Source organism: Dreissena polymorpha, chromosome 8 (assembly GCF_020536995.1).
Source record: "Dreissena polymorpha isolate Duluth1 chromosome 8, UMN_Dpol_1.0, whole genome shotgun sequence".
NCBI lineage: Eukaryota > Metazoa > Mollusca > Bivalvia > Myida > Dreissenidae > Dreissena > Dreissena polymorpha.
The window spans coordinates 19,665,129-19,809,307 of NC_068362.1; the positions used below are offsets into that span (position 1 = coordinate 19,665,129).

At 36.4% G+C, this 144,179-nt stretch overlaps 4 protein-coding genes across 19 annotated transcripts; 3 read left to right on the forward strand and 1 right to left on the reverse strand.

The window, feature by feature from the left end:
* Window positions 1-1,141: 1,141 nt before the first annotated feature.
* On the reverse strand, window positions 1,142-28,294 carry LOC127840322 (uncharacterized). 10 transcript variants are annotated; one of them, XM_052368718.1, is made up of 17 exons: window positions 27,958-28,294; window positions 25,362-25,490; window positions 23,532-23,711; window positions 23,146-23,331; window positions 18,542-20,244; window positions 17,208-17,378; window positions 16,835-16,946; window positions 15,002-16,007; window positions 14,882-14,929; window positions 12,395-14,809; window positions 11,759-11,988; window positions 11,382-11,446; window positions 9,094-9,286; window positions 8,285-8,327; window positions 6,779-6,915; window positions 6,084-6,212; window positions 1,142-3,844 (listed from the first exon to the last, which is right to left on the reverse strand). In XM_052368718.1, the coding sequence occupies exons 1-17, from the start codon at window positions 28,114-28,116 to the stop codon at window positions 2,726-2,728; spliced, it is 8,025 nt and encodes a 2,674-aa protein (XP_052224678.1). In that variant the 5' UTR covers window positions 28,117-28,294; the 3' UTR covers window positions 1,142-2,725. The 10 variants fall into 10 exon arrangements, with proteins under 10 accessions (XP_052224678.1, XP_052224676.1, XP_052224675.1 ...); XM_052368716.1 differs by having other exon boundaries at window positions 12,395-14,833; XM_052368715.1 differs by having other exon boundaries at window positions 12,395-14,833; window positions 14,978-16,007.
* Window positions 28,295-30,875: 2,581 nt separating this feature from the next.
* Window positions 30,876-50,128, forward strand: LOC127840323 (m7GpppN-mRNA hydrolase-like). Of its 3 annotated transcripts, XM_052368722.1 has the most exons (10): window positions 30,876-31,016; window positions 33,952-34,077; window positions 36,775-36,926; window positions 41,739-41,866; window positions 45,316-45,414; window positions 46,565-46,717; window positions 47,235-47,347; window positions 47,700-48,126; window positions 48,741-48,795; window positions 49,593-50,128. In XM_052368722.1, exons 2-10 carry the CDS (start codon window positions 34,010-34,012, stop codon window positions 49,811-49,813), a joined length of 1,416 nt encoding a protein of 471 aa, XP_052224682.1. In that variant the 5' UTR covers window positions 30,876-31,016; window positions 33,952-34,009; the 3' UTR covers window positions 49,814-50,128. The 3 variants fall into 3 exon arrangements, with proteins under 3 accessions (XP_052224682.1, XP_052224679.1, XP_052224680.1); XM_052368719.1 differs by lacking the exon at window positions 33,952-34,077 and having other exon boundaries at window positions 30,876-31,150; XM_052368720.1 differs by lacking the exon at window positions 30,876-31,016 and having other exon boundaries at window positions 33,803-34,077.
* A 1,553-nt stretch (window positions 50,129-51,681) lies between these two features.
* On the forward strand, window positions 51,682-77,302 carry LOC127840324 (kelch domain-containing protein 1-like). 5 transcript variants are annotated; one of them, XM_052368724.1, is made up of 10 exons: window positions 51,682-51,815; window positions 53,495-53,591; window positions 57,581-57,781; window positions 58,239-58,391; window positions 59,779-59,933; window positions 62,621-62,711; window positions 63,559-63,711; window positions 65,056-65,211; window positions 68,162-68,335; window positions 76,969-77,302. In XM_052368724.1, the coding sequence occupies exons 3-10, from the start codon at window positions 57,583-57,585 to the stop codon at window positions 77,031-77,033; spliced, it is 1,146 nt and encodes a 381-aa protein (XP_052224684.1). In that variant the 5' UTR covers window positions 51,682-51,815; window positions 53,495-53,591; window positions 57,581-57,582; the 3' UTR covers window positions 77,034-77,302. The 5 variants fall into 5 exon arrangements, with proteins under 5 accessions (XP_052224684.1, XP_052224686.1, XP_052224685.1 ...); XM_052368726.1 differs by lacking the exon at window positions 53,495-53,591 and having other exon boundaries at window positions 51,719-51,815; XM_052368725.1 differs by lacking the exons at window positions 51,682-51,815; window positions 53,495-53,591 and adding an exon at window positions 53,790-53,898.
* Window positions 77,303-81,852: 4,550 nt separating this feature from the next.
* LOC127841678 (uncharacterized) lies at window positions 81,853-87,019 on the forward strand. The gene is made up of 3 exons (XM_052370720.1): window positions 81,853-82,020; window positions 84,108-84,344; window positions 85,826-87,019. Exons 2-3 carry the CDS (start codon window positions 84,127-84,129, stop codon window positions 86,013-86,015), a joined length of 408 nt encoding a protein of 135 aa, XP_052226680.1. The 5' UTR covers window positions 81,853-82,020; window positions 84,108-84,126; the 3' UTR covers window positions 86,016-87,019.
* Window positions 87,020-144,179: the final 57,160 nt, after the last annotated feature.

Below are 144,179 nucleotides of genomic sequence, written 5' to 3' on the forward strand. Positions count from 1 at the left end.
CAATGATGTTGAACAAATGTGCCAAATGATTTTAAAATCTCACAATGAACAACATAGTTATGGCCAGGACAAGCATATTTATGGCCATTTTTGACCTTTGAACTTAAAAGTGTAACCTTGACCTTGGAGATATCAACGAAATTCTTTCGCGCGACACATCGTCCAATGATGGTGAACAAATGTGCCAAATGATTTTAAAATCTCACAATGAATGACATAGTTATGGCCCGGAAAGCTCATTTATGGCGATTTTTTACCTTTGAACTTAAAGTGTGACCATGACCTTGGAGATGTCGACGTAATTCTTTAGCGCGACACACTGTCCAATGATGGTGAACAAATTTGCCTAATGATTTTAAAATCTCACAATAAATGATAAAGTTATGGCCCGGACAATCATTTGACCTTTGAATTCTGTGACCTTGGAGATATCAACGTACTTTTTTCACACGACACACCGTCCCATGATGGTGAACAAATGTACAAAGTCATTTTAAATTCTAACGATAAATGACATAGTTATGTTCCGGACAAACTTTCAGTTTAAAACACACTAAGTGACCCCCTGACCTAGTTTTTGAGCCAGCATGACCCATATTCAAACTTGACCAACACATCATCTAGATACAACTTGTGACCAAGTTTGGTGAAGATCGGATGAAATTTCGGGACAGCCCAACAAAGTGACTCCTATATTGCCCCAATTACCAATGGTAATGGGGGTATAACAACTTAACCAGTCACAGATTGAAATATAATGACTACTCGGTAAGTTCCTTGGAACCCAAGGCAAGATATTTGTGCATAAAATAATCAGCAAGACACCTGAAGGACATTTTTTTATTGGGCTAATCAGAAACATCAACTTTTCATAGGTTTTCCTTTATGTTAAAGAACATTCTGTAGAACCTTGGATTCAGTTGGCATAAGAATTTTCTCAGACCGTCTACTGACAAACATAGCATCTACCATTAGCTTCATAATATCTGCAAATATAGTATTAATATTGATTTTAGTGTCTGATTTTTAGCCGTTTGTAAAAGTATTTTTGTCCTATCATGGTGGTCAGTTGACCTTCTCACACTTCTATTGATCGCATGTTAGTGTCCCCACGTCTATAATATAGCAAGGACAAGCTAGGTTGAGATTTCAATATATTTTATTGACATAGTATCAATTGCTAATAAAAACATTTCTTCAAAGTATTTAAAGAGGTTTTGAACATATGGTAGAAACATTTTTAAACAACACAATAATGTACAAAGTAGTTGTTTAAAGATATGTAAAAGTATGCCAAAGTGCTTCTAATTTGTATTCAAATCTGAAGTACTATCATGTCTTTTTCTAAATGACACAAATTCCTACAACATATAATACAACAATTTTACCGTCTTATTTCAACAAGTAAATAATTTACATTACAAATAGCGAAAATAGTTCCAAGCACACTTGTTTGAGCTTCAATTATATAAACAATAATCTAAACATCAATAATTTAAACAAGATAGAATCCCCTGTTCTACTTATTTTTGTATTTAATAATCATTAATAATAGTGACTTTCAGTCCCTTGATGACAATACCAAAAGGCTGGTTAACATAATTACTGGATACCAACTTCTACAGTAAGCAGTAATTTTTCTCAGACAATGTTAAATGAATTAGCACTGAGCCATATATGTACACTCATCATTTGAAATGTGAGCTTTTTGAGAAAAAACATTGATACAGAAAATAAATTATAACATTTTCAGACACAGAGCTAAATTTCACTGAGGAAATTAGTGTAATCTGATTACAAATGAATCTACAATAAACTTTGGTTCATAACATTTATGATGATTATGTTGTTAAGCCTTAAAGTACCATTTGAACAACATCAGAGCTACAAGTAATCTCCAACAGAATAATATTGTATTAAGAAATATCATTTTAAACAAGATGCGTTTGTTAAACCCTATGTCCCCCATATATTTGACCTTTGACATTGAAGGATGACCTCGACCTTTCACCACTCAAAATGTGAAGCTCCATGAGATACACATGCATGCCAAATATCAAGTTGCAATCTTCAATATTGCAAAAGTTATGGTCAATGTTAAAGTTTGCCGCAAACAAACCAACAAACAGACATGGCAAAAACAATATGTCCCCCAGTATAGACTAGGGGAAATAAAAAGGGGAAATTATCATAATAATTTAAGAAACTTCAAAGCAAGTTAATTCCATACAGCAAACCAAATCACATTTAATGACTATTTGAAAATGTCATAGCAGCAGAATGTGTTTCTTCATAACATTTCAATCAAAATGTGACATATTGCATATATTTGTATTATATCTGTCACACTGTGCATACACATTAAACATGAAAGACACACAGTAACAACCCGTTACACTCACTACTAACTAAAAACAACATCTTTATAAAAAAAACAATGCCATAAAATAGTTTATACCCATGCCATGGATAACTAATCCATATATTGGGGTAATATTGCGCAGAAATAACCAAAACACATGATCACTCAAGTAGAAAAAATATAATTGAGAGTTGCTCAGCAAAAACAGGTTTTAATGCATGTGCAGAGGCGCCCCAGCTTTGCCAGTGCAGTAAGTCTTTTTAAGCAAAACCATTATGCATTAAACCCTGTTTTCCCAGAATGAGGCTTAATTTCTTTAAAAAACAACAACAAAGAAATACTACAGTTAACAGTGTTTATAAACTACAACATCTCATTCTCAGGATCGGGAAGCTCATCGTGAGTAGGAGTGCTGGCATTGGAGTCTATGTCCAGCATTTCTTGTGTAATCTCAACAGGTTCTGGTCTCACAGCTAGATTGGCAACACTGAGCAGAGAGAAGCTGCGAGGTGAGATACTTGTGGAGGGTCGGGACACATCCAAAGAGCCTTGGGTAAGGACACTCGGGAGGCTGGGCTCGTCATCATCATCTTGACGGGTTGGCACCTTGTCGGTTTCACTAGTCATTTCCGGAGAACATTCAAGTACATGCTTGTCCAAATATACGGTTGGTGTATTTAATGTAAGATTAACTTCGTCTGATAGGGTTTTAGATCTTTCACTTTCATTGCAATCATGAGATACTGAATGCTCATCTTCATCCGCTATATTAGGCAACATATTGTCAGTTGCTGCTTTGTTTGCTGGTGAAAGTGAATGTGACTCATGACTACCTGAAATGTCATCAGATTCCTCAGCTAAATGTTCAGTATTGACTGGGCTTTTAACTCTGTGACTATTTCCAATTTCTTGATGTGGCTTGATGGTACCCTCATTTGTGTCCATTGTTTCTTCTGTTTGTTCACACGGCACTTCAGGTGGATCAGAGTTCACAGTATCTGCTGTTTCATCATAACTGGTTGAATCAACAGCATCTCTTGTCTCCATAGGCTCCTGTTTAACATCATCAAGGAAAGGTATAGATTTTGATGGCTTAGAACTAAATGTAAGGAATGAACTAGATGAAGATATTGCGTCATTTTCAAGTTCTGTTTCCAATGGCTCCTTTTTGAAAACTGGTGGTCTATCGGCCTCATCAAGTTTAGTGTCTACTGCATAGCTAGAATGTGAGACAATATCAGATTCTAATGGTTCCTGTTTTATTGAGAAAACAGGCTCTTGTACAGAGGTAGGGCGAGATGCACTTTCGTTGTCACTCATGTCCGGCTCGGGTTTCACTGCTGCTATGATCTTCCTCTCGTCTTCGAAGGAAGCATGCTGGCCGTCCTGGGAAGATTCTTCATAGGTGAGTGTCTTGCGCACAATGAAGTCCGGCTCCACAGAGCTTGTGAGCACTGACGGACTTGGTGTGCCTTCTGATGCCTACAAGCAAGCCAGTGCAAATATGATTTGTAAGTTGGAAGGGAAAGCTTTATGCAGGAATATATTAATAAAGGACTAACTGAACTTTCATTGTCAATGTTGTAGAAAAAATAAATCACGTGAAACATATAACATCATCCTCTGGTAAGTTCAGCTCATGAACAGATGGTATATAGCTACAGAAAACTTAACAACCCCATTATAATGTATTACTGAACTCGGAAAACTAGAGTCCAACTGCTAGCCAAACAATCATTGGCAAGTGAAAGTTAATTTTGGCAGGTAGGAAATCAAGAATGTATGAAGTCAATCTTGTGAAAATTAATATGATGTGAAAAATTTGTTTGTGTTTGTTTAGTTGAATTTTCCGCAATTTAAATAGCATTTCAGTAATGTAACAGCATTCAGTCCATCAACTAGCACTTTTGCTGAGATAGTTTACCAGAACTAAGAGCACATAATTGTGCCATTTATTGACAACTGTCCTATTTCAATCAGAGATGGAAGGAAAACAGATTTCATTACCAATCCCCACACAAGTAATGTAGCCGGCCATAATTTGTAATAATGTATTATAACAAGAGCACCGCCTTGCGGGTGCAGACCGCTCATCTATTTTCTTTTTAAAGGTGAAGGGACTCTCATTTTCAATCACAAAGGAGGGAGGAGTGGAGTGAAGAGAGGTGTATAGTGTGGGGTTGTGGACATTTATTACATTATCTTCCAAAAAAGCGAAAAAAACATTTAAAAAAAAAAAAAAATCGGGGGGGGGGGGGGGGGGGGGGGGGGGTATAGTGTGAGGGTGTGGTGATAATTTGTGAGATGATCTTAAAAAAAAAAAAAAAATCAAAAAAAAAAAATTGGCGGGGGGGTGGGGTGGGGGTATAGTGTGAGGGTGTGGTGGTCATTTGTGAGATGATCTTAAAAAAAAAAAAAAAAAAAATTAGGGGGGGGGGGGGGGGGGGGAGGGCACGGGGGATGGTTTGGGTGAAGTCTATTGTGGTATGTCAGGTAAGAGTAGTTTCATCAAAGTATCAATCAAATCTAATCATAAATAAAGAAGTTATGGCAATTTTAGCAAAATTTAATAATTTGACCTTGAGAGTCAAGGTCATTCAAAGGTCAAAGTAAAATTCAAGTTGCCAGGTACAGTAACCTCATGATAGCATGTAAGTATTTGAAGTTTGAAAGCAATAGCCTTGATACTTCGAGTGGATCGAAACACAAAATTTAACCATATATTAAAAGTTACTAAGTCAAAAAAGGGCCATAATTCCGTAACAATGACAACCAGAGTTATGCAACTTGTCCTTTTACTGTACCCTTATGATAGTTTGTGAGTGTTCCAAGTATGAAAGCAATATCTATGATACTTTAGGGGTAAAGTGGACCAAAACATAAATCTTAACCAAATTTTCAATTTTCTAAGTATAAAGGGCCCATAATTCCGTCCAAATGCCAGTCAGAGTTACATAACTTTGCCTGCACCGTCCCCTTATGATAGTTCATAAATCTTGCAAGTATGAAAGCAATAGCTTTGATACTGTAGGAATAAAGTGGACCTAAACACAAAACTTAATCAAATTTTCAATTTTCTAAGTATAAAAAGGGCACATAATTCTGTCAAAATGCCAGTCAGAGTTACATTACTTTGCCTGCACAGTCCCCTTATGATAGTTAGTAAGTGTTGCAAGTATGAAAGCAATAGCTTTGATGCTTAAGGAATAAAATGGACCTAAACACAAAACTTAACCAAAATTGTCAATTTTCTAAGTATAAAAAGGGCACATAATTCTGTCAAAATGCATGCCAGAGTTATCTAACTTTGCCTGCCCAGTCCCCTCATGATAGTAAGTAAGTGTACCAAGTTTGAATGCAATAGCATTGATACTTACTGAGAAAAGTGGAACTAAACGCAAAACTTAACCAAAATTTTCAATTTTTTAAGTATAAAAAGGGCACATAATTCTGTCAAAATGCACGCCAGAGTTATCTTACTTTGCCTGCCCAGTCCCCTCATGATAGTAAGTAAGTGTACCAAGTTTGAATGCAATAGCATTGATACTTTCTGAGAAAAGTGGACCTAAACGCAAAACTTAACCGGACGCCGACGCCAACGCCGACGCCAACGCCGACGCCAAGGTGATGACAATAGCTCATAATTTTTTTTCAAAAAATAGATGAGCTAAAAATTGACATGATATTTGACATTGACCCAGGAAATGGTATTAGGACTTACGTCAGTGTGATCCTCAAAGCAGATTGGATGGTATGTTTTGTTGTTGACCTTGATGGCGTCTCGCAGCCTCCACTCCTCAACCTCCTCATCCCAGAACTGCTCAAACGGCTCATGGCAAATATTGCACATCTGTAAAACATGAACAGTTCATGGTCAACTACATGCACACCTGTAAAACACACAGAACGACTAAAACAGCTCATGGCAAATAGTGCACATATGAAACACACTTAGGGCATGGTATACTAGCATCTCTAACATGTTACAAGGTTCATTTGTTAGAAGTCACCTTTTATACATGGTAAAAAATAGTGAAATACTATAAGCTATATATTTCTTAAGATCATGTACCTATGAAGACGGTACTTCCTCAAATGTTACATTTCATGATGCAAAATATTTCACATGATTTCTTTTGAGGGGAAGAATAATTACATTCAATTTTAAACATTGTCAATGTCTTACGTTAAGGTGTGATTTTAGAAAAACCTCAGTGGAGGGAGAAACCCAATCCTTTAACCCCTTCTAAGTTCACCATAACGTTTCACTCTTAAATAGATGCAGAAAAGTATAGAACAAAGTGCAAAACTATATTTTCACTGAAAGGGAGGATATAAGCTGAAAGGAGGAGTTATCAGACCACAGTGAATGTTTTATCAACAATCTGAATGCCCACGGCCCAAAAAATCACTTACATCCTCAACATCATTGCCACTGGCCTGAGGACACTTGACCACAGTGGCCCCCTCTGGCAGAGAGAGCAGGGACAGATTGTTCCTGGCCGGCGTCTTGGTGGCATCTGGCTGCTGCTTCTCAAAGAAGTTACTCTTCTCTGAAAGTGCATGAGTTTACATTGGGCCATGAAATTGTATTTCAAGAAAGAGAAACTATAGAATAATGGACCTCTCATGCAATGATGCCATAGTGAGCTAATGGCTTTGATGTATCTCAAGTTAGATTTTTATGATCCCTTGTTATAGTTTAATCATATACACATACAATAATCTATTAACAATTGATTAACAATTAACAATTGATTGGTTCCTGAATTCTACTTTTAATAGGTGTTTAAGATAAACATACAGAAATAATTATGAAAGAACTGAAAAAATTATGTAAACCACATTACTTGAAATTCATGATTTCTGTATTGAATGAATAAACATGTACTGTGGGTCTGTTTTTTATTTTGTTTTCATACATTTTATTTTAATTAAGGATTTGTAAAATCTGGCATATTTGTAGAATTTTTTATAACGCCTGATATTATACTTTAAATAGTAAACATTAGTTGAATATTGATTTTGTGGTAGAGAAGACCCACAAAAATCCATGAATTTTTTTTTGTTTGACTAATAATATTGGTTTCACATTAAACTAATCAGGACAGAAATCGAGAATTAAATTCCATTTAATAAATGCAGGATTTTTTTTTAAAGAACACATTCTAGTTAACGAAGCTCAAAGCATTATTAATATTTTATATCGCTGTAAAAATTGGTTAAAATGTCAATGGCTAAAATGATCAACCTAAAATCATTACAGGTAAATCCGATGATTCAAATGGAAATATCCCAATTCCATCTAATTTCTGTAAATGCTCTGGTCCTCAAGTTTAACAAGGGCTGTTTGTAAAACATGCATGCCCCCCATATGGGCTGTCAGTTGTAGTGGCAGCCATTGTGTGAATACGTTTTTTGTCTGAAAATCAATAGGGGTCATCTGCGAGTCATGATCAATGTACTTATGAAGTTTCATGATCCTAGGCGTTCTTGAGTTATCATCCAGAAACCATTCGGTGGACGGACCGACGGCTGGACGAACCGACCGACATGAGCAAAACAATATACCCCCTCTTCTTCGAAGGGGGGCATAACAAACATTGTAAACAACTAACAAGAGCACCGCATAATGGGTGCCAACGCTCGGCTGCGAAAACTTGTCAGAACTTTTTTTTTTGGAGGTCACAGTGACCTTGACCTTTGACCTAGTGACCCAAAACTGAGTGTGACATGTATAACTCGTCAAGGTGCATCTACATATGAAGTTTCAAAGTTGTAGGTGGCAGCACTTTGATTTCAGAGCCAATGTTAAGGTTTGAGCACGACGCCTATGGCGGATGGCGAGCTGGCTATAACAATACCTTGGGTTTTCTCCAAAAACAGCCGAGCTAAAAATCAAGGTGACAAATGTTACAGTACCTGCTTCCTCCTCATCAACCACCTCTTCATACTGCACCCAGTCCTGAATCATGAATATAGAAATATAATTATAGCCCTGCTTTGAGAAAACTGGGCTTACTGCATGTGCATTATGTGTTTACCCTAATTAGCCTTTGCAGTCTGTACAGGCTTATCAGGAAGGACACTTCCGCCTAGACTTGATTTTCATTTAAAAGGGACTAGCTTAAAACCAAAACTTTCATTAAGCGGAATAGTCGTCCCTAATTAACCTTTGCAGACTGCACATGCTAATCTGGGAAGACACTTTACACAAATGCATTTAGCCCAGCTTTTCCATAAAGTGGCACATACAACACTTAATAACTGCAGTTTACAAAAATATGCATATCTTATTGTTGACAGATGACAAGCAATTCAATTGTGTGTCATAATCAATACATCAAAACTATGAAGTTGACTTCTACTTTCTGCTTCAAAAAATGCCATCATCATCAAAACATTGTGTTTTCTGGGATTGGTTAAGGGTTAAGAGTTAAGGGTTTCATTACTTTAAAAAAAGTTACTAAGAAAAGCAGACTATTTCAAAACATATATCGCTGTTTGAAAATGCATTAAAAATACACTTATGTCCAAAAAGCACAGGTCTTAAAGCCATGCACTTTTAAATAGTCTATCGAGCTTGCAGTGCTGGACACAGTATGATGCAATATTTCGTTCTCTCAATTTATCATCAAAGCATTGGCCCATTTTTTCAAAATTGGTTAATTGCAATGCCTATGTACAAATATCTGTCAAGTGTCCACTCTCAGATAATCACAAACTTGTACCTCCTCTCCATAAAACCACTTGCGACATCTGGTGACCTTGACCTCATCCTTCTCCTTGCGGTTCTGCCTGAAATGCCAGTCAAGGTGTTTGCGGTAGATCTTGTCAAGCTGGTCATCATCAATGTTGAACCTCTGACCACATGATGTGCACTGAACCCCACTGTACAGCCTCTGAACAGCTCCCTTGTGGAGGCTGAAAATAGTATTGCATGCTATATTTTAGACCTGGACTTATACTTAAACTACCTTATAACTTGTTAGCGCCAGAAAGGTGTACCTAAATACTATAATTCATTCCCTTGAACCTCACTCATTATTGAGTATTAATATAAGCCTTGCCCTGGGAATACATGGCTAAATGCATGTGCATTGAGTGTTGTCCCATATTAGCCTGTGCAGGTGGAAAAGGCGTATCAGAGATGACACTTTCTGCTTTTATGGTATTTTTCCTTTAAAGGAAGTCTCTTCTTAGCTAAAATCCAGTTTAAGAGGGAAGTGTTGTCCCTGATTTGCCTGTGAAGACTTCAAAGGCAAATTTGGAACATCATTTTACGCACATGCATTAAGCCAAGTTTTCCGAGGATGGTGCTCATGTTTTAGCACAGACATGTGTACATAAATACTATACTTCAATCCTTAATATCTCACTCATTATTGAATACCAATATTTTTTGCTTAAATATTTAAAAGATTGTATTAGTCAACAAGGGACAAAATAGTCACAAAACCAGGTCTTTAATTTGAAAAAAAAAGTCTGATAAAGGGAGACAATTCAAAATGTGCATTGTTACCAATTGTTCCTAGTAACCCCCCTTGTGTCAAGTTCAATCTTTTTTAGTCATGGCGACCTTGATTTCAATTTGAAACAAGAGCTGTCTCCATAGGATGACATATGCCCCCGAAAAACGCTTTGAAGTTATGAGCATTTTTCAAAACCTAAATGCAGATTTCGAAACCTAAGTTCAAGGTCAAAGGGGTCAAAATTTGTGTGCGTATGGAAAGGCTATTTCCATATACACATGCATACCAAATAGGAAGGTACTTCTTATGAGCATTTTCGAAACATAAACGCAGATTTCAAAACCAAAACGAGGACCCTAAGTTCAAGGTGAAAGGGGTCAATATTTGTGAGCGTATGGAAAGGCCTTATCCATATACACATGCAAACCAAATATGAAGGTTACATCTGAAGCAGCATAGAAGTTATGAGCATTTTTCAAAAGTGTGATGGACAGACGGACAGTGTGATAACTATATGCCCTCCTTCGGTCTGATAAAGGGAGACAATTCAAAATGTGCATTGTTACAGAACAGAACAGAACAGTTTATTTGACTTAAGCATATACAGCTCATCGTCGTTAACATACATATACAATAACAGCATGCGTTATAATTAAATACAAAATATACATCATTCGAAGGAAGATCGATTAAAAAAAGAATGAAATACAACATGTTTAAGTGAGAATGTCACATGGAAGAGGTTAATACTGGGTGACCACATACTGAAAAAACGTTGTTTAATGCTTGCAACACGTATGACATTATTATACGCTTAGAGGCTTTATGAAAGATATATAATATATAGCAAGTTTAAAGTTTTTTTGTTGGAAAATCAGCACAACGCCATTGACCATTGACAAACAAGTAAACTGATTACTGTTACTGATTGTTCCTAGTTACCCGCCTTGTGTCAAACTTAATCTATTTTTAGTCGTTGCGACCTTGAATTTGGAGATATCGATGTAATTCTTTCGCATCACACACCACCAAATGATTGTGAACAAGTGTACTGAGTAATTTTAAAATCTCACAATGAATGACATAGTTATGGCCCGGACAAGATCATTTATGGCCATTTTTGACCTTTGAACTCCAAAGTGTGACCTTGCAGATATCGACGTAATTCTTTCGCATGACACACCGTCCAATGATGATGAACAAATGTTCCAAATGATTTTAAAATCTCACAATAAACGACAGTTATGGCCTGGACAAGCTTGTTCCGCATGCCAACCGTCATTCACCAATCTAATAACCAGTTTTTTCCTTCGGAAAACTTGGTTAAAAAGGAAAGCATGCATTATTTAAAAGGATTTCTTTCAAAATCAATTTTGTAACACATTATTTGTAAAAGATTGACCAAAGAATTAAATTGTTTTCAATGTTTAATGAACAGGTCTGCTTGAAGTGTTTTCTTAACAAGTTAAGTCAACCACTGATAAGTCCAATTTTCTACATTATCAAACTTGGTAAATGTTCAACCAACTGGTTACTCAGTAAATTACCTTTTCATGGCAACCACATCAAGTTCTGTCATATCCGGAATGTCTTCAAACAGTTCTGGCTGTCTCTGAAAACAAGAAATGAAATTCGTTCCAAGACTTATATTGTGTAAACATTGAACATTAAGTGTGATTATTACCATGGAACTTCATTGGACTTTAAAACTGTGAGAAATTAAAATTTAAGGCAACAAGTTCAAAAACTTGCATAATATGGATCTGTAATTACTTAAAAAGATACCCTCCAAATTGAATTACCTACCTGTATTCAGAACTTTGCCATTCCCTTCATAAGCAAATGGCTACTGATAAGCTACCTTGGCTAAAGTTATTCCCAACTCACAAACATTCTAGGTCAAGCCACAATGCAAACAACAAACCTTCTCAGTAGCAGGCCCTGGTGCTGGTGTCTGGCAAGGCTGGGGCGCAGCCTCACTGGTGGAAGTGGTGGACTCAGCCTCCTTCTTGATGAGCCCTGTCTTCACTAAGTTGTCTAGGAGACTGTTGATGTCCACTGGCAGGGCTGGCACTGCACTGGGGGCAGCAGGGTGGGGGGCACCAAACAAAGTGGAGAACACATTGCTCAAACCACTGGGTTGACTTGAAGGACCTGTATAACAAAACAATCTTGTGTTTGCACAAATGTCAATTTAAAGGTCTGTCATACTTCTACACAACGTTCTGTAATACTAGTAGCAACTTAAAAAAACAAAACGGTCCAATCAGGGGGTTGCCACGAAAGTGAACCATCTTCCTGACTACTGTTCAATGATCAACTATCATCATTCGAAAATTACAAACATTACCACTAGGGGAGTAGCTCATGTGAATATATAAACATAAAAGTTTTTTAAATCAAATAGTTTAATTGCTGAAAACATGTTTATATACAAAAAAAAGATGAATTGCAAATCAATATCAATATGATAGCCCATTAAGAAAGCCATATTAGATAAACTTCCTTCTTTATGTTATACACACAATAATATATCATCAATCTACTAGATAAGTCTTACCAGACAAAGCGGGCCCAAGTCCTGGAATGTGGGAAGGTGTTGGCAATGTCATACTGGAAAGCGCAGGAGGCTGAATGCTTACAATCGGTGCCATAGTGGCAGCAGGCATGGAGACATTAATTCCAGGTCGCATCATTCCAGGAGGTCCCATTGGTGCCATAGGACCAGCATGTGGACGTATTGGGCCTGGCATGAGTCCAGGATGCATCATATGCCCACCAGGTGGCATCATGACTGGTGGATGCATGCTACCCAAAGGTGGCAAGATTTTCACCTCTGGAGGTTTGTTAGGAAGCTTTACCATCAGGCTATAGTTACCAAGTACAATTTCTTTAGGAGGTTCATTAAACTTCAGTTCAAACCATCTGCCGTCCACAATAATTTCATGGCATGGCCCACCTAGAGCAACATAATGATACTTGTTTCCTATGCGCAACTTAACTGCATGGTCCGTAAAGATCTGATACAGCTTTCCATCAATGAACACATCTCTTGGTGGTCCATCAAATCGTATGCCATGCAACACACCATTGATGTTCACACAAGGTTGCTGTGTATTTAATTTTAATTCACAGAGTTTGCCATCAATCAATATTGTCCTCGGTGGCGGATCAAACCTCAATTCTACTCTTTCTTCATCAAGGAACACAAACCTTGGCTCACCACCGTATTTACACATTTCATGCTTATCAATCAGAATCATCATATCTCTTCCATCAATTTGAACTTTGTGGGTTTTGGAACCAGTTTCAATATGTTTTGGTGGAGCATCAACCCTAACTTCAAACAGCTGACCATCAATCCATATATTTACAGGCTTTCCAAGATAAAAGATTTTCTCCTTTCTTCCACGGACTGTAATTTCCTTAACCCGTTCACCAAACTTGTACACTAAGTTTCCATCAATGACAACCCCTCTCTTAGCTGGGTCTGCAAAGACTTCAATGAATACATTTTTATCCCACATTATTCTCCTTGGTGGTGCACCTAGCTTAATTTCAAAGTTTCTCTTTCCAAGAACAACTTCTTCGTTTACTTGAGGTCCCATATCCTTGAAACATCTAAACCTTGGATCACCAAACCTATCCTCAAATGATTCCAACTCATTGGCACCAACTGGTTTCATATCAGGAATAACTCTGTTATCAAAGTTGGCAAATTCCATTCTTGGACCGTTTCCCCTGTGACCTATCATTCCACCTCTTTGGCCTTCCCCTATTCTGTCATCAAATCTGCCTCGACCCCGACCCCTTAATCTTTCTTGAGGATGACGCATATCGCCTGCTTGCATTTCATCTTGTCTACTTCTGTCTGGCCTTCTTTCACCATGAGGATGGAATTCTTCATGCCTTCTTTCTGCATGAGGCCCAAGTCTGTCTTCAAATAAAGGTGGTTCATCTGGACCTCTTCTTCTGTCTGCATCCCTTGGTTTGCCATGCTCACCCCAAGGTGCAGGTCGAAGATCCATATCTGGGTCTTGAAGAAGTGGCTTTTTCTTAGGACTGTGTGGATTCATAACATTTCTGTCTTCTGACTCGTCAAACCAGCGTTTGTGTGGACCAGACTTCTCATAGGGAGGTATATCATCACCACGAAGTCTGTCTGAGACTGGAGTATCCATTTGCCCAGTCCTGCTTTCCCAGTTGCCACTTTCGGGAAACTCTCGTCTGTCATTGCCATATCTTCCTCTTCCTCTGCCCCTTCGACCAAATCCACCTCTCCCTCTTTCATTCCAAGGTGCATCATGTCCCATGTCTTGCGGCCAATCACCCTCAATATCAGGTGGGAAATCACGTCTTCTATCAGGATGTTCCTCAGGGCCTTCGAATCTTCTGCCAGGAGGGCCATCCCATTCTCTGCCAATTGGTCCATCTCTTCTCATGTCAGGAGGACCGTTTCGTCTCATGTCAGGAGGACCATCTTGTCTCATTTCGAGAGGACCATCTCGTCTCATATCAGGAGGACCATCTCGTCTCATGTCAGGTGGTCCATCTCGTCTCATGTCTGAAGGCCCATCTCGTCTCATGTCAGGAGGCCCATCTCGTCTCATGTCAGGTGGTCCATCTCGTCTCATGTCAGGAGGACCATCTCGTCTCATGTCAGGTGGACCTTCCCATTCTCTGCCAAGTGGACCTTCCCATTCCCTTCCTTGTGGTCCATCTCTTCTCATGTCAGGTGGTCCATCTCTCCTTGCATCAATTGGGCCATCTCTTCTAATATTAGGTGGAAAATCTCTTCTCATTCCAGGTGGACCTTCCCATTCTCTACCATGTGGACCTTCCCATTCCCTCCCTGGTGGTCCATCTCTTCTCATGTCAGGTGGTCCATCTCTCCTTGCATCAATTGGGCCATCTCTTCTCATTCCATGTGGACCTTCCCAATCTTTTCCAGGTGGGCCATCTCTTCTCATGTCAGGTGGACCATCTTGTCTCATGTCAGGTGGGCCATCTCTTCTCATGTCAGGTGGGCCATCTTTTCTCATGTCAGGTGGGCCATCTCTTCTCATGTCAGGTGGGCCATCTCTTCTCATGTCAGGTGGCCCATCGCGTCTCATGTCTGGTTGGCCATCTCTTCTAAAGTCAGGTAGGCCATCTCGTCTCAAGTCAGGTGGGCCATCTCGTCTCAAGTCAGGTGGGCCATCTCGTCTCATGTCAGGTGGGCCATCTCGTCGCATGTCAGGTGGTCCATCTCTTCTCATACCATGTGGCACTTCCCATTCCCTTCCTGGTGGACCATCTCTTCTCATTTCAAGTGGCCCATCTCTTCTCATATCTGGTGGGCCATCACTTGAAATCCTGTGTCTACCTTCCCATTCCCTACCTGTTGGTCCATCCCTTCTTATGTCAAGGTTAGGTGGACCATCAATTCTCATTCCAGGTGGGCCATCATGCCAGTGGTCCATTGGACCATCTAGTCTCAAATCAGGTGGACCATCTGGTATATTGAATCGTCCTTCATACCTTTTATTAATTGGCCCCTCTAACCTCAAGTCAGACGGACCACCTTGCTCGAAGTCACTTCTGAAATTTTTGTCTTCAGCATCAGGCAATCGTTGTTGTATATCATCAACATCTTCATACGGCTTGTGTCTGAATTTGCTAGTTCTCTCTTCATACTCCCTTTTTTCAGGCACATCCGCTCTTACAGAAATATTTCTATGAGCGAACCCATCTGTGTCAGGTTTCTGAACTGCATCATCAATTTTAGATTTGCCATTGTCTGGCAGATCTCTCGGATGGACAACTTCTTGTCTATCTGCAGACCCTTGACCTCTGAAGTCAAGTGCAGGAGCCTCTGGATACAAGTTACTAAGCCCCTTCATGGGTTCATCGTCAGAAGCCTTTCTATCAAGAGACTTTTTGGGAATTCTGAACTTATCTAGTGGACGATCAGGGGATCTGATTTCTCTTTTATTTTGATCAGATGGTGTCTCACTTGCAATGCTACTCTCTGACTCTGTTCTGACAGCATCGGACGCCTGGAGGAATTCGCTAGAGAGACGCCGGTCTTCCTGTTGTTGCAGTTGGCGTATTTGCACAAGCTGGTTCAATTGGCTGATAAGTTCTTGATGCTGTTCTTGTGTTATCTTGCCTTCAGTCAGTCTTTTGTGAGCCTATCAAATAAGATTTTAATAATACTTGCATACAGCTTTCGTTTAAAGAAGTCATATTAAAGTACATATTTTAAGATACTGAAGTTCATTTAGCAGAGAATTAAATAATTGTTGTTGTTGCTCAATAATTTTAGCAACCGCATTAACAAATGTATCTGGAAAAGCTTTCTTCAGTAGGGAGGAATAAAACGCTCACTTTCCAGCCGTATCAGTAAAAAAGTAATTAGCTTTTATTTCATATTAAAATTCGCTTTGTATCTCGACTTTACACCCAGCCAAGTTTCTTAGTGGAGCCTTAATTAGGTCATCCCGCTAAGAAATTTCGCACAGAGTAAAGTCGAGATATAGAGCGAATATTACTACTGAATAAACGCAAGTAACTGTCTTTCTAAAATGGCTGGAAAGCGGGCGGATTTAAACAAATAATACAAGTTATTGAAGGGTAAAAAATGGCGAAAAATACAGGCCTCTGCATGGACGTCGCCATTTTCATAATCATGCAATTACCCCCTCTTAATATGTAGCACATATTTATTATAGAAATAAAGATGTAAGACTTCCGCATTTTGTAATGCATGGTTATTGCATGTGAAAAGTTTAAGCCAACAGGAACAATTCATGCAAATGTTAATGTTTTAGATTTAAGTGCAAGAGTACTTTGTCAGACAAGTTTTCATCTACAGACCTCAACCATGAATCTAGTTTACCCAGCTCTACCTTTATGCAGTGTATAACTTAGAATTTACACACATCAGCCATGGTGAAAACCAAACAATAGAAACTGTTCCTTCTCCTGAACCACTTCTTTTTTTTGTTATAGATTATACCTGTAACAGTATCTCGGAGTGTTGACCAGCAGATATCTCTATTGTGGGTGAAGTTTGTTCTGGCTCTAGCTGTCCAACACGGAAATCTATGTCTTCAGGCTCTACCAGGCCTCTACAATCAAATTCTAGCTGTTTATAATTACGCGATTTTTTTATTACCAAGCTTATTTAAAGAGTATTATTAATTGTATTTCTATTCATTCATCACATTTTATTTCACTCATTCATATATTGAACCTGGAGCCATTTCTTAAACATGCGTGCATGAGCCATATAAAAACCAGTCCATTAATACTTGCTTAGTTATTGTTACATGTTTGTTATAAAAATATCGGTAATTTAATTACTGATTATCAAGAGTAGGGAAACACACCTAGATGGTTTTGGATGAACAACCGATTCTCGTCTCATTTTCTTTCGAGTTATATCTTCGGCAAACATGTCAGACCTATCGGCTTTGTATTGGTCCCAGGATTTACTACTGGGAGACTTCAGTGGCAATTGCTGGCTACGAAAATCCTCATCTTCGCCACCAAATAGATCACTACAAATGTTTAATTAACGAGGAAATCAGAAGTCCTTAATCTCATGTAATGCTCTTAGAATGTCATGTTCAACTACACAAGTATATGAATCAGATGGAAAACGTCAAAAGATGCTTATCAAGGATTATAAACAAAATTACATATAATAAAAAAATTTGACAATTAGCTTCAAATTTGTGCTTAAATTCCCTGCCAGTTGATTTTTCAGTGCTTTTCTATGACAGGGGTTTTTTTCCACTTTTTGGGAAGATAGCCCATGGCTTTGGAATTGGGAATTTTATCGGCATTTTCATGAAATTGGGAAAATAAATTCATTAGCCTTTTTTTCCACACGAAAAGTCCACTGATTAGGGAAATACTAAATTTGATTTAACTCTTTATAATCATTCAAATTAAAAAAAATAATCATATAATACTTTGTTAGATGTAATTGAATTAAAATTGAGATACAATACACATAAGACTTATTTCTAAATTTTTTTATTTTTTTTTGCAATTGGGTATTTTTTGCCACATTTTGGGAAAAAAGTATACTTTTTGGGATTGGGAACATAGCCGAATTTCGGCTATAAAATCGGGCCAAAAAAAACCCTGTATGATCATACTTGATGCTTCTTAAACTTCAGCTCACTACATGTATATGGACTTCGGCATTTTAATACAAATAAGTATTGAGTATAACGCATAAAGACATGATTTCTGTCAAGTAATCACTTGTTAAAGTAACATGTTCTCAACCCATAGATGCACAAGAAAGAGAGAAAAGCAAAAAACAACACGGGATTTGCACATCTGCACAATTTTCTTTTTATGCACGACATACACCGTACCCTCAGACTTGTACGTTTTGCAATATTGTTAGAAATATAAAGAAAACATGCCAAACATGTACTAATCTCAGCAAAAAACTGCAAACAAAGATGTAACTATATGTCTACTAGCCACATGTAGACTTGAAGTCTACATGTGGCTTGTAGACATATAGTTACATTACTTGGTATAAACCACATGCCAAACATTAAAACAATAAATAAAGACCAAGTGAATATATACAATATGATGCAAATTCTTTCAATGACTAGATTATAAAATGCAAAATATATAAGAATTTCCCTTCACTATAATGCTTGTACATACAGCAAACTTTGCTAAGGCAATATACCTGATATCATCTTCAATTTCTAACTTGACTTCATTTTTATCAAAATCCATAGGAGGATGTGCAGATTCGCCTTTCTCTGCATCAAATTCTTCTGGAAAGTTTTCTTCTGGCATGTTTCCATCAGAAAAATATTCAGAATCACTAGACACATTATCTAGTTTTATCTTCTTTGCGCTGCTCTTGATTTCATCCAGTTCTTTACTTCTTGCCCTTTTCTCATGATCCTTTCCCTGACCTTTATGCACAGACTTATCATCACTAACAACTTCAGTTTTTATTTTTGTATCAGATTTACTTGCCTTGGCCAGAAAGACAACATTGCTGCTACTAGTTCTTTTTGAGACATCTGACTTTGGCGAGACCTTTCTAGGTACTGGTCCTGGGTCAGACTTTCTGGTTTTCGATGAAGGCCTTGAGGTTTCATCTGTAATCCTGGACTTGTTTGACTTGCCAGATGATTGGGGTTTTGCCTCAGTTTCTTTGGTTTCTACACCTGAACTGTGTCTTGGACTCTCCTTTGAGGAATGCTGTTGGGGAGAGCTCCTACGATGTGGCAACACGTCCCTTTCCCTACTCGCTCCATCACTTTTCTTCTCAAAAACTGAATCCTTGGTGCGGCCATAATCCTTAGGTCTATTGTCAGTTTTTGTTTGCTTTGTTTGGGAGGTGTCTTTAAGTTTGGTTTCAGACTTGCTTTCTCTTTCTTTAGAAACACTTCTCGATTTGCTTCGCTGAGAATCACTTGAACTTTTATGTACAAATGAATGTGAGTGTGTTGATTTATTGCTTTCTGCTTTTTTACTTTTAGATGACTCAATCTTTGTTTCTGAAACCCTTGAAATGGTTTGATGCGAACTTGAACCATCTAAATTTTGATCAGTAAATGAATTGGGTATATCTTGACTTTGTTTTCTGGGATCTCTTGACTTATTTGAATTTTCAATGGGTGATTTTTTAGATTGTTTAATGTGTGATGAATACTTTTCACGAAAGTTTGCACTTGTCCATTTCACACTAGATGAACTAGATTTACTATCAGGTTCAATCAACTCATTTTGTTCATAACCTTTAGATACAGTTTCTTCACGTTTTGAATTACTACTGACAGGCTTAAGTCTCTGTTTATTTTGGTCCATAGAGCTTGGGTCTGAATGCTGACTATATTGCTTTCTAGGATCATGATTCTGTCTAAATTCTTGACCACTCGATCTGCTACTAGCGTCAGAGTCATTGTCATCACTAAATTTCGCAGGCTCAGGGGAATACACCTCACCCTTAAATGACTGGCCTGTTTGACTAGGAGCTGAAAATGGCGGCCATGGCCCTCGGCCCTGTGTGAAGGGATGCCCATGACCATGGCCATGAATGTGACCTAATGTATGAGCAGTCCCAACATGACCTGGATAATGAAATACATCAGTAACAGGTCCATGACCGTGACCTTCAGGATATGCTGTGAATGAAGCACTTTGCTGAATGCCAGGACCAGCTGGCACACTAGAGATGGTAATGGTAGCAGAAGAAGGGGGTGACTGTATAGGCCCTATTTGTGGACCGGAGGAATGGGACCCGCTTTCTGAGGCCTTGCTTAGTCTAGGGTCACGAAGTCTGGGATCAGTGGGTCGCTGCCGAGGGTCCCTGAGTGGCGCTGATTCTGGTAGGTCAACCACCTGAGGTAATGGAAGGCCTGCGGCTTTAGTCGGCTGGAAACAGAATGCATAGTATCAGCTTAATATTGCTAAAGTGTTGAAAACAACAACAAATCCTCTTACAACAAAATCTGTTCTTCAGTTGTATTTTTAATTACTGTAGCACTCTGAACAACAACAAGAAGTATGTAAATACAGAAACTTCCTAACATATTGCCACATATTAGAATGAAAGTGACCAATTAAATGTGTTAAAAAAGCAAGACAGCTTTTAAAATACTTGGTAGGGCTTTGGCTATATGAAAACCTGAAATAACTAGAGCTTTGTCATAGACGTGACTAATACCCCCACATGCCGCATTGACACATAATATTTTGCATGTCGTCTTCACAAAAAACAGCGGACAACATGCTCAATTTTTAAAACGCACTAAGTGACCCCTTGACCTAGTTTTTGACCCAGAAAAGCCCATGTTCTAACTTGGTCTTAAGATCATCTCCATAAAACTTCTGACCAAGTTTGGTGAAGATCAGATGTAAACTACTGGAATTAGAGAGTGGACACCATGCTGAATGTTAAAAAACGCACTAAGTGACCATGTGACCTAGTTTTAGGGCCGGAATGGCCCATGTTCAAACTTGTCCTAGAGATCATTTAGATAAAACTTGTGACCAAGTTTGGTGAGGATTGGATCAAAACTACTTGAATTAGAGAGCAGACAACATGGTGAGGTTTAAAATGCACTAAGGTACCCTGTGACCTAGTTTTTGACCCGGCATGACCCATATTCAAACTTGACCTAGACATCATCTACAGGGTTGTCATTATGATTGTAAACAAAGGATCATTTTGGAATAGCAACCGATTCGGCCGGGAGTTCAGGGGGGGCAAAGACCCCCCCCCCGACCGAAAACGAATTTTAGACATTTTAGGAACAAAATACTGCTATTCTCAGAGCATAATAAGTTCAAATGAGGTCTAAAAAGAATAGAAAATTTTCACATTTTTAGTATACTGTATAATGTAAAAACATATTATATTGATAAATCTTTGCATGTTCCGATTCTATCCATTACCCGATAATCCAGTATTATTACAATTTCTTTTTTTTTCAAAACCAAATTACGGTCAATATTGACGATGAATGTTGTCCGCCATTTAACGCAAGTGCATATACGAATTTAATTGTGGGATTGGGGAATTCCCATTGAACATGCGTGAATCACGTGACGCGATTTGAGAGCACTGAGTTGAGAGCATTGTGAACCGTTTATATTAAGTAATTACGACAAATCAACGACTCGATCTAAACTGTAACATGTACCTCCTTTCAGAAAAGTTTGGAAAGTGAAAGTGAATATCTGAGAATAAAAACGCGTCTTTCTTTAAATTTTACAGAGTAGATCAACTTTTCATTCCGGATCGTGATATAACTTGTCAGGTCATTCAAAGATCTATAGGTCTTTGGGTCATTCATGCATGTAGACCTATATGTATGCATAGTTAGCAATCCCAAAACACGTTATTTACCTACTTATTACATTATGTGTTATGACCATTTGTATAACAAAATCAATTATTTAATTGAAGTTATCCGAAATATTTTCAGATTTCATTATTCACGGAAAATTAAAGATTTCATTATTCACGGAAAATTAAGAAAATTCTAGCAACAGAGACACATATATCTCGTGTTTTTCATGTACAGATGAAAATCATGCATTAATTAGACTTCATGTATAACATCACGTCATTTTACCTCAGGGAGAGCGCAGACTTTAATATTTAGATGCTGAATAACAACTGCGTAGCTCAGAGGTCGCTAATATCTATTATTTTGGTAGAAAATCGAAGAGCATTTTTTAATATGTGGAAACTTTTTCTCTTACTAAAAAAAAACTAGTTAATTACGCTCTACAGTGCTACATTCGTTGAGATACGGTCAGTAATAATCTGTGAAATGTACAGCTATTTGATACAGTTTCACGTGGGGTCGGCGTGTATTCGGCTGCCTGAGCGCTGATTGGTTGACGTGCTTACCAAGAAGAATTTGATCGACAGCTGAGAAAATCAATATTGGCCACTCGCTGAGAAATTAATTGAAAACAGTAGCTCTTAGGCGGAGTTAACGGACTGACTGAATGACCGGGCGTCGCTCTACTATACTACGGTTATTCCTTGTCAATTATTGTTGGTTTGCGTGATAAAAACTTCCGATCACAATTTTAAAGATTCGGCAAAAACAACCGATTTTCTGACGATTTTAACCGATGAATTCAATCGGCAATCGGTTAATAATGACAACCCTGATCTAGATACAACTTCTGACCAAGTTTGGGGAAGATTGGATGAAAACTACTTGAATTAGAGAGCAGACAACGGTGTGATGTTTAAAACGCACTAAGTGACCTCGTGACCTTGTTTTTGACCCGGCATGACCCATATTCAAACTTGCCCTAGACATTATCAAGATAAAACTCTGACCAAGTTTGGTGAAGATCGGATGAAAACTACTTGAACAAGAGAGGACACCATGCTGAATGTTAAAAAACGCACTAAGTGACCCTTTGACGTAGTTTTTTTCCCGGCAAGGCCCATGTTCGAACTTGGCCTTAAGATCATCTAGATAAACTTCTGACCAAGTTTGGTGAAGATCAGATGAAAACTACTTGAATTAGAGAGCGGACAACAGGCTGAATGTTTAAAACGCACTAAGTTACCCAAGTGACCTAGTTTTTGACCCAGCAAGGCCCATGTTCGAACTTGGCCTAGGCATCATGTAGATACAACTTCTGACCAAGTTTGGTGAAGATCGGATGAAAACTACTTAAATTAGAGAGCGGACACTTAATACGGACCAAAAGACAGACCGACCGACAAGTTCATCCCTATATACCCCCCTAAACTTCGTTTGTGGGGGTATAATAAGTTAACAAATGCCGAGTTTACAGTACCAGCATTTTCTTCTGTTTAAGCTTTTCTGCAGCTTCCGCCAGCTCCAATTCAAGACGAGCTTCCTGAAGTTTCAGCAGCTCCTGTTGCTTGGCAATCAGCTTTTGACGCATCTCGGCTTCTTCCATTTCAGCATCCAACTCAGGTGAAGACTGCATTTCTGGTGATGATCGCTCACCTTCACTGCTCTGGAATTAAGACCAAGCAAAATTAAATATAACATGAACAACATGAAAATATATTCAATCTACTATGTCTAATTAAACATTAATTCATATCAATAAACATTATTCCATAACAATATGTAAAACTTAAGTTTGAAACTATACCCAAACATCTATAAATAATTTGAATTCATAACTTTTCAACACAAGTGCTCTTTTCTTACCCCTTGCAGGAATTTTGGGTTAACATGAATGCTGGCCTTCTCAGGAGTGGCTGTTATTGGCCAGGCTGGATCCAGCAGGCTTTTTATTTTCACGTCAATCATGTATAGCTTCTGGTTAGGCAGCATTACAGACCATGTTTGACGTAGTTTGTACATCGATGCCCTGGTTTTCTCATCCACCTTTTACATAAAAGAATTGTTAGTTACAGTATAAAGAATATAATTAAATATATAACAAGACTATTGTCAATCAATAGAAGTCCCTTACGGGCTCCACCATTGTCAGAAATTCCACCATTTTCAGAATTTTTTATATATTTGTTGCCATAGCAACCAGAATTTTTGACGTAAGAACAAAATGAAATGACATGCATAATGTCCATATTGTCATATATCCATGTTTCAAGTTTCATGAAAAAATATTAAGATCTTTAAAAGTTATCGCAGGATCCAGAAAACCACCATTTTCAGCAGTATTTCTAGTCTATTTGTTGCCATAGCAACCAGAATTCTTGACATAGGAACGAAATGAAATGACGTGCATACTCTCCATATTGCCATCTATCCATGTTTCAAGTTTCATGAAAAAATATGAAGAACTTATCGCAGGATCCAGAAAATTGTGACGGACTGACCGATTGACCAACACACGGAGCGCAAACCACAAGTCCCCTCCGGTAAAAAACCGGTAGCGGACTAATTATATACAGCAAATGCTTTGCAACCTGCTATCTGATTGGACTTGACTGCAAGCAATCTGCATTTCAGCAATGTTCAAGTCTGCCTTTTTACACTTGGAAGGCCTCTTAAAGGGGCCTTTTCACAGATTTTGGCATGTTCTGAAGTTATTCATTAAATGCTTTCTATTGATAAATGTAAACATTTGATCGTAAAAGCTGCAGTAAAAAATTAAATTAAAAAAGGAAAAAAACTTTGCCTGGAGCAGGTTTCGAACCAATGACCCCTGGAGTCCTGCCGAGGTCCTGAAGTAAAAACGCTTTTACCCTCTCGGCTATTCTGCCGAATATACATAGATGACGTATTTTATACGTTATAAAAGCAATCTTCCTAGTGTCACAAAATTTAACGACAACAACAGAACTCTCCAAATTATTCAATCGTTTCGCGTTGCAACGCTTTATATTTTTTTGGTTTTAAAACCGTCAAAAGATGCATATAATGGCTATGTTAGACCATGGTAAATGTTCAGTAATACTGTTTCCTCACAAATATCACAATTAAAACGAAAATTTGCGAATCTGAAACAACTTTTTTCAATTTTGTCAATTTACCAAAACGTGAAAAGATCCCTTTAAGGATTTGATATCGTTGAAATAGCACCCATTTTCAAGAAGTTCAGATCCTTCTATGGCAGCAACTAGCCAGCGCTGTCTAAAGATTCTAACCACCTCATTTATCAACAATATGCATTCCAAGTAACTAGTGGGCCATAGCTATCAAAGGAACAAAGCATCTTAATGAGCAGTTAAGAGTGATAAAAATGTATCTAAAATTAAAATGTTCTCACTTTGTCGTTACAACATTTATTCTAAGAAAGTTTCATTATTTTGCAAGAAGTGTCACATTCAGTTTGTTCCCAAGCTTAATTTTCAGTTAATCGTGTTCTCAACCCTTTGTGACATAGTTGCTAACTGTGCCAATGTTTTTTTTACAAAAAGGCATGAAGATAGGAAATTACTGTTGCCTGTTAGTCTAGTGTTACAAGGCTATTGTTGTGACGGACAACAAACAAAATCTGATCACATCAGCTAATCATGAGCACATGCTCAGGTGAGCTAGAAACAACATGCACACAATTGCATATCTAACCTGCTCAAACACCGTGGTAAATGTATTCACGATATTCTTGGTAAACAATGATTTGTAGCTTGTGGTTCCCAAATTCTTCATGATTGAATCCATCAAATATAGAACTGGTAGCTTTTTCTCCGGTTTACACTATGAAAATACAAGAATAGTTACATGCATACAAAGCAAAGCCAAATACTGCTTTTCTCAGCCATGTTCAATTGAACACTTGTCCCCTCTGAAGTTTTCAGGACCCAGTCCCGGCTTTCTGAAATGCTTTCAATACAAACATTGTACACAAAACAAATTTTATCATCAATGCTTACTTACATGTAGAAATGGGTTTATTTCCTACTTCTACTCTGGTAACCATTGGCAAAAAATGCTTAAATTTTAGAGTGTGAGAACTTAATGTTATTTTGTGTCCATGAACTTACCAGCAAATGTCATTATGTCAACAATGCATTTTGTTCCATCTTCAACATACCATTGAATACATGAATTAACCAAACATAGTGTACACAGGATATTTAATTTTTATTCAAACAATACTTACCATCAAACTTACCATTTGTTTTTTTCTTCTTACATTTACCTTGAAGCAAATGAAAAAGATTAAATCATGTTCATACCTCAATTTTATATTTGTAATGGGTAAATCAATTATCAATTATCAGATTGTGCCTTCTCCTCTGCTCCTTGAGAGAGATATTCAGTATAAATGTATCCTAGATTGTTCCCTTTTAGAACACTTTTTTACAGGCAATCGTTATTGCTGATGTATTTTTATGGTCTGTCCATGTTCTTAGTTTCAATTGAATACATTAACTAACATTAATGTCTTAAAGCAACTTTTGCCTTCAGATATGCCGACTACACAGTAAAGAATTGAAGATGAAGTAATCCATAGTACATTTCATGCTAGCATTCTTTTCAAATGTGTGTTCTCGTCATTTTCCTGTTGCACATGAAATTGATGGTAAACCATACTCATCTCAGGGCTCAACATTAACCTAAAAACCAGTACTTCGAAAATCTAATTGCCCTTAACGTAAAGCTACTTACCCAAACATGAAATATCACATTAACTGTAAACCTCATATTGTTTAATAATGATAAAAATGATACACCACAAAACCTTTTTTTTTATTTTTGCACATTTAACAATATGATTACAGCAATTAGTCTAATTAAAATCTAAATTAAATGCTCTTTGATCTTTTTGGCACTTGCCTGGGAGGACAACTAGATTATAAAATAACATGCCCGAACCCATTTTTTACTTGCCAGGGGCAATAGGACAACCATTAATGTTGAGCCCTGCATCTGCATGTTTCTGGTAGAATGAGAAACTCTTTTCAAAAGTACAATAATCTACTATTCTGGTCCAGTTGGAATCATACTGACAATGAAACTGTAGCGATGTATTGTGAGACGGCAAACTTATCTTGCGCAATTTTACTTTATATTACAATTTCACAATTAATTCAAATACGAATCAATCTAACGGTAGTGCATCACTTTCATACCCGTGTTGTCTGTCATATGAATATTAATTGCAAATGTTCAGATTGTCAGGTACTTCTTAATACGTCCAACTAATACATAATTTGTAAAAATTCAACACCAATGTTTTGTCAAGTATAGCATTTTGTGTACTATCAATAGAAACAAAAATTAAAATTTTCTAAATCTTAATGACGTGGTTTTCAAGTAAGTCCTTTATATAACACTGGTGCCAATGGTCTGGAAGCATCTAAATTGATACTGGCCCCAACTCAAATGTGCTGGCCAATCAAGAACATGTAAGTACTTGACCAGAAATGTTAACAATCCATGAAGGCCTGTATTCCATATTTTTTTATGGAAATCCACCAATTTTAATATCATAATTAAAAGAATGGTTTCATAAAGATTTGACTTTAGCATTAAATAACAAAATCCCTATAAATAGTACTTCAAAAAGAATCAATTGACAAAACATGTGAGGAATTTTCTGTAACGTGCGAATGGACTCTTTTCTACAGTCTTTCAAGCTAGTGTTTTGGCCAAGCAAGCCCTTATTCATATGGTATTGATATGTATTTTTTAAGCCCACCTACATCAAATCGGGAATCTGAGCAAGTCTGGATGCAAAATTACCTGAAATTACTTGTGGGCTTTTTACTATTTTTAATCACTTGAGATAGCGCATGTATTCCATCAGCCATATTAAATTGATGGTTTATCCGGCACAGATAATTTTCGACCAAGAAAACAAGATGTGCGCCCTTGTGTGGTTTTCTTGGTAATTTTTATCTTTGCTTAGTACCATTAAGCATCAAATGGTGTTATGATGTGTCTAATGGAAGTTGTAAGGATAACAAACTTCATAACAGCCTAATTCAAATAATGAATGAAAATATTTATTTGCTGCTTTTATTTTCATACGTTAACAACAAGAAAACATGAAAAATAATAACAAAATATTAACAAACATGTAAACATATGTCACGTGTAACTGGAGCCTCACTTTGACAAATGTCATATGACGTTTACTACGTGGTAAATAATTTAAGCAATTTACTCAAAATATATTACTTATCATTAGCAAAAATATCATTCAAACAGAAAAAACCTTAGCGAGATGCTCTTCAATAACAGAAACGATCTCTGGAGCGTGGTGTTCATGGTCTTCTGCCAACATGGTCAGCATGTTGATCAACGGCTTGCTGTTGAAATTCAGGTCTTTCAAAGACGACTTGTATTCGTCGACGTCCTCCTGTGATAGCGACATTTTGACCACTGTTTTAGTCTTTCACTAACGGCTGGGTATCAATGATAATATTGTTGTCATTATGGTGAAAAAAGTTGAATTTTCAACTCATTTTCCTTCCGTTGCATTTTCCAGCTTCAATGTCGGCGTTGACGTCACAACCTTGAAAGCTTGAAAGCTATGCGCTGATTGGATAAGCCTACGCGACTCTGTAAAAACACTAATCACGTGACGGGTTACCAGAGATCGGTCAGGCTATTTTCGAATCCGGGTCCGTTCGCCCTAATTTCTGTTCGCCCTAAATCCTGTTCGCCCTAAAACCTGTTCGCCCTGGGTCCGTTCGCTCTAAATTGTATTATCAAAGCAGGGAAGCAATAAATAAAACGAAATTTGGTATCTTTTATAACATTTTAATATATAAATGACAATTTAAGCTACAAACTTGCCTATATGTGTGAAAAAACAAGAAGGTGCTCTTTAACGTGTAAGCGTGTTTGTAACAAAGCCGTCGAATGCCAGTAATTTTCTCTTATTGTTTAGTTATTTAAAAACGTAAATGATTTATATATCATTCACGTTCCATAAATACATCAGTTCTCTTTGTATATACATATGGAGCCTGCTTTCTGCGGACGATATATACAAATTTCATGAACTTACAATGACATCGGCAAATTTCACTGACAATACGGCTTTAATTGCTTAAAATATAGTTCTGTTATAATTAATTAATAATAATCTTATTACTTAATGTATTTATTATAATTGAGCATTTTCTTTGAGAACAATTTCTACACAATTTAAAATATACCGCTCTGTTTCATTTACATAATTTATGTTTATTTTCTTAATCATACGCTAATAATCATATTAAAGATAATTTCTAAAAAAAATGATAATAACAGTTCTGTTTTATAAACATGATTTATGCATGCATCAATATTAAGTATACTCTTTAGTATAATAGTTTCAACTTAATAATCATATTCTACATAACTAATTTCTATATGATTTAGTAATTGTTCTCAATGTTAACTATATTAGGTAAATACGACACTCAATCAATCAATTAACACAGATCGTTATCTCTATAATCTCTTAATTAATCGACACCGATCAATAAAGGCCGGTTGCTACTTCACACCGCGCAATACACGCGAGAATTATTGGAAGTTGATCAGTTTAGTAAATTGAATATTGATGATGTTTTTTTTAGATATAATGATGTTCATATGAATTTTAAATTTATTTGCCTATGCAGGGATCGACAAGAATACAAGAATTTAGATAATCCGACAGACGGTGGTTATATATTGCTGAATGAAAGAACCATAAACAACGCAAGAAGTTACACTCAAAATCTCATAATCTTAATGACTATATTACACATATAAATGTACAAATAATTTATAAATTTAATATATGCAGCTTATATATAGATTAATAAATGATGCACTTTATCTTGTGTACATATTTGTAATATTTAAATTTCCATTTTAACATATTTAATAATTTTAATTAATCATAATTAATAAAGTTTTACTTAATTTCAATTAACAAAATTTTATAATTACTATTGCATATTTTTTAAAGTAACTATTGCATATTGTTTAAAATGACTAGTACATATTGTTTAAAATAACTATTGCATATTGTTTAGAATAACTATTGCATATTGTTTAGAATAACTATTGTATATTGTTAGAAATACTTAAGGAATTGCGCAGTCTGTATCACGCATTAAGCCCATTTTTCACAAAACCACATCGGTATACTTTTTGTGCTAGGTGAGCTACAAACTCTAACATATGGAAAAATACATTGATGTTCTATAATAAAACAGTTTAGTAAGCTAAGAGAGCGAGTAGCAAATTCCAATCTAAATTGTTTACCAAATCAAGAACGCAAACGCAAGCTTCTTTAATTAATTACATCTATAATGGATCAAAGGATATTAGCGCTTAACGCTACTTCGCATAAGTCGAAGAATGGTAGCATTTAATGCTAATTGAAAATGAAATACGATAGAGACAACATTCACTAAGACCGTAACGGACAGAATGATAAATTATTAAGAACTAAATAATTTATCGTACGTATATGAAGATCCCGTTACCAGTTACATTAGATGGAAATAATGAAATCCTTAAGGAACATTAAAATATATAGAAAAAGTACGTACGATATGTTTTTATTATATGCAATTGACAAATTAAATTAAACTAACCAGTTCCACATAGCCGATGCTGCCACCGTTCACAAACGTCGCGTGTAATCGCATGTCGTACCAAATTGCACGAAATGCACAACAGATTATCCATTTTTGAAATAATAGAACCAGACATTTGAGCTCCATTTTATATACTGTGATAATTCACAGTTAGGTTATTCCGAACATATCAAACAAAAAAGTGTTACCGAAATATAAAAGACGGCGCTCTTTAACTTGTAAGCGTATTTGTAACAAAGGCCAGTAATATTCCTTAATTGCTTATTATATTAATTTATGATGAAATCTAAGGTACAAACTTGCTTGCATGTGTGAAAAATCAAAACGGCGCTCTTTAACTTGTAAGCGTGTTTGTAACAAAGGCCAGTTATTTTCACTAATTGCTTACTATATTAATTAATGAAAACTTAAGGTTCAAACTTGCTTATATGTGTGAACAATCAACTGTTCATACCCCGATATGCACATGATAATATAGGGCGAACGAACCCAGGGCGAACGGACCCAGGGCGAACGTGTAACTAGGGCGAACGGACCCGATACCCTATTTTCGGAAAAGATCAACACTGCAAATTATATATTTAATATTGTTTCTGTTTAGGAAACGTGATATAATAATGTACACAAATAACTGATTATATTAAAATAGCATTGTCAATTGCTGAAGCTTTTAGTACAATTATGCAACAAGTCAGTTGATCACTGCGATTTATGTATTGTAGTGTACTGTAACCTTTATAAAAGCCCGACACCGAAAATGTCTAATCAACCCCCTAACACACCTAGTTTTCAAATTCCTGCCTATGTTCTGGATGATTTATGCAGGTAAATAGACTAGCTGTTGAAATGTAGAAAATAACAATTAAAACGCTTATTTTGAATCGAGCAATCTCATTGAATTGTTAAGACTTGAGTCGTGACAAAATTTACTTTTTGCCTTGTGAAAAAGGGCAAACTTACACTAACAATAAAATGTTATTGATAATATCCGTATATTGGCACTCCGTTATGATAAAGGTGCCTGCCATGACCCATATCATCGACATATATTTGGCGGACCAATAGGCATAATAGAGTACCCCATCAAGGGATATATATAGAGTCAAATAAACTGAAATGATGTTTTGAAAAAGGTGCCTTTTCACAGATTTTAGCATGTTTTGAAGTTTGTCATTAAATGCTTTATATTGATAATTGTAAACAGGATATAAAAAGCTCCAATAAAAAATCAAGACAGCGCCCTCACACTACTTTGGGGGAAGGGGTCCGCAGCCCTTAGGAGGGGGATTTTTTTGTAAATGGGGGAATTTTTATAACAAAACACAACAACTGTGTTGAACTGTTATAACCATATATTTCTATATATCTGACTGTCTATATGACAGAAAGGTGGACTTTTACTCAATCTATATAACAGTAATCTTATTTAAAAGTCCAAATATATTGCGGTTGAAGGGGTCCAAAGATCATGACCTTGATATATCCGACGCGCAATATAAATTGTCAGGTTATTATTGCATGTTTAAGTATGCATTAGTGTAATTTGGTAATCTCTAAATACGCTATTTTCTTACCTTATTGAAGTATGTGTTATATCCATATGTTATTCATTGGTATAAAACAAAACATTATTCCATGCAAGTAATGAGTATAATTAAATTTGTAATCCGAAAACGAATGCCAAGTTTTATTGTTCAAGAAAGCATGCACAAATTAGACCCCATGAACAAAATAACAACAATAACGTCATCTTATCCTCATGGAAAGCATGGTGCATTTTGACAAACTGAGGGAGCTTTACTTCTCAATTAAAAGTAAGTACTTACACTGTATCTAACGCGCAAAGATTGTTGAGATAGGTCAGTACTATTGACTTGTGACATTAACAGTTAAAATTGTATACACCTTCATGAGTGCACTGGTGGGATTTTTCGGCAGTTCAAAGCAATTTCAAGAGAGAATGTTAACACCCAAAATGACCTGATGTTTGGCAAGAGGAGTTATTGTTTATCGCAGTACACAGGTGTTACAGTAATGTACAATGAAACCAAACAATCTGGTCAAAACTGGATTATGAATGTTGGATTAAACAGACAATTAAAGTGGGTGAAAAAAGGGTAAAATGCTAGCTTTTACCTGATTTATTTCCGCAAATTCTCAGATTAAAACATGTTATTTGGGGATTATGCTCATCACATTTTTGGGAGCCATAACCATAGCCGATTTGTGATATATTGGACAATGCGATATAATGGACAGTGATATATTGGAGTTAATTTTCAACTATAAGTCAGCGATTTTTTTTCTCAATTTCTGAAGGGGAAAAAAATCAGTTTTGGGGGGGAAAATATACTTGTCAGAAGGGGGACTGCTGCCTAAATTTGGCGGAAGATTTGATAGAGTGAGGGCCCTGCAAGAATAAAATTTAAAAAAGAAAAAAAAGGTTACCCTCAGCAGGTTAACCACTGACCCCTGGAGTAAAAAGTCTGCCTCTTAGACCACTCTGCCATCCTTCTGGATACAATGCGAAATGTGTTTTATACTATATATAAGCAATCCCCGTAGTTTCTTAAAATATAACAACCACAACATAACTCTCCAAATTATTAATTTGTTTCGCGTTGCAACACTTTATAATTTTCCGTTTTTTAAATCGTCAAAAGATGCATATAATGGCTATTTTTAGAGCATGGTAAATGTTCAGTATTACTGTTTCCTCACAATTATCATAACTAAAACGAACATTTGCAAATCTGAAACAACTTTTGTCAAATTTGTCAATTTACCCAAATGTGAAAAAGCCCCTATAAAAACCTTAATCAATTTTTGATTGTTATATATATGTTTTATGCTAACTTAATAATTAAGTAGGGTTTAGTTAGTTTGCCTTAATTTTTTACCTGTCTCACTGTGTTTATTAAATTGTAGTTTTACATGTATTGTCCTTTGCCAATCAATCTAAATTAATTAGGTTTTAGCTCAGCGTTTTCAGAGAAAACCCGAGGTATTGTCATAGCCAGCTTGCTGTCCGCTGTCTGACATCCGCGTCGAGCTTTATATACTGTGATAATTCACAGTTAGGTTATTCCGAACATATCAAACAAAAAAGTGTTACCGAAATATAAAAGACGGCGCTCTTTAACTTGTAAGCGTATTTGTAACAAAGGCCAGTAATATTCCTTAATTGCTTATTATATTAATTTATGATGAAATCTAAGGTACAAACTTGCTTGCATGTGTGAAAAATCAAAACGGCGCTCTTTAACTTGTAAGCGTGTTTGTAACAAAGGCCAGTTATTTTCACTAATTGCTTACTATATTAATTAATGAAAACTTAAGGTTCAAACTTGCTTATATGTGTGAACAATCAACTGTTCATACCCCGATATGCACATGATAATATAGGGCGAACGAACCCAGGGCGAACGGACCCAGGGCGAACGTGTAACTAGGGCGAACGGACCCGATACCCTATTTTCGGAAAAGATCAACACTGCAAATTATATATTTAATATTGTTTCTGTTTAGGAAACGTGATATAATAATGTACACAAATAACTGATTATATTAAAATAGCATTGTCAATTGCTGAAGCTTTTAGTACAATTATGCAACAAGTCAGTTGATCACTGCGATTTATGTATTGTAGTGTACTGTAACCTTTATAAAAGCCCGACACCGAAAATGTCTAATCAACCCCCTAACACACCTAGTTTTCAAATTCCTGCCTATGTTCTGGATGATTTATGCAGGTAAATAGACTAGCTGTTGAAATGTAGAAAATAACAATTAAAACGCTTATTTTGAATCGAGCAATCTCATTGAATTGTTAAGACTTGAGTCGTGACAAAATTTACTTTTTGCCTTGTGAAAAAGGGCAAACTTACACTAACAATAAAATGTTATTGATAATATCCGTATATTGGCACTCCGTTATGATAAAGGTGCCTGCCATGACCCATATCATCGACATATATTTGGCGGACCAATAGGCATAATAGAGTACCCCATCAAGGGATATATATAGAGTCAAATAAACTGAAATGATGTTTTGAAAAAGGTGCCTTTTCACAGATTTTAGCATGTTTTGAAGTTTGTCATTAAATGCTTTATATTGATAATTGTAAACAGGATATAAAAAGCTCCAATAAAAAATCAAGACAGCGCCCTCACACTACTTTGGGGGAAGGGGTCCGCAGCCCTTAGGAGGGGGATTTTTTTGTAAATGGGGGAATTTTTATAACAAAACACAACAACTGTGTTGAACTGTTATAACCATATATTTCTATATATCTGACTGTCTATATGACAGAAAGGTGGACTTTTACTCAATCTATATAACAGTAATCTTATTTAAAAGTCCAAATATATTGCGGTTGAAGGGGTCCAAAGATCATGACCTTGATATATCCGACGCGCAATATAAATTGTCAGGTTATTATTGCATGTTTAAGTATGCATTAGTGTAATTTGGTAATCTCTAAATACGCTATTTTCTTACCTTATTGAAGTATGTGTTATATCCATATGTTATTCATTGGTATAAAACAAAACATTATTCCATGCAAGTAATGAGTATAATTAAATTTGTAATCCGAAAACGAATGCCAAGTTTTATTGTTCAAGAAAGCATGCACAAATTAGACCCCATGAACAAAATAACAACAATAACGTCATCTTATCCTCATGGAAAGCATGGTGCATTTTGACAAACTGAGGGAGCTTTACTTCTCAATTAAAAGTAAGTACTTACACTGTATCTAACGCGCAAAGATTGTTGAGATAGGTCAGTACTATTGACTTGTGACATTAACAGTTAAAATTGTATACACCTTCATGAGTGCACTGGTGGGATTTTTCGGCAGTTCAAAGCAATTTCAAGAGAGAATGTTAACACCCAAAATGACCTGATGTTTGGCAAGAGGAGTTATTGTTTATCGCAGTACACAGGTGTTACAGTAATGTACAATGAAACCAAACAATCTGGTCAAAACTGGATTATGAATGTTGGATTAAACAGACAATTAAAGTGGGTGAAAAAAGGGTAAAATGCTAGCTTTTACCTGATTTATTTCCGCAAATTCTCAGATTAAAACATGTTATTTGGGGATTATGCTCATCACATTTTTGGGAGCCATAACCATAGCCGATTTGTGATATATTGGACAATGCGATATAATGGACAGTGATATATTGGAGTTAATTTTCAACTATAAGTCAGCGATTTTTTTTCTCAATTTCTGAAGGGGAAAAAAATCAGTTTTGGGGGGGAAAATATACTTGTCAGAAGGGGGACTGCTGCCTAAATTTGGCGGAAGATTTGATAGAGTGAGGGCCCTGCAAGAATAAAATTTAAAAAAGAAAAAAAAGGTTACCCTCAGCAGGTTAACCACTGACCCCTGGAGTAAAAAGTCTGCCTCTTAGACCACTCTGCCATCCTTCTGGATACAATGCGAAATGTGTTTTATACTATATATAAGCAATCCCCGTAGTTTCTTAAAATATAACAACCACAACATAACTCTCCAAATTATTAATTTGTTTCGCGTTGCAACACTTTATAATTTTCCGTTTTTTAAATCGTCAAAAGATGCATATAATGGCTATTTTTAGAGCATGGTAAATGTTCAGTATTACTGTTTCCTCACAATTATCATAACTAAAACGAACATTTGCAAATCTGAAACAACTTTTGTCAAATTTGTCAATTTACCCAAATGTGAAAAAGCCCCTATAAAAACCTTAATCAATTTTTGATTGTTATATATATGTTTTATGCTAACTTAATAATTAAGTAGGGTTTAGTTAGTTTGCCTTAATTTTTTACCTGTCTCACTGTGTTTATTAAATTGTAGTTTTACATGTATTGTCCTTTGCCAATCAATCTAAATTAATTAGGTTTTAGCTCAGCGTTTTCAGAGAAAACCCGAGGTATTGTCATAGCCAGCTTGCTGTCCGCTGTCTGACATCCGCGTCGAGCTAAAACCTTAAACATTGGCTCTAAAATCAAAGTGTTTCCACCTACAACTTTGAAGCTTCATATGCAGATGCACTTTGATGAGTACTACACGCCACACCCATTTTGGGGTCACTAGGTCAAAGGTCAAGGTCACTGTGACTTCTAAAAAAAAAAATAATCTGACAAGCTTTCATTTATTCAAAACTGCACCTGTAGCCGAGAGTGGCACCCGTTATGCAGTGCTTTTGTTTTAGATCATGATCTAATTTACACTGTAATTTACATGCCATTTCTATTTGTCTATAATTGGAAACAATATTCTATTCCTTTTCAAAAAGATTAGTGAAAAACATAAGGAATATTTTAAATATGTTCAATTTTGTAGAAATAGTTATTTTAGTTTTGTACATAACATGTTTGTATTATTTTAGTTTATAATTATTTCTACCTAATGTATATATTTAATTATTTGTATCTTTCTTTTTTTCAGTCGCTTCATTATAAACATTCCAGAAGAAGAAAGGGAAAATTTGATCAGGGTGTTTTTTCAAATTGAACTAGCTCATTGGTTTTATTTGGATTTTTACTGTGCAGAAAATCAAGAGCTGAAAACATGTGGTATCAAAGATTTTTCAGCCCAAAGTATCCTATCTAAATAGCTGATGGTGACAAAGGCAAAATCATTTACTGTATATAAGTAATAAAAATACAAATGACACGTTCTTACAATATATGTTATTTTAAAAAAACTGATAATTGTATTATGCCCCCCTTCGAAGAAGAGGGGGTATATTGTTTTGCACATGTCGGTTGGTCCGTCGGTTGGTTGGTCCGTCCAACAGATGGTTTCCGAATGATAACTCAAGAACGCTTAGGTCTAGGATCATGAAACTTCATAGGTACATTGATCATGACTGGCAGATGACCCCTATTGATTTAAGGGTCACTAGGTCAAAGGTCAAGGTCACAGTGACTGGAAATAGTAAAACGGTTTCCGGATGATAACTCAAGAATTCTTAGGCCTAGGATCATGAAACTTCATAGGTACATTGATCATGACTGGCAGATGACCTCTAATGATTTTCAGGTCACTAGGTCAAAGGTCAAGGTCACAGTGACTCGAAATAGTAAAATGGTTTCCGGATGATAACTCAAGAATGCTTACGCCTAGGATCATGAAACTTCATAGGTACATTGATCATAACTGGCAAATGACCCCTATTGATTTTCAGGTCACTAGGTCAAAGGTCAAGATCACAGTGACTTGAAACAGTAAAATGGTTTCCGGATGATAACTCAAGAATGCTTACGCCTAGGATCATGAATCTTCCTAGGTACATTGATCATGACTGGAATATGACCCCTATTTATTTTCAGGTCACTAAGTCAAAGGTCAAGGTCACAGTGACTCAAAACAGTCAAATGGTTAGGTCCAAGGTCAAGGTCACAGTGACAAAAAACGTATTCACACAATGGCTTCCATTACAACTGACAGCCCAAATGGGGGGCATGCATGTTTTACAAACAGCCCTTGTTATTTTGAAAGATGTAGAGCAAAATATAGTTATACTAGTGTACTGTGTCCACGGATAATTGGTTTAAGTTTTTAGCTCACCTGTCATGAAGTGACATGGTGAGCTTATGTGACCGTGTGATGTCCGGCGTCGGTATGTGTGTGCATGTGTCCGTCAACAATTTGTTTGTGTAGACAGTAGAGGACACAGTTTTCATCCAATCTTTATGAAATTTGGTCAGAATGTTTATCTTGATAAAATCTGGGTTGGGAATGTATTTGGGTCATCTGGTGTCAAAAACTAGGTCACTAGGTCAAAAACTAGGTCAAATAATAGAAAAGGTCGCAGGTTTCATCCAATCTTTATGAAATTTGGTCAGAAAGATTATCTTGATGAAATCTGGGTTGGGATTGTATTTGGGTCATCTGAGGTCCAAAACTAGGTCACTAGGTCAAATAATAGAAAAACCGTCAACAATTTGTGTGTGTGGACAGTAGAAGTCAAAGTTTTCATCCAATCTTTATGAAATTTGGTTAGAATGTTTATCTTGATAAAATCTTGGTTGGGATTGTATTTGGGTCATCTGGGGTCAAAAACTAGGTCACTAGGTCAAAAACTAGGTCACTAGGTCAAATAATAGAAAAACCTTGTATAGACAATAGAGGTCACAGTTTTCATCCAATCTTTATGAAATTTGGTCAGCATGTTTATCTTGATGAAATCTGTGTTGGGATTGTATTTGGGTTATCTGGGGTCAAAAACTAGGTCACTAGGTCAAATAATATAAAAACCTTGTGTAGACAATAGAGGTCACAGTTTTCATCCAATCTTTATAAAATTTGATCAGAATGTTTATCTTTATGAAATATGGGTTCGGATTGTATTTGGGTCACCTGGGGTCAAAAACTAGGTCACTAGGTCAAATAATAGAAAAACCTTGTGTAGACAATAGAGGTCACAGTTTTCATCTATTCTTTATGAAATTTTGTCACAATGTTTATCTTGATGAAATCTGGGTTGGGATTGTATTTGGTTAGTCAGGTGAGCAATTTAGGGCCATCATGGTTGTCTTGTTTTAATTAACATAATTATTATGGAAAAAAACTATATGAAATGTATTTCTTTGATGTCTGATATATCTTTTACCTGAAAATTTTTCTTGTTTATTCATTCAGAAAAAATGTTTATTGATTTCATTTGTTTATCAAATAATAGATGTGGACTGCTCTAAAAAACATGTACTGTACCAATTAATTTATGGGTATACAAGTGTAATATTTTACATGTTTATAAGTGTTACTTTTTACTAAATATTTAAAGCCTTTAAGTTGCCAGTTTTACACATAACCAGTATTGAAAGAAGCATATGCAGCAGAATTACAAATAATAGCAAACAAATGTAATGATTCAAGTTTAAAGAGGTCTTTTAATCAAATAAATAAAATAAATTAAGAGTGGCACAGAGGAATGTAATATTACTTGTCAGTATTAACCTTGAACTCATGCAAAAATCAAGAAGCTCATTATATCAAATGACATACCTAAATATCTTTGTAACTTTTTGTAAAAATGATGTTCAATGAAAACCATAGACCAGTTGTCAACTATTATAGGATAAAAACATGATATCAATAAACATTTTTATACCCCAATTACCATTGGTAATGGGGGGGCTATATAGGAGTCACTTTGTCTGTCGGTCTGTCCCGAAATTTCATCCGATCTTCACTAAACATGGTCAGAAGTTGTATCTAGATGATGTCTAGGTCAAGTTTTAATATGGGTCATGCCAGGTCACAAACTAGGTCACAGGGTCACTTAGTGTGTTTTAAACTGAACGTTTGTCCGGACCATAACTATGTCATTTATGGTTAGATTTTAAAATGACTTGGTACATTTGTTCACCATCATTGGATGGTGTGTCATGCGGAAAAAGTATGTCGATATCTCAATGGTCAAGGTCACACTTGGAGTTCAAAGGTCAAATTCTTGTCCGGGCCCTAACTTTGTCATTTATTGTGAGATTTTAAAATCATTTGGCAAATCATAGGAGGTCTGTCGCGCGAAATAATTACGTTGATATCTCCAAGGTCAAGGTCACACTTTGAGTTCAACGATCATAAATGAGTTTGTCCGGGCCATAACTATGTCATTCATTGCAAGATTTTAAAATCATTAGGCAAATTTGTTCACCATTATTGGACAGTGTGTTGCCTGAAAAAATTACGTCGATATCTCCAAGGTCAAGGTCACACTTAAAGTTCAAAGGTAAAAAATGGCCATAAATGAGCGTGTCCGGGCCATAACTATGTTGTTCATTGTGAGATTTTAAAATCATTTGGCACATTTGTTCACCATCATTGGACGGTGTGTCACGCAAAAAAAATTACGTCGATATCTCTAAGGTCAAGGTCACACTTTGAGTTCAAAGATCAAAAATGGCCATTAATGAGTTTGTCCGGGCCATAACTATGTTGTTCATTATAAGATTTAAAAATCATTTGGCACATATGTACACCATCATTGGACGGTGTGTCGCGCGAAAGAATTACGTCGATATCTCCAAGGTCAACGACACACATTGAGTTCAAAGGCCAAAAATGGCCATAAATGAGCTTGTCCAGGCCATAACTATGTCGTTCATTGTGAGATTTTAAAATCATTTGGCACATATGTTCACCACCATTGGACGGTGTGTCGTACAAAAGAATTACGTCGATATCTCCAAGGTCAAGGTCACACTTTGAGTTCAAAGGTCAAAAATGGCCATAAATGAGCTTGTCCGGGCCATAACTATGTGGTTTATTGTGAGATTTTAAAATCATTTGGCTCTTTTGTTCACCATCAATGGACGGTGTGTCGCGCGAAAGAATTACGTCGATATCTCCAAGGTCAAGGTCACACTTTTAGTTCAAATGTCAAAAATGGCAATAAATTATCTTGTCTGGGCCATAACTATGTCATTTATTGTGATATTTTAAAATTACTCAGTACATTAATTTTGGTCACAGTCATTGGACAGCGTGTAATGTGCAAGAATTCAAGAGTTCAAAGGTCAAAATGGCTATAAATGATAATGGCATAATAATTCTTAAAAATCGCCATAAATACGATTCTCTTGTTTTGTGTAGACAGCATGCAAAACAGTCAGTGTCAATGCGGCACATGGGGGTATACGTCACGTCTGTGACAAAGTTCTAGTTTTTGTGAGTAGCTCCACTGACCACTATAAAATAAACACAAAACTGTTAAAAGTGGCAAAAAATCCACAAGAATGTTTTCTGAACATGCTGTCAGTATTTCACCACTGTCCCTGAACATGCTGTCAGTATTCACCACTGTCCCTGAACATGCTGTCAGTATTTCACCACTGTCCATGAACAAGCTTTCAGTATTACACCACTGTCCCTGAACATGCTGTCAGTATTTCACCACTGTCCCTGAACATGCTGTCAGTATTTCACCACTGTCCATGAACATGCTGTCAGTATTTCACCACTGTCCCTAATTAACATGCTGTCAGTATTTCACCGCTGTCCCTAATTAACATGCTGTCAGTATTTCACCACTGTCCCTAAACAAGCAGTCAGTATTTCACAACTGTCCCTGAACAAGCTGTCAGTATTTCACCACTGTCCCTGAACATGCTGTCAGTATTTCACCACTGTCCCTGAACAAGCTGTCAGTATTTCACCACTATCCCTGAACATGCTGTCAGTATTTCACCACTATCCCTGAACATGCTGTCAGTATTTCACCGCTATCCCTGAACATGCTGTCAGTATTTCACCACTGTCCCTGAATATGCTGTCAGTATTTCACCATTGTCCCTGAACATGCTGTCAGTATTCCACCACCGTCCCTGAACACTGTCAGTATTTCACCACTGTCCCTGAACATGCTGTCAGTATTTCACCACTTTCCCTGAACAAGCTGTCAGTATTTCACCACTGTCCAACGCTGAGCAGCCATGTACTAGAGGTGGACAAGATCCTTGGCAACTGGAAGTCCTACAAGATGAGTGTGCCAACATACGGGGCTATAATGCTGGATCCTGACATGAAATATGTATGTACTGGCATTCTGTTCACATTTTCACAAGTTTACATGGTTTGAATTTCAATAATAATGTTTTTAGCATGAAAGGTTTTGGTGAGGAGAATGTGTCTGGAAAATAATGATATGTTTACTGATTTAAGAAAATTACTAGGCTGTCCATGACCTATAGCTCACAGCCAGCATGATTGTGTTGTATAAACTATAAATGAGTTGTGCTTTGTGAAAAGGGGTTTAATGCCTGTCCAAAAAGTCTCGTCCCTGATTAGCCTGTGCAGTCTGCACAAGCTAATCTGGGATGATCCTTTCCACTTAAACTTGATTCTAAGAAGAGACTTTCTTGAAACGAAAAATATCATAAAAGTGGAAAGTGTTGTACCTGATTAGCCTGTGCAGACTGCACAGGCTTATTTGGGACGACACTTTACGCACATCATGCATTAAACCCCTTTTTGACAGCATGGTCCAAATAAATGAATTTAAAAAACACATGTCAGTATGTTGGTATAATGATCAGAAAACCAACATATTTTGAGTTGGTCAGATTTTTTTAATTATGGAATTAGTATGACCATCAGATGAGTTTTGTAATAACATGCAACTGAGGAAAGAAATTAATATCAGAGAAATTCAATGTACCGGTAACTTTAATGGTTCTGCAACTTTCATTTTGGTTGGCTTCTGCTTATTCAAATACTTTCAATAATCACAAAATATAGTACAATGTATTCTTTTGTAATTGCAACTTCACCCTTTCCCACTCAGAAGGGAAGTGAAAAAAGGCTATGTGCAAACAGCATAAAACCAGAACAGCCTGCAATGACTCGCAGGTGGTTCAGGTTTGGTTTTATGCTGTTTGCTGCTCATCAGTATCTAAGGGTTGGAAAGGAAGCCTTTAAAACTTAAATCTAGAAAGAAAGGTCTTAAATTAAATATAACTTTCCAAGGGACTACAAATGTGTCAAAATGCGTCTCTGAGTGGTAAAGGGTTAAGGCAGTGTCAGTGTTTTTTTTCACCATTTTGGGAATGGGGCTGGGTCCCTTTGAATTGGGAAATAACACATACTTTTGCCTTAAATTGGGAAATATATGATGTTTATTTTATGCTTAAAAATACTTAAAAAATGATAATAAAAGTGATTTCAGTATTATATTTTCTAAGGTTGAACTTATAGAGCTAGATTTGGAGATAATTTGACCTGTTTAGACTTGTTAAAAAAAATAATTTTGGAAACTTTCTATTGGGAATTTGTAGGTCCCATTTGGGAAAAAAATAATACATGTACTTTTTAGCTCCACTGCCCAGAGGCCAGCTGGGCTTATGTCATGGTCCTGTGTCCGTTGTGCGTGTGTGCGTTAAATTTTCATTAAAACATATTCTTCTCCTAAACTACTAGTCCAATTCTGATGAAATTTCTCAGGAATGATCCTGGGGTGAACCTCTTTCAAATTTGTTCAAATTATGCCCCTTGGGTCAAATTTGACCCTGCCCCAGGGGTCACAAAAATGAAAATTTGCTTATATAAGGCCTATTTTGTGAAAACTTTAAAAAATCTTTACGTCCATAACCATTGGGCCTAGGGCTATCAAATTTGGTATGTAGAGACATCTAATAGTCCTCTACCGAATTTCTTCAAATTATGCCCCTGGGGTCAAATTTGACCCTGCCCTGGGGGTCACAAAATTGAACATATGCTTATATAAGTGGGGCTAATAAATTTGGTATGAAGAGACATCTAATAGTCCTTTACCAAATTTCTTCAAATTATGTCCCTGGGGTCAAATTTGACCCTGCCCGGGGGTCACAAAATTGAACATATGCTTATATAAGGCCTATTTTGTGAAAACTTTCACAATTTTCTCGTCCATAACCATTGGGCCTAGGTCTATCAAATTTAATATGTAGAGACATCTAATAGTCCTCTACCAAATTTCTTCAAATTATGCCCCTGGGGTCAAGTTTGACCCTGCCCAGGGGGTCACAAAATTGAACATATGCTTATATAAGGCCTATTTTGTGAAAACTTTCAAAATTTTCTCATCCATAACCATTGGGCTTAGGGCTATCAAATTTGGTATGTAGAGACATCTAATAGTCCTCTACCAAGTTTGTTCAAATTATGCCCCTGGGGTCAAGTTTGACCCTGCCCCGAGTGTCACAAAATAAAACATATGCTTATATAAGGCCTATTGTGTGAAAACTTTAAAAATCTCTTGTCCATAACCGTATGGCATAGGGCTGCCAAATTTGGTATGTAGTGACATGTAATAGTTCTCTTCTTAGTTTGTTCAAATTATGCCCCTGGGGTCAAATTTGAAACTGCCCCGGGGGTCACAAAATTGAATATATGCTTATAAAGGTCTTATTTTTTGAAAACTTAAAAAATCTCCTTGTCCATAAACATTGGGCCTAGGGCTACCAAATTTGGTATGTAGTGACATCTTATAGTCCTCTAACAAGTTTGTTCAAATTATGCCCCTGGGGTCAAGTTTGACCCTGCCCCGAGGGTCACAAAATTGAACATATGCTTATATAAGGCCTATTGTGTGAAAACTTTAAAAATCTCTTGTCCATAACCGTATGGCATAGGGCTACCGAATTTGGTATGGAGTGACATGTAATAGTTCTCTTCTTAGTTTGTTCAAGTTATGCCCCTGGGGTCAAATTTTACCCTGCCCCGGGGGATCACAAAATTTAACATATGCTTATTTAAGGCTTATTTTGTGAAAACTTAAAAAAAAATTGTCCATAACCATTAGGCCTAGGGCTACACAATTTGGTATGTAGTGACATTGTATAGTCCTCCACTTAGTTTGTTCAAATTATGCCCCAGTAGTCAAATTTGACCCTGCCCTGGGGGCCACAAAATCGATTATATGCTTATATAGTGCCTATTTTGTGAAAACTTGAAAAATTCTTGTCCTTAACCATAAGGCATAGGGCTACCAAATTTGGTATGTAGTAATAGTTCTCTACCAAGTTTGTTCAAATTATGCCCCTTGGGTCAAATTTGACCCTGCCCGGGGGTTCACAAAACTGAACATATGCTTATATGGGGCCTATTTTGTGAAAACTTTAAAAATCTTCTTGTCCTTAACTCTAGGACCTAGGGCTACCATATTTTGTATGTACATGTAGTGAGATATAGTAGTTCTCTACAAAGTTTGCTCAAATTATGCCCCTGGGGTTAAATTTGACCAAGCCCAGGGGGTCACAAAAGTGTACATGTGCTTAAATAGGGCCTATATTTAAGTATTTGCACATGCAGAGAATATTTGTTTCAGCCTTTTTTCAGCTGTGGAGCGATACAGGGCCATCATGGCTCTCTTGTTTGCATTGAGAATGGGTCCCCCTACCGGACCCAAATTTGAACGAGAAAAAACACTGAGCGTACAGTACCACGTCTCCATATACTGTGTATGAGGCTAGGTCAAGGCATGTTGTACACTACACATTTCAGTGCCTGCTAGTGCAAGGGTTCTGGGCAAAGGCCAGTTGGGGATTTCCCAAGGGCAAAGTCAACGAGAGTGAATCTCCGTGGGAGTGTGCCATCAGAGAGGTTTTACCTTGTACTGCTGGAAATCATACAATACATGCCTGAGTATAGATCCCATGTTGTAGTTAAGAAATACATTTAATAAAATAGCATTAATTTGGATTATTTGCCCGGGTCATAGATTTTTGGCCCAGTTTATGGTTCTTTTTACCCGCAACTTATCAGTTCATGTCCATCTACTGATACTAACAACAGAATATGTGTTATGGTTACCTAGAGGGTTGAAATCCAAGGCAAGGTTGTTCAAAATGTAACAATTGTTTAATGATAACCATGGTTTATTTTCTAGCACAAATTGATTTTATAATACTGAGTGAATGTATTGCTTACCAAAATCAGCATAAAGTATTAACCAGTTTTGAAGAATTATGCTTTCACAGCAAATGTTATGCCAGTCAGGAAAGGGCATTTGTCGAATACTTCAATTATTGTCCCCTACCGTTGAAACCGCAAGGGACTTATGGTTTGCACTCTGTCTGTCAGTCTTTCAAGTCAGTCTGTCAGTCAGTCAGTCAGTCAGTCAGTCAGTCAGTCAGTCAGTCAGTCAGTCAGTCAGTCAGTCAGTCAGTCAGTCAGTCAGTCAGTCTGTCACACTTATCTGGATCCTGTGATAACTTTAAAAGTTCTTCATATTTTTTATGAAACTTGAAACATGGACAGATGCACGTCACTTCATTTTGTTCCTAGATCATGAATTCTCGGTGCAACAAATATATTTAAAAAATAAAATAAAAAAAATCTGAAAATGGTGGAGTTTCATCAGAAGGGGACCATATTGCTTGCAATCTCTTGTTGTTAATCATTTGTTAATTTAATATAATCAATTTACTATTTTGTGAATAATTAGGCCTAGATGGGTGGTATTTAACACCATATCTATGTGAGCTCGACTCTGGGAACACGGAGCTTAATTTATGTGCGTTACTTCACCTTAGGATTATCAAGGATGACATTTTCTGCTGATCCTGGATTTTCGTGCAGAAGAGACTTCTGTTAATCAAAAAATTCCATTATAATGGAAAGTGTCCTCCCTGATAAGCCTGTGCAGACTGCACAGACTAATATGGGAAGACACTTTACGAATTTGAATTAAGCCCAGTTTTCTTTGAGGGCAGCTCCTATTCATTCAGTTGAGCATGTAAGGGCCTTTTAGGTGTTTGAGGAGACTGGGTTTGATGTGGCATCCATGATTGACAAAGAGTGCTTCCTGGAGAATAAGATGAACGATCAGCACACCCGACTGTTCATTATACAGAATGTCCCTCTGGACACCAAGTTCCAACCAAAGACCAGAAAAGAGATTAAGGTAAGGGCTGTCAGAATATTCATTCGATAATTGTGATATTGACTACCAGTCCTTGACACATAGTTTTATCCAAAAAAGAATGTTAAAATTATGAATTTATCAATAATATTAGAAGATATACATTAAATGCCGATACAAAAATCTTGTTACCGGTATATTGCTACGCAGTACATGCAGAATAAATATATTAATCTTATATTTGCTAACTAGAGAAATATTTTTCACTTCTCTTTGTTGAATGACACATAAGTTTCATTGATTCACGCTCCCTAAGGAATAACTCAAATTACAATCGCTGAAAATTTCTGATGATATTTGCTTTACCAAATCCTTTTGAGAAAAAATTATGAAATATGGACAATAATTACCATTTAAAGACATTTTAAATGTAAAACAATGTATGTTCTAGTCAGCCAACATATTAACACATTTAACAAATATGCAGTTTTCATACTGACCTTTTTTTGTGTGACTTACATTGTTCACCCTTGCCATTTTGACTTGAATGATCTTTCAGAGCCTCCAGTGGTTTCCCATTGACTCCCTTCCTGCACACAAGAGGGACCAGATCTCCAAGACACAGCTGGGACTCAGTCCAAACACTTTCTTCATGGTCATACCCTTTGTTAAGTAAGTTGAGGCAATTAAAGAAATATAAGGTCTTGAACTTTTATAATTTGCCTAGTTCTCAATATACTAATTGGTACATTAAACTAAACTACAACCCATTAGGAATGGATGTGTCATTTCAGAAAGTTGGTTATAAATGTGGCTGAATACCAGCAAGTTCTAAGGTATCAAATGAGTGGTGTTATGGGTTTAATAATGAGTAAGATTTTTCTTACATTGATGTTATATCACTGCAATTCTTTTGAAAAAATCCTTTTCTAATATAAACCTATTGCCTTCAATTTTTGTTGCTTTTGGGTTTCTTTTTTTGTAACAAGATGTTCGCCATTAATTTACTATAAATCCATTTCAGACCCCTTAGAAAGTGGGTGTCCATGCAGCAGAATGCACAGCAGGCATCATACAGTCTGCATTCATCAAACTCATCTGGATCCATAACGTCCAAGCCTCCTGCACCCAGACACCAGCGGAGCGAGGCGCGCACCGTAAACTCTTACCAAGCACCAGGAAGTGACGTTGACACTGCCTCTGGATACAGCCGTCAGCAACGAGACAATATCAAGCAGAAACAGCAGCAGCAGTTTTCACAGCTCCATCAGAATGAGTACAACGAGTACATGCAGATAATAAAGGACTCAAAGGCACGAGCGCGTGAGACCCGGGGCAGGAAGACTCGGGAACATTCTGAGTCTGACAAGTGGTCACAGTCTCACAGCTTATCTTCGCCTGGTTATGACAAGAAACAGCAATCCACTCCTCAGCAGCAGTACCATATCCTGGTAAGGGATTGTAGGAGCCCCATTATATGAAAACTGGGCTTAATGCGTGTGCCTAGAATGTCATCCCAGAATAACCTTTGCAGTCCGCACATTCTTAATGCCACATTTCTAGCCCAATCTTCATGAAACTTGGTCAGAAATTTGTTCCCAATGATATCTCAGGCGAATTCGAAACTGTGTCTTTAGGGGTCAAAAACTAGGTCACAAGGTCAAATAAACGAAAAAAGCTTTTTAACACTGTAGAGGCCTTGTTTATGGCCTGATATTCATGATAGTTGGTAAGAACATGTTTGCCAATGAAATGTCTGCTAATTTTTAAACTGGGTCATGGCTGATAAAAAAAAATGGGTTACATAGGTTGAAAATTTAGGTCACTAGGTAATATTAAAGAAACAGCTTTTAAGCAATCTAAAGACCACATTTATTGCCCAAATTTATTTAAGATTCAAGTGTCATTGTGTTGATTTAAGAATTGCAGTTGTGTGGTTATAAGCAGTTCATATTTGTACTGCATAAAAAAGATAACAAATATTAACATTTCAATTGTCTCTTGGATTTTTAAGACATTTTAACTACAACAAAATATAAACATGTTAATGTTTCTGTAAATTTAGAACCGAGATGGCAGTATCGGGAAACCAAGGCGCAGTCTGGCTACTCAATTCAGTGGTAAAAAGGGTCTATTTGCTTACAATTTATGTACCATACAAATGTATGAAATGTTCTGTTACTACACACAAAATCTTTGTGTTATTGCATTCTTCAAGCATCTTATTGCAGGATGCATACCATGATTGTCCATTTGTCCATGTTTCCGTCTGAAGAGTTAATACGATAAACTGTTTTGTGCTGTACAAATAGAATTCTCCCAATCTCTTTAATACTTAAGCTGTTGATGCTTTTAACCATTCAATTACCACACTGCCACTCTTTGGAATTTGGGATGATTCAAATGGGTTATTTCTTGTTAAACAAGATTAAGCAATTTTGTCTAGCACTGCATACTTGTACAGTTAAAGTTTTCATCCCTAATCACCACATATTATCCACCTTGACTTTGTCCCTGATCTTTATCTAAAATGGACGAATAACTTAAAAGGGCCACTGTTGTGTCAAGTATAGTTGACTGTTTTGTAGAGAAGCAACAACTCCCACTACAACATATTTACACTATTGCTGCACATATCAACTAGTCCATCCATACTTTCCAACTTCCTTTATTCTTATTAACATGAAATAATTCAAATACACTGAACATAACTGAACTGATACCACCAACGTGGTGCATGTGTGCTTATCAAAAACATCACATTGTTTCTTTTAAAATTACCTCAGTGTGTTGTATTTGTGTTATGGTAATAATCATTTAGAAATTTAGCATTTGTTTCTGCAGGGCAAAGTATGGTAAAAATATTCTCAATTTTCCAACATTTTTTTTATCATAAAAATCTATTGTATTGTAAAAGGTACTGGACAGCGGTTCCCTCAGCAACAGCAACAACAACAACAACCACCACTGCCTCAGCAACAGCCATATCATCAGCAAGTTAAAAATCAAAGTAAGCCTGAGAAGCGCTCAAGAAGGACTGACCACCCAGAGAATAGTGTGCCAATTGAACACTTTGTGCCTCCATCTTGGAAGAACTTTAAATTCGATGTGGACGCTATAATGGCATGTATAGGTTGAAACCAATGTGCACATAGAACTCTTAAGTGTGATAATTATGTGATAAGATCAAGGATTGTTTTGTAATTGTACCACTCATATTTCAGTATTGGTTTAATTTTAGTGGTCAAGCAGAAAACATGTTTTATTTTCTTGTTTTAAAGACATTATTCAATTGATGCAATTTTTCTAATATGCTAGGAAGAAATTTGGACAAGTTGGTGATTGTATTGTTTATGCTTTAGCAAATTTACAGGGTCATGTACTTCATAAGATAATGCTTTTTCTACTTTTCTACCGTTGTTATTCCCTATGCATAATAAATTTTGTCCACTTTGTGTTATTATTGGAACCTTCATTACCAGGGCAAGTGGATTGTTGATATTTTTTATCAGATATTACAACATTTTCAGTTTAGCTAAGCTCCATAAGAAAACACTAACAAATATTTTCCGTAAGTGAAATATTTACATAACAAAATGCTTGTAAAAATCAACATATTATTCTGAAATTATCGGGTATTAAACAAGGCTAGATATGAAACAGTTATCATGATGCTTAATGCCAGAGTTCATGTCCAACCCTGCACGTGTAAGTTTGCTAGGTGGCTAGTATATCAAGCATGTCAACGTATGTCAGTGTGCCAGCGACACCAAGAAAATGTGAATTGGTGAACAGACCACAGTGATAGGACTAAAACACTGTTGAGAACCAAAGTAAACTGTTGTAAAAAAGATAACTGGAAAGTGCGTCTTTCAATAACAATTTTTTGATTGATCAATGAATTACGTACACTAGGTTTGATGAGTATTTTATTTTCGGGATTGCAAAGCTTTTAGCACACTTTATATGATCCACTCTCTTAAAAAAAGCTTCACAAATGTGCATAAAGTGTTTTCCCAGATTTGTCTTTGCAGTCTGCACAGGCTAATCATGAAGGACACTTGCTGCTATTATTTATATTCGTTTAAAGAATGTCTCTTCTTATTGAAAATCCAGTCCAGGCTGAAAGTATCGCACATGATTTGCCTGTTATGACTGCACAGGCTAATCAGGGACGGCACTTTATACACTTGCACATAGTCTGGTTTTCCCAGAGCGCATGCTTGTGTCACTGTCTATGTTTCATAACAACTTGAAGGCAAGTGTTGCCCGGACACACCCTGGATTAACACCGCGATCATGTTTACTTGATACAGCATTGGAACAGGAAAGTTGAAATACATGACACACATTCATTCTAGGTAATGAGACTAAAAGAAACGACAAAAACATCTTTTCAATGCCTTTTGATTTTATCTCAGTATCTCGCCATGAAATCGTTTACCATATGAGGCAGCCACAGTAGAAGTTTTCAAAACACTTACTCCTGTGGCTGTCATTGTCCCCCGTATCCACCTGTAGTCACAACGTAAATAATTTTAAATGAACACCCAATTGAGCACCTTTGTACAGTTTTCATCCCTTAACCATTGGACGCTGGCACAAAATCTTCAATTAAGGAGTGCTGTATAGGAAGAAGAAAGTAACACATGACCTTTTGACAGTGAAAGGTTTTTGTCATCTTCAGTTTGTATAACAGTGATAACTTGTACATATGACAAGAAAGGGCAATTTTACTTAACCATCTATCTGGGTGTCATTGGACTGAGTTATGAACGTTACTAATTTGCTAAAATGAAATTTAGAAAGGGGGGGGGGCTAGTAAGTTGCTCCCAAATGTTCCCTGGCAGTGCACCCTATTTGTGACAAGGACATAAAATGACAGAAGTATGTTCTCTGACGGGACAGTCTATTGACTGCTTTGTACCGGCACGGTGCTTTCTGATATAAAATATGAATTTGTAGAAATAACCATTAACAAATGCAATACCGGTAATAGTGTAATGTAACCTCATTGCACCCGCCGGTAACTAATCGATTGTTTTCCTTTCATTTCATCAAAACGACCATTGGTTTTTGCGGGAAATAGATACCAAACAGTTCACATAATTCGCGTTTTAACCGTAGACATAAACAAAAAGTAAGTATTAAAACAACACAATTGCAATTCAATGGTGCTATTTTTATATATGTAAAAATGTATCTCAATAAATGGTCGTAAATTGTAGAAATGATGAAGTCTGTTGTTGATTTTCAGTGCTCCAGCCAGCTTTTCAAAATAGAGGGGAGCTTCCCCCAAAAGGGCACATTTCACGCGTAATTTTGGAAAATAGGGTATTTTGGTTATAAAAATACTTAAGTATATACTTTGGTTATACTATATACTTATGAATTGTAAACATTAGTGCATTGGATGATTTCACCAATTGTATGCTGTTCCTCATTTTGTGAAATGAAATTATAATAAATATTTTACTATCTACATTGGCGCTAAGGAAAACAACTTAGTAGCCAATTTCATAACAGACTTGGGCTAGCATTCGACTATACGCATTAGAGATATGTAGATATCATATTTCTTTCCGATGTGTGTGTGTCGGGGGGGGGGGGAATTTTGATGTTTTTTTATCACCTAACATCATTGAACTGCATGTTAATCTTTCAGGTTCCAGTTTCAGCATCAGTGGCCTTGTAGAAGAAACGAAGAAAACATGAAATAAATTCAGGGGTTTCACTGGGTCAAAAAAACGTTGTGACAGTCACCACTTAAATTCGTTGCTATTAATAACTTTGAACCAATGTTTGTCCACAATAAATGAATAATATTAATTCAAACAAAAATCTATATTGACAAATTTAAAGTCTAAACAATGATCAATGTCACCATGAAGTAGCATCCAGTCTGGAGAATAAAATGAAACATTGTTATTGTTACTAATAGGATATATTTATTTTACAACACGTTATTTCAACTAATGTCAACAACGTTGAAAGTTTTGTTAGGTCGCGAAATTATATGATAATATCAAAATTACATTTTACTTGCAGAGGGATAAATCCTCCTTCCAAACAAGCTCTTTATTTGTTGAAATAACAACTGTCTGCCCCTAATCATGTTAAAATGCATCATGATTGAGGACAGACAGTATTTTAAAGTTAAGAAATAAAATCCAAACACAAATAATATGTTTTTCCATGTCGTAATTTCGGACTAAAAATAAACCGCATATTCGCATTAAAAAGATTATTAATTTTCAAATTTTAGTAGGTATTTTGAATTAAAAATCACTATTTTTGCAAACAAAAAATCATAGCCAAAGACTTCAGAAGTTTAAAAAAATTCAATAGTGCTGAGTTTGATTTCATTTGAGTGTGATTGTGCCTAACCAAGCGTGACCTCAGAGATAATCTCTCACAGCATGTTACTATCGTCTGCAACAAAAGGCTAATTAGTGATCTGATAACAAACCATGCCCTTGGTGCTTGTTTGTTCACAATGTGTTGACTTAACACGCCCCAGGCAGTCATGTACCGGTAACTTAAGGGTGTTATCTGTGTATTCATGTTGATGTTTCTGGCGATTTATACAGTCTGAAAACAGGAATTCACTGTAGAGACCAAAAGGGCAATTGACAGAAAAATAGAGGGGCGCTTATTAAGGGGGCAAATTTTAGAGGGGCGCAGCGCCCCTCTATTTATTGCTAGCTGGAGCACTGATTTTGTTTTGGTAATGTGTTTTCCCAATCCAATTTGCTTTGGGAGAACACCTAGTCCATATAAACGGACTCTCAGAGCCTTTGATAATTTTTGCTATGACAGGTGTGGGAGTCCACATGCATCCCTTGAAGGCTTCATAAACACAATTACAGTTCTCCGCAGCGGATCACTAAACAGACGTCGTTCGTTACCAATTAAGGCAAGTGATTAATAAATTTAAAAAAAACCCCATAAATTTACCTGAATGGCAGTCTGCAGACATTATCCTTAGCATGCAACCTAAAAAAGACAATGTTTCAACACAGTATTTGTTGTTGACTGAGGCTACATCAAATATCACAATGTGGTTGGTGTACTGTGACCTAACCAATAGCGACACTAAGTCAGCAAATTTACGACAGGTTTTCAAATATGGTGGATAGAGCGTACAAAAAAAAAAAAGTATATTAAAAGCAATAATTTCTTGCTTTAATGGTACCATTTGCATGAGTTTGTGCTTAAGATAGGTAAACGATACGTTTTTGCAGTATCAGGGTTCCCTAGTCCATATAAACTGCTCCCGGATCCTTTGATACCTTTTGCTATGGCGCCTCTCGGAGTACATATTAACTTGTTCATAAACACAATCGCAGTTTTGCGCACAGATCAACAGACTTCGTTCGTTGCCAATTAAGGAAAGCAATGAACAAACTCCACAAACACATTACATTTACCTGAATGGCAGCCTGTGGACGTTATCCTTTGCATGCAACCTTACAAAGATGACGATATTTCACTATTCTTTCTGACATTTTCATTTTGAAATTTCGAACTGTAAATATTCGACAACGATTCGACATCGTTATCGACTGAGGGCTAATCAAATATCACGATGTGCGAAAGATTGGTGTACTGCGACCTAACAGAAAGCGACACTTGTTGTTGGCAATAGAACAACAGTTCCCAATATGGTTGATAGAGCGTACGAAAAAATAAAGTAAATAAAAAGCATTTATTTCTTGCTTTAATGGTACCATTTGCATGAGTTTGTGCTATAAACAGGTAAAGGTAGATAAGTTTTTGCAGTATCAGTGTTCTTTAGCCTTTGCAGTGGTGATACAATTTTGCACCTTTGGGCAATAGACAGCGCATTGCAACTCTCAGCAACTTTTTAGGTTATAAAGCTGAGAGTTGAATTATTGCAACTACCTTAGCCCTTTCAATGGTAACCAACTTTTGCACCCTTGGACAATAGACAGTGCATAGCAACTCTGGCGGGACAGTCCTGTTATGGGCGTGTTTGTCCCGTTGTCCTGATGTGAGAAAATTTGTCCTGACATTCGTTAAAGACGTTACACATCTTAGTTCACACTAAAATTAGAGCTCAGTCTGGCTTAAATTTACCATTGCTAATCCCTTTATTGCCCCCTATTAGCAAACCTTTTGTACTACTTGAGTGCACCAGTGTTGTTTTTGACACCTTATCAGCGATTTATCAGCAAATTAAAGTTTTATCAGGCATTCACAGCATGGTGTTTTTATGATAGGGGTCGCAAATTGCTATTAATAGATGCATCGTAGTGAATTAAAAGCAGACTGCTTTTGTATGTCATGGCCAAATCAATTACAAAGATAGCATTAGGCAGTATTCTGTATATAATACAACCTAAAAAAACTGTCAAAACACCAATTTTGTATATCAAACAAATATAGTGCTGACTGATACACGATGATGTTTGAAATAAATTTACATTTTTTTTGGACTGATTTTCAAAAAATAGTTTGTATAAATCTTGCACATATCTAAATTTAGAATTAATTGATTATTGGTTGAATGAAAACAGTTCTTGATGCATGCACCTCGCGTTACTCGATTTACACATATTCAATTGGGGCTCCTGTTGTGGTTGGATGTCAAATAGAGGCATGCCCCACATCTCACTTCACGGAGTCATTCGCATAGTGCACATGTGTGTTTACTTCTAGAAAATGGAGAAAGTTTGTGTTCATAAAAATTTCCAACACATTTTTCGTATATATTTGCCAGAAATTATGAGAACGACGAGTTCCAAACTGGATCATGTGTGTCAAAAACTAGGTCTCACGGTCAGAGTATAGAAAAGGCTTGTCATCACGAGAAGTTATTATTTTTTACCTTGTCTTAATGAAACTTGGTCTGAATGTGTATTATTATTTTTCATTGAAAAAAAACATGCCCGCCATTACGTTGGGTAGTTTTCCTTATGTAGCTTAAGTAAAACCCTTTGATGGCCTAGGAAGTCACATTTTTTTCCCCAAATGTCTTAAAACTTGCTCAGAACATTATGAAATCCTGTATATCAGAGCTGAGTGATAGTTGTTTGTTTGAAATCATGGTATTTAGGTGTTGAGTACTGTGAAACCTTGTGAACACTTCCTTGGGGTCTCAGGTACACTCCTTAGTCCTCTTCCTGTGTATTGGACTGCTTGAGGTTTAAATATGCATGTATCATCTGTCAAAACAAAACTTCCATGTCAACTTACCAAATAAGTCATTTAAATGTAGGCAAATGCAATTCTTGTTGTTTTTTTTCATAGACATTTACTTACACTTTGCCCCATTTTCCAAGAAATAGTTTGTACTAATTTAATCTTAATTCAATTTATTTGTCCATGAGTTGATATATTTAAATAATAACAAGGCTGGATGTGCGTACATTGAATAACATGATTCTTGCGTGTTTATTGGGAATATGCCAGACTCGAGCTTAGGTAAAATAGAGGCATGTTCACAATTCTCTTTATGATGTCACATACATGTGTATTTCTTAGAAATGGCAAACGTTTGTTTTTATAAACTTTTTGAACACAATTCTGATCAAAATGTGTGTATTTTGCCTTAAGGTAGCGCACCTCTAATGATTTCCCGCGATTTCTTCGAAGGTTGAAGAGCCTACTATTAGGTGCCGTAGACTAGTGGTTAAGGCGATAGACTAGAAATCTTTTGGGATATTCCCGCGCAGGTTCAAATCCTGCCGACGACGTATACTTTTTTGCGACGCGTTTTATTTATTTTCTAACGTAATTTGATTTAATATGGCATATAAGCTATATTTATTGTAAAATATTTTGCAATTTTTATGCACATTCTTCAATTATTAAAATAAAAACAACGTTATGGCGAAATTGGGTGATTTACTGTTGAAAATACGAACCATGCATGTTGCATTTTTATTTTTATTTCAAAAAGTAAACGGTAAATCTGTCTATTTCTTGGTATTTTTGCTGTATATAGTGTTTCTATAATAACTAAGTTTAAAATATGACTTAAATGATACTATTTTGAATTTTATGACACTTTGTTTTTAACCGACCCAATTTTTACTTGGCTGAAATCACTTACATTTCATAGCGCTCTTCCATAGATAAAAATTTGTAAAAAATAAATGTCTGTAAAAGAATACTTATTTCATCTTGTTTAAACTTTAAACACCTTTACAGCATCTGTACACACCAACTGCATGCCCATATTTGGAAATTTGAATGAATTATGGAACTTTTATATACCCCAGGGGTGAAAATAAACTGGACAAAAGCCGAGCGTGGGGGTGGTTTTGAAAAAATCGGTATATTTTTTTAAAAAGCATGGAAAGCCTACCTACAAATTTGCATGTAGTTCAGTGAAATGATGCTGATTAAGAAAATAATTAATTAGATTATATTTGGATATGTGCCCATTAGAGGTGCGCTACCTTAACATGGTGTTAAGTGAAATATAGCGTTTATGCCGAAAAGCCATAAGGTCATATGCATTGGCAATTGTTATGAAACATCCTGATTTTGACACTAAGCGATATCTGAAAATAACTAGAATGTTTGACCAGCTACTTTGCTGATTTTAGTAGTCCTTTAACAAATATTGCTAGCCATTGTCCAGTTGACTACTGGAAGTGTTGAACATTGCATACATATCAATCTTAAAAGCTGATGGCTGAACTTGAATGTACTGAATGTAATACGACAGGAAAGAACCAGGCTGTCAGATTGATGAAGAAAACATTAAAAATATTGAAACTTAAATAGCTTATATTAAACTTCATTGTATTTTCTATAGGAAAAAGCAAATGGGTAATTTAACTGTGAAGTACTAACATATATGACATTCTATAATTGTTCAAAAAGGTATGCACTATATTGTTTAAGTAGGGTTATATCTACTTCCTCTTGCAGAAATGGAGAAGCCAAGCAGCAGTCAACTATCCATACCAAGTGACATAGCATTGACATGGAAACGTGCCAAAGACTGTCCATTTCCAAAAAGGGAAGGCCAGTGTGGCTGTTCGGTGGGAAACAAGATGTACCTGTTTGGTGGTGTCGTTCAAACAGAAGATGGAGATCTGGAGAGCAATGATCTCCTGTGTTACGATGCAGGTTTGATGATGTTTTACAGTGCTTACATGGAGCTCTTGTCATATTAAATAATGTACAAAGTCTCAACTTGCTGTTTTTGTTCGAATTCCTGCCTAGATTATACATGTGATAGGCATGGTCTCCAACTTTTGCATTACTCTCATTTTTTTTTCAATTTAAAAATAACCATAATTAATTTGATGTCAACACAGCAGTGAAATGTCTTGCATTAGAAGAAATTCATGTGAATTGAAACACTAGTACATTGGACTCTCATTTTTTTTTCAATTTAAAAATAACCATAATTAATTTGATGTCAACACAGCAGTGAAATGTCTTGCATTAGAAGAAATTCATGTGAATTGAAACACTAGTACATTGGAATGAGTCTGAAGATCTCTTACATGCGAGGCTTAAAAATGATTAAAGAAAACATAAAGATGTCCATATATTTAATCTATTGCTTATTTCTTCACAGAATCTGGCTGCTGGTCAAAGCTGGACACAAAGACTCCCAGACCGGAGGCATGTATAGCTGCCAGCCTGGCTGCGGTTGGTAACAAGTTGTACCTGTTTGGAGGTCTCAACCAAGAGTCTGGCTGGCTGGGCAGTCTTCATATGCTTGACCTCGGTAAGCCGCGTTTTGGGTAGACTGGGCTCGATGCGTCCCAGAGTAGCATATGCAGTCTGCACAGGCGAACTAGGGATCGCACATTCTGCTTTTATTGAATTTTTATGCCCCTGGTAGGTTGACATATAGTAGTTGGACTTTTCGTCTTACTGGCAGACTGTGTTCCGGTCCATTGATTTTTATGTCCCCTACCACTATAGTGGGGGACATATTGTTTTTGCCCTGTCTGTTGGTTAGTTTGTTGGTTTGTTTGTTTGTGCAAAATTTAACATTTGCAATAACCTTTGCAATATTGAAGATAACAACTTCATATTTGGCATGCAGGTGTATCTCATGGATCTGCACATTTTGAGTGGTGGAAGGTCTAGGTCATCCTTTAAGGTCAAAGGCCAAATATATGGGTCAAAATCGCTCATTTAATGTACACTTGCAATATTGAAGATAGCAACTTGATATTTGACATGCATGTGTATCTCATCGAGTTGCACATTTTGAGTGGTGAAAGGTAAGGTCATCCTTCAAGGTCAAAGTTGAAATATATGGGAACATAGTGTTTCACAAACACATCGTTTGTTGGCAATGTTATAGGGGTTGGCCATTGAAAATATCCGGTGTCTGGAGTTTTTTTATGCAATGCCTTCAGATATTGAGCTGATGTGTGGTATGTGAGTCTACCTACATGACTTACAGGTGAAGAGTGAGTTTTGTTCTGGTCCATTTATTTTTTTGGCTAAGTTATGGGCCTTTGACTTACATTTTCTCTGTAATAACAATTTTCCAGAGTTTTTTGCGACAGGATTTCAGATATTTAACTGATTTTTGGTATGTGAGTCTACCTGTCTTGTACATAACTAACAGTAGTGTGAGTTTTGTTCTATTCCATTGATTTTTGGTAAAGTTTGACTTAACAATTTATCTTAAGTAATTGCTGTGCAGATTTTAAAGCGCATTAGGGGGCATTGTGTTTCTCAAAAACAGGTCTTGTTAAATGTAAAAGAGACTCTTCTAAACAAAAATCCATTCTCGTTGGAAAGTGTATGCGGACTGCATAGGCTAATCTGGGACGACACTTTACACACATGTATTCAGCCCAGTTGCTCCCAGAACGCGACTCATTTGATGAAGAAAATTGTGGTTTAGCATTTGTTCATTAAAACTAAATGAAAATTAAAATGTCTAATGTCAGAATGTTATTTCTCCACTAGCCAGTGGCTGTGGTTTCTGACTAAATTTTATGTATTTCATGTCAAGTTTATTTAGAAGTAATTGTCACATGAAAATGCTTTTGTAAGTTATGATAGCAGACTGATACAAGGCACATAAAATGTTTAGTGTGAAGTTTGAAATGTGCTGTCACGTGGATTTCTGTAATATCTATTACATGTAGATACACTGAAGTGGACTGAGCTGACAGGTGAAGGCATTGCTCCAAGCCCCAGAGATAAGTTGCAGGCAGCAGTTATTGATACCCGTATATACTATTTTGGGGGCTTTGGTCCTAAGGCCACGGTTGATGATGACGATGATGAAGATTGGGAAGATGTAAGTGGATTAATGGGTTGTGACATTTCAACATGCAAACTGTGTCAGTCAGCACATTTACAAGCCTGTATTACATTGTAAATACCCAGTAAAAAGGTAGTGTGTGTGTGTAGTGTGTGTGGTGTGTTGTGGGGCATTCATAGGAATGCATTTTTTCCAACAGTCTGTTGGTCTGTTTTTAATACTTTAATGTCTTTTCAATATCTCCTATACCCTATGAAGGATTTTCATGAAACTTGCCTCAAATGTTGAGGGAATAATTTGAATGTGCACAAGTTATGAATCAGATCTGATAGCTCAAGGTCATACTTCAAGGTCAAAGGTTTTAGCCTCCATCATAGTGTCTGCTCTATATCTCCTATTCTATTTGAAGAATGTTCATGAACCTTGCCTATAATATAATGTGATGTGAAGGGCATTAAGAGATTTGCTAGAGTCAGTAATCTGGGCTTTCATTTGACTTGAAACTTTGGGTTTTGATGCTCAGAATGTTTGTTTTTAGCTCACCTGAGCACAACGTGCTTATGGTGAGCTTTTGTGATCACTTTTTGTCCGTCGTCCGTTTTGCGTAATGCGTTGTGCGTTGTCCGTTGTGTGACGTCAATGTTTGCCTTGTTCACTGTCTAGAGGCCACATTTATTGTCCAATCTTCATGAAATTTGGTCAGAAGATTGGTTTCAATGATATCTTGGATGAGTTCGAAAATGGTAACGTTTGCTTGAAAAACATGGCTGCCAAGGGGCGGGGCATTTTTCATTATATGGCTATATATTGCTATAGCAAAATCTTGTTAACTCTCTAGAGGCCACATTTATTGTCCGATCCTCATGAAACTTGGTCAGAAGACTCATACCAATGATATCTTGGACGAGTTCGAAAATGATGCCGGTTGGTTGAAAAACATGGCCGCCAGGGGCGGGGCATTTTTCCTTATATGGCTATAGTAAAACCTTGTTAACACTCTAGAGGCCACATATATTGTCCAATCTTCATGAAATTTGGTCAGAAGATTGGTTTCAATGATATATTGGATGAGTTCGAAAATGGTAACGTTTGCTTGAAAAACATGGCCGCCAAGGGGCGGGGCATTTTTCCTTATATGGCTTTATATGGCTATAGAAAAATCTTGTTAACTCTTTTGAGGCCACATTTATTTCTGATCTTCATGAAACTTGGTCAGAAGATTCGTCCTAATTATATCTTGGACAAGTTCGAAAATGATGCTGGTTTATTGAAAAAACACGGCCGCCAGGGGGCGTGGCATTTTTCCTTAAATGGCTATAGTAAAACCTTGTTAACACTCTAGAGGCCACATTTATTGTCCAATCTTCATGAAATTTGGTCAGAAGATTCCTCTCAATGATATCTTGGATGAGTTTGAAAATGGTAACGTTTGCTTGAAAATCATGGCTGCCAAGGGGCGGGGCATTTTTCCTGATATGGCTATAGTAAAATCTTGTTAACTCTCAAGATGCCACATTTATTGTCCGATCTTCATGAAAACTGGTCAGAAGATTCATCCCAATAATATCTTGGACGAGTTTGAAAATGATGCTGGTTGGTTGAAAAACATGGCCGTCAGGAGGCGGGGCATTTTTTTCCTTATATGGCCATAGTAAAACCTTGTTAACACTCTAGAGGCCACATTATATTCTGATCTTCATGAAATTTGCTCAGAAGATTTGTCTCAATGATATCTTAGATGATTAAAAAAATGGTAACCTTTGCTTGAAAAACATGTCTGCCATGGGGCGGGGCATTTTTCCTTATATGGCTATAGTAAAATCTTGTTAACACTCTAAGAGGCCACATTTATTGTCCAATCTTTATGAAACTTGGTCAGAAGATTTATCCCAATAATATCTTGGACAAGTTCGAAAATGATGCCAGTTGGTTGAAAAACATGGCCGCCAGGGGGCGGGGCATTATTCCATATATGGCTATAGTGAAACCTTTGTTAACACTCTAGAGGCCACATTTATTTTCCGATCTTAATAAAACTTGGTAAGAAGATTTGTCCCAATAATATCTTGTTATCTTAGGTGAGCGACTTTGGGCCTTTCAGGCCCTCTTGTTTTACTCAAACGCTTTACAAGTAATTTACATGCATGCTTCATTTTTATTTTCAAAAACTTGTGAAGGATGAATGAACTTCATAGCCCATCAATATTTCATATGATGCAAAATTTTAGACAATCTTCAAGCAGCAAGTAGTTTACACCTCAATATTTCCAATGAATGGGGCAGAGCTATAGCTCTATTTACATCTTCAGGTTTGTTATGAAAACAAAGATATTAAATAACAGGATAACATGATAATTTATTAATTGCAGAACAATAGATAAGATCTGTTGAGTGTAAAATTACTCACTGTTCACTTTTTAAATCTAGAGATATGTAGAATATTCTGTGCACTCTGCACATGCTAATCTGGATAGACACTTTCAGCTTTTATGTATTTAAATGAAGTCTCTTCTAATCAAACGTCCGGTCTAGGCCAAATGTGTTGTCCCTTATTAGCGCTCATTGGGTCATTGTTGACCTGAAATGGCCCACAAGTCACTTGGGGGTGACTAGAAGCCGATTCGGACTGCACATGCTAATCTTTGACAACACTTCACGCACATGCATTAAGCCTTGTTTCCCCAGAATGAGGTGGTTCATTTGAGAATGTTGGCATCTTTTAGGAGGATGATGAGGGTGGTGTGGCAGAGGTAGAGAGGACTCAACAGGCAGCAGAGTTTGGATGGTTCAATGATCTCTATGTGTATGACACGTGTAAGTGGCCCTGACCCTTGAGTACATGCCAGATACATAATAATTTGTGTCCAAACTTGAAAAATTGTTAAAATTTTGAAGAACTTTCAGAAAGCAATCTACAGAATTTACTATGATTTTAAAATATGAATCACGTGTGCAATCATTTATTAATCCTCCATGCTTGCAACATTGACCTTGATTGATACTAATTTATTATTTTTTTGTATGTGGGTTTTATCAGCAAGCATGTGAATAAACGCTTTAAATTACTCTAATTGTGTTTTTATTATGCAACTATTCTCAACTATTGTATTTATCAATATGAAAAACAAAATTGATCTATACATTTGATCTGCTCTTTGGGAAAACGGGGTTTAAAGCTAGTGCAGGAAGTGTCGTCTCAGATTAGCCTGGTCAGTTGGCATAGGCTAATCAGGGAAGACTCTGCAGGGGCTGGATTTACGTTCGGAAGAGACATCCTTTAAACGTTAAATTCCATAAAAGTGTTACTAATTTTACTCTTGAGACTGCACAGAATACTCTTTCCGCACATGCATTAACCCATTTATTCCTAGCGTCTAGAAAAAATGCCTTGGCAAACAGCGTAGATCCAGATGAGATGCCGCATGATGCAGCGTCTCATCAAGGTCTGCGCTGTTTGCTTAAAGGAATTTATGTAAGAAATATTCTAAATATAGAAATAAGTGTACTAAAAATCCCTAATTTTGGAAACAAATTGATCCAATTTAGAAGGATGGGAAGAGTCCACTAGACATAAATGTGTTAAGACAGTTTTTCCTTAGTGTGCTCTTATTTGTTCTCCTGTCAGTTATTTATTACTTTGACTACTTTGGCTTTTCTGCAGTGAGTAACAAGTGGTCCCAACCGATGCACATGAACCTGGGTCTTCCCACAGCTAGGGCAGCCCATGGCATGTGTGCTGTCGGCCGAAATCTCGTGATATTTGGTGGACGAGATACAGAAAAGAGGACTAATGATCTCTACATGTATAACATTGGTGAGCACTTAGTTTTTCCTGGAAGTTTTAGTTCTTCCAGTTTGAGGATTTTTTTGGATGCTTTATAATATAATTTTATGCCTGGACGTCGTAGGCAGCTGTCAAAAAGCTGTTCTAATTTGACAAATGCTATAGTATTCCTATTTGATTCAGTCTTAATTCATTTATAACCTATAAATATGTCCTGAAGTTTCCATCAGAAATTTTCATTAATTTTCATAAAAACATAAATGTATTAAACCAGCTTAGTGCTATAATTAACCAAATCTACCCTGGAATTGTGCATTTATGGTCCCTGATTAATCTGAATAAGCAATTACTGTATCGATGTACCACTGCTAGATGAGACTTAATGTGTAAGAATCGTCATCCAAAGATGGCCTGGCATGATATTGTTAATATTTTTAAAACATTAATTTAGTTTGACGCAGGTTGTTTTTTTTTAACTCTAAGTATTTTAGATCTTTGTTTACTTTTATTTTAACATATACATTGTAAAAATGAAATGTCAAAATATTCAAAATACAAATCGGAGAGCCAAAGGGTAAAAATAAAGACAAAATAATGCGCAGTATAATTCCTTCTTTACAAACAACTATTATTTATATACCAATAATAAAATTGGACGGTTATCAACATATGAATCCTTCAAGCATACACAATATGAGGTTTGTAGATATGAAAGTTACATAGTAGCCTTGCTCAGGAAAAACAGGATTTAATACATGTTTAGTTTTAAACCTATATTTTAGCTCGATTGCATTGAAAGCCTAAGGCTTATATAAACGCTCTCGAGTCTGTTTCCTGGGCCTAGAACCAGTACTTATGTTTGAAAGTGTCATCTCAGGTTAGCCTGTGCAGTTTTCAAGTGCTAATCAGGGACCACACTTTCTGCTTTAAGGGCAATTTTATGCCCCCGGTAGGGTGGCATATAGCAGTTAAAATGTCTGTCAGTATGTGTGTATGTCAGTCTGACCGTCTGTCCGAAAAAACTTTAACGTTGGCCATAACTTTTGCATTATTGAAGATAGAAACTTGATATTTGGCATGCATGTGTATCTCATGAAGCTGCACATTTTGAGTGGTGGAAGGTCAAGGTCATCCTTCAAGGTCAAAGGTAAAAAAAATAAATTATTTCAAAGCAGCACAATAGGGGGCATTGTGTTTCTGACGAACACATCTTTTGTTTCTTTTAAAGGAAGTCTCTTCATTACGAAATTCCAGTTTAGGATGAAAGTGTTGTCCCTGATTAGCCTGTGCAACTGCTTAGTCTAATCTGGAATGACACTTAAAGCATGTGCATTAAACCCGGTTTTCTCAGAGGGTTATACTTGTTTTCTTCAGATACAAGGAAATGGAACATGGACATGAAGATAACAGGGCAGCTACCTGCTCCACGTTCGTTCCACTCCACCACAGCCATGGGAGGCCGGGTAGTGGTGGTCGGAGGACGTGGGGTGGATGACAAGCATTTAGCAGACCTGCATGTGTTTGACACAGGTAAAGAAAAACTGTAAAATTGTGCATGATTAAAATGTTTCCCTCTCTTTGTGTAGATTCACTGTATTATAACAATTGCTGTGGCAAAAATGTCCTAGTTATCCTCGGCCAGTTGGACTAAATCATTACCTGTTAGGTTATGGAGGAACAATTATACATTTGGAGCATAAAGCATGCTTTAAGTTTAATGCTTTCCCTCTCAGGAGCAAAGTGAAAATGGCTATGTGCAAACAGCATAAAACCAGAACAGCCTCTGAGTAACTCGCAGTCTGTTCAGGTTGTATGCTGTTTGCTGCTCATCAGTATCTAAGGATAGGAAATGAAGCCCTATAAACTTGAATCTAGTAAGAAAAGTCTTAATTAAATTAAACTTTCTAAGGGACTACAAATGCGTCAAAATATTCATCTAAGTGGTAAAGGGTTAAATCAATGAAATACAGTAAAACAAACAGTTCACACAACAGTGTGAATAACCTTCTCCAGTTATATTGGGTAAATTTCAATATTGTATAGGATAAGGGACTAACAAGTTTCCTGGAGTTGTCAATGCTTGATTTAAAGGTGGTAATTTCTTACTAAAATATTAAGATTTTACTGGGACTTTTAGATTTGTTTGAGCTACTGTAGGTTTTTAGTTATCAATATTTTACCCAAAACAGTTATAATGTTGGAAAGGTTAAAAAAACTATTTATTTATGGATTATGTAATAGTCGTATCAAGAAAATGTCATTGGAAACGTATGAACAAGTTCTGGGAAAACTGGGCTTAATGCATGTGCTTTAAGTGTCATCCACAGAGTTCACACAGGCTAATCAGGGATGAAACTTTCTGCTTAAAATAGATTTTTAGCTCACCTGATTGCTCAGGTGAGCTTTTGTGACCGTTCTTTGTCCGTCGTATGTCCGTCCGTCCGTCCGTTAACATTTGCTCGTAAACACTCTTAGGCCACATTTCTTGTCCCATCTTCATGAAACTTGGTCAGAAGCTTTGTCCCAATGAAATCTCGGCCGAGTTCGAAACTGGGTTGTGCCGGGTCAAAAACTAGGTCACTAGGTCAAAATAAAAACAACCTTTTAAACACTGAAGAAGTCACATTTCATGCCCAATATTCATGTAACTTTGTCAAAATGTTTGTCTTAATGATATCTTGTTTGAGTTCAAAAGTGGTTCCAATCTGTTTAAAAACATGGCCGCCAGTGGGCGGGGCAGTTTTCCTTATTTGGCTAAAGAGAAACCTTGTAAACACTCTAAAAGTCACAATTTTTACCCAATCATCATGAAAGTTGGTCAAAACATTGGTTCAATTGTTGTCTCGGACGAGTTCGAAAATGGTCAAGATCGGTGAAAAAACATGGCCGCTAGTGGGCGGGGCATTTTTCTCTATATGTATATAGTGGCAGTTTTCCCTATTTGGCTATAGAAAAACCTTGTAAACATTTCTAGAAGTCACAATTTTTGCCCAATCATCATGAAAGTTGGTCAAAACATTGGTTTTATTGATATCTCGGACGAGTTTGAAAATGGTTGGGATTGGTGAAAAAACATGGCCACCAGTGGGCAGGGCATTTTTCTCTGTATGTTTATAGTGAAAAAATTTGAACACAGTAGAAGTCACATTGTTGGCCCAATTTTCATGCAATTTGCTCAGAACATTTTTTTCCTTGATACGAGAGTTGAGTTCAAAAATGGTTTTGGTCAGTTGAATAACATGGCTGCTGGGAGGGGGGGACAGTTTTCTCATTATGCCCCCCCCCCCTTTCGAAGAAGAGAGGGTATATTGTTTTGCTCATGTCGGTCCGTCCGGCCACCAGATGGTTTCCGGATGATAACTCAAGAGCGCTTATGCCAAGGATCATGAAACTTCATAGGTACATTGATCATGACTCGCAGATGACCCCTATTGATTTTCAGGTCACTAGGTCAAAGGTCAAGGTCATGATTACACGAAATAGTAAAATGGTTTCCGGATAATAACTCAAGAACGCTTATGCCTAGGATCATTAAACTTCTTAGATACATTGATCATGACTTTTAGATGACCCCTATTGATTTTCAGGTCACTAGGTCAAAGGTCAAGGTCACAGTGACCCAAAGCAGTAAAATGGTTTTCGGATACTTACTCAAGAACGCTTATGCCTAGGATCATGAAACTTCATAGATACATTGATCATTACTGGCCGATATCCCCTATTGATTTTCAGGTCTCTAGGTCAAAGGTCAAGGTCACGATGACCCGAAATAGTAAAATGGTTTCCGGATGATAACTCAAGAACACTTAGGCCTAGGATCATGAAACTTCATAGGTACAATGATCATGACTCGCAGATGACCCCTATTGATTTTTAGGTCACTAAGTCAAAGGTCAAGGTGACCTGAAATAGTAAAATGGTTTCTGGATGATAACTCAAGAACGCTTATGCCTAGGTTAATGAAACTTTATAGGTATATTGATCATGACTTTTAGATGACCCCTATTGATTATCAGGTTACTAGGTCAAAGGTCAAGGTCACAGTGCCAAAAAACGTATTCACACAATGGCTGTCAAGCTGTGACTCAACTTAGAAAAAGTGTTTCCGGATGATAACTCAAGAATGCTTACGCCTAGGATCATGAAACTTCATAGGTACATTGATCATGACTCGCAGATGAAATAATGATGAAACTTGACCAGGATGTTTGTCTGGACAATATCTAGGTCAAGTTTGACATTTGGTAAAGATTGAATGAACCGACTCCTCTCAGGTGAGCTAACTAGGGCCATCTTTGCCCTCTTGTTGTTAAGAAAAGCCTTCCTTCAAACATTAAAGAAGATTCAAGCAGAAAGTGTCATCACTAATTAGCCTGTTCCGACTGCACAGGCTTATCTTGGATGACAGTTCACCCACATGCATTTGGCCCAGTTTTCCCAAAATAAGACTCTTTCTAAGATGTGTGTAACATTGTATCAGAGACCTACCAGTGGTTGCAGCCGGGGGTTGGGGGTGATGTTCCAGCCGCCAGGGGACAGCACTCTGTAGCTGTAGTCAGGGACAACCTTGTTGTATTCGGAGGGTCCTCGGACTACGATCCACAGACCATGTCCTGCCAGAAACTCTTCTCAGATACATACACGATACTCACTGGTATGTGAACAATATTGGCTTTTGTTGAAATTGACTTGTCATAAAGGGAAATATAATAACCATGCATAACCTTTTTTCACCAGAGGTCAATGTTCGATTCGCTGTTACTTAAATTTGTATTCAACTCTTTAACTTGTAATAACTTAAAAATTATATAAGATATTATCAAGAAATTTGGTATACACACTCTGTGTTATGTTTGTCTGTCTGTTGTTCAGTCCTTTCCTCTGTCTGTTCGTCTGTCAGTCTATGTGTAACTTAAACACTGAAATATTGTTATAAGTTGAAAAATAAATAAGATATTATCATTAACCTATGTCTGGCAATACCTTCCTCTGTCCCAGAGCAACAACTGAAGTCACTGGAAAAAAACACATATCATATAACTTTATCCAGCTATTTCTGCTAAAGTGCTGAAGATTCTTGTACAAAACTTTATATCTTTTGAAGGGCCATGTGGAATTATGCATGACCTTTTATCAGAGGTCAAAGGCCAGGTCACTATTGCTGAAACAGAAAAATAAATATGGTATTGACTCAACAACTTCACGAGATACAGATATTTTTATGTTCACCAGTCTATACTGGGGGACATATTGTTTTTGCCATGTCTGTTTGTTGGTTTGTTTGCGTCAAACTTAAACATTTGCAATAATTTTTGCAATATTAAAGATAGCAACTTGATAGTTGGCATGCATGTGTATCTCATGGAGCTGCACATTTTGAGAGGTGAAAGGTCAAGGTAATGCTTCAAGGTCAAAGGTCAAATATGGGGGGACATAGTGTTTCACAAACACATCTTGTTTACTCTATGAAATAAGGTTAAGGACATTTTCCCAAAACAAAAAGAAAGTTACGTCAGTTTTGTTCCAAAATGATGTTTCAATAAACAAGTAGGCGTGTGCAATCTTGGGCACCTTTTTTTTAGCTCACCTGATTGCTCAGGTAAGCTTTTGTGAACGGTCTTTGTCCGTCTTCTGTCCGTACGTCCGTCCACATTTGTTTGTAAACACTCTAGAAGCCACATTTATTGTCCGATCTTCATGAAACTTAGTCAGAAGCTTCGTCCCAATGAAATCTCGGTCGAGTTCGAAACTGGGTTGTGCCGGGTCAAAAACTAGGTCACTAGGGTAAAAAAAAGGAAAAAACTTGTACAAACTGTAGAAGTCACATTTCATGCCTAATCTTCATGTATCTTTGTCAAAATGTTTGTCTTAATGATATGTTGGTTGAGTTCAAAAGTGGTTCCGGTCCGTTGAAAAACATGGCTGCCAGTGGGCGGGGCAGTTTTCCTTATTTGGCTATAGAGAAACCTTGTAAACACTCTAGAAGTCACAATTTTTGCCCAATCATCATGAAAGTTGGTCAAAACATTGGTTTTATTGATTTCTCAGATGAGTTCGGAAATGGTCCAGATCGGTGAAAAAACATGGCCGCCAGTGGGCGGGGCATTTTTCTTTATATGTATAGTGTGAAAACACGTGAACACTCTAGAAGTCACATTATGGCCAAATTTTCATAAAATTTGATCAGAACATTTGTTTCCTTGATATGAGAGTTGAGTTCGAAAATGGTTCCGGTGTATTGAAAAACATGGTTGCCAGGGGGACGAGCAGTTTTCCTTATATTTATAAAGTAAAAAGGCTTGTAAACAATCATGAATTAAGGCATGTAACATGCGAGACAACTCTTCTAAATATTGCATTTAAGTTTACAGTAGTTACTCCCCTTTGACTATTAATGTTTTCATAATAATACAGTGTATTTTCTAGAGAGCAAATTTCTTTTCCGATCTTCATGAAACTTGGTCAGAAGCTTTGTCCCAACGATATCTCGGTCGAGTTCGAAACTGGGTCATGCAAGGTCAAAAACTAAGTCACTAGGTCAAAAAAAAGAAAAACCTTGTAAACACTGTAGAAGTCACATTTCATGCCCAATCTTCATGAAACTTTGTCAAAATATTGTCTTAACGAAATGTTGGTTGAGTTCAAAAGTGGTTCTGGTCTGTTGAAAAACATGGCCGCCAGTGGGCGGGGCAGTTTTCCTTATTTGGCTATAGAGATACCTTGTTAACACTCTAGAGGCTGCATTTTTTTGTCCGATCTTCATGAAACTTGGTCAGAAGATTTGTCCCAATGATATCTCGATGGAGTTGGAAACTGGGTCATGCTGGGTAAAAAACTAGGTCACTAGGTCAATAAAAGAAAAACCTTGTAAACACTGTAGAAGTCACATTTCATGCCCAATCTTCATGTAACTTTGTCAAAATGTTTGTCTTAAATATATGTTGGTTGAGTTCAAAAGTGGTTCTGGTCCGTTGAAAAACATGGCTGCCAGTTGGCGGGGCAGTTTTCCTTATTTGCCTATAGAGAAACCTTGTAAACACACTAGAAGTCACAATTTTTGCCCAATCATCATGAAAGTTGGACAAAACATTGGTTTTATTGATATCTCGAACGAGTTCGAAAATGGTCCAGATCGGTGAAAAACATGGCCGCCAGTGGGCGGAGCATTTTTCTCTATATGTATATAGTGAAAACATGCGAACACTGTAGAAGTCACATTTTTGGCCCAATTTTCATGAAATTTGGTCAGAACATTGTTTTCCTTGATACGAGTGTTGAGTTAAAAAATGGTTCCGGTCAGTTGAATAACATGGCTGCTGGGGGGGGGGGGGGGTGGGCAGTTTTCTTATATTTATATAGTAAAAACAGCATATTTTGCCCAATCATCATGAAACTTGGTGAAATGATTGGTTTTATATATATCTCAGATGAGTTTGCAAATGGTCCAGATTGGTAAAAAACATGGCCGCCAGGGGGGGGGGGGGGGGCAGTATCCTTATGTGACTAGAGAAAAACCTTGTGAACAAACACTAGAAGTCTCATTTTTTGCCTAATCATCATGAAACTTAATCAATACATTGGTTTTATTGATTTCTCGGACAAGTTGGAAAATGGCTCAGATCGGTGAAACACACTTTTTAGCTCACCTAATTGCTCAGGTGAGGTTTTAGAATTGGTCTTTGTCCGCCGTCCGTTCGTCCACATTTGCTTTGTAAACGCTCTAGCATTCACACTTCTCAAGCATTCGTTATGAAAGTTGCTGAAAGATCACAGTCAAGTTTGATAATGAGCAAAATCACATAATTAATGCCATAATTATTGCCCTTAGATTGTCCAAATTTTCATTATATTATACAAAATCCTTGTAAACACTAGAGGTTACAATTTTGTTTCAGATTTTATGAACCTTGGTCAAAATATTTATTTTTGTAAGCAAAGTTTGATGTTTGGTAAGGGGGGTCAACTCAAAATATAGGTCACCAGGTAAAATCTTACAAAAACAAAAACACTCCATACGCCAGAAGTTTGGTTCATTTAATAATGATGAAACTTGACCAGGATGTTTGTCTGGACAATATCTAGGTCAAGTTTGACATTTGGTAAAGATTGAATGAACCGACTCCTCTCAGGTGAGCAAACTAGGGCCATCATGGCCCTCTTGTTTATTAAATAAGTTTACATAAAACAGCTTGTTAGATTGGATCATTTCAGTTTTAATTTTCCATAGATTTTGCTAGCAGTTTTTATTTTCTAACTTAAGCAATACATTTCTGTAAATAAAAAGGAGTCACAATAGCACATACAACACATACTAAACAATAAATAAACATTAAATATATGGTCATTATCCTCATTGATGCCTGCAGTTGTTTAAGTATGGCAAAACACTTTTGAAGGTCAGTCTGAGTCAATGTCAACTTAGGCCCAGTGCATCAGTCAGGCTGTCATTTAATTGAACAATTACCTGACTCCGACAAAGAGTGCCAATCCAAATCAGCATCAAAACGGAACATTTCACACACAGAAAATAAAAAAATTAAGTACCACAAACAAGCATTCACAAATAGCCTATATCTTGAATAATGATTTACTTTTTTAGCTCACCTGAGCACAACATGCTCATGGTGGGCTTTTGTGATCGCCTTTTGTCCGTCCTCCGTTGTGCAGCGTCAACATTTGCCTTGTTAACTCACTGGAGGCCACATTTATTGTCCAATCTTCATGCAATTTGGTCAGAAGATTGGTCTCAATGATATCTTGGATGAGTTCGAAAATGGTTACGTTCGCTTGAAAAACATGGCTGCCAAGGGGTGGGGCATTTTTCCTTATATGGCTATAGTAAAATCTCATTAACACTCTAGAGGCCACATTTATTTTCCAATCTTCATGAAACTTGCTCAGAAGATTTGTCCTAATGATATCTTGGATGAGAAAAAAAATGGTAACCTTTGCTTGAAAGACATGGCTGCCAAGGGGCGGGGCATTTTTCCTTATATGGCAATATATGGCTATAGTAAAATCTTGTTAACACTCTAGATGCCACATTTATTGTCCAATCTTCAGGAAACTTGGTCAGAAGATTCATCCCAATAATATCTTGGACGAGTTTGAAAATGATACCTGTTGGTTGAAAAACATGGCTGCCAGGGGGTGGGGCATTTTTCCTTATATGGCTATAGTAAAACCTTGTTAACACTCTAGAGGCCACATTTATTGTCCGATCTTGATGAAATATGGTCAGAAGATTTGACTTATTGATATCTTGGATGAGTTCGAGAATGGTTACGTTTGCTTGGAAAACATGGCTGCCAAGGGGCGGGGCATTTTTATGATCCCCACTATAGTAGTGGGGGACATATTGTTTTTGCCCTGTCTGTTGGTTGGTTGGTCTGTTGGTTGGTCTGTTGGTTTGCGCCAACTTTAACATTTTGCAATAACTTTTGCTATATTGAAGATAGCAATTTCATATTTGGCATGCATGTGTATCTCATGAAGCTGCACATTTTGAGTGGTGAAAGGTCAAGGTCATGGTCATCCTTCAAGGTCAGAGGTCAAATATATGTGGCCAAAATCGCTCATTTTATGAATTCTTTTGCAATATTGAAGATAGCAACTCCATATTTGGCATGCATGTGTATCTTATGGAGCTGCACAATTTGAGTGGTGAACGGTCAAGGTCATCTTTCAAGGTCAGAGGTCAAATATATGTGGCCCAAATTGCTTATTTTATGAATACTTTTGCAATATTGAAGATAGCAACTTGATATTTGGCATGCATTTGTATCTCATAGAGCTGCACATTTTGAGTGGTAAAAGGTCAAGGTCATCCTTCAAGGTCAGAGGTCAAATATATGTGGCCCAAATTGCTTATTTTATGAATACTTTTGCAATATTGAAGATAGCAATTGATATTTGGCATGCATGTGTATCTTATGGAGCTGCACATTTTGAGTGGTGAAAGGTCAATGTCATCCTTCAAGGTCACATATATAGGTCAAAATTGCTCATGTAATGTCACTTCTGCAATATTGCAGCTAGCAATTTTATATTTGAAATGCGTGTGTATCTCAAGGAGCTGCACATTTTGAGTGGTGAAGGGTCAAGGTCAAGGCCATCCTTCAAGGTCAAACGTCATATAGGGTGACATTGTGTTTCACAAACACATCTTGTTCCTTATGTGGCTATTGTAAAATCTTGTTAACACTCTAGAGGCCACATTTATAGTCTGATCTTCATGAAACTCGGTCAGAAGATTCATCCCAATAATATCTTGGACGAGTTAAAAAATGATGCTGGTTGGTTGAAAAACATGGCCACCACAGGGGCGGGCATTTTTCTTTATATGGCTATAGTAAAACCTTGTTAACGCTCTAGAGGTTACATTTATTTTCCTATCATCTGGAAACTTGGTCAAAAGATTGGTCCCAATTATGTCTAGGATGAGTTAGAAAATGGTTTTGGTTGCTTTAAAAGCATGGCCACCAGGGGAGGGGCATTTTTCCTTATATGGCTATATATGGCTATTGTTGGGGTTTAGCTATGTATACAGTCGAAACTGACCTAACGGCCACCTGAATTCACCGGTCACCTGCAGACAACGGTCAGTCTGGAATCCCCCCGAAGAAAAACACTCTATATTACACTTGAATTTACGGCCACCTGACCATAACGGCCAGCGGCCACTATATTCAACTCCGAAATTCATGTTTGACCTGAAATCAACGGTCACGCGTCAGTTGTCTCGAGTCGCGAAAATTAAAAAGCGAATTATTTGTCCGTCTATTTTGCGTTTAAAGCGTCTGAAAGCGGTTATTGTCTATGATATTATAAAAGTGGCCCGCTGCGAGTAAACAAATTATAAGGTGTTGAGAAGGTTTCTTTTCCGGGGATAATTGTGGGGGTATCTTTAAAAGAAAATATGTCAAAGTTTATGACTTGTTTAAAGTAATTATCGCTAAATTAAATGACCGCTATTTCTTTGAATTAGAACGGTACAATTACACCGTACTATCGGTTTATGACACCGAATCCGCTTTTTAGACTTTTACGGACGTGACGTCAACGGAACGTGACAAGCTTTATTTACTGAATGAATGAGATGCATGAGTAAACAATTATACCAGCGTTGATAAAGTCATTGCTTTAATTTAACAGTATGAAATTTAATCAATAAAAAAGTTATTATTCTCTATTATTCAATGTACACACGTAAGTTAATGCTGTTATTATGCTTTGTTAATGCAATGAGCATTTGTTTTACACTGTATGCAAACGACTGGGTGGGGTAACGACGTAGTAATACTACCAACTGACCAACCTTCTTAAAATTGTGATCCGAATTCAACGGTCACCTGTGGACAACGGTCACTTTGATCATTTCCCTTGACTGACCGCTGAATTCAGGTTTGACTGTAGTATTATTAATTCTTTTATTTTCTTTCTTCAATATTCTCAAACCACGCTAGATGTTTTCAGGTCAATTGAATCCCTCGGTTAAACAGGTTATAAATAAAGGTTGCACACAACTATACTTGTAGGTGTATTAATATATACAACATCCCCCCTTTAAAAAAATGTCTAAATAGTTAGAAAATTATGCTGTATTATTTAATTGTTGTTGTTGTTTTCTTACATGGAAATGTATATAAACTAACAGAATTGACATGTTGGCCTCGATAATCATTCAGACAACTAACATAATTGTCCAAGATTGGCCAAATGAAGGACTTCATTCATACATCACATATATGCAGGCCAACATTTCAATGTCTACATTTATATCATCAAAACTAAATTGCCCAAAAGAAAACGCAGAATGTGACCAACATGTTAAAATTGCGAATTGCAACATCTATGTTTTTTTAAACCACATGTACTACTTATTCTAACATTAATTATCATAACCAAACAGTTCATGAACATTGTCAAATAGTCAAAGATATAAAATACTAATCTTGACATATAACACCATATTCACTGAAATTACATGGTTTATATATAATCAATTTCTCACAACCATTCCACTAGCAAGGTGAAAAATTGGGTTACACATTAAATTATGTCTCTTCCAATAAAAGCATGAGGGAACACTGTTGCATGCTTAACATGTAAGAAACATAAGTTATGAACCAATGAAACACAATTACAAGGAGATGGCATCAACATTAACTAAGTTACCTATTAATCAACACAAACATCAGCATGTTACTGTACTACCCATACATGTACACTGTAGGTAAAATGGTCATGTCACACAAACATTAATACAAACATCATACCCAAAATTGAACCAGGGCATGTCCTGCAACAAAATGTTAAACTACCTAATAAATTATGTTGGGGTTTAGCTATGTATAGTATTAAAAATGACAAACTCGTGTTGTAAACTTGTTAATTCTTTTATTTTCTTTCTTCAATATTCTCAAACCACGCTAGATGTTTTCAGGTCAATCGAATCCCTCAGTTAAACAGGTTATTAATAAAGGTTACACACAACTATACTTGTAGGTGTATTAATATAAACAACACTATAGTAAAACCTTGTTAACACTCTAGAGGCCACATTTATTGTCTAATCTTCATGAAATTTGGTCAGAAGATTGGTCTCCATGATATCTTGGATGAGTTCAAAAATAATTATGTTTGCTTGAAAAACATGGCTTCCAAGGGGCGGGGCATTTTTCCTAATATAGCTATAGTAAAATCTTGTTAACACTCTAGAGGTCACATTAACTGTCCGATCTTCATGAAACTTGGTCAGAAGATTCATCCCGATAATATCTTGGATGAGTTAAAAAATGATGCCGGTTGGTTGGAAAACATGGCTGCCAGGGGGCTGGGCATTTTTCCTTATTTGTTAACACTCTAAAGGCCACATGTATTTTCCGATCTTTATGAAACTTGGCCAGAAGATTTGTTCCAATACTATCTTGTTATCTCAGGTGAGCGACTTTGGGCCTTTCGGACCCTCTTGTTTAAGGTATGTGAGCTATACTCATGAAATTTACAATACTGAGAAAAATCAAATTTAGTATACTTATAAAAAGCCAGTTTAGTATATTTATAGAAAGAAATTGATGGTAATACTCACTTTTTTTTATCACCAGAGATCAATGACTGGTGAATTTTAAACAACAACAAATCATCTCCTCAAGGTCAGTGTCACATTTGAGGCTCAAAAGGATCACTAATCCTTATCACTAATTGATATAACTTTGGGCATACTTAATACACAATGATCAACATCCAATGGCTGAATGCAAGTTGATTAATTATTTCTATTTTCAGGTGATATACTCAAAGGTGGGTCTACAACTCAGGTGCACAGTGGAGGGGATGGAGGGAGTTCATGATTTGTATAAACTTTTATCTATTTATGTACTAACAAACTTGAATACTCACCTGTACTTACTGGTGAATATACACCAAATAAGTACTTGTATTCATGATCAAATGTTTATGGTAATGAAATGTGCTCAGAATTTTTAGACATTGATTTTCATGCTCTTGTGTATTGATTAAATTCAGGGTATTTTCGTGCTTCAAATGCTTGTAATGTTTCATCATTTAGTTCCACGTTTACCTTTGTAATAAACATTTTTAAATACATAAATTCGAATGACACATGTGTTGTTTTTATGAAATCATCAAAAATTAATACATGTATTTACACGTACATGTTGGTCCAGCATGCTATGCAATGGTCCCCAGTTACAGAACAGAACATAATTTTATTATACATAAACTTAACAGTTTATAGTGTTGAACAAAATAATAATACGAAATTCATGAATATAGTAAGTGGATTTAGCAGAAATGTTATAAAATAGTAATGGATGAACTTAACAGACTAATAAACAAAACTCGTTTTATATCAAATTTTAACAGTGTATTTAGTTACATATGGAACCTTTTTATATACCTAAATGGATCATAAAATAATAAAATGAGAATCCAAACCACATATGATTTAATTAGCAACAACACAATTACGATTATACTTTGCGTATAGTGTATATATCAGCATATAGTTTATAATCAGTAAAGTACGATAATTATAATTTCGAAGTATAACAATAATTATAATTTTGCAAGAGCACACACTATACGTTTGAATCACAATCACATATTAAGGTATCGGCACTACACTGAAACCACTGGAACATCTTGGAAACAACTCCACTGAAAAGGTCTCTTATGTAATATGAAAAAGTTTTGGCAAAAGTTTAGGACTGTTTTATTAATAAATCAAAGTACTGGCAGTACTGGTGTGACGATGCTTTTGAAGAGGATGGATATAAAACATCAATTTAAGTTTATCTATATCACCACAATTGTGTATGTTGATACGAACATTTGGGTACGATAAAAAATTTGGGTACGAAAATTTTGGGAACGAAAAAAAATTTGGTACGAAAAAAATTTGCGTTCGAAACATTTTTGGTACGAAAAAAAGTTTAGGCGTACGGGGAAGTAGTACCCGTGGATAACTTGACCCATTGAGCGAAACTGGGAGGCGGGTCACATTCTTGTTCATTAAGTATGGCAATACATTCATGATGATTCTCGAAAGTAGGTATGAGCACATAGCCGGACCATGTGAGCTCAATCGTATGAGCACTTGACTATCAGAGTTCGCCCACGAACATATGGATAAGTTAACTAATAGCGAAATGACCTTATACATGTATATGCTGAAATCTAACAATCAAACGAAATATCAAACATGGTATTTACACTTAGGTGGTTGTGTAATTTCTGTTAGAATATCGTATTCAATATGTAAATTTTAAATGATTGTGCCCGCACTTGAGTTTGTTGCCTTGTTTGAGTCTATACGCGCCTAGGCTGCACCCAGTGTGTGTATTCGTGTTTTTCCAAGGTAATGAGTTACCTCCGCGCTGAGGCTGCATAATGTTGGGACCCGGAGTGTGTCCAGCACTCCTACCTAATAAGATTAGATTGACGACAGTTGGGACGAATTTTGAATGATAGCTGCAATTTCCAGCTATTTTTTTTGTACTGAAATACTTTTTAATTTTTTATATGGTCAAATGCTGCGGGGGGGGGGGGGGGGGGATGAGATTTTCCGGAAAAAAACAACTGTCAGGAATGGTGACCACAAAACATACACAATATAACATTGCGCCGGGAGCGGGAATCGAACCGGTGTCGTAAAGGTGAAAAAGCGAACGTCCTTACCACTGCGTTAGCGGGACGGACAATTACGCAAAGAAATGTTGTTTTATCTATATATATCATAGCAGTGCAGCGTTTACAATTTGTAGGTTCGAAATCGTTCGCATTCTTTAGTTTTGTGATCACGTAAAAAGTTAATTTTACATGTTTTTATTCGCAATTTATTTACTAAATCGAGAACAAATATCAAACAAAATAGAAAAAATATATAGTTGTTTCATTGGTCTATAAAAATAAAATGGATGTAAAATTACTAATTTGAAATTAACGTTCTGATACACTTATTGAATCTGTGTCCCCAGGATATGCTGTTCTATTAATATTTACCTTTATCAACACGAACGACAACTCTGCTAGGAGTATGTTAATCCATATGAATCGTTTCAAGTGCTGCTGGTAAAAAGATTATAGACAGCGGCAGCCCACCATTGTTTCGTAAGGTCGGCGCCCAAAAAACGTTAAGAACAAGTGTAAAGAGCTATGTATTTATTACTAGATACTCCAGGCATGTGTATATTGTAGTCTGAGGCAAAAGCGGTCCGTGAATGGTCTTGCGTGTCAGTGATTTGATTTTGTTAAAGCAAGTTTATCCAGTATACGCAACTGACTGTAACAGTAACTTTAGGAACTAGAGCTTTGTCACAGACGTGACGAATACCCCCACATGCCACATTGACACATAATATTTTGCATGTCGTCTTCACAAAAAACAGCGGACACCATGCTCAATTTTTAAAACGCACCAAGTGACCCCTTGACCTAGTTTTTGACCCAGAAAGGCCCATGTTCTAACTTGGCCTTAAGATTATCTCCATAAAACTTCTGACCAAGTTCGGTGAAGATCGGATGTAAACTACTTGAATTAGAGAGCGGACACCATGCTGAATGTTAAAAAACGCTTGTAGTGACCCCGTGACCTAGTTTTAGGCCCGGAATGGCCCATGTTCAAACTCGTCGTAGAGATCATTTAGATAAAACTTGTGACCAAGTTTGGTGAGGATTGGATGAAAACTACTTGAATTAGAGAGCGGACAACATGGTGAGGTTAAAAACGCACTAAGATACCCCGTGACCTAGTTTTTGACCTGGCATGACCAATATTCAAACTTGACCTAGACATCATCTAGATACAACTTCTGACCAAGTTTGGTGAAGATTGGATGAAAACTACTTGAATTAGAGAGCGGACTTGAATTAGAGAGCGGACAACATTGTGATGTTTAAAACGCACTAAGTTACCCCGTGACCTTTTTTTTTACCCAGCATGACCCATATTAAAACTTGCCCTAGGCATTATCACGATACAACTTCTGACCAAGTGTGGTGAAGATCGGGTTTAAACTACTTGAATTAGAGAGCGGACACCATGCTCAATGTGTGAAACGTACTAAGTGACCCTGTGACCTAGTTTTTGATCTGGCATGGCCCATGTTCGAACTTGGCCTTCAGATCATCTAAATAAAACTTCTGACCAAGTTTGGTGAAGATCGGATGAAAACTATTTGAATAAGAGAGAGGACACCATGCTGAATGTTAAAAAACGCACCAAGTGACCCCGTGACCTAGTTTTTGACCCGGCAAGGCCCATGTTCGAACTTGGCCTTCAGATCATTTAGATACAACTTCTGACCAAGTTTGGTGATGATCGGATGAAAACTACTTGAAATTAGAGAGCGGACAACATGCTGAATGTTTAAAACGCACTTAGTGACCCCGTGACCTAGTTTTTGACCCGGCAAGGCCCATGTTCGAACTTGGCCTGAAATCATGTAGATACAACTTCTGACCAAGTTTGGTGAAGATCGGATGAAAACTACTTGAATTAGAGAGAGGACACTTAATACGGACCGACCTACCTACCGACCGACCGACCTACCGACCGACCTACCGACCGACAAGTTCACTCCTATATACCCCCCTAAACTTCGTTTGTGGGGGTATAATTACCAATTTTTATCATGTAGTTTGAATTAACAAACCTATATAAATGCATTAATCAATTTTCATCGTAAGTCATAATAAAAAGCGAGGGGCGTTTATTTGTTCAGTTACCTAAAAAATGTGAAGTGACCTATATTTTAAACGGGTATTCTTCACCTACATTTCAATAGGGGCCTTCTCATGTATGATAGTTTTTCCCTTACGATTCAAACGCTGATTATACATTTAACGCTAATATGCGGTAAATGTATGTTTACATGATTATAAGATGGAACTGTTTTTAAATTGACTATCGGTTTTCCAAATCGCTGTTAATATAGTGTAAGGATACTTCAGTTTCAAGTTATCAATCTGAAAGTAAAACCACAGCAGCTCATTATTAAAGTGACCTGACAACAGCAGGATGTACTATTCGGTAATAGTGTCAATATAATTATTGCACTAAGCCATTTATTGTAATAATGTCTTAGGATGATATGCCTATTTCTGTTATGCCGTTTTTATTTTTAATAAGCCGTTTCCACAAACTTATAAAAAATAAGGTAGGAAGATCACCAAACCTTGTTAAGATATTTTTACTTTTCCTATTAGAAATGTTCCCACTTAAAAAAAGGATATCCAATGGGACCAAAAATAAAAAATGACGCTAGAATATGCAATTGCGGACAAAAACATTAAAAGTCGTTAAATAACCGTATTTATTTTTAAGTTAAGTTATTTAGCAAATAAAGTTGGATCTGATGTAGTACTCATGATTTAGAACTTAATTTAAAGAACATAACCGAATCAAGCAAAGATAAGCACAAACTCTAACTGAAAAACCCACCAAACGTTTGGGTTGGTCGGATCATTGGAAATACACAATCTTTTAGGCCATATTAATGCAAGAGAAATATGTGTTAATATTCTACGATTTTTAATGTTTTGATAGTAAGAAAAAATTAAACTGCGGCATTTAAACATGTCTTGATATTAACATACGAGCGTCAGGTAGCTAACAGTGCACAACTACCAGTATTGCTCGCTTTCATCGCCGAAGGAATGTATCATCCATCATTTGGCGCTCAGCTGTTATCATATAAGCGCGCGAATTCCTTATTGTTAACGGGTGTATCGACCATTAACTCTCTGTGACCTATATATCCGCAACTCATCGCGTGTAAGAAGTGATAGTTTCACGTTATATAGGATTTTAAAATCGTGAGTATTTTATTTTCATTATTGTTTTGCATGTAGACGGGACAGTTACGTATTATATATTCTATTAAGTGTCTTATGTCGAGGTATTAATTAGAGTCATAACTCGTATGTGTAAACGTAATGGTAGAGTCATTACTCGTTTGTAACGACGAGATGATAGTCATATATCGTTTGTGCAGACGAGATGTTTAAGACATGACTCGGTATGTGTCGACGAATAGACAGAGATCTATTAGAAGCCTATCGCAACTGCTCCTGTCTTGGTATAAAGCGATTTGGAATATTGAATTTCTAATATGCAAACGCCTCAGCAGGCTTTTATAATATTGAGGATATTTGTTGAATTCGGTGGAATATCGACTTCAATTCACGAGTGATCATAGCAAATATTTTGTTTCTATGATCATGAGTGAATTTAAAATGATATTCCATCGAATCCAACAAATTTTCTTCTTATTTAATGATTTTAACTGGCGAATTTCGCTGGAAAAATGAAGTAATTACGTCAAAAAAACGAAGTCATTTCACAGGAAAACAGTGAGAATTTTCACTGTTAATATTCATCAGATCCCCGGTTGAAACAGTGAATTATCAGTTTTAAGTCACTGATATGTTTCTATAAACCACCGGAAAGCATGTAATAAATACGTATTTTTACAAAAGTCTCCAAATGACTTCAACACACTTGACTAGCTTTGAAAAGTTATGTTCCCTGTCACAGGCCCAATAACACATTTACATGCAGGTACCACGCGCAGCCCTAATAACAAATAAGAGTTTGCATGTATTACGAAATTTAAATAATTAAGACGCACTGCAACCGGCGCGTGTTTTAGTATACAATCGGACATGTTTATGTAACACGTTCTTTTATGTTATCAGTCATGAAATATTTTTGCAGAAGTTTATTACTTGGCATCGCAGAACTATCTGTACGCGTCTATCTACTTGTTTTATCATTAAAATGCACCGTTGTTATGGGTTTCCTCAGCAGGAATTGTACATTATATTTGATTTTTCTTTCATGAATGTTCAAAGCGTTCTACCGAAAATAACGTGAAGATTTTCGCTCACATACAATTTTGAGCATTATATAATATCGCATGTTATAAAGGCATGTGTATCTTTTCTTTCCATTGCCAAAGGTGAAAGGATATAGAAATGGCGTTTTTCGTCCATCCGTCCGTCCGTCTGTCACAAAACTTTTTAGGGCTATATCTCAGAAACTGTTCTTTGATTCAGATACAACGATAAGGCTATAGCTAATTAACATACCCAAGGGTTAGTCATACCATAGACGCAGACAGCCAAAATTATTTGTTATGAGTATACCGTATATCAAGGGATTTGCATTCATCTTTAAACATAATTTATTTGGATATCAATTCAACGAATTTAATTGTTTCATAAAACATTGACGACAACGTTTCAGGAATTACGCATATGTGTACCGGGTGTACCGTTACCACATTCTAATTGAAGACTGTCGTTAATTTGGTTCTTTATCTGAACATAATCATGCAGTTAAAGGATTTTGCATAAAATCGAGAGTATTAATTAAAGCTGCTGCATTCTGATAAAAATATCCGAGTATCGTCTGTTGATGCGCAACGCCGTAGTTTGAAACTTTCAGCAATATGTTGATGATAAGATTTATTCGCATATTTTGGAAGTTTCTAGAAACGCCTAGACAGTTATATGTAGTCAATCAACTTCTATTGACTTCTCTCTGTAGAAACAAATGATGTTGAATTTCGCGTTGAACTAAGTAGATTTTGAAAACAGTTGACATGAAAAAAAAATGTTTTCCAAGAAGTTTGAACTTTTTTTGATGGGTAGCGAATTCAGGCACTTTTACATTAATTTTGTTTATACATTATTAAGGAATTTTCTATCGCATATTTTTCCTATACCAAAAAGTCGAACTGTTACTAAAATATGCTAGCAAATGCATACTAACTAATGGATTTATGCGAATATTTGTGCCGAATTTTCTGTTCACCACTTTTACAAATATCGTTGAAGTACCATCACAATGTGGCGAATTTAGGCACTACATACTACTGTGTTTGTCCGATTTTAATTAGATTTCCAAGAAAGCCAGCCATGGTCTGGGGAGCCATTGTCGCCCTGAGTGCGGCCCAGGTGATAGGCGGGGTCCTATACTCTCGTCTGCTGTTCGGGAAGGCGTGGATCAGGGCCGCATTTCCGGGTAAGACCGAGGCGCAACTAGAGAAGATACAGCGGGAAAGCTTCCACGTGGAGTTTGTCGTCTGTATCGTGTCACAGGTGGCGCTCGTCATGGCGATTCACTACGTCATAGGGTAGATAGTTTGTCTGATTTGTAATTTATATACAAAACATGAGAGCTCGCCCTGTTTCTTAGGATTGTGTTTAGTTGATTTATATACATGTACATTGGCGTGAGAAGGAATGCAAAGAGAACTGACTGGAATGCATTGTTTTTTTCAGCAGTATTATTTACGTAGTATCTTATCGCTTTGTGGAAATAAACCGTCGAATTGAAAACTTTCATAAATTGCTTGTATTCTTTGTGTATATGTAGAAAGTTTACGAGGCCAGTATATTTTGCAAACAAAAATATATTGTTTTAGAAAGTATAGCGGGTAATCGCATTTGACCAAATTCTACAATATCACTGATTTTGCTACCCGACGGCATACAATTTATTTAAAATGAATACCATCATACACGATTTAATACTTATGTTCATCAATATCTCTTGCAGTCCGTATCTGGGTGTGCGCTCTGTTTTAATATGTTTACCACTATCTCTTACAGTCCGTATCTGGGTGTGCGCTGTTTTAATATGTTCATCCCTATCTCTTACAGTCCGTATCTGGGTGTGCGCCCTGTTTTAATATGTTTATCCCTATCTCTTACAGTCCGTATCTGGGTGTGCGCTCTGTTTTAATATGTTCATCCTTATCTCTTACAGTCCGTATCTGGGTGTGCGCTCTGTTTTAATATGTGTACCGCTATCTCTTACAGTCCGTATCTGGGTGTGCGCTCTGTTTTAATATTTTCATCACTATCTCTTACAGTCCGTATCTGGGTGTGCGCTCTGTTTTATTATGTTCATCCCTATCTCTTGCAGTCCGTATCTGGGTGTGCGCCCTGTTTTAATATGTTTATCCCTATCTCTTACAGTCCGTATCTGGGTGTGCGCCCTGTTTTAATATGTTCATCCCTATCTCTTACAGTCCGTATCTGGGTGTGCGCTCTGTTTTAATATGTTCATCCCTATCTCTTACAGTCCGTATCTGGGTGTGCGCCCTGTTTTAATATGTTCATCCCTATCTCTTACAGTCCGTATCTGGGTGTGCGCTCTGTTTTAATATGTTCATCCCTATCTCTTGCAGCCCGTATCTGGGTGTGCGCTCTGTTTTAATATGTTCATCCCTATCTCTTACAGTCCGTATCTGGGTGTGCGCTCTGTTTCAATATGTTTACCACTATCTCTTGCAGTCCGTATCTGGGTGTGCGCTCTGTTTTAATATGTCTACCGCTATCTCTTACAGTCCGTATAGGGGTGTGCGCTCTGTTTTAATATGATCATCCCTATCTCTTACCGTCCGTATCTGGGTGTGCGCTGTTTTAATATGTTCATTCCTATCTCTTGCAGCCCGTATCTGGGTGTGCGCTCTGTTTTAATATGTTCATCCCTATCTCTTGCAGTCCGTATCTGGGTGTGCGCTCTGTTTTAATATGTTCATCCCTATCTCTTGCAGCCCGTATCTGGGTGTGCGCTCTGTTTTAATATGTTCATCCCTATCTCTTGCAGTCCGTATCTGGGTGTGCGCTCTGTGGAGGAGGCGGTGAAGGTGGGGCTGGGAATGGCGGCCCTCGCCATGCTGGTTGACGTCTGCCACTGCGCGTTCAGCAAACGATCAGTCGTCGGCTTCATCATCGACCATCTCTACAACACGTGCGTATTCGTAAGCGCATGCGCGTCGTTTGCGTACTTCGGATGAGTGCGCATGCGTTTTTTAAATGATGTCGAAGCTCGGTGTTGTGGAAAAGGCACGTGCATTTAATGTCGAGTCGTGTGATTATGCTGCTGACATTGAGCCCTTGATGCGTGGTTTGGCAAGGTGTATATATGGTTTAGCCACGTGCATAGGTTGTTTATAGCCACGTTTATTTATCGTATTGCCACGTGGATATTTGGTTTGGCCACATGTATGTGTGGTTTAGTTACGTGTATGTTTGGTTAAGCCACATGCATTAGAGAAATGACAAAGGTTCTAAAATTGTCCACAAACATCGGACGTGCCATGTGTTTAAGACCTCACTCGAAAAACATACACCGTAATTGAAGAGGATCCTTCACGTGTACATATTGATGTTTCTTTGTGACTTCATTTTTGCATAAGTTTATATACATGTTTGTTTTTTTGCATTTTGTTACTGTGATGTTAAAATAAACATTTGCTACTTAAGTACCGGTATATATCATTTAAATCTTGTTGATAATATTGATCCGATCTTACTCTGATATTAAAATACATGTATATTGACATTTTGGCTAAATGGCAGCGAACCACAAGAAAGTGTTCGTATATTCATTTTACTCGCTGTTGTTGTTTTTGGTTTTCTGTTTTTAATAGCATGAAAAATGCTGTGTTTTGTAATTTTTACCATAATAAAATTATTTAAAGATATTTACTTTACCATTTTGTAGTTTTTTGTAGGTAACTTCATCACAATATTAACTTGCAAGACGATTGGTAGGAAAACACAATGACCTATTCAAATACATATGCACAGATCCCTGGAAAACATTGTTTGCGAAGCTATTCATATTGTATACTTTCACCTGCACAGTATACATCATAACATTTTATATTACCCCGTCATAATACCGTTGTGAACGTATGACATCATTGTGTGGTCCGTCATTGAAACTTGCATTTGAATTGATTCATCATGGTTGTTGTCAGTTCAGAATATATATAGTAAATAGTATCTGAAATATCTTTTGTAGTTGTTTGTTGTATTTGTTCGTTGCATTTAAAAAAGAAATACATCAGCTATAATAATTCAACAAAGTCTTGCGGACATTTGGTCACAAACGCCCCGTGATCCACGTTTTTGGACAGATTCAATGTTACTCCCAAAACAGAGAAAATACTAATAACTGAACTTGCGACTAAAACAATCGTCATTCGCATACCTCAATATTAAACCAACGATAACCAAAGTTCAAATGTTACCAGTTGTCTGATTGGTAAAACGTGAGGCTAATTTTAGAACTTTTGAAGTTGCAGATCCTGTTATTTAATTTTTTTCGTTTACTATTTAATGATCTTTCTTGATATACAGTCAACTCGCCAATAGGAGGTAACACCAATAGGGGTCACTATCGTGTATTTCATGAAAAAGTATAATCAAATCAAAAACATTTGTTGCATAGTATCCCTTGGATAGATGTACAATTTTACAAATTTGTGAAAAGATGCTCCAACTGTTGATCTGACAGGGGGGGGGGGGGGGTTATGCTGTAAACAGTGACCCTTTATTGGCGATAGTGAGTGCTTTTGTGTACATCATTTTATTATAGGTAATGATTTTTTATTTTCAATGAAACCTTTTTTAATCTGAAATATGGTTAAATGACAGCATTATAAGCTGTTATTTTATAGTTTTTGTGATCATATGATAATTTTTCAGTGTCCTACTTTCATTGGTCATTTTTGCAAAAAATCAGAAGTGTACTGCGGCAAAATAAGAATACAGAAAAATGATATAATAGCATTTATGTTTACATCTTGTCATATATACACAAAAGCCAAAAGAAGAAAAATTCTAATGAAAATATTTAACTTTTTTTTGGCATGTGATTCTTTATTGACAAATTGATAGTACTATGATGTAGACTTAAAATTACTTCAAACATTATACTGAAGTTATAATACCTTCCCAACCTGACTGCATATACAAGGGCTTCGTCATAAATTCTAAACCTCACTGCTTTGTCTTAGACACAGCTACCATACCCATGATTAGGTTTGTTCACTGGTACGTGATTCAGAAATAAGTAAATCGCTGCTCATAAGAACATTGTCTTTCACAAAACACTCCATGGTGACGACACACATGTTTGTACGGCTTAATATGACGCATTCCCGGACTTGGTTTTAAAGCAAATGTTAAATTGATTTTTGGTTGGGAACCTAGTCCAATGATACCGGGCTTGCCTCATTGAGGTTTTTAAGAAATCCAAGATGGCTGCCGTTTCAGCATTTTGACCAATGGGTTGATGTAATCGCGCCCTTATCAACTGATTTGCATATTTTCAACATTAAAAATAATGACGCTATGGAGATTATTATTTTGAAAGTGAATTAATCGAAATAAAATTACAGATTACTTCCAAGATGTTTTCCAATAATACAATTTGTATGATCGCTTATGCAAATATTTGCGTTGTATATTCCATTCCACTACATTGGATATTAATCTCATGCAATACGCGTGGAAATGTTTGCCTTTTTGACTGGCATTAAATATTATCCATCAAATCCCTTATATGTAATTACCTTTACATGAAGAGTTTAAAGACTAAGAAACAAAGGATCCATATTTGACATACACGTGTACTGCATAACATATTTTACACTAGATGCAAACAGAGTGTACACATTTAGAGCACACATGATTTACATGATAATTTGATTTACCGGTAGATCGCGCGGAAGCGTGGTCTACACAATTAAATAAATGATGTGTTCAGAATATAGTAAATCATGCATGTTTATTACAAACGTTACTTCCATTTGATAAGTGTACGTTGTTTTTAAGATAAGCTTTCCTTATTAATTCTTTCACCAATATTTTTTCGCCAAAAATAAAAAAATATATGGATGCATTTTTTCCTTAGCTAAATCAGTAAAAAACAACAAACTATAGTATTTGTTTTTCATACAATTTTATTACTCAAGAGTCTTGAAAACTGTATAACTGAAATTCAGGATATTTGAGTCAATTTTAAAATCCACGTATGATCCTGCTGTAAAAAAAACAGGATGGCTCATTCAATCAGTCAAGCGGTGCAGCTAGCACATGTGCACGTGTGTGATCGATCGGGAGGTCAAGAGTTTAATCCCCACCGATTGCGTTCCTTCGATCTTCCCCAAAGATACAAAGTACTTGTTTTATTCCCATGAAACGAACCTTCGTTCAATATGTTCGATAACTTGAACGCCGACATTTCGTCACTGAACGGTAAAGTTTTAACACACTGATTGGCAATTTTTATGCAGCAATCTGGATCTTCCCCACGACATTTATGTTAGCAAGACCATACAGCACACACCAAAATCAGATATTGCCAAGCTGTTATAGTCGTTTATTGATATTGAGCGATTTTAATGACCGATGAAACCACAGTTACCATTATAAATGGCACAGAAACAGGTGTTAACATTGAGAGGTCTATCCAAAATGATTGTGTCCGCAAACCATGCAAAGTATATTGAATTTGGTTTTATCAAAATACACTCACCTAAGAATTATGCCCTAGATACAATTGATATTATTAGTAGTTGTGCTGATAACAGGGCATACAGTAAGTCCAAGTAAAAAGTAAGTCAGTTTTGTGGGGAACGCTTATGACAAATAGTTGGTTTGAATCAACATTATGCTAGAGTCCCTAAACTCTTACATTGGAAGAAATAGCAGCAGAATGCACGGGATTTATGGATAGTAACAGAAGAATCGTTGGGCAATGTATTCAAAGAAAATAATTGTAAGACATTGATGTTCTAGAAAAGTCTTCTAATGTTGGCCAAGTCATAGAAATAGGTAAAACCCAAACAAGAATTTGAACATGCACAGACGGGCAGTTTTATGGTTAAATATCTAAAACGGTTGAAGCAAGGATTGTGTCAAGAAAGCATATTAGGATTGCACACACCAAAGCGTATGACATCAATGTGATTTATTCAAGTGTGGTTGGTTTACAAGCTTTAGCAAAGTTGACATTAACAATACCCTAAGCCATGAATTTGCTCTAGTACCTACAGCTAAGTTTACTTAAAAAAGGGAACTCAGAATAGATAAAACAAAATCGTTGCTAAAGAAACAATTGATGGTAGAAGTGTCTGAGTGGAATATTGATAAACAGATAACGTGTTCAACAATAGAGGAGCTAGTGTACTAAATGTCATTTACTGGTCAATAGATAGACATATACATGGCTAAATTGGCAACTGTAAGTCTTATAAAATACAAAAACTAAAATGTGATGTCTACTCAGTGTATGACATGGGGTTCAGAACCAAAAGTGTGGCAAGGTCAGATAAACAATCTGATGTCTTTATCGTTTACAAACTAAAAGTTGACATGTCTTTACCACCACAGAATGTTACACTGGGTGTCACTAAGAAAAAACAACCTGATCGGTCTTATATGTATAGCTTTTTGGACGGATAAATACTTTCAAATCTTATGCACTGAAACACACACGTTTGTCGTTTCAGGAGAGCATGAAACGCCCATTGAAATATATAAGGTTGTCATAATCAATCGAACTGACTTGTAAAAACAACCCATGACGAACTTGTTTTAAAATGATAAAGCTAATGGTTAACGCTGTAGAAGCAGACGACTTTTGCATTTCTGTGGTAGCTGATAACAGAAAGACGTGTTTGTTTTGATTTTGCATTTCTTTTTTGTTGCTTAACGCAGGCAATTATATCAGACTGTTGGGCAATATGACAGCTAGTGTGAAGGAAGTTATAAACGAATCAACCAGGTTTGTGTCAGCATGCTATGTAAAGCCTGATACAGAGAAACGGTGTGTTACAAACTAAAATCCTTGGACAAACAGTGAAAGCACGTCGCGTAAGAATATGCTATCGCTAATAAGTGTGTCACCGACCACGGAAGCTTTTTATGAAAATGTGAAACGTACCAACAATTAGGCGTGTGTATGGAATTAAGTATTAGATGCAGATCCTCAACATCTGAATTCATGTGATAATGATGGACGAGGCTTCAAGCACCCTTTTACCCAATACAGCAGCAAGTATTGCTTTGATATTAAAGAGTACTTTTCACAGATTTTGGCATGTTTTGAAGTTTGTCATTAAATTCATTAAATTGATAAATGTAAACATTAAAATTTAAAAGCTCCAGTAAAAATTCAAAAGAAAAAAATTAAAAAAGGAAAAAAAGTAGCCCGCAGCAGGGCTCGAACCAGTGACCCCCAGAATTCTGAAGTAAAAACGCATTAGCCAACTGAGCTATCCTGGCAATCATACATAAGGTGAGTATTTTATACATTATATAAGCAATCTTCGTAGTTTCACAAATTTAAACGACAACAACAGAACTCTCCAAATTATTCAATCGTTTCGCGTTGCAACGCTTTATAATTTTTAGGTTTTTAAATCGTCAAAAGATGCATACAATGGCTATATTAGACCATGGCAAATGTTCAGTAATACTGTTTCCTCACAAATATCATAACTTAACCGAAAATGTGCGATTTTGAAACAACTTTTTTCAATTTTGTCAATTTACCAAACCGTGAAAAGATCCCTTTAAAAAAATGTGGGTGTGCAAGTGATAGCCTATGTTCAACACTTTTTGGCTTGTCAAACGATTCAGGCTGACATTACAAAATGTAACAAAAGGCAAACAAATCATGCGCATTAGATAACTTTTTTTGTCGATGAGAAGGAAAGATGGAGGCTGATACTGCTTCGTGTTATATTTATTGGAATGCAAGGCAAAATATATTATCAGAACTAATATTTGCATCAGAACATCACATTATGCTACACAACACACGGCATGAGCTGAACTGGTACCCACGCTAATTAATACCATGATGTTTGAACAAGGTGACCGGATGTTGACCTTAGGGAACAAAGGTTGTATAATAAGTTTTATGGTATTTTAATTGAAATATAGCTTGCTTTATGAAATTTATTTACACCATTACACCAATATATTTTCATAAAACAAATATAAAGTGTGTAGAAGTTGCTGGGCACAAAGATAACATAATTTTATCTCCAATCGTCACGGGTAAGTCGATATGTTCGTGTTTTACTATACTCTGCTCATGAAGGTTTGTTATTCATTTAATAGGATACTTATTATGCACTTAATTGATACTAACCTGTTTTATTTGTACATATTCGTTATTCGTATGAAACACTTGGATATGATCTTGGTTTTAGAAGCAATTTTGAGCAGCCATCTTGATTATGGCATCCATTTTGGCCGCCATCTTCATGATTTTGTCACTAAAATTGCGCTTCATTTTCATATATCGTATCACAGTGCCATGATTATAGTTAGTTAGTTTTATTTGTGTATATATGTCAAGCATTTTACAGTTCAATATAATAAATGCAATACAATATCGTAACATATTAAATACAAATACTACAAAATAGCTAACATTCTAACTTCAAATGTGAATGGTGCCTTTATCACAGATCTAACTCATATAACGACATGATGTATACACCGGCTAACCCGTAAAGCATATGCTATAGACATGTTAACACGAAAAAGCCTATCTCCAACGGGGTCCCTGGATTTTGTCAAACAGGTCTTATAAGTGACTATAATATATAGTTTTTTTCAGTTCTTAATATAAAAACGACATGATCTTACAAATTATTTCTATTACATATTAAGTGAGACTTTCAAACCTTGACATGATAATACACAGACACATACAAATTAGCATAAAAATAAGCAATTTCATAAAATAAAACAAATCTAAAAGTAAAAATACATGGAATTCTCGTCTACCTTCATTTCATTTAATAGAAGTTTCTAAACAAGTTTCTTAAAAGTAAATTTCGATTTGATGGACTTTATATTATCAGGTAATGAATTTCAATCCTTTATACCATTGTAGTATCAAAGCGCTGAAGGCAGTGAAGTTGTTCGCTATTGCATAATTTAAGACGCAATTCATTTTTTCAAAATTAATCGCAAGTTTGAAACGAACACACGCCATTCAAAAAGTGTGTCATAACGCACGAGTCGAGCTTTGTGTGCACTTTTTGTCATCCTATTTATTTCATAGTGATAGCTTAGACAAAAAAACAACAACATGGCTTTTTTTGGACGTTCTGAAAGCATAGACAGTATGTTGAAATTGGTAATGAGAACCGAATATAAAGACAATTTGCAATCACCATCATATTAAATGAATATTGTTGGAATATCGCATACCTATATCACTAAGAATATAATTTCATGATGAAAATTCCCTGTACAAAACTTTTCATTTTTGACACCATATAAAAATTCAAAACAAACAATAAGATAATTGATGAGAACAGGCCCGTAGCCAGGGTTTTGAAAAGGGGGGTGCGAATCTTTGCCAGCGAAGGGGGTGTGCGGGAGAGGATGTCCCCTTCCTGCAATCGGGGGCTTTGGAGGTCCTCCCCCTAGAAAATTTCGATAATGAAACGTAAACTCCTGCATTCTGGTCACTTTTTGACTGTATTTAGAAACTAAAGTTATAGAGTATTTGTATAGGAAATTTCACTTTCATTGACCATACTCAGTGACCGATTGACATGAATATGATATAACATACATGTATTCCCCACCACGTTTTTCAATAACAATTTTGTTTGATCAGTCACGTATATACATCATCTTATACGGTGTTTAACCCGACACTAGTATGCGCGCACACACTTTGTTTACATATGCAGCAACAAATTTATAAAATGTAAAATCAACAATAAGAACGGTATAAAATATCATTATTTATTGGAATCTTTGAATCTGAGATAAAACTGGTGTGTTTTACCATTCCAACATTCTACCATTTATAAATCGAGCAGATTTAAATGGAAATATTTTTCAAAACAATTGTTTGTTTGCTACTATGGATAGTACCAGAGGCATAGCATTACTCTAAACGTGCTTATAATGAAGTGTACAACAAACATTAATAAATAAAACTGGTCTTCTCTTATCTGCATCAATACTAAAACGAAATCAAAATGGTACAACTGGTTACTTTAAAAATAAATTAAAACTATTTTTAACAAATTATTTATCTTTTTCTAAACGAATTTCAGAAACATATAACACTTAAGGCTTCCTTAAGACCCTATAACCACAACCTTTTTGCCCTATGGTCTCAAAGTCCTTAACAATGTATACCAGGATGTTGAAGAAAAAAGATTAACTTATTTGCCCATTATATGCTTAAGATCCGTAACAGTTGATGAACATTTAACGTTGACGACCACCTGATCATATGTTTTAACGTTTTAAATTCATTATAACAACTGTTTAAAAGTAGGACATTCCTAGTGTCAAGTTTGACATAATTAAAACATTGTGGAAAGTTATGTATGTTGAGCAGAACAGACGCCATTAAGTGTTGGTAAACTACAAAAAAAGCTACATTGCTTTGTAGAAATGATATTTGATTTCTTGTCATTCAACAAAAAAATTATCCTGTCTTGACCATAGCTGATATTTTTGTTGCTGGAAAACCCTTTAGTGGATCCGAAAATGGTTGTACGGGGATATAACAAAAATACAATGCAGTCTGTCGGAAATGCTGTGCACAATGTGTAATTGTTATAAATCGTGGTATAATGCAAAGTTATTAACCAGTGACTCATTAGTCTTCGGCAATAGTCGAAGGGTGTCCTTTGATTTCAGTCATTTTCAGAAGCTGACATAACATTCCGTTAATAATCATCTTAAATGTATTTTTATCTGCATTTGATAATTCATTCAAGTAAATCAACTTGTTTTTCAAGCCATTTAGATAATTGTGGAAAAAGGTTATTGGACTGGGATTTCAACTCACAATAAGTACGATTCATCATTTTGTTATGATATCTATTAAAGTTAAAGCTTTAACAGACATTAATAACGATGACAAAAGTTACAAAACAATCATTCAGTATCAAATATCCATAAATAAGTATCGATTTTATACGGATTAGAGTACCAGGTTAATAATTTTTCATTATACAGAAAACAAATATCCATTTATAACAAAGATTCCAATTCCATTTTGCGGGGACCGTCTTCTTAGATCTTCTCAAATTTTGCTGTCAAAACTCTTGTTGATTTCAACAATTCTACGGTTAAAAATTGTAAATAAAAATAATGCGCTATCTTGGAAATGACTTAATCGAGAAATGAATTATATGGTGACCTGTCGGTTGCATATTGCATACATTATTTTAACGTTTAAATACGAAGACTCACTGGGTTCCAAAAAAAAACAAAAAACTGTTTTTGCGTCAAATACAGTTGGGTGCAACTTAAAGTACATTTTTTTTTACTCGTCAAGAAGATTGGGTGCGATCGCACCCAACGCACCCCCCTGGCTACGGGTATGGATAAAAAATCTGCGAGCAATACTTTTTACTCACGAATTAGGTAGTCATAAAGACAGCCCTGTTGACACATACATTGTTGTTTATGCATTACTTGTTACCCGAGCAGTACACACGGTGTCAACAACTCTGACCTAAACATAAGTATAGAGCACTAATGCACTTTTTCGGCGTAGCTATTTTACTCAGCTTTTCATCTTAATTACTTTTACATAACGCCAACAGACACGCATGACTATTTTCGAATATTTGATAGGCTGATTCGAGAAACAACCTATGAACTTTGGCTACATCACTGTGTCTGTGCTCAGTGCAAAGGATGTAGCACTGTTCAGTGTAAGGAATTCCGGACTACCGTTACTCTCCGTACGTTCAAACGACACAAATTGTGGCCCAGTTACAATTACGCGTTAAAAGCCATCTCGCAGAATATCAATTTTGCTTTCAAGATGAGAAAACAATCATTACCGAAATAGTATAGTGTCACGATAAGAGGAAATAGTTTAATTATGCAACCACAATGTTTGCCGTACTTGGTCAGCACGTCTGGAAATCGTTCCTGAACGTCCGGATAGGCTGCCATTATTAACAAGTTTGCCATTTTGAATTCAATTTTGTATCAATAAGCATTGTGCTAAAATGTGCCAGTTACAATTCGCAATTAGATTTTTAATGAACCTCGTCATGCGAAAATGGGTCTTATTCCATATGCGCCCATCATAAATATAGCTCACTCAGCCTGCGCATCTTTCAGTCTGGTCAGGAGATACATAATGAGACCGTAACATTATGAGTGATTTATAGCGAACAGGATCGCCTCTGACCTGACGGCGCAAATGCACACGTTGGGTTTAACAAACGCTGGCCGAAACGCATACGACCCATTTTCGCATGACGCGGCCATGAATATGCAACTTACAAGTGAAAAAAAAAACACACACAATAGTTAAACTTTTGTTTTCATTTTATTTATTTATTTAGAAAAGTAAATTGCAAACTTTATTTCAAAGTCAGCGTAATCGCCGACTACATTTTAAAAAGATATTTCTTGTTATATTTAGTTGTTTTCGGTTTTTGCGATTTTGAAGCATTTTTGAGGTTGTCTATAGTATGCCTGTAGTAATTGGTGAACTCGTGTCCAAAAGTTTATAAATTGAGACCTGTGAATATAAACAAGCTTAACCTTCTACTAATGCGTCGCTAGCACCCGTAAATACAAAAGATCGCCGCTATCAGCTGAGAACAAAAGAACGTTTCCCAGAAATCCCCGCTGTAGAAGCATGAACGAGGTTACGAAACAGACCATTCGTATTATTATTTTAATTAATTGTTTGTTACATTCGGTTTTAGCGATTATGAAGCATTTCTGTTGTTGTCTATCGTATCGTTGAAGTTATTGTTGAGCTCATGTTCAACTTTTTATAAGTTGAGAATATAAACAACGTAACCTTATACACTTGCGTTGTTTTCTCGAATCTATTAATAGCCTCAGATTATGAATGACCTGTACTACGTCATTGAGGTGTATGTGAGAGCAAGGAACATCAACTCTGCGTGGATATTGCCGTGCAATTGGACTCTCCCTTGTTTATCCGCAGCCGCATCTATAAATAGCCTCAGATTATGAATGAGCAGACAAAAATACTACGTCATGAAGACGCAACATAAAGTAGACTATTTTAATCATTCATAAAATTTTTTTCCGCGACAGGTATAATATAATCATTGTTTATTGATTCTTTTCTATATAAGCTCCGTTCGAAAGTATTACATTTAACACGATATTCATATAATTTTTCCATTTATGAATGAATACGATTGAAGAACTCAAACCTCTTGCAAAAATTATACAACTCTTTCTCGTGCGGATACGGCATGTGTGGCAGGTATTAGGCTTTCCGTAGATAAGATGAACCGACTTAATATTTTCAGTAACAACATTAGTGTTCGCTTCGCGAACAACTAACAATGAAGAACTAGTAAAACCATCAACTTGAGGTACATAAAAAATAAATCATGATCTATTCCCAGACTAAAGAACATCTGTACATTTACAAAATTGTCTTTCATATAGCTTGGACATTTATTTTATAAAATCTTATGGATACGGTTAAGTCGAAGTTGCTTGCATCTTTGCTCAACGTTAAATAAACCAAGATCTTAAAAATTCGATACACCAAGTGATGTTCTACTATGGGAATTGTAAATAAAACGAACCATGTTATTTTGGTCTATTTGTAGCTTGTATATACTAAAAATAATGCATTGCTATAAGTTAAACCTAATAAAATTAAACTGGTCGCTATCGGAATATATTTGAAGTTTCCATGAATCACTTGAGAAATGTAGAAATGCGCACTACAAACTAAAAACCATTTTATAGCTGGAAGCCATGTTCATGGCTAGATTCAAGCGAACTCATAATGAAGTGAATCACTGCATATGCAAATCATTAACGTCTTCACTGCATGCTGATGATATATTCGAAGTTTAAATCTAATAGGATTAGAAATGTTGAAGAGGGTACTCAAAATAAACGTATTTTTTGTCAACAAACCGACAGAAGTGACCAAAATATAAGACTAGTATATTAGTAGTAAATATTGCTGAAACACAACTCTCACATAAAGAAAAACATTTATTTTAAAATATAAATATACAACACAATTGTCATAATTATACCACTATCTTGGTAAATAATAAAATAGTTTTAATAGACAAAAACTTAAAAGCACTAAATTTAGCACTATACATGTATTTCACAATGGTAATGTGTAAGATTCGATTCAAGACAATAAAAAACATGGCTGCATTTAGGCAGGTAAGTTTGTCCTTATCTGGCAAGAAAAAACAACAAATCGAACAATCTAGAAATCACATTGTAACTTTGTAATTTTATTATATGAAATTTATTGAGACTGCTTTCGTTGATTCCATTGGGGCATGGTGGAAATCATTTATCAGTAAGATATTATGTTGTCATCGTTGTATATTAAAAATTAGCGAAGACTGGTCTGTTCTGTTGTTCGGCAGAGGCTGTTTGTCAGATATTTCAACAGTTGCCGTAATAAATATTAAATAAATGTTAGGGGCATATCAGTGTCAATTCACATTAGCACAACAGCCAAATATAGAATCTGGGAGAGAAAGAGGAGTTGAGCGTAAACATGTAATGATCCAGAAGTTTGAGTATTTCATTTATTAAGTTGGTGAATATATTAATTATCTTATTGTGTAATTTATTTATTTATATACATTGTTGTGACTATTACAGTTATAAAAAAATTTTCATAGAAAATTGTAACACTGGTGGCAGCGTCGAAATAAGGACTTCAACATGCTTGCGAAGAAAGTGGATATTATAAGTGTGATGATCAAGACTTTTACACGTCGCATATTGACATTATATGGATTAGCAAATTATATTTTAAGCAAAGCTATGGGACCAAACCACCAAAATGAGAAGGACTCTTGAAATGGGGAAGATGGTGTTGATGATGGAATAAAACAATTGTGAGAAAAGTTATGTTTAGCAGACATAGAAAATACACAATTAACAAGAAGATTAAGGACTAGTGAAGAAGCGGTCGTGCACCAATGAGATGAGCTTGTGAGACAATATCAACAACGTACACATGATATTAATACAGATAACGAAAAAAGACCTACAGCAAGAAAATAGTTTGTTGCGTGAAAGATGGTAGTCAGAGGCGCGCAAGCAGTGGGACAGAACGACGTAATTATGAGGTTCCTATGCCCAGACAACTGTTGTTTGACGGGAAGTCTTCTTGGGAGAGCTTCATACATCCGCTATCTGAGATGGTCAACGCGTTCAATTGGGATAAATACGAACGACTGTTTCGACTAAAAAACACCCTGAGAGGAAACGCAGCAGAATATACTTTTCGGCAGCTTGCAACAGGACACCATGAACAATTATGACATGCTGAAATCAGCATTGGAGTTGCGGTTTAAGGAGAAACGTTCAGTCTTAAAATATCTTGTTGATCTTAAAATCAGGCGTTTTAACAAGGAGCAAGAGCAATTAGCAAAATATTTTGCAGATATCAAGCGACTTGTTATTCAGGGTCTTCCGACCGCAGATTATGAAACGCGGGAAACTAGAAACATACGCCACTTCCTCAAGGGGTTGTTAGATACACAAGCAGTAGTATTCATAGGAATGAAGGAACCAAAAACAATTGATCAATCTCGCTATCTTTTGGAGACGTACCAGAGCCCACGGGAAAAGGTTAAATGGGGGCGTGTTAGAAGCGTCGAGCCGAAACCACAACAAGGTGATTATGTAACAGAAGCAAGACTTCAAAATTTTTGCCGGGATTAAAAAAAAGTCGGTAGAAGTACTAGAAGTGATGGTCTTACTGTGCCTTTTGCTGTTAAATTATGTCAGTCTCTAAATGTAAATTATAAATGTACAACAATATAAAAACTGGCATGTACAATAAGATTCCAAAAGAAAAACGACCGCAACTTACGAAAGTTGATCTGCCAGTGCGTCTTGAACTAGCATATGTTAGAACTTTAGCTTTAGATGGATAATGTTATATATCGTTTAAATAATGCGGCAAGTGGTTTGAATATACTTTGTTTGTTGCACCAATTCGTGAAGACGTACTTATAGGTTATGGATTTTCTATACGACTATGATTATCAATTAAATGCTCAGTATGGATTACATTTGAATGGAAAGAGCTGTAAAACATTTGAGGAGAACATACCTCTGAGGGCAGTTAGGGTGAATACACGTGCCAAGGTAAAAATTCCAGCAAATTAGTAGTGGACAGGCAATAAATATTAACTCACCACTCGCAATTCTATGCCCTTCGTCAAGTAAACAGCTTGCAAATGGGCACTCTCTTACACTGCGGTTCATTACATTTATCTCTGACGTGGACTAACGGAGAACTTTTCACAGCAAGTGACTTTTAGTCACATGATCAAAACAAAACAACATGGCCGCCTATACACCGTTGAAATTGAATCAGGTGGATTGTTTTGTTTATCGTAACTGCAATAATCATTAGTAAGGGAAAGATCTAGCGTGAAATATGAGGATGCTGCACTCTGCTCCTTTTTTGGTCCCCCCTCATGTCCGTTATGGACAATAAACTATAAAAACTATGAAAATGTTTCATATAAAAAATGCGTTATGTTAAAAAAGAAAAAAATGCTCAGTTGTTTAAACCCTTAAATATATGCATTAGACTTATGGATAGTTTCCTGGATAAAGCCATAAATAAGATAATGTCATTGTCTGGTCCAAATTTCCACCCTCCTGCTTTTACTGGTTTAGCAGCATAGTACTGTAACTTCTGGAATCCTAGATCTTTCCTTAACTAAGCACTAAGCAAATACTTGGGAAAAGTTTCTGTAGGTTGGATGACTGCCACTATTTGACAGAAATATGTGATTAATATTAAACTTTTTTTTTTAAACGGAATATGGCAACACAAAAAGAGGTTCTTATTTTAAATAAAAAATATTTTATATAAAAAATGTGCTATGCTTATACATTTCAATTAAAAATATTTTATATAAACAAATGTGCTGTGCTTATACATTTTCGTTTAATAAACCAAATAAAACAAGAGCACCGCCTTGCGGGTGCAGACCGCTCATCTATTTTTCTTTTTAAAGGTGTAGGGACCTATCTCAATTTCAATCACAAAGGACGGAGGGGTGGAGTGGAGAGGGGTGTATAGTGTGGGGGTGTGGTCATTTATTACATTGTCTTCCAAAAATGCAAAAAAAAAATTGAGGGGGGGGGGATTCTTGGGTGGGATGGTTGGACGGTATTTCAAAAATAAAATAATAAAAATAAATATTTGTGTTTTTTAACCATCTTTGAAAAAAACAAGAGATGTGTTTGTCAGAAACATGCCCCCTATTGCGCCGCTTTGAAAAATTTGTTTTTTTGTTGTTTTTTTACCTTTGACCTTGTAGGATGACCTTGACCTTGAACTTCCAACACTAAAAATGTGCAGCTTTATAAGAACGCCGCTTTTAATATTTTTTTTGACCTTTGACTTTGAAGGATGACCTTGACCTTGAAGCATGACCCTGACCTTCTACCACTCAAAATGTGCAGCTTCATGATAACGCCGCTTTGATTTTTTTTTACCTTTGACCTTGAAGGATGACCTTGACCTTGAAGAATGACCTTGATCTTGAACTTCCACCAGTCAAAATGTGCAGCTTCATGAGAACGCCGCTTTGAATTTTTTTTTACCTTTGACCTTGAAGGATGACCTTAACCTTAAAGGATGACCTTGACCTTGAACTTCCACCACTAAAAATGTGCAGCTTCATGAGAACGCCGATTTGAATATTTTTTTTTGACCTTGAAGGATGACCTTGACCTTGAACTACCACCACTCAAAATGTGCAGCTTCATGAGAACGTCGCTTTGATTTTTTTTTACCTTTGACCTTGAAGAATGACCTTGACCTTCAAGGATGACCTTGAGTTTGAACTTCCACCACTCAAAATGTGCAGCTTCATGATAACGCCGCTTTGATTTTTCTTACCTTTGACCTTTAAGGATGACCTTGACCTTAAAGAATGACCTTGACCTTGAACTTCCACCACTTAAAATTTGCAGCTTCATGAGAACGCCGCTTTGAATTTTTTTTACCTTTGACCTTGAAGGATGACCTTGACCTTGAAGGATGACATTGACCTTGAACTTACACCACTCAAAATGTGCAGCTTCATGAGCACACCGCTTTGATTTTTTTTTACCTTGAAGGATGATCTTGACCTTGAACTTCCACCACTCAAAATGTGCAGCTTCATGAGATACACATGCATGCTAAATATCAAGTTGTTATCTTCAATATTAAAACAGTTATGACCAATGTTAAAGTTTTCGGAAGGACAGACGCCATATATTTTACATTTGACCTTGAAGGATGAACCTGAGCTTGACCTTCACCTTTCACCACTCAAACGGTTCAGCTCCATGAGATACACATTCATGCCAAATATCAAGTTGCTATCTTCAATATTGAAAAAGTTATGGCCAATGTTCAAGTTTTCGGACGGACAGACACCATAAATTTGACATTTGACCTTGAAGGATGACCCTGACCTTTCACCACTAAAAATGTGCAGCTCCATGAGATACACATCCATGCCAAATATCAAGTTGCTATCTTCAATATTGAAAAAGATATGGCAAATGTTCAAGTTTTCGGACGGACAGACACCATAAATTTGACATTTGACCTTGAAGGATGACCCTGACCTTTCACCACTCAAAATGTGCAGCTCCATGAGATACACATGCATGCCAAATATCAAGTTGCTATCTTCAAGTGAAACAGTTATGGCCAATGTTAAAGTTTTTTTCGGACGGACGGACAAACTGACTGACATAAGGACGGACAGTTCACCTGCTATATGCCACCCTACCGGGGGCATAAAAATTATTTTATTGGGGTGGGGGGTGGGGGGTATAGTGTGAGGGTGTGGTGGTCATTCATTAGATGATCTTTAATTTAAAAAATAATAATGGGGGGATTTAGGGGGGATTCGGGGGGGGGGGCGTGGGGGATGGTTTGGGTGGAGTCTATTGTGGTAAGTCAGGTAAGAGTTGTTTTGTCAAAGTTTCAATCGAATCTAATCATAAATAAAGAAGTTATGGCAATTTTAGCGAAAGGTCAAGGTCAAATTAAACTTGCCAGGTACCGTACCCTCATTATAGCAGGAAAGCATTTGAAGTTAAAAAGCAATAGCCTTGATACTTTAGAAGTAAAGTCGATCTAAACACAAAATGTAACCATATATTCAAAGTTACTTAGTAAAAAAAGGGCCATAATTCCGTACAAATGACAACCAGAGTTATGCAACTTGTCGTTTACTGTCCCCTTATGATAGTTTGCGAGTGTTCCAAGCATGAAAGCAATATCTATGATACTTTAGGGGTAAAGTGGACCAAAACACAAAACTTTACCAAATTTTCAAGTATAAAGGGCCCATAATTCCGTCAAAATGTCAGTCAGAGTTACATAACTTTGCCTGCACAGTCCCCTTACGATAGTTAGTAAGTGTTGCAAGTATAAACGCAATAGCTTTGATACTTTAGGAAAAAAGTGGACCTAAACACAAAACTTTACCAAATTTTCAATTTTAAAAGTATAAAAAGGGCACATAATTCCGTCAAAATGCCAGTCAGAGTTACATATCTTTGCCTGCACAGTCCCCTTATGATAGTTAGTAAGTGTTGCAAGTATGAAAGCAATAGCTTTGATACTTAAGGAATAAAATGGACCAAAACACAAAAATTAACCAAAAGTTTCAATTTTCTAAGTATAAAAAGGGCACATAATTTTGTCAAAATGCAAGCCAGAGTTATCTTACTTTGCCTGCCCAGTCCCGTCTTGATAGTTAGTAAGTGTTCGAAGTTTGAATGCAATAGCATTGATACTTTATGAGACAAGTGAACCTAAACGCAAAACTTAACCGGACGCCGACGCCGACACCGACGCCAAGGTGATGACAATAGCTCGTATTTTTTTCAAAAAAATAGATGAGCTAAAAATCCCAAACTAACAAAGGTCTGTTAAATTAATTATTTTTATTTCAAAATGCCAGAATGTCTTTCTTGTGAAATACAATAAGAGAATAATCACACACTTTTAAAAAGAGCTTATACAGGTTAGGATGTCATGCATGTTAAACTATTGTTTTAAAATATTTTTTCAGAAATGCTTCAAAGCACTGATCATTGCCTCTAGTGTACAACAGCCGGGTACACTATATTATTTTAAGTCCAATTTGCAGCGCACAGACATCAACGGAAATGTGAAGGGAGGCTTCAAGGCACACCATGCTATAAACTGCTATGGTCACAGAGCAGTTCCTTGAATATTATGGTATGGAAAATGTTGAGTCTGAATCAACAAATACATGCCCATCGTGAAAAAAACCTTTTAGATAGGCGCATTCAAATATTTGAAATGATGGAAAAATTTATTGCACAGCTTGGTTATTTGAAAAACTGTACTGCTGCAGATGCACAAGAAAATGACAGTATATTCAAATATTGTTCTAATCTTTGTCACTGGTTGTCCTTTTGTTGAGCTTTGAGGATGTTGTACGGGAGGAGGACTTATATAGAATTGCGCTTTCTAGCATGAACACGATGCAGTTCTTCTTGTCTAATTCAAAATTATCAAAATACTTTGAAGAATGTCTAGACTTTGTTATGAAATGTGAGTTTTTATTGAGTACTTTAGAAAGAGTCTGTGTTCTAGAAGGCGCATTTGCAAATCTGCGAGGTGGTATTGGCAAGAATATTGAAGGTGATCTTGTGCAGGAAAACTCAGTGAGAAATCATAAAGTACTAGGAGCTAACAAAACGGACAAGGTAATATTAAGAGCAACACGGTCAGCTGATGTTATATCAGAGATTTGCTCCAAGATTGACAATTCCCTTTCTTTGAAAAATCAAAGCAGCAAACATTAATGTTCTAAATCTTTAAACGATGAAGCAGTCATTGCAAAAACTCTTAGAAAACTATACCTTTTCAACGGACAGAGGGTCGTGTTTGCCAGGGTCTTTCTAATATCCATAGTTCTCCATTAAATAGAATTACTAAAGAAGATTTTAGAAATAGGGTCACTGATGTTATGTGTAGACTGTACTATGGACAAACAAGAAATGGAGCTTTTTATTATCCACAAGAATGTTCAGACGAGGATTCATCCGCCATACAAAAGGGAAATATTCTGCAATCCTGACAATTTGTATTTTAATGTCCACAAAAAGTTAAACAAGAACTCTGCGGTAGGAGACTAATTCCCCCCAAAACAGGGCTTTGACACAGGAAGTTTTGCAACAAAACTAACCATAAGAGTTAAGTAATCATATAATTGAGAATAAGCCACTGAAATAGGGGTCATCTACTGTCCAATGCCAATGAACACCGAAAGAATCAAGAGAATTAGAAAATTTGTTGACTAATTCTTGATCAGAAATAATTGTCACACTTAACCTTTGACACAGTGACCCAAATTTCAAAAGAGCTCATCTACTGTTCAAGGCAAATGCACATGTGAAGTATCAAGCCAATAAGTGAATTTGTTGACCAGTTATTGATCGGAAACGATTTTCACTCTTAGTGTGACAGTGACTTGTTAGCTTCAAGAAGACACATGTGAACCAGTGGGTATGGGAAGTTCAGGAGAGGATGGAAAAAGCTCACAGTCAGGTTCACAAAAACACAGGACTGTCCATGAAGCGACAAACGGTATGTCAAGACGCAAGGGTCTCATTCGAGTCTTTCGAGCCTGCGGAAAAGGTTAATGTTTTCTTTCCATTAGAAGTCGGGTTGTAGTTCAAAACTTACTTCGTTTTGGCGCGGACCGTTCGAGGTAAGGGCCAAGTTGTCACCTTTGCTGTACCGGGTGAATTGTGGCCAAAATAAAGGTGTGCAAGTAGTACATTGCGACCGACTTCGTAAAGTAAGGCCCCAAATCCTTGATGGTGAAATCGAGGATAATGCTGGGGTCCCCCGAGTTCTTCCGGTCGTATGCGAGAAGGACTTGCAGGTCCCCAATAACAAACGTAGTCGGCGGAGACCGATTTGGGCTGACGACTATTTGTTATATGCTTGCAGGGAGATGCCTTACACGAAAACAACACCAAGAACCCAAACAGCGGGGCTGAACTGCCCAAAATGCAAAGAGTCGTGTGAGGACTCGAGCGCGTAGTCCTATCATATCCGTATATGCATGGACGAACAAGTAGGCTGCGACAAGTGTTGTATTCCGTTCAAACGAGGAAGACATATCAACAACATGTACGGCGAGTCCATCAGTAACTGGATGAAGATTGGCTTCAAGAAGACCCGGGAGATCTATTCGAAGACCCAGAGTTTGTAACTGAGTCTGTGAAGCCAGTAGTGGCCGAGGAAACGGCTGCCATAAAGGTGCATATAAAGCTACAGGAGCCAAAAGAAGCATCAGCCGTACAAGATTCAGCGAAGCCGGCGAAAATCCTTGAGACACTTGTCGTCATCAGAAAGCCCACAAAACCGCTGTTGCCTGGCCCCTACCAAAACCAATCGCTACACCAGAGCGTAAAAGGGAATTAAGGATTAACATCCGGACATCAGCCGATGGCGGTTTCATAAAGAGACGCATTCTGGTGATGCAAGATGGAATTATGGCATACACAAACGAAACCGTCAGTAGAAAAGAGATCGACGGAGCATCTTTTAAAATAGGTGACATCTGCCGAGGATCTGTGAAGCTCGAAGATCTCAAACTAGACTTAAACCAAGACGGAATGTTAATATCGGCTCTATACATACCGAAATAAGTGCATTTTTGATGAATCTCAAGAAGAGATTTTTGTGTACATTTGTGTATCTCAGGGAGAGATCTGTTCATAGAAATAAAATGTCTCAGGGAGAGATAAAATAGTATTATTGTGATTATATTCTCCATGCCATGCATAACATTCGTGTATGTTGATATTTGTTGCGGATTTAATAACCTAGACTATAGATCTGGGAAAGGATCATAGAAGGACTTAAACTGTTTTATGCTTTAAAATGTTGTTCTATTTGTTTTACTTTCTTGCTATTGTTTGAATGCAAGGATAAGGAATATTCTTCCTGTTAGATAAATAAAATTGACTTAAATTGTTTTGTTGAATCAAGTTTGTTCAGATTTTATGGAATCATGAGGGGACTCATGTCTAGTCGAAGGCGTGGGTAGTGCAGCGAACGGCTTCGGGGCGATACGGTCTTTAAAAGAAACGGTTAGTAACTACCCTTTATTTGTATTAGGCTTCGTTGGTTACTTCCCTTAGTAATAAATCTGTCAACTTATAAGTACTCAAACGGGATTCTACTAACAAAGTAAGCTTCATTTTCACTTAATTATCACAAAAGGTATCTAATAAATACTACAAATACAATATAGTAGTAAACCACTGTATTATTAAACGTCTATGATGCAAAGTCAGTTATAACACAAGAAATAAATGCTCGGTAAACTTCGGCAAAACACGAAGGGCATTCGGAAGCGCAGTAGTTTCCGGATCGTGCCTTTCTGTTGGCTAGGTGGCGCTCTGTTCGCCACTATATAAAGGCTTGTCTCTTGGTTAGTAGTCAGTTCTCTTGCGGATGCTAACATGATCACATCTAAAGAGAAACGTACAGTACTCGCATGAACAGTAGTCTGGAGCAGTTGTGTATTTACGTTAATATTAAACGATACTGCACGGACTGCAGAGTTCCTGTTTCTTGTAGAGTGGACTTAAGAACCTTGGAAGTCAGTAGCTTCACGAAGTCAGTAGGTTCAAGGAAGCCGAAACCAGTAGCTTTACGGCAGCCGATGCCAGTAGCTTCACGGAAGCCGAAGCCAGTAGGTTCACGGCAGCCGGAGGGTTCGCTGAAGACATCGGTCCCCTCTGTAGTAGCATTGTATATATCTGAAGCGACTCGATAAGTTAAAGTTGATAATCAGAAGGCAGGTAGCCTAAGGAAAATTATTAATTAGACTGTTTATTGTACTTCGGAAGGCACATCGTGTGCTCGAGGTCGCACACACAGCACTCGGTCGCGGCCTCAGGAAGTCGGCGGCTCTCGCTACAAGAGTAACTCCCCTTTTTCCAGCCATGCTTTAACAATTTTCAGATATATGACGAGTTGTCTTTTCTAGACTGTTCAATGAAATGGAAGGAGAAATACCAAAAGTCGGTATGATATCAATTCATTAGTATCTAAAGTTTAAGAGCGATAATTGTTTCTATGGCCAGATTTCTAGTTATTTTTTGAATTTGTTTCTAAATGTACCTGACCGCTTAGTTTGTATTTTTGGATGCATTTGCATATTCGGATGAAGGAATTTATTTCCATATTTCTAGATAAATATGCAGGAAAGTTGCAATTTAAATTGGAATACATTTGTGAATGTTTTCTAGGTGCACATGTAGGTAACTTATGGTATCTATTGTGTTTTACAGTAAACCGTGCAACGCCTTTCGGAGTTATATATGATGTTCATGGGTGCACGCACGCGTTTATAAGAATTTTCAAGACAAAGCCATTTCATTCGTTTACGAATTTTGCCATCCTAAAGATGTCATCCGACGGAGAGGCAAGTGGGGAGCGGAGCCACATCAAAAAGTACAGTGATATCAATAGTTTGCGGACAATGGGAGCGGATTCCGGTGAGAATACAGTTCGACAAAAAAGAGAACAAAAGTTAACGAAAAAGAGGCTTTTATATAAAAAATCGATGATGTTTAAAGAACGCGAGTATTCGCTGAGGTTACTGGACAAAAAGTGTGACTCACTCATGGTTATGATCGAAATGGACAACGACATTAATAGTTTGCGGACAATGTATACCACATGGTTGACTATGAATGAAGATCTTCTTGATCAACAAAATGCTTACCTACAGTTACTTGATAAGTCTGAAGTAAGAGAGGAAAATGACATTTTCGATACAAAAAATAAACAATACATGTCAGTGAAATATGAATGCGAAAAATGGTTTTCCAAATTAACATAAATCAACATCAAGTAGAAGATCCACGAAATCAGGCACATGTAAGGGATCAAACCACTCTATATCGAGTCAAATTGCCATTGCAAAACAAAAGGAAAGTCAGAAAAAAGCAGAGTTGATAGCGAAAGCTAAAGCATTGAAAGAGAAAGAGATTATTGAACAGGAGATATTTTCTCTAACGTTAAAAGAAGAACAATTTCAAATCAAAACAGAAATGGCTCTTAACGATGCTCGGGGAAAGGCTATTGATGATTAAGAGAAGAGTATTGAAGGTGAAAGGCAGAATGTTTATGATGTTATGAACTTAAAACCATGTGCACAAGAATGGACACCAAATATTTACATTGTTCCTAAGCCGCAGAAAAGTGCAAACTAAAGAATTATTGGTGAAAATGTTAATCATTTTGAGACCAACACAAGCGCAAACAATAAACTCTATCGCACACACACTAAACAAGCCGAAAGTGGTTATTGTGAAATTTAAAGGAGAGGCCATTGATTGTATTCGTCTTAAAGGGACTGTCAACCACGACGACTAAGAAAATAAAAGTTGTGAAATACCTATTATAAAAAATTATTAGTTTATATTGAATAAAATATCACGACTGGTATATTACATTACTTGAAAAAAGCTGTATAGTTTTAATTTTTTAAGTATATTTGTTAATAAATTTTACTGGGTATGTCTACCAGGTTACTACCAATTAACTATAAATAACACCAGTAGATTGATCATCATCGTCACGTGGTAAACCCAGGAATTCAAATTGTGCATGCGTAGTGAATTGAATATAGTGTATATATAAAATGATCAATCTTCTTGCGTTATTTATGTGTGCATATCGTTATGTCACCTATTTTCGCGATGTACTTTCGATTTCACATCGCGAAATTTTATTATCGAATATACTGTAAATATGATTTTTTTTCAAGTAATGTAATATACCAGTCGTGATAATTGAATCAATATAAACTAATAATTGTAAAACAAGAGCTGTCACCATAGGATGACTTATGCACCCTATAAACGCTTGATAGAAGTTCTGAGCTTTTTTCGAAACCTAAACACAGATTTCGAAACCTAAACGCGGACCCTAAGTTCAAGGTCAAGGTCACAGGGGTTAACATTTGTGTGCGTATGGAAAGGCCTTGTCTGTATACACATGCATACCAAATATGAAGGTTATATCTCAAGGGACATAGAAGTTATTAGCATTTTTCATAACCTAAACGCAGATTTTTAAACCTAAACGCGGACCCTTACTTCAAGGTCAAGATCACAGGGGTAATTTTTGTGTGCGTTTGGAAAGGCCGTGTCCATATACACATGCATACCAAATATGAAGGTTATATCTCAAGGGACATAGAAGTTATGAGTATTTTTCGAAACCTAAACGCAGATTTCGAAACCTACACGCGGACCCTAACTTTAAGGTCAAGGTCACAGGGGTCAAAATTTGTGTGCGTATGGAAAGGCTTTGTCCATATATACCCATGCATACCAAATATGGAGGTTATATCTCAAGGGACATAGAAGTTATGAGCATTTTTCGAAACCTTAACGCAGATTTCGAAACATAAACGCGGACCCTTAGTTCAAGGTCAAGGTCACAGGGGTAAAAATTTGTGTGCGTATGGAAAGGCCTTGTCCATATACACATGCATACCAAATATATAGGTTATATCTCAAGGGACATAGAAGTTATGAGCATTTTTCGAAACCTGAACGCAGATTTCGAAATCTAAACGCGGACCCTAAGTTCAAGGTCGAGGTCACACGGGTAAAAATTGATGTGCGAATGGAAAGGCCTTGTCCATATACACATGCATACCAAATATGAAGGTTATATCTCAAGGGATATAGAAGTTATGAGCATTTTTCAAAACCTAAACGCAGATTTCGAAACCTAAACGCGGACCCTTATTTCAAGGTCAAGGTCACAGGGGTAAAATTTGTTGTGCGTATGGAAAGGCCTTGTTCATATACACATGTATACCAAATATGAAGATTATATCTCAAGGGACATAGAAGCTATGAGCATTTTTCGAAACCTAAACGCAAAGTGTGACGGAAAGACAGACAGACGGACAGGTCGATCACTATATGCCACCTTTTCTTAGAAAAGGGGGCATAAAAATAAGGTATTTTAGAACTTTTCTTTTTTTGTCATTCGTGGTTGACAGTCCCTTTAAAAGGCAATGCAAAACTCAAGTATGCAAAAACACGGACTCGTATGATAAAAGACTCAATTACCTGTTACAATTTACAGAGGTAGAAGCACACAAGATTGCACTGGGTTATTCACATTTAGATGCTGACAGTGGATATAAAGCTGCAATGGTAGAATGTAAAGATAGATACGGTGATTCAGATGTGATTGCTAGACCCTATGTGAAGAAGGCCCTTGACTGGCAGAAGATTGATAAACCAAAGGACTAAGACAATTTCAGTATGTTCCTGAAGATGTGCCTTCCTGCTATTCAGAGCATTAACTCCATGAAAACACTTGAATATTAGAGATTATACTTGAGAATTTGCGACTGCTTGTACAGAAGTTACCATACTCGTTGCATGAAAGGTGGAAGAAATTGTATTTCAGAAGAAGGACTCAAATGTGAGCTTTCAGGCTCTTGTAGATTTCGTGCAGAAAGAGGCGAGGAAGGCAAATGTTCCCATATATGGTAAAGAGATCATGAATGTCCATAACGAAAAGAAAGAGAAATTATTTGCAAACAATATTAAAAGCTTCAGGTACAGAGAGCACAGGGATGGCTCAAGTCAATAAATGCTGTTTATACTGTCAAGAAACGCATATTTTGTGCTATTGTAAGTCATCGCAAAATTGCGATTGAATGAGAGATACAAGTTCCTGGGAAACAAAGGACTGTGTTTCGGCTGCATAAGAACAGACCATGTAAAATCAGATTGCCGGAACAGACATACATGCCAGTTCTGCAAATGTCGCCATCCTACAATACTGCATGTTGAACCATCAACGAAGCTCCTAGTTAATCTAACTAAGCGCTGAGACAAGCCGCGATTGACTGTAAAGGTCGTTATGACCAAGAAGGGGTTGATACAGTTCTCAGAAACTTCTATGTGAATGACTGCCTCATGTCTGTTAGCACAGCCAAAAGTAATTTTCAATGATTCACGACGTGACGTCAGTAATATGCTATGGAGGAGTCCGTATTTCAAAGTGGGTGAGCAACAAGGATGTAATGGATCCATTCCAGCAGCAGATCGGGCTAAAAGGATTGTAGATATGGACTTAGATAGGGATGATCTGCCCATTGAGCGAGCCTTAGGACTATCTTGTTGTGCAGAAACTGATGCGTTTCATTTTACTGTGAATGTGAAAGATCATGTGCTTACCAGACGATGTCTTTTGTCGACCATTAGTAGCGTCTACGATCCCCTAGGCTTCTTGTCGCCATTACTGCTTAATGCTAAAGCAGTATTGCAGGAACTATGCGCGTTGAAGTTAGCATGGGATGACCTGTTGCCAGAGAAATATGTTGCAGAGTGGAACTAGATACTCGCTAACCTGAAGAACGTTGATAACTTCAAAGTCACAATAAAGTTTAGGAGAAGTTAATAATGCTGAATTACATCACTTTTCTGACACCATTGAAAAGGAATATGGGACTGTGTCGTACTTACGTATTGAGCGATTTAATCGCACCTTAGTCACAATGTTGAGCGAATATGTAAATGAACATAATCGAGATTATGACAAGCACATCCCTTACGTAATGATGGCATACCGAAGTGCAGAGCACGAAACATCGAACATGACACCTAACATGCTAATGTTAGGAAGGGATATTGCGTCACCCTTAGATACAATGTACCAAATGCCACCCCGACTGAAACCCGTTCCCGCTATTTAGTGGGTTTGGTGTTTACAGGAGAAACTTTAAAACGCCCACTCTTACGTCTTACGCTCGCAGTTTTCTGTGTCAATCAACGCAGAAGCAATAGAAAGTTAATGATCGTCGAACATCGTTCGAAACGTTCAAAGTTGGTGATGAAGTCTATGTTTATTTTTCAGTTAAGAAGGTAGGTACTTCAACAAAATTGACATCATACTGGAGGGGTCTATTTTATGTCATTTGTAAGATCTCTAGTGTCTTGTACAAAGTGAACTGTGGACGAAACCAATCACATCAAATTATTCACTGTGATCGTTTTAGGAAAAGTAGATTGCAGAATCTACAAGGTGAATTAATAGGCAATGATATTGAGGTAGGCCAGCTTACCGAAAATACTGACAATGTGCAATACGAATATGTTGATAAAGATGTTGAGGCAAGCGAGATTTCTGATTATTGGTCGTATAAGACCACCTGTCTGGTCTAAAGATTATTTTGTGTCCGTTTCAGAACAATTGATGGCAAACACCAAAATAACCCCTCGGAAGCTAAACATGATCTGTCCACATTGCCAAGCTACACTCGAGGAGGCAGAATACGATGAACACGTGTCACTATGCAAACTGAAAACGGTCAAGAAGGCACCACTAAAAGGATTCTGTAACATCTGCAACAAAACGCTGCAGAGGAAGCCGCATGTAAAGAAACATAAAAACGTGTGCATGGCATGGGAGCCCTTGAACTGGGGCGTATTGTGCGGAAACCTACCACGCCAGTCCTTCCCGGACCATCAAGAAAACGCGAAGAAGATACGGAGAGTGAATCTAGTGAGGAAGGGGAAGAAAAGATAAGTAGTAAAGGGGAAACCACTGGGTCAGAAACGGACTTTCCCCCCTTATCCATGAGAATTGGATTACGATGACGATTTGCAGGAGATTGATGACATCAAGAAAGCACCATATTCGGTCATCGGTGAGCCAGACTCCTAGTCGAATGCCGTCGACTGTGGAAGTAGTTTTGTTGCAAACGCAGGGGTTATCTCAAGCGAGTCAGTGACCAAAGAGTGCTCATTTCAGCTAACGATTCCCCTACAAGAAGACATACAGTTCGAGACGAATTTCTATGGAACTGATGGTTGCCGACGGGAAACTAGCCCTCAGGAGTTTGCCTAAGGAGTAAGAGGACAGTTAAGCGAACTGTATCGATGGTGCTTATATGGACCATTTGAATTAAGTTTCCGTTTAATCTGTTAATTGTTCGGGAGTTATTTTGTTAGTTTTGTTTTCATATATATTAGATAATTGAGTTTTTGTGTATGTTTCAGATGTTTTAAGACGAAACAAGAGATGTGTTTGTCAGAAACACAATGCGCCCTAATGCGCCGTTTTTTTTTACCTTTTTTTGACCTCGAAGGATGACCTTGGCCTTTCACCACTCAAAATGTGCAGCTCCATGAGATACACATGCATGCCAAATATCAAATTGCTTTGTTCAATATTTCAAACGTTATTGCAAAACTTTACTGTAAAATTTTGGGACAGAATGACAGAATGACGGAATGACAGACAGGCAGGCCCAAAACAATATGCCCCCGATCATTCGATCAGGGGGCATAAAATGTTATGACAATGTATGTGTTTTATTTGTTGACCTTTGACCTTGAAGGTTGATCTTGACCTTTCACCACTCAAAATGTGCAGCTATACGAGATACACATGCATGCCAAATATGAAGTTGCTGTGTTCAATATTTAAAAAGTTATGAAAATTTATGACTTTTTTTTACTTTTTGACCTTTGATCTTGAAGGCTGACCGTGACCTTTCACTACTCAAAATGTGCAGCTCCACAAGAAGTAAGTAAAAGATTGAATGCAGAAATGATTTTTTTTTAATTTTTGACCTTTGACCTTGAAGGATGACCTTGACCTTTTACCACTAAAAATGTGCAGCTCCACGAGATACACATGCATGCCAAATATGAAGTTGCTGTGTTTAATATTAAAAAAGTTATGATAAACATTTAACGGAGGTTAAAGTTTTAGGAAAAAAAACACAATGATATTTGACCTTTGACCTTGAAGGATGACCTTGACCTTGATTTTTCACCACTCAAAATGAGCAGCTCCATGAGATACACATGTATGGTAAATATCAAGTTGGTTTGTTCAATATTGCAAAAGTTATCAAACTTAAACGAAGGTAAATATTTTGGACAGACAGACAGACAGAACAAAAACAATATACCCCCGAGGGCATAAAACAATTTATATTTATCGGACAGAGCACGCGAGACGCGTGAAATCGAAGGCGAAGGTAATGTAGCGGCCTGGCCAAGTAATATCTTTGTTAGTTGTATTTAGTCCATCATTAACTGATTCCTAACCATACATAACGAAACCGGAAACAGGAATCACGAGAAATAAACATTTGGAGTAGCAGAAAATAAATGTGTTTTTCTTCCCTTGCAAGTGTTTAAGTAATTGTTTGGGTATCGATGTAAATAGAATAAATCAACGCACGTTTATGACAATATGCATATATATAATATTTGCAAGAAAACCTTCATCAAAGTCATCATTCTCATATGTTTAGTTTTCGTCCACAGTTCACAAACAAACGAGGAATAGTCCATTCCAATAATAGGTGTTAGTCCTACATCATTATCGTTTATATCTATTCCATCTTTATTTATCTTTATATATCGTCCCTAATAACAAAATATTTTCCAAAGCATTATCACGCGAATTAATACATTTAATATGATATTGCTATAAGAACTACCTTGAAACACCCATTCATTACATAGAACCTTCCTCTCATGGTGCTTTGAGAAACTATATAAGACAGAACTCAAGCAATTGAAGGTTACTACGTTCGAGGAGCATCAAGCTTCCCAGCAGCAGTAAATTTCGTGTTTACTCACATGAAACTGTGCTCCTAAAACAAAAAGCTAAATTGCAAATAGGGACATGAGTGGTCCGAACGCAATAGCAAAAGGCCCGTGCCGGTGCTGCATGTCAATGTAGTGGACCAAACTAAATAACCAGTAACCATTTGCACCCAAAGCATCCAAGACATAATTTAGTTATTAATTATATTTTTAATAGTGTTTCTCGACGAATTACACACCAATCATTTCCATTTTTACTAATCACTTTAGCCAGGTAGCCACGCGAAATACTATTATTACCGTTTACTAATTCCTATATTTGTAGTGCCCAAAGCCGGGCACGCTACACAATGTAAATTGGAATACATTTGTGAATGTTTTCTAAATGCATATGTAGGTTACTTATGGTAACTATTGTGTTTTTCAGTAAACCGTGCAACTTTCAACGCCTTTCTATGATGTTCATGAGTGAACGCACGCATTTATAAGAATTGTCAAGACCTAGCCATTACACTAGTGAAAACTTAAAAGCCCATAAACACTCAAAATCAACGATTATTTCTTACAATATTTCGAAAAATAAAGTTAACACATAACAAATCAGTGTACCTTATAGCAATAGCCATTTTCTCAACGCTAGATGTGTTGTGGTAACATAGATTTAACGCGATGCAAAATGCTCGTTTTTATTTTGTGTGTGACAGTATATTCCATGTGATTGGTCACGCCGATATCCGAACAATTACGAGCGAATGCGAGATTGGCTTCGGGCAGCGTCGGAAGCAAGACGTAGTTCTCATGAAGGAATAAGTATAACGCATTAAACGCGGATGCATCAGGGCTTTTGTGTGATAGTGATATGTCTGATTTTAAGGTAGCGCACCTCTAATGGGCACATATCCAAATATAATCAAATTAATTATTTTCTTAATCAGCATCATTTAACTGAACTACATGCGAATTTGTAGGTAGGCTTTCCATGCTTTTAAAAAAAATATACCGATTTTTTCAAAACCACCCCCACGCTCGGCTTTTGTCCAGTTTATTTTCACCCCTGGGGTATATAAAAGTTCCATAATTCATTCAAATTTCCAAATATGGGCATGCAGTTGGTGTGTACAGATGCTGTAAAGGTGTTTTAAGTTTTAACAAGATGAAATAAGTATTCTTTTACAGACATTTATTTTTTACAAATTTTTATCTATGGAAGAGCGCCATGAAATGTATGTGATTTCAGCCAAGTAAAAAGTGGGTCGGTTAAAAACAAAGTGTCATAAAATTCAAAATAGTATCATTTAAGTCATATTTTACACTTAGTTTTTATAGAAACACTATATACAGCAAAAATACCAAGAACTAGACAGATTTACCGTTTACTTTTTGAAATAAAAATAAAAATGCAACATGCATGGTTCGTATTTTCAACAGTAAATCACCCAATTTCGCCATAACGTTGTTTTAATTTTAATAATTGAAGAATGTGCATAAAAATTGCAACATATTTAACAATAAATATAGCTTATATGCCATATTAAATCAAATTACGTAAGAAAATAAATAAAACGCGTCGAAAAAAAGTATACGTCGTCGGCAGGATTCGAACCTGCGCGGGAATATCCCAAAAGATTTCTAGTCTATCGCCTTAACCACTAGGCTACGGCACCTAATAGTAGGCTCTTCAACCTTCGAAGAAATCGCGGGAAATCATTAGAGGTGCGCTACCTTAAACAGTGCGTTGACCATGCATATGCCTACACATGTATATTAATGTTTTCATATAATTAAACTCTTCAACTGTTTTAAATATCATGCATGACGCTGGAGATTCAGTTTTCAATCGATATTCTGTCTTTGAATGTGTTTCCTGATAATTAAAAAGACAGATCTGTTAATTATCCAGTATATTGATGAATACATCTGTGTGTTTTTTTATTGAGAAGTAATTTGCAATACAATACAAGTAATTCCATAGTAAAGTTTCTTGTAATGTTATTTGGTCATTTACTAGTAATAATCCATGATGTGGAGAAGGTTTCTTGTGTACAAGTCGTTTGAAAGGAATGATTCATGCAATGTTATGTGTCATCATTTTATAGTAAACTTCCTTGGTTTTCATAAGGTTTCTAATAATCTCTGGATTTACAAAACATATCGTTTAGTTGTATATTTTTGTAGAACTATTATATTCATATACATTTTTTTGATAGACACAATTAACATGTTGTGCGAGTCTGTCTTTTTAGGTATTTATAAGACTATTTTGCTTAATTTGGGACAATTAAGATGCTACGGAGAGGGGCGTCTTGGAATTTTAAGTGCATGAACTTTATTGAGACTGATTTCGTTGATGCCATTGGGGAATGGTGGACATCATTTATCAGAACATGATATTATGTTGTCACCGTTTCACATTATAAATTAAAACAAGAGGGCCATAATGGCCCTGTTTCGCTCCGCTGCTGAAAAGAGGCTGAAACAAATATTCTCTGCATGTGCAAATACTTAAATATAGGCCCTAGGCCCAATGTTTATTGACAAGAAGATTTTTAAAGTTTCCAAAAAATAAGACCTTTATAAGCATAATTTATATTCAATTTTGTGACCCCCGGGGCAGTTTCAAATTTGACCCCAGGGGCATAATTTGAACAAACTAAGAAAAGAACTATTACATGTCACTACATACCAAATTTAGTAGCCCTATGCCATACAGTTATGGGCAATAAGAGTTTTAAAGTTTTCACAAAATAGGCCTTATATAAGCATATGTTCAATTTTGTGACCCTCGGGGCAGGGTCAAACTTGACCCGAGGGGCATTATTTGAAAAAAACTTGGTAGAGGACTATAAGATGTCACTACATACCAAATTTGGTAGCCATAGGCCCAATGGTTATGGGCAAGTAGATTTGTAAAGTTTTCACAAAATAGACCCTATATAAGCACATGTTCAATTTTGTGACCCCCGGGGCAGGGTCAAATTTGAACCCATGGGCATAATTTGAAGAAATTGGTAGACAACTATTAGATGTCTCTACATACCAAATTTATAAGCCCTAGGCGCAATCGTTATGGACGATAAAATTTTAAAAGTTTTCACAAAATAGGCCTTATATAAGCATATGTTCAATTTTGTGACCCCCGGGGCAGGGTGAAATTTGACCCCGGGGGCATAATTTGAAGAAATTTGGTAGAGGACTATTAGATGCCTCTACATACCAAATTTGATAGCCATAGGCCCAATGGTTATGGACGATAGGATTTTGAAAGTTTTTACAAAATAGGCTTTATATAAGCATATGTTAAATTTTGTGACCCCCGGGGCAGGAAAAATTTGACCCCAGGGGCATAATTTGAAGAAATTTGGTAAAGGACTATAAGATGTCTCTACATACTAAATTTGATAGCCCTAGGCCCAATGGTTATGGACGAGCATATTTGGGAAGTTTTCACAAAATAGACCTTATGTAAGCCTATGTTCAATTTGTGACCCTGGGGCAGGGTCAAATTTGACCCCAGGGGCATAATTTGAAGACATTTGGTAGAGGACTATTACATGTCTCTTCATACGAAATTTGATAGCCCTAAACCCAATGGTTATGGACGAGAAGTTTTGGAAGTTTTCACAAAATAGGCCTTATATTAGCATATGTTCAATTTTGTGACCCCCGGGGCAGATTCAAATTTGACACCAGGGGCATAATTTGAAGAAATTTGGTAGAGGACTATTAGACGTCTCTACATACCAAATTTGATAGCCCTAGGCCCAATGGTTATGGACGAGAAAATTTTGAAAAATTACACAAAATAGGCCTTATATAAACAAATTCTCATTTTTTTGACCCCGGGGACAGGGTCAAATTTGACCCCAGGGGCATAATTTGAAAAAAAATTGAAAGAGATTCACCCCAGGAACATTCCTGAGAAATTTTATCAGAATTTGACAAGTAGTTTAGGAGGAGAAGATGTTTTAAGGAAAAGTTAACGCACGCACGCACGACGGATCACAGGACCATGACATAAGCCCCGCTGGCCTCTGGCCAGTGGAGCTAAAAAGACTAGACTGTTCTTGTTGATCGGCAGAGGTTGTTAGTAAGATATTTCAAAAGTTGCCATAATAAATATTAAATAAATATAAGGGGCCAATCAGGGTCAATCCACTCTATCACAACATCCAAATATGGGAGGGTAAGCATATTTGAATCAAAGCCACAGAGAGAATCTGGGGGTTAGTGCAGTTAAGTGTAAACATGTAATGTGTAGTAAATGGTAACCTTAAAGGTACCAAGGGTTGCGTCCCTTGTATTGTTGTTGTTGTGATTAATAAAGTGGCGAACATTAAATGGTGTGTATTATATTGATCTAAGTATTGACGAACATCGGCTTCGAGCCTGACCATCGCTACATATTTTGGCGACGAGGATAAAAACAAGACATTAGGTGGCAACATCCACTTTGAACGATATCGGGGGTATTTTGACCTTTGAAATCGGAGAAAGATAAACGCTTGGAACGCGCTGGACTAGGTGTAGCATGAACCAACAAGGGAGGCGACTCGTGATGTAACAAATTGGCAGTGTACAAAAAGTGGTACTTTATTATCTCGCTTAACATTGGTCCAAATTACGTGTAAAAGCTCTTTTCTGATTGGATAAAACAGTCCGAAATCATCCAATAAATAAAGTCGAGATATTTATTTTGCAGAACATTCAATGCCGTGCCGCATGCAAGATATTTAGTGAGTAAAAATCATAAACCAAAAAGTGTGTTATGTTTTTTCCGCGGTCATAGCCGATGTTCCTGGCTGAAAACAATGCAATAATACTTTTAAATCATTCATGTAATAGTATTTAGCAAGAAAGTGGTAGAAAATTTGTGTAAAACAAAATAATTTTGATTGAAACTTCTGTCTGCTACAATTTAACGAGTAGTTACGGAAATTACCGATTATACAGATGTATCGACAGACATATGACAAACAACCGAGTAGCTTGCATAGTTCAAGTTTATCAGCCTTGAACTCATCAATTTATCAAATGATAATCAAAATCATTAATTTATAAACCAGTAATGGTCAGAAACACCAATATCTTTGGGCGCAACAATCGTATTTTGCTGAAACCGCGACACATTGTTTTTCGGAAACCGACGATCGGTACTTACGGTAACCATATTGAACATTTCAGCTGACAAGTTTTCATTTATAATGTTTCTTCTCAAATATTCTACCACGAAATTATTGCATACCATTACACAAATGAATAATAAGTAATATTTCCATGATTTTGGTGAGGAAGAAGGTCTGTAAATGCTTATAAATACGCCTTAAGTAACAACTTAAGTGCATACAGTATTGAAAAATGAATAAGATTTCAGTTTTTCGTTCCATCCGATAGTTTTATTACTTTCCATAGCTAAGTCAATCAATTATATTGGAAATAATTACTAATATCTGATAAAACTTGTATTATTTAATTTTATCTTGAAACTTCTATTACATAAATGTATTTGTCTTTTTATAAAAGTCGTCAATTTTATATAGATTTCTCTATAGTTTGAAAAACACATAATTTATAAAATCTATCAGTATGTTTGTTTATCGGAAAATAACAATATCACTTCATTGAATTATTTAAAAGTTATAACAAACATTAAATGTTTAAATGTTTTCCGATTAAATGATTCACGACAAATATAACCGATTGATAGGAAGATATGAACAAATCAAGTTTGCTAGGTTGCCCGCCTAGAATGGTCATGTTAGTATGGAAGTTCTATGATATCTAAATTTATTAGCCTTAGGGTGTTGTAAAAACATGAAATATTTAATGAAATGTCTCAAAGTGTAAGTTTTTTTTCATTTAGTAAAAGAAAGGCAACATAACCCTTAAAGGGATCTTTTCACGCTTTGGTAAATTGACAAAATTGAAAAAAGTTGTTTCAGATTCGTAAGTTTTCGTTTTAGTTATGATATTTGTGAGGAAACAGTAATACTGAACATTAACCATGCTCTAATATAGCCATTATATGCATCTTTTGACGATTTTAAAACCTAAAAATTATAAAGCGTTGCAACGCGAAACGATTGAATAATTTGGAGAGTTCTGTTTTTGTCGTTAAATTTTGTGAAACTACGAAGATTGCTTATATAAGGTATAAAATACGTCACGTAAGTGTATTCGGCGGAATAGCTCAGTAGGCTAAAGCGTTTTTACTTCAGCACTCTGGCAGGACTCCAGGGGTCACTGGTTCGAAACCTGCTCCGGGCAATGTTCTTTTCCTTTTTTTAAATTTTTTCTTGATTTTTTACTGGAGCTTTTACGATCCAATGTTTACATTTATCAATATAAAGCATTTAATGAATAAGTTAAAAAAATGCGAAAATCTGTGAAAAGGCCCCTTTAAGTGGCTGAGAAGAACCTGTGGCTGAATAAAAAGAAAAAAGGCTATACAATGAGGGACTTTAAAAACGCTCCACTTTATAAAAACATTTTTTATGATTTAAAAATAAGTTAGATTTTTTTAATTATAAATTATATGTAATTTAAAAGTTAAACCATTTATACACGCTAAAATTCGCAAGGAAATTAAATGCCGTAAAAAGCTGGCTACGCACAAGCTATTTACACGTTTTTTGCACGTGCTTCACGATTATATCCACGAAATATAATCTAAACCTGTTGTATGTGTATGTAATCGACTAGCACACAAGAAAAGCACAAAATATAATTTAAAAGGGTGTTCGTTAGCATGTCACGCTTACTTGAACATGAGCGTTCAGAGGCTGTTGGTATGCTAAGAGCCTGAAGTGGCGTAACCGACGTCACGCGTCAGTTTAATTGAGCGAGATCCACGGTTAATCGCCTTCGGGAAAGATACGACGTCACTGGAAGTATTAAAGACCGTCCACACCCGTGTCAGCCCAAGATAACAACGCCTTGACAGGACGCCAACCTTCGACGCGTTCACAGACGTTACCGCTCCCGGTCTGCCACCCAGAGTACCAGACAAACAATTGGTATCCGTGGGTAAGTTGTGCACCATATTTTATTATTTTATGATGCTTTTACAATATTTGACAATCCACCGAAGTTAGAGACTGTTCAGTCACTTTTATTTTTCAGGCGACCAATCCATGCCCGAACTGTGATACGTAGACTGCGTGCCGTTGGTTTACGTTGTCGCAGATCTAAACAGGAATACATTTTGACCGATAGACACAAAGCTGCGAGACTTGTTTGTGCACGTATACATCATCGGTGGACTCGACGACAATGGGGTACAGTTCTATTTTCAAATGAATCTAAGTTCAATGTACAGAACTGTGATGGACGTGTTAGGGTGTATTGTTCGAGAGGTGAGAGGTTCATCGAACAATGCAAAAAGAAGTTAATCGTGGCTTTGGTGGCAGCATTCATGTGTGGGCTGGGATTTCGCAATTTCACAAAACTGATCTTGTCATTCTCCAGGGCAATGTCACCGCTAGGCGATACATAGACACCGTATAAGCTCCTGTTGTTTCTCCATTTATGCAGCGTAATCTCAGAGGATGATTATTCCAACAAGACAATACACCTGCACACTCGGCTCGACTTACAAGAGCTTTCCTTGCCACTAATGGAATTGCTGCGGTAAACTGGCCATCGCTATCGCTTGACATGTCTCCCATTGAGCATGTCTGGGACGAGTTAGGAAGACGCTTGAGAACCCATCGTCCAGCCCCTAGAAATCTCAACCAGTTACGTCCAGCCTTAATACGCGAGTGGAATAACATTCCCCAACAATAATTTACAAACATTGTGTTGTCGATGAGACGTAGATGCACTGCCTGCATTGCTTCTTATGGAAGTTGCACGCGTTATTAATTTTTGCAAAATTGCAAATTTCAATGTTAAGGGTGTTACCCCTAGATTTGTGTTATTTCCTTTAAATATTTTTTAAATATCATGCATGACGCTGGAGATTCAGTTTTCAATCGATATTCTGTCTTTGAATGTGTTTCCTGATAATTAAAAAGACAGATCTGTTAATTATCCAGTATATTGATGAATACATCTGTGTGTTTTTTTATTGAGAAGTAATTTGCAATACAATACAAGTAATTCCATAGTAAAGTTTCTTGTAATGTTATTTGGTCATTTACTAGTAATAATCCATGATGTGGAGAAGGTTTCTTGTGTACAAGTCGTTTGAAAGGAATGATTCATGCAATGTTATGTGTCATCATTTTATAGTAAACTTCCTTGGTTTTCATAAGGTTTCTAATAATCTCTGGATTTACAAAACATATCGTTTAGTTGTATATTTTTGTAGAACTATTATATTCATATACATTTTTTTGATAGACACAATTAACATGTTGTGCGAGTCTGTCTTTTTAGGTATTTATAAGACTATTTTGCTTAATTTGGGACAATTAAGATGCTACGGAGAGGGGCGTCTTGGAATTTTAAGTGCATGAACTTTATTGAGACTGATTTCGTTGATGCCATTGGGGAATGGTGGACATCATTTATCAGAACATGATATTATGTTGTCACCGTTTCACATTATAAATTAAAACAAGAGGGCCATAATGGCCCTGTTTCGCTCCGCTGCTGAAAAGAGGCTGAAACAAATATTCTCTGCATGTGCAAATACTTAAATATAGGCCCTAGGCCCAATGTTTATTGACAAGAAGATTTTTAAAGTTTCCAAAAAATAAGACCTTTATAAGCATAATTTATATTCAATTTTGTGACCCCCGGGGCAGTTTCAAATTTGACCCCAGGGGCATAATTTGAACAAACTAAGAAAAGAACTATTACATGTCACTACATACCAAATTTAGTAGCCCTATGCCATACAGTTATGGGCAATAAGAGTTTTAAAGTTTTCACAAAATAGGCCTTATATAAGCATATGTTCAATTTTGTGACCCTCGGGGCAGGGTCAAACTTGACCCGAGGGGCATTATTTGAAAAAAACTTGGTAGAGGACTATAAGATGTCACTACATACCAAATTTGGTAGCCATAGGCCCAATGGTTATGGGCAAGTAGATTTGTAAAGTTTTCACAAAATAGACCCTATATAAGCACATGTTCAATTTTGTGACCCCCGGGGCAGGGTCAAATTTGAACCCATGGGCATAATTTGAAGAAATTGGTAGACAACTATTAGATGTCTCTACATACCAAATTTATAAGCCCTAGGCGCAATCGTTATGGACGATAAAATTTTAAAAGTTTTCACAAAATAGGCCTTATATAAGCATATGTTCAATTTTGTGACCCCCGGGGCAGGGTGAAATTTGACCCCGGGGGCATAATTTGAAGAAATTTGGTAGAGGACTATTAGATGCCTCTACATACCAAATTTGATAGCCATAGGCCCAATGGTTATGGACGATAGGATTTTGAAAGTTTTTACAAAATAGGCTTTATATAAGCATATGTTAAATTTTGTGACCCCCGGGGCAGGAAAAATTTGACCCCAGGGGCATAATTTGAAGAAATTTGGTAAAGGACTATAAGATGTCTCTACATACTAAATTTGATAGCCCTAGGCCCAATGGTTATGGACGAGCATATTTGGGAAGTTTTCACAAAATAGACCTTATGTAAGCCTATGTTCAATTTGTGACCCTGGGGCAGGGTCAAATTTGACCCCAGGGGCATAATTTGAAGACATTTGGTAGAGGACTATTACATGTCTCTTCATACGAAATTTGATAGCCCTAAACCCAATGGTTATGGACGAGAAGTTTTGGAAGTTTTCACAAAATAGGCCTTATATTAGCATATGTTCAATTTTGTGACCCCCGGGGCAGATTCAAATTTGACACCAGGGGCATAATTTGAAGAAATTTGGTAGAGGACTATTAGACGTCTCTACATACCAAATTTGATAGCCCTAGGCCCAATGGTTATGGACGAGAAAATTTTGAAAAATTACACAAAATAGGCCTTATATAAACAAATTCTCATTTTTTTGACCCCGGGGACAGGGTCAAATTTGACCCCAGGGGCATAATTTGAAAAAAAATTGAAAGAGATTCACCCCAGGAACATTCCTGAGAAATTTTATCAGAATTTGACAAGTAGTTTAGGAGGAGAAGATGTTTTAAGGAAAAGTTAACGCACGCACGCACGACGGATCACAGGACCATGACATAAGCCCCGCTGGCCTCTGGCCAGTGGAGCTAAAAAGACTAGACTGTTCTTGTTGATCGGCAGAGGTTGTTAGTAAGATATTTCAAAAGTTGCCATAATAAATATTAAATAAATATAAGGGGCCAATCAGGGTCAATCCACTCTATCACAACATCCAAATATGGGAGGGTAAGCATATTTGAATCAAAGCCACAGAGAGAATCTGGGGGTTAGTGCAGTTAAGTGTAAACATGTAATGTGTAGTAAATGGTAACCTTAAAGGTACCAAGGGTTGCGTCCCTTGTATTGTTGTTGTTGTGATTAATAAAGTGGCGAACATTAAATGGTGTGTATTATATTGATCTAAGTATTGACGAACATCGGCTTCGAGCCTGACCATCGCTACATATTTTGGCGACGAGGATAAAAACAAGACATTAGGTGGCAACATCCACTTTGAACGATATCGGGGGTATTTTGACCTTTGAAATCGGAGAAAGATAAACGCTTGGAACGCGCTGGACTAGGTGTAGCATGAACCAACAAGGGAGGCGACTCGTGATGTAACAAATTGGCAGTGTACAAAAAGTGGTACTTTATTATCTCGCTTAACATTGGTCCAAATTACGTGTAAAAGCTCTTTTCTGATTGGATAAAACAGTCCGAAATCATCCAATAAATAAAGTCGAGATATTTATTTTGCAGAACATTCAATGCCGTGCCGCATGCAAGATATTTAGTGAGTAAAAATCATAAACCAAAAAGTGTGTTATGTTTTTTCCGCGGTCATAGCCGATGTTCCTGGCTGAAAACAATGCAATAATACTTTTAAATCATTCATGTAATAGTATTTAGCAAGAAAGTGGTAGAAAATTTGTGTAAAACAAAATAATTTTGATTGAAACTTCTGTCTGCTACAATTTAACGAGTAGTTACGGAAATTACCGATTATACAGATGTATCGACAGACATATGACAAACAACCGAGTAGCTTGCATAGTTCAAGTTTATCAGCCTTGAACTCATCAATTTATCAAATGATAATCAAAATCATTAATTTATAAACCAGTAATGGTCAGAAACACCAATATCTTTGGGCGCAACAATCGTATTTTGCTGAAACCGCGACACATTGTTTTTCGGAAACCGACGATCGGTACTTACGGTAACCATATTGAACATTTCAGCTGACAAGTTTTCATTTATAATGTTTCTTCTCAAATATTCTACCACGAAATTATTGCATACCATTACACAAATGAATAATAAGTAATATTTCCATGATTTTGGTGAGGAAGAAGGTCTGTAAATGCTTATAAATACGCCTTAAGTAACAACTTAAGTGCATACAGTATTGAAAAATGAATAAGATTTCAGTTTTTCGTTCCATCCGATAGTTTTATTACTTTCCATAGCTAAGTCAATCAATTATATTGGAAATAATTACTAATATCTGATAAAACTTGTATTATTTAATTTTATCTTGAAACTTCTATTACATAAATGTATTTGTCTTTTTATAAAAGTCGTCAATTTTATATAGATTTCTCTATAGTTTGAAAAACACATAATTTATAAAATCTATCAGTATGTTTGTTTATCGGAAAATAACAATATCACTTCATTGAATTATTTAAAAGTTATAACAAACATTAAATGTTTAAATGTTTTCCGATTAAATGATTCACGACAAATATAACCGATTGATAGGAAGATATGAACAAATCAAGTTTGCTAGGTTGCCCGCCTAGAATGGTCATGTTAGTATGGAAGTTCTATGATATCTAAATTTATTAGCCTTAGGGTGTTGTAAAAACATGAAATATTTAATGAAATGTCTCAAAGTGTAAGTTTTTTTTCATTTAGTAAAAGAAAGGCAACATAACCCTTAAAGGGATCTTTTCACGCTTTGGTAAATTGACAAAATTGAAAAAAGTTGTTTCAGATTCGTAAGTTTTCGTTTTAGTTATGATATTTGTGAGGAAACAGTAATACTGAACATTAACCATGCTCTAATATAGCCATTATATGCATCTTTTGACGATTTTAAAACCTAAAAATTATAAAGCGTTGCAACGCGAAACGATTGAATAATTTGGAGAGTTCTGTTTTTGTCGTTAAATTTTGTGAAACTACGAAGATTGCTTATATAAGGTATAAAATACGTCACGTAAGTGTATTCGGCGGAATAGCTCAGTAGGCTAAAGCGTTTTTACTTCAGCACTCTGGCAGGACTCCAGGGGTCACTGGTTCGAAACCTGCTCCGGGCAATGTTCTTTTCCTTTTTTTAAATTTTTTCTTGATTTTTTACTGGAGCTTTTACGATCCAATGTTTACATTTATCAATATAAAGCATTTAATGAATAAGTTAAAAAAATGCGAAAATCTGTGAAAAGGCCCCTTTAAGTGGCTGAGAAGAACCTGTGGCTGAATAAAAAGAAAAAAGGCTATACAATGAGGGACTTTAAAAACGCTCCACTTTATAAAAACATTTTTTATGATTTAAAAATAAGTTAGATTTTTTTAATTATAAATTATATGTAATTTAAAAGTTAAACCATTTATACACGCTAAAATTCGCAAGGAAATTAAATGCCGTAAAAAGCTGGCTACGCACAAGCTATTTACACGTTTTTTGCACGTGCTTCACGATTATATCCACGAAATATAATCTAAACCTGTTGTATGTGTATGTAATCGACTAGCACACAAGAAAAGCACAAAATATAATTTAAAAGGGTGTTCGTTAGCATGTCACGCTTACTTGAACATGAGCGTTCAGAGGCTGTTGGTATGCTAAGAGCCTGAAGTGGCGTAACCGACGTCACGCGTCAGTTTAATTGAGCGAGATCCACGGTTAATCGCCTTCGGGAAAGATACGACGTCACTGGAAGTATTAAAGACCGTCCACACCCGTGTCAGCCCAAGATAACAACGCCTTGACAGGACGCCAACCTTCGACGCGTTCACAGACGTTACCGCTCCCGGTCTGCCACCCAGAGTACCAGACAAACAATTGGTATCCGTGGGTAAGTTGTGCACCATATTTTATTATTTTATGATGCTTTTACAATATTTGACAATCCACCGAAGTTAGAGACTGTTCAGTCACTTTTATTTTTCAGGCGACCAATCCATGCCCGAACTGTGATACGTAGACTGCGTGCCGTTGGTTTACGTTGTCGCAGATCTAAACAGGAATACATTTTGACCGATAGACACAAAGCTGCGAGACTTGTTTGTGCACGTATACATCATCGGTGGACTCGACGACAATGGGGTACAGTTCTATTTTCAAATGAATCTAAGTTCAATGTACAGAACTGTGATGGACGTGTCAGGGTGTATTGTTCGAGAGGTGAGAGGTTCATCGAACAATGCAAAAAGAAGTTAATCGTGGCTTTGGTGGCAGCATTCATGTGTGGGCTGGGATTTCGCAATTTCACAAAACTGATCTTGTCATTCTCCAGGGCAATGTCACCGCTAGGCGATACATAGACACCGTATAAGCTCCTGTTGTTTCTCCATTTATGCAGCGTAATCTCAGAGGATGATTATTCCAACAAGACAATACACCTGCACACTCGGCTCGACTTACAAGAGCTTTCCTTGCCACTAATGGAATTGCTGCGGTAAACTGGCCATCGCTATCGCTTGACATGTCTCCCATTGAGCATGTCTGGGACGAGTTAGGAAGACGCTTGAGAACCCATCGTCCAGCCCCTAGAAATCTCAACCAGTTACGTCCAGCCTTAATACGCGAGTGGAATAACATTCCCCAACAATAATTTACAAACATTGTGTTGTCGATGAGACGTAGATGCACTGCCTGCATTGCTTCTTATGGAAGTTGCACGCGTTATTAATTTTTGCAAAATTGCAAATTTCAATGTTAAGGGTGTTACCCCTAGATTTGTGTTATTTCCTTTAAATATTTTTTAAATATCATGCATGACGCTGGAGATTCAGTTTTCAATCGATATTCTGTCTTTGAATGTGTTTCCTGATAATTAAAAAGACAGATCTGTTAATTATCCAGTATATTGATGAATACATCTGTGTGTTTTTTTATTGAGAAGTAATTTGCAATACAATACAAGTAATTCCATAGTAAAGTTTCTTGTAATGTTATTTGGTCATTTACTAGTAATAATCCATGATGTGGAGAAGGTTTCTTGTGTACAAGTCGTTTGAAAGGAATGATTCATGCAATGTTATGTGTCATCATTTTATAGTAAACTTCCTTGGTTTTCATAAGGTTTCTAATAATCTCTGGATTTACAAAACATATCGTTTAGTTGTATATTTTTGTAGAACTATTATATTCATATACATTTTTTTGATAGACACAATTAACATGTTGTGCGAGTCTGTCTTTTTAGGTATTTATAAGACTATTTTGCTTAATTTGGGACAATTAAGATGCTACGGAGAGGGGCGTCTTGGAATTTTAAGTGCATGAACTTTATTGAGACTGATTTCGTTGATGCCATTGGGGAATGGTGGACATCATTTATCAGAACATGATATTATGTTGTCACCGTTTCACATTATAAATTAAAACAAGAGGGCCATAATGGCCCTGTTTCGCTCCGCTGCTGAAAAGAGGCTGAAACAAATATTCTCTGCATGTGCAAATACTTAAATATAGGCCCTAGGCCCAATGTTTATTGACAAGAAGATTTTTAAAGTTTCCAAAAAATAAGACCTTTATAAGCATAATTTATATTCAATTTTGTGACCCCCGGGGCAGTTTCAAATTTGACCCCAGGGGCATAATTTGAACAAACTAAGAAAAGAACTATTACATGTCACTACATACCAAATTTAGTAGCCCTATGCCATACAGTTATGGGCAATAAGAGTTTTAAAGTTTTCACAAAATAGGCCTTATATAAGCATATGTTCAATTTTGTGACCCTCGGGGCAGGGTCAAACTTGACCCGAGGGGCATTATTTGAAAAAAACTTGGTAGAGGACTATAAGATGTCACTACATACCAAATTTGGTAGCCATAGGCCCAATGGTTATGGGCAAGTAGATTTGTAAAGTTTTCACAAAATAGACCCTATATAAGCACATGTTCAATTTTGTGACCCCCGGGGCAGGGTCAAATTTGAACCCATGGGCATAATTTGAAGAAATTGGTAGACAACTATTAGATGTCTCTACATACCAAATTTATAAGCCCTAGGCGCAATCGTTATGGACGATAAAATTTTAAAAGTTTTCACAAAATAGGCCTTATATAAGCATATGTTCAATTTTGTGACCCCCGGGGCAGGGTGAAATTTGACCCCGGGGGCATAATTTGAAGAAATTTGGTAGAGGACTATTAGATGCCTCTACATACCAAATTTGATAGCCATAGGCCCAATGGTTATGGACGATAGGATTTTGAAAGTTTTTACAAAATAGGCTTTATATAAGCATATGTTAAATTTTGTGACCCCCGGGGCAGGAAAAATTTGACCCCAGGGGCATAATTTGAAGAAATTTGGTAAAGGACTATAAGATGTCTCTACATACTAAATTTGATAGCCCTAGGCCCAATGGTTATGGACGAGCATATTTGGGAAGTTTTCACAAAATAGACCTTATGTAAGCCTATGTTCAATTTGTGACCCTGGGGCAGGGTCAAATTTGACCCCAGGGGCATAATTTGAAGACATTTGGTAGAGGACTATTACATGTCTCTTCATACGAAATTTGATAGCCCTAAACCCAATGGTTATGGACGAGAAGTTTTGGAAGTTTTCACAAAATAGGCCTTATATTAGCATATGTTCAATTTTGTGACCCCCGGGGCAGATTCAAATTTGACACCAGGGGCATAATTTGAAGAAATTTGGTAGAGGACTATTAGACGTCTCTACATACCAAATTTGATAGCCCTAGGCCCAATGGTTATGGACGAGAAAATTTTGAAAAATTACACAAAATAGGCCTTATATAAACAAATTCTCATTTTTTTGACCCCGGGGACAGGGTCAAATTTGACCCCAGGGGCATAATTTGAAAAAAAAATTGAAAGAGATTCACCCCAGGAACATTCCTGAGAAATTTTATCAGAATTTGACAAGTAGTTTAGGAGGAGAAGATGTTTTAAGGAAAAGTTAACGCACGCACGCACGACGGATCACAGGACCATGACATAAGCCCCGCTGGCCTCTGGCCAGTGGAGCTAAAAAGACTAGACTGTTCTTGTTGATCGGCAGAGGTTGTTAGTAAGATATTTCAAAAGTTGCCATAATAAATATTAAATAAATATAAGGGGCCAATCAGGGTCAATCCACTCTATCACAACATCCAAATATGGGAGGGTAAGCATATTTGAATCAAAGCCACAGAGAGAATCTGGGGGTTAGTGCAGTTAAGTGTAAACATGTAATGTGTAGTAAATGGTAACCTTAAAGGTACCAAGGGTTGCGTCCCTTGTATTGTTGTTGTTGTGATTAATAAAGTGGCGAACATTAAATGGTGTGTATTATATTGATCTAAGTATTGACGAACATCGGCTTCGAGCCTGACCATCGCTACATATTTTGGCGACGAGGATAAAAACAAGACATTAGGTGGCAACATCCACTTTGAACGATATCGGGGGTATTTTGACCTTTGAAATCGGAGAAAGATAAACGCTTGGAACGCGCTGGACTAGGTGTAGCATGAACCAACAAGGGAGGCGACTCGTGATGTAACAAATTGGCAGTGTACAAAAAGTGGTACTTTATTATCTCGCTTAACATTGGTCCAAATTACGTGTAAAAGCTCTTTTCTGATTGGATAAAACAGTCCGAAATCATCCAATAAATAAAGTCGAGATATTTATTTTGCAGAACATTCAATGCCGTGCCGCATGCAAGATATTTAGTGAGTAAAAATCATAAACCAAAAAGTGTGTTATGTTTTTTCCGCGGTCATAGCCGATGTTCCTGGCTGAAAACAATGCAATAATACTTTTAAATCATTCATGTAATAGTATTTAGCAAGAAAGTGGTAGAAAATTTGTGTAAAACAAAATAATTTTGATTGAAACTTCTGTCTGCTACAATTTAACGAGTAGTTACGGAAATTACCGATTATACAGATGTATCGACAGACATATGACAAACAACCGAGTAGCTTGCATAGTTCAAGTTTATCAGCCTTGAACTCATCAATTTATCAAATGATAATCAAAATCATTAATTTATAAACCAGTAATGGTCAGAAACACCAATATCTTTGGGCGCAACAATCGTATTTTGCTGAAACCGCGACACATTGTTTTTCGGAAACCGACGATCGGTACTTACGGTAACCATATTGAACATTTCAGCTGACAAGTTTTCATTTATAATGTTTCTTCTCAAATATTCTACCACGAAATTATTGCATACCATTACACAAATGAATAATAAGTAATATTTCCATGATTTTGGTGAGGAAGAAGGTCTGTAAATGCTTATAAATACGCCTTAAGTAACAACTTAAGTGCATACAGTATTGAAAAATGAATAAGATTTCAGTTTTTCGTTCCATCCGATAGTTTTATTACTTTCCATAGCTAAGTCAATCAATTATATTGGAAATAATTACTAATATCTGATAAAACTTGTATTATTTAATTTTATCTTGAAACTTCTATTACATAAATGTATTTGTCTTTTTATAAAAGTCGTCAATTTTATATAGATTTCTCTATAGTTTGAAAAACACATAATTTATAAAATCTATCAGTATGTTTGTTTATCGGAAAATAACAATATCACTTCATTGAATTATTTAAAAGTTATAACAAACATTAAATGTTTAAATGTTTTCCGATTAAATGATTCACGACAAATATAACCGATTGATAGGAAGATATGAACAAATCAAGTTTGCTAGGTTGCCCGCCTAGAATGGTCATGTTAGTATGGAAGTTCTATGATATCTAAATTTATTAGCCTTAGGGTGTTGTAAAAACATGAAATATTTAATGAAATGTCTCAAAGTGTAAGTTTTTTTTCATTTAGTAAAAGAAAGGCAACATAACCCTTAAAGGGATCTTTTCACGCTTTGGTAAATTGACAAAATTGAAAAAAGTTGTTTCAGATTCGTAAGTTTTCGTTTTAGTTATGATATTTGTGAGGAAACAGTAATACTGAACATTAACCATGCTCTAATATAGCCATTATATGCATCTTTTGACGATTTTAAAACCTAAAAATTATAAAGCGTTGCAACGCGAAACGATTGAATAATTTGGAGAGTTCTGTTTTTGTCGTTAAATTTTGTGAAACTACGAAGATTGCTTATATAAGGTATAAAATACGTCACGTAAGTGTATTCGGCGGAATAGCTCAGTAGGCTAAAGCGTTTTTACTTCAGCACTCTGGCAGGACTCCAGGGGTCACTGGTTCGAAACCTGCTCCGGGCAATGTTCTTTTCCTTTTTTTAAATTTTTTCTTGATTTTTTACTGGAGCTTTTACGATCCAATGTTTACATTTATCAATATAAAGCATTTAATGAATAAGTTAAAAAAATGCGAAAATCTGTGAAAAGGCCCCTTTAAGTGGCTGAGAAGAACCTGTGGCTGAATAAAAAGAAAAAAGGCTATACAATGAGGGACTTTAAAAACGCTCCACTTTATAAAAACATTTTTTATGATTTAAAAATAAGTTAGATTTTTTTAATTATAAATTATATGTAATTTAAAAGTTAAACCATTTATACACGCTAAAATTCGCAAGGAAATTAAATGCCGTAAAAAGCTGGCTACGCACAAGCTATTTACACGTTTTTTGCACGTGCTTCACGATTATATCCACGAAATATAATCTAAACCTGTTGTATGTGTATGTAATCGACTAGCACACAAGAAAAGCACAAAATATAATTTAAAAGGGTGTTCGTTAGCATGTCACGCTTACTTGAACATGAGCGTTCAGAGGCTGTTGGTATGCTAAGAGCCTGAAGTGGCGTAACCGACGTCACGCGTCAGTTTAATTGAGCGAGATCCACGGTTAATCGCCTTCGGGAAAGATACGACGTCACTGGAAGTATTAAAGACCGTCCACACCCGTGTCAGCCCAAGATAACAACGCCTTGACAGGACGCCAACCTTCGACGCGTTCACAGACGTTACCGCTCCCGGTCTGCCACCCAGAGTACCAGACAAACAATTGGTATCCGTGGGTAAGTTGTGCACCATATTTTATTATTTTATGATGCTTTTACAATATTTGACAATCCACCGAAGTTAGAGACTGTTCAGTCACTTTTATTTTTCAGGCGACCAATCCATGCCCGAACTGTGATACGTAGACTGCGTGCCGTTGGTTTACGTTGTCGCAGATCTAAACAGGAATACATTTTGACCGATAGACACAAAGCTGCGAGACTTGTTTGTGCACGTATACATCATCGGTGGACTCGACGACAATGGGGTACAGTTCTATTTTCAAATGAATCTAAGTTCAATGTACAGAACTGTGATGGACGTGTCAGGGTGTATTGTTCGAGAGGTGAGAGGTTCATCGAACAATGCAAAAAGAAGTTAATCGTGGCTTTGGTGGCAGCATTCATGTGTGGGCTGGGATTTCGCAATTTCACAAAACTGATCTTGTCATTCTCCAGGGCAATGTCACCGCTAGGCGATACATAGACACCGTATAAGCTCCTGTTGTTTCTCCATTTATGCAGCGTAATCTCAGAGGATGATTATTCCAACAAGACAATACACCTGCACACTCGGCTCGACTTACAAGAGCTTTCCTTGCCACTAATGGAATTGCTGCGGTAAACTGGCCATCGCTATCGCTTGACATGTCTCCCATTGAGCATGTCTGGGACGAGTTAGGAAGACGCTTGAGAACCCATCGTCCAGCCCCTAGAAATCTCAACCAGTTACGTCCAGCCTTAATACGCGAGTGGAATAACATTCCCCAACAATAATTTACAAACATTGTGTTGTCGATGAGACGTAGATGCACTGCCTGCATTGCTTCTTATGGAAGTTGCACGCGTTATTAATTTTTGCAAAATTGCAAATTTCAATGTTAAGGGTGTTACCCCTAGATTTGTGTTATTTCCTTTAATTGTTATAATTTTTCAATAAAAATTTCTAAAGTTGCTTGTTACATACCTTTGCTCATTACTGCCAAATATCATACAAATTGAAGAATGCATACTTTACCATTTCGTTACTTTAACAACTGGAGCGTTTTTAAAGTCTCTCAGTGTACTAGAGTTGCGACACCTTAAGGGGTTTCGCGGGATGGAATGAGTGGGAACTAAACAAATTTGGATTCAAAAATTTTGGGTAAGAAAATGTGGGAACACAAATTTTGGGTACTAAACAAATGTGGGTACGAAAATTTTGGTTACGAAAAAAAATGTGGGTACGAAAATTGTGGGTACGATGGGTCAATGTTAAGGTTTTAGCATGGCGGACGCCGGACGGCGAAAAGACACGACACGACGCGATGAGCTGGCTATGACAATACCTCAGGTATTCTCCGAAAACAGCCGAGCGTATATGCATAAGTCAGTGAGTAATACTCAACAAGACTATTGTCAAGCAAATTTGTCCCCTACCGGCTCCACCATTGTCAGAATTTATTTTATGTTTTTATTTATTGCCATAGAAACCAGAATTTTTGACGTAGGAACAAAATGAAATCACGTGCATAATGTCCTTATTGCCATCTATCCATGTTTCAAGTTTCATGAAAAAATATTAAGAACTTTTAAAGTTATCGCAGGATTCAGAAAAGTGTGACTGACTGACGGACCCACAGAGCGCAAACCATAAGTCCCCTCCGGTGAAACCGGTAGTGGACTAATAAAAGCTAGGCACGGTGTATAAAATCAGAACCACTGGGTCGAATCTGCTGAAACTTGGCCACATTATAGATTATAGTCCAAACAAGCTACAGAATTAGCGTTTTTGGACCTGACGGCGTAAAACATTAACCAATAATGGACAGCACAAAATTGGTCATTTTGTACAAAAAATGTAAACTTTAAGTGGCATTTAATGACCTTTAGACATCAGAAAATTGCAAATTTTTAATATTCTGCACACTTCGACTGTTTTTTTTTACAAATTTAGAAGCATTTATGCTTGGGATGTATATAAACCCTGTTATTCAGTGTCAAATTTGGCCAAAAATCACAATACAATCCCAAAAATGGCTAAGCAGCAATGCCCCTTTAACATTATTCCTTATATTTAATTGTATTGTTTAAAAAGATAACTGTGTATATTTAATCATAATGGCTCTGTATATCACACATGATAGGGCACTGCTGGGGCTTGAACCCAGAACTCATCTCACATTGTAAGATGCGTTTTTCAATTAAACTACAATGACTGTATCTTGTGAAGTGGAGCCAACATACACCCACATACCGGTAAGTGAAAAAATCATTCTGTCCATATATTTGTACTGGGCGTTAGTGAAAGTGAAAGTCTTTTTCCAGGTTTTCCCTGATTTCCAGGTTGGCTGGGAACCATGTTTAACTATGATAAAATGTTCTTTAGATGCCATGTGTATTAATATATAGGTCTATTTTTCTGAGATATTAATGAAAATGCCTTTGGGTATGTGGCGAATATTTAAAAAATCTGCAACTTGATATATGGTGCTAACACGGTAAAATTGTATGAGCCCAAATTATAATAGATGAATGCCTATTATGCTTCTCTGCTTATACTATGACGACATGTTCATACAATGCCATTTTTATTAATATACATGTATATGCCAAATTTAATGAAAAAGACTTGAAAATGTGTTGCAAGATACCAAGTAAGAAGAAAATCAGCATTTTTATGTAGGGTCTTCACACGGTAAAATTATTTGTGCCCAAAATAATAATAGATGAATGCATATTAGGCCTCAATGTTGCTTATACTATGACGACTGGTTCATACGATGCCATTTTTATAAATATCTATGCCAAATTTAATGAAATAGACATGAAAATGTGTATCGCCAGGTACCAAGTAAGAAAAAAATCAGCATTTTTATCTAGGGTCTTCACACGGTTAAATTATTTGTGCACAAATAATAATAGATGAATGCATATTAGGCTTCAATGTTGCTTATACTATGACTACTGGTTCATACGATGCCATTTTTATAAATATCTATGCCAAATTTAATGAAATAGACTTGAAAATGTGTGTCGCCAGGTACCAAATAAGAAAAAAAATCAGCATTTTTATGTAGGGTCTTCACACAGTAAAATTATTTGTGCCCAAATAATAATAGATGAATGCATATTAGGCTTCAATGTTGCTTATACTATGACTACTGGTTCATACGATGCCAATTTTATAAATATCTATGCCAAATTTAATGAAATAGACTTGAAAATGTGTGTCGCCAGGTACCAAGTAAGAAAAAAATCAGCATTTTTATGTAGGGTCTTCACACAGTAAAATTATTTGTGCCCAAATAAGAATAGATGAATGCATATTAGGCTTCAATGTTGCTTATACTATGACTAATGGTTCATATGATACCATTTTTATAAATATCTATGACAAATTTAATGAAATAGACTTGAAAATGTGATTCCCCAGGTACCAAGTAAGAAAAAAATCCGCATTTTTATGTAGGGTCTTCACACGGTAAAATTATTTGTTCCCAAATAATAATAGATGAATGCATATTAGGCTTCAATGTTGCTTATACTATGACGATATGTTCATACAATGCCATTTTTATTAACATATATGCCAAATTTAATGAAATAGAATTGAAAATGTGTGTCGCCAGGTACCAAGTAAGAAAAAAATCAGCATTTTTATGTAGGGTCTTCACACGGTAAAATTATTTGTGCCCAAATAATAATAGATGAATGCATATTAGGCTTCAATGTTGCTTATACTATGACTACTGGTTCATACGATGCCATTTTTATAAATATCTATGCCAAATTTAATGAAATAGACTTGAAAATGTGTGTCGCCAGGTAACAAATAAGAAAAAAATCAGCATTTTTATGTAGGATCTTCACACGGTAAAATTGTTTGTGCCCAAATAATAATAGATGAATGCATATTAGGCTTCAATGTTGCTTATACTATGACTACTGGTTCATACGATTTATTTATTAAAATATCTATGCCAAATTTAATGAAAAAGACTTGAAAATGTGTGTCGCCAGGTACCAAGTAAGAAAGAAATCAGCATTTTTATGTAGGGTCTTCACACAGTAAAATTATTTGTGCCCAATTAATAATAGATGAATGCATATTAGGCTTCAATGTTGCTTATACTATGACTACTGGTTCATATGATGCCATTTTTATAAATATCTATGCCAAATTTAATGAAATAGACTTGAAAATGTGTGTCGCCAGGTACCAAGTAAGAAAAAAATCAGCATTTTTATGTAGGGTCTTCACACAGTAAAATTATTTGTCCCCAAATAATAATAGATAAATGCATATTAGGTTTCAATGCAGGGTTGGCATATTGACCGGTCAATTGAGTATTGACCGGGCCGGCAGTCAATACCCGGTTAAAACCGGTCAATACTGGTCATTACTGGTCTTTACTGGTCGATTAAAAATTGTAGCATTTAAACATTACAAAGGAGCCATTTTATATTAAATCAATAATTATTCTGTAATTGATAAACTTTTTTCTTTGTTATTTATTTTTAAAAAAATCTTTAAAAAGCTGTAAAAAGTTACTTCTTAATTATTTATGGAAACAGCCTCAAATACATAAGGACTAAGGCAATATCTTTATCTCAGTGTATCACATCTGTTACTAATTAGCCGGATTTTACATAAATTCCAGGTTGATAAACACAACAAGGTAAAGGTACGGTACCTTGTAGTCGGTGAGATATAATAATAATACAGTTAGTAAGGCTCATACCCTGGTTACGGTAAATATACTAAAACGTATGCGGGAATTTTTTAACACTAAATCGGTTGTTGTCGGCTATTTTGTCAAAATTAATTATGTTTACATTTATGTCAATTTTCTGTTAAATGGCATTTATATTATCAAAACTCATTGTTAAAATCAATAATGTGATTTAATTTTAAATCTTAAATTGTTTAAAGTCGCGTCATTGTATGACGTCGTCAAGTATAATATTTTCCGCGACATCGCACGTTCACTTTTTACCGTCATAGATTTTTTAAAAGAAACATTATTTGGTTTGCAAGGTCCGTTAAATGGGGAACACCATATTCTGTCTTTATATTATGTTTTAACAATTAATTAATGCTGTGTAATAAATATTGTATAAGATATTTCGATATTTATTGAAAATGTTTCAAATTGTTATGTCAATTTTCTGTTAAATGGCATTTATATTATCAAAACTCATTGTTAAAATCAATAATGTGATTTAATTTTAAATCTTAAATTGTTTAAAGTCGCGTCATTGTATGATGTCGTCAAGTATAATATTTTCCGCAACATTGCACGTTCACTTTTTACCGTCATAGATTTTTTAAAAGAAACATTATTTGGTTTGCAAGGTCCGTTAAATGGGGAACACCATATTCTGTCTTTATATTATGTTTTAACAATTAATTAATGCTGTGTAATAAATATTGTATAAGATATTTCGATATTTATTGAAAATGTTTCAAATTGTTATTTATGAAACCTTTTATTCTAATGAGTGTATGCTATTATATTATACTTTGAATAGCATATCTGTTGTACTATAATCTACTAAAAAGCATGTTGATGCTGATTTTTTAAAAGAGAAGTTTGTTTAAGGTAAACAATATTGTTTTACGTTAATCGGTAGCATGTTTAACGCAGTGTTCTCCAGAAACATCTGAGAAGCCAGTTATATTTTCAAAGTAGCCGGCGATTAAGCAATAAAACATGTGCATTTGCACCATTTCAATTGATATTTTGGGGAAAAGTAGCCTGCATCTAGATTGAATGTAACCGGTGAAATCGCCGGCTGCCGGTGCTTCCAGAGACCACTGTTAACGACATCGGATTTTTGGCGGATATACAAATCAGATACAATCTAATATTTGCGGGTATGTTTAAGTTTATTTACCGTACCCGGGGTACATGTAAGTAAAATTAAGAGTACCCTGGGTACATGTACCGGTAAGTAGTACCCAAGCCGAGTATGATCAATCGAGCCTTAGTAAGTGAGTGATGGTGTATGGGATAACATGCACTGAGGGTGTATATTTTTCACGAACAAGTCAATTGAAGGTGTTAGAGATGCATTGATCCATAAGATTAAAAAGGGTAATTAACCACGAGCTTATTAAAATTAAAATGATGACATTACATTGTACCAGCTGTTTATTGTTGTATACTGTAAGCTTGCAATATTTAAAATAATGTAAACAACTTACCTTGTATTAAGTTGGCACATTGTTGTCAGGTGTAGAAACTTTTTATACTTATTTCTGTTAAGTTGCACTGGCTGAACTGGAACAATGGGTTTTACGAAGTGATAAAAAAATCATGTGTAATATTTATTTCAGTGTATTCAAAATGCGTGTAACGAATTATTATGCAAAATCACAGAATTTTATTATTATAAAAACGTTCATGCGAGCTGCATTTATCAGACGTCTTATGTATTCTCAAGGTATGTGATTCATTTTAAGGAAACGTAAAATACATACCCCTCCCCCCCTCGTGTAAGAATATCCATCCGAACTGATCAGTTTCGCCGCACCTCGCTTAGTCCCGGACTAAGAAACAAACATATTTGATCTGAGTATTTTAAACCACCGAAAATTTCTCATTATATAAACATGAGGTAGTTTGCCAACATAATGAATATGTTGTCCAGCTCTTGCCACGCAGGGGTTCTGAAATATTTTAAGAGTCTAATTGTCCACGGACAAGTTGGACCCACAAATTCACTTGTCCGTACCAAAGAAGTACTTGTCCGTACTTTTAAGATAGATAAAGGAAAAGGTCATTACTAATTAAGCAAATAATACAAGCATACACTTTTGTTAACTTCTATTTTAAATTATAAACATAGTTAACTAGAAAATTGAACAAAAAATACAAGCAAGATGTGCATATAATAAGATCATGTTTAAGTCACACATGATACTAGTCTTATTTATAAGACGCGCAAAGAATTTAGAGATACTTTTTATGTGGGCTAAATTCTTTGGAACTCCAAATATTACCAATATAAAAAGTAGCTTAATATTTGAGAGCGTCAACAAGTTCGACTAACATGATACCTTCTCGGATATTTAATAATCTCAACATGACGAGACAATTCACTTGAAATAAAATAATCTCCGTTAATTATAAGTATATAATTATCCGCTAATAAAGGAAACTCCTTACGAAGTTTACATTTACACACATCGGCAACGTTTCAAGCCAAGGAAAATCAATTAGCCAAGAATCAAAAAATTCTCGTTTCCGCTTGTTGTCGTGTGTTTATCATATTCATACTTGGCTTTTCTCTTTTCCGACGCCGAACTGATTTTATCATTGGTCTTTTTAGCGTCATGGCTAGACGTTGAAGTGGTTTTATTATATAAAAATCGAATGCAGGTCGTTAGAACATGTATGCAGCCATTTGCAATGTACGAAACGTGTTATCTTAAAATTCTTATGCGTGATTGGCTGTTGCTATACACATGTGTGCTGGTTTCTCTATTAAAACAGGGACATAGGTCCCTGATTAAAATTGTTTTCTTATGCGTGATTGGCTGTTGCTATATATACTCGTGGACTGGTTTACCACATTAAATAATTATTATCGGAAAATAACATACCTCCAGTTAAAAAAGTGTGCTAGTCTGCAGTTTAATCATAAGCTATTTATATAAACTTCGTTTTTTAATTTTCGAAAAATATTGAAGTTTCGTTCTCGAAACAAATATTACCACGGAAATTTTACTTGTCCCCGGACAAGCCAGCTTTCAAAAACTGCTTGCCCGGAAGGGTAAATTGACGACTCGGACAACTCGGACAGCATATTTCAGAACCCCTGCGTGCCACGTGTAGGCCACCTCTTGTAAGAGCCACATTATTATATATGTTTTTATCTGATACGCTTTAATTAAGGTTTTTATCTACTAATTGTTTAAAAACATATATAAACTACAAAACAATCATGACCTAAAGATAAACTTTTCATATATAATTTACCTCCCTTGATTAGAATATTAATAGGTTGCAAGCCAGGATAATTAATATTAACACTTTGCAAACATCTCTAAATTGATAAAATCAACTCCGTTCATTTAAACAGATAATTTAATTAGTGCCAAACAACTCAATTAATGTACACGCTTATCGACAAAATGTGCGATAATCCCTATTTATACCAATTTACCGAAACCTCCACGGCATTTACTATATAAATCAATTTACCGAACTTGTCATTTACCGAAACCTCCATAACCCGAATCAGATGAGACACCGTGTGATGTCTGCTATTTCGTTACGCTGAAGATTTCCATATCCGCGGGTGTTTTTATGTCAAATGTTATGGTTTTTCAATAGATCGTATACTTATCTACAAAACAGCGAATTAGCGTTCACTTTACATCATTTCTGATGATCTTATTTTGTAAATAATTTCTGAGCGTTAATTCCTACGTTGCTATGTCGTCAGCCATTTTGAAGGTTGGTTTGTTTACTTTCGGTTTCCACTACAAACGAAATTAATTGATTTGCTGCTTGCGTTTATTTATTGATTAAATAATAAATTATTAAACCCTAATAATGTAATTGTCTGAATATCATTTATATTCAAGATATTATCGGATAAATAGAATACCATTCTAATACCAGTGTGTACTTACATTTATCTCGGAAAGCCTAGCCGTGTAAACCTTTCTTTAACTCGTCGCACTCAATACGTTGAATAACACATAGATTTATGTCATGTTCATTAAAAAACCACAATGTGCACAAAAGACATGCATGTGTACTACCGATTGATATTCAAACACAATTATTACGCCTTTGTTTATCGATTAAACGCCTAACTGAATTAATAACGCGTAACGTCAGTTTCTTTGTTTCGTAGCAAGATGGAAGCTAGCCTAAGCGCTTTTCATGACGTCACGCGCGCGTGCCCTTTCCCATAAAAAATATTTAAACGCAAAATACTCGAAAACCTGATTTTTCCCAGGTATAACGCCTACGCCAACAGGTAGATCGCATTCTTCTCCATATACATGTCAAATTTCAGCAAACGTGTTCGGCCAGTTTTCAAGAGACCCAAATCGCGGCTATATGCCTCAGCTTAACGAAACTTAGCCCCCTTAATCATTCGTTCGAATGAACGTCATCAATGATGACGTCCAATACATCACTCATTCCATATGCTTGATGAAAAAAAGTAAACATAATTATATATGAATTTTCTGG

Excerpts from the sequence above, each read along its gene's own strand:
- LOC127840323 (XM_052368719.1), top strand. The coding sequence starts at position 31,083 with ATGTCTAATCAACCCCCTAACACACCTAGTTTTCAAATTCCTGCCTAT. Across the intron at positions 45,415-46,564 it reads GGGAGTGTGCCATCAGAGAG|GTGTTTGAGGAGACTGGGTT; the intron begins GTTTTACCTTGT and ends AGGGCCTTTTAG. Across the intron at positions 46,718-47,234 it reads AGACCAGAAAAGAGATTAAG|AGCCTCCAGTGGTTTCCCAT; the intron begins GTAAGGGCTGTC and ends ATGATCTTTCAG.
- LOC127840322 (XM_052368708.1), bottom strand. The coding sequence starts at position 28,116 with ATGTCGCTATCACAGGAGGACGTCGACGAATACAAGTCGTCTTTGAAA. Across the intron at positions 11,989-12,394 it reads ACTTGGGCCCGCTTTGTCTG|GTCCTTCAAGTCAACCCAGT; the intron begins GTAAGACTTATC and ends TTTGTTATACAG. Across the intron at positions 11,447-11,758 it reads CAGGGCCTGCTACTGAGAAG|AGACAGCCAGAACTGTTTGA; the intron begins GTTTGTTGTTTG and ends TCTTGTTTTCAG.
- LOC127841678 (XM_052370720.1), top strand. The coding sequence starts at position 84,127 with ATGGTCTGGGGAGCCATTGTCGCCCTGAGTGCGGCCCAGGTGATAGGC. Across the intron at positions 84,345-85,825 it reads GCGATTCACTACGTCATAGG|TCCGTATCTGGGTGTGCGCT; the intron begins GTAGATAGTTTG and ends TATCTCTTGCAG.
- LOC127840324 (XM_052368723.1), top strand. Across the intron at positions 57,782-58,238 it reads TCTCCTGTGTTACGATGCAG|AATCTGGCTGCTGGTCAAAG; the intron begins GTTTGATGATGT and ends ATTTCTTCACAG. Across the intron at positions 68,336-76,968 it reads TACATACACGATACTCACTG|GTGATATACTCAAAGGTGGG; the intron begins GTATGTGAACAA and ends TTCTATTTTCAG.